The sequence below is a fragment of the Numenius arquata genome, chromosome 1 (genome assembly GCF_964106895.1).
Source record: "Numenius arquata chromosome 1, bNumArq3.hap1.1, whole genome shotgun sequence".
Taxonomy (NCBI): domain Eukaryota; kingdom Metazoa; phylum Chordata; class Aves; order Charadriiformes; family Scolopacidae; genus Numenius; species Numenius arquata.
Window position 1 is genome coordinate 113888120 of NC_133576.1, and position 129409 is coordinate 114017528.

Consider the following 129409-nt stretch of genomic DNA (forward strand, 5'->3'; position numbering starts at 1 on the left):
AGTCCTTCTCCACAGGGCTGCTCTCAATCTATTTATCACCCAACTATCTGACCCTATTTGATGTTGGTTTGTTTTTTTCTAGTTGTGGGCTAAGTTAGGCTAAGTGTTTTATTTGTTTTTAACTGTATTTGAAGAAACACGCACTTTCAAACCAGATATATTTTCAGTTATGACGTAATTATCGAGTAAAGATTATTTTGAAGTGAATACCTCTTCCTTTTGCATGCAGTGAGGCTTTTTTTCTAGCACAAATCTTAATCCTAAAACATTTCATAGCTGGGTTTACAGTTAGTCACCACAATTTCAAAGTATCCTGTGCATGTTGGGGCCAAGTTATTCAGGTATTCCATAGACATTGTATCTTATATAATCTTTTCATAAAAAGTGTCTTGAAGAGCAAGTTTCATCCTTGCACATCTTGATATTATTAAGTTTTAGCTCTTTTATTCTAAGTGCTGTAACAAAGTCCCTTATCTCGAATAATAGAGCATGGATTGGTAGATCAGAATACTGATCAATGTACTATTACTTCTTAAAGCAGTAGTAATTTTCAGTGCTATCAGTTGGGTCAGAGGAATCATCAAGTGTCTTGCAAAGCTAGCGGTAATATTTCAGTTTACCTTTCAAAAATAAAACCAATCCACAGATTATTTAGATAGAGGATATTGTGATATTTCTCCAAACTGATCAAAAGAATTTATTTTGGTTTATCAATTCCATTATATGTTCTTCCTCAAGTCACAGAGGGGTCCTCTAAATTTTGAATAATAAATTGCATTAGTTACAGCACATCTTAAATATACCCAGTCAGGATTATGGGGATGACAGGTAAAAGCAGAACAATATCGAAGATCAATTCTTCTCTGTCTTGAACTTCTTGCTCAGTCCCTAATTCCCTTTGCAAACTTCAATAAAGAGACAAAAAGAATTCCTCCAGGATATGACTTTGCATCCCATGACTCTGAGGATTTGGATGCCTCAGGTACAATCTATGACATGCTGTTTATTGGCTTCTGGTTATAATGAGTTCCTGATGGGTGATTATATTTCTATTTTCAAGGCAAATTATTTTGTCTTTATCTCTTCTCTGAAGTATTTTTATTATGTCTCAGGTATATGGACTTTGTGGAAACTATAATTCCGCTTTTTCTAAGTTTTGCACCATAAATTGTTTATTTTCTTTCATTCCCCTTGCACTGGTCTAGTGTACTGGACATCTTGTTTCTTTAGACTGTTGTTCCTTCAGGGAACTCAAGGCAAATGGAGACTTCCTTACCACTGCTGGCGACTCCTAGCTCTTACAGCTGTCTTGGTGTGCCCATGTAAATTTGTCATATTTACCTGTGACAGCAGAGTATCACTTGTCACACAACACTATCTACCTGTAGGTAAAAACAAACCAAATGTTTTATTTTTGTAAATGGCCATGAACCGTATCTTTGATCTTGATATCTTCTAGAAGTGCACTGTATCAGCAATCAATCTCTACTTTCTAATTGCATGTAAACATACGTTTTTAGTTATCAGAAAACTTTATTTATGGTTGATTAATTTCAGGAAGTTGAACAGGTAAGAGAGAAAGACTAGCAGAGGACAGAAGAATGTTTAGAAGAATGACAATGTGTGTTCGATGTGTCTCTTCTGAAAGAGTCAAACTAAGTTTAGATCTAATTTTGCCCATTCAAGAATGATGAAGAGGTGAACACTAGAGGTCCCAGCAAGTGCTTTCCTTAGGGCTTGCAATGAAGCAATAATAGACCTTCCCAAGACTTATCATAAAAACAAAGGAAAAAAAAGCATAGAATCATTGTAATCAAATCATAATAAATCCTATCTGTAAATCACTGTACTCTTCTTCTACCATAACCATCTCTATATGTCCAATTTCATTGATCCAAGTTAATTGCTGGTTTAACTCCCAATAAATGGGGAGACAACAGTCCATTGATTCATTCCTGTGCTTTCAAGAGAGAGGAGCTTTTAGCAATAACCTCCCCATTGCAGTCACTCAAATTTCTCCAGGGGTCTTGAGGAACTCTTTGTAGATATTAAGAAGCTCAATAATGTTTGTGCATTATTGTGGATTAACCCAACATCTGCCTGACAGATATGAAATGGACCCCTTGTGAGACATAAGTCATTCTGAAGCGGCAGCTGGAGCCAGGGAGGATGCCCTTCAGCATCCAGCACCAGATGACAATTTATGAGCAATGGAATGGAGCTCTAAATCTCCGTGGCTGTAATGGGAATATAGCAACCTACCTTCCTTGTAGATACTTCCTTGTGAACATCTACATTTAAGTCTTGTTAATTTGGAGGTGGACATACATGACACGTTTTTCTTCTTGAATTGAACTTGCAATTTTGAAAGAGAAGAGTGAAAGGCATACTGGTGAAATACAGTGCACTAACAATAAGAATGTGATATCTCTGTTCCTGGGGTACAAAACTGTGCAAAGGACAGGTACTTTATTTTACTTAGAGTGATATTAACAGAACATAATCCACAGATTGTGCAACCTCTAGTAGCCCAAGACTACAGACGAATACCGTCTTGGAGGGAGAATATCTTGGAAAGGATTGCTCAGCTCCTGTACATGGATCTGGAGGGGAATTCTTTCTCACGTGTCTCCTTTGCTGTCTCCTGCCTGCCTGAAGCCCTGTTGATGTGGTCTGTAAAACACAGAAAACAATTTAGTAATATCTTTTGTACTTATCTCTCATTGCTTTGCATAAGGAGACTGGAACAAAATAATTCTTCACAGCGTCTAGTGAAATTTTTGATGTATCAAAACCTCACAATAATAAAAATACATATTATCTTTTCCAAATTAGGATCTCAACAGAGAATTTTTTTTAATGCTTGAAGGAAATGGAGGAAAAGGCTGTGGGTTAGTCTAAATTGTATTGTCAGCTGCAAAAATTACAACTACAGTTCTTTGTCTAATAACCTCTTCAACCTGTATTTTAACGGCAGAAGGAAATACTTTTTGTGTACCCTGTTCTTTGTAGTGAAATTTTTATCTCCCCTCTTCTCTTCTTCTCTCTTTTCCTTTTTTTTTTTTTTTCTTTTAGGTAGGAGATAGAGCAAGGAGAAAATCGTTCTGCTAGAAGAAATTATTTTTGCAAAGTCTTTGCACAAAATATACAGAGTATAAGCAGAGGCATTAAATGCTCAGTTATATGTAAGACTTCAGAGTTCTTTTACATTTGCAGTGTTTCAGTATTAATTCTAGTTTAGAATTGAATAGTTCAGAATCAAAACCATGATTATTATCTACCAGTCCTTGGGAATTTATTTCATAGGGGTTTTGTTTTTTCTTTCAGCCTCTGAATTCTAATTTATACATTAGTTTGTGCTTGTTGGAAAAGCACTTTATATGAATGTTTTTCTAATAGCATATAATATTGAATCAAAATTGTAGTAGGAAAGCTCACCACTGAACTGTGCAATCTGTGCCTGCCACAGATGTCAGGGTGTTTCAGCAGCACTAGGAAGATCTAAATGCTAATAACTGTTTTAACTCTAACATGTTCTTTTTGCTCAAGCTAAAGAAACAGATAAGAAGGGGTGTATTTAGTTGTCCACAAACAAGCATCGAGTGATGCCTGGGTCAGAGACATTTTCACGGAGGTACCAGGTGTGCACTGGCCTTGTGGAAGACCCAAGCCATGCTGGAGAGCAGATGAGTTAACTGGTGCATCTCAAAGAGGCCTAGGTGCCTTAGATGGGATAACTGAACCAATCTCTAAGTGTCAACCACAACCACAATCAAGCTTACAAGGTGTAAGTGCCCTGTAGCATACTGAGCAGCAGCAACTGTGTGTGAGCATACTCTTAAACTGTGGGAGACATGAGGCAGTGGAACTTAATGAAGAAATGAAGTGGAGCTCCCCATTTGATGCAAACTACATTGTATCACATTACCTCATGCTTGCCAGGGTTTTAAGCAATACATACAAACAAATGGTACGCTGACAGATATGCTTTGACTTGGTAAGTTGCAAAAACTTGCTTGTATGTTTTGGTTTCCACATTTTACTGGTGATCTTACAAGTTCTATTGATAGAGGGAATTTGTACTTTTTTCAACATCACTTTTTAGTATGAGTTTTAAATGCTTATATATTGCAAGTATTAATTTGGTGCACTGTACCCCCAAAATATATTATTGATTTAATCTTTCTTTTCATATTGCAGAGACAAAGTATTAGAATGGCATAAAATATGGCCCAGTTCTACTACAAAAGAAGTGTCAATGCTCCCTACAGAGATCGTATCCCTCTTCGTATTGTACGGGCAGAATCTGAACTGTCTCCTTCAGAGAAAGCCTATCTGAATGCCGTGGAGAAAGGAGATTATGCCAGTGTAAAGAAAGCTTTGGAGGAAGCAGAAATTTATTTCAAGATCAATATTAATTGCATTGATCCCCTGGGAAGAACTGCACTACTTATTGCAATTGAAAATGAGAACCTCGAGCTCATTGAGCTGCTCTTAAGTTTTAATGTATATGTGGGAGACGCTCTGTTGCATGCCATTCGAAAGGAGGTAGTTGGTGCTGTGGAGCTGCTGTTAAACCACAAGAAGCCCAGTGGGGAGAAACAGGTATGTGCAGGATTTTCTCTAGGTTTGTAGTCTGCTCTAATGAAAAGAGAAGAATTGTGCAAAGGGAGTAAGCAAAAAGAAAAACAAAACCAACCATCATCCTTGCACACAAGTATTTAAAATCAGAAAATTAATTGCTTTGATGCTGTATGCATTGTATTCATATGTGTTTAGACACCACAGAATCGTAGAATAGTTTGAGTCAGAAGGGACATTGAACGATCATCTGGTCCAATCTCCCTTCCATGAACAGGGACATCTTTCAATAGACCAGTTTGCTCCAGTTTAAAACAGTTGCCCCTTGTTTGGTCACTATAGCCCTCAGCTCCCTCTTTTTCATAAGTCCCCTATATATATAATGAGAGGCCACCATAAGCTCTCCCCAGAGCCTTGTCTTATTCAGGGTGAACAACCCCAAGTCTCTCAGTCTGTCCTCATAGGAGAGGTGTTCCAGGTGTTCTTCTGACCATTTTTGTGATGCTCCTCTGGACCTGCTTTAACAGCTCTTTCTTGTGCTAAGGACTCCAAAGCTGGACGCAGTACTCCAGGTGGGATCTCCCAAGAGCAGAGTAGTGGGGGAAAATCACCTCCCTTGAGCTGCTGGCCCTGCTTCTTGTTGTGCAGCCTAGGATATGGTTGGCTTTCTGGGCTGCAAATGCACATTGCCTGCTTATGTCCAATTTTTCATCCACCAGTATCCTCAAGTCCTTTTGCACTCAATCCCTTCATCCCCCAGCCTGTATTGATACCAGGGGTTGCCCCAACCCAAGTGCAGGATCTTGTGCTTGGTCGTGTTGAACTTCATGACATTCACATGGTGCCCACTTCTTGAGCAAGTTGGCAAGAGATGACTTCAAGGTCATCTCTGTCATTCAATCAAATCTGCACAGGCCCACAAGGCTTATCAGTTTGATGTAGTTTAAGTCACATGAGATCTACCTTCCAATAAGAAACGGTAAAAACTTCCTGCATCCTTCTTACTCCCAGCCTGAATAACAAGGTTTTCTGCTTACAGCTGAGTGAATTGTTAACTGCCTTCTATATAAAGCCAGAATTGGGGTCACGTTTAACTGATCATGCACAAAACCACCTTCTTGGAAAACCGTGCAGTAAGAAAAGTGAAACTTCCTCAAGTTAGAGATTTGCATCCATTTTAAACTCACTCAGGAAAATCTAGAAGTTGATAAAACAGTTAGGTTCTGCATGTGAGACCTCTGATATGGTAACATTATTCCTCCAGATATCAGTGGGAAATCCTTAATCGTTCAAAGATGCAAATCATTCCAAAGAGAATAGTAGTGGTAAGTTGTGGTCCATTTGAATTAATCACAAAACTCTCTTTAAAGTCAATGAAGGTTTCAAGCCCTCCATGTGGAGGTCACCATCTCCCAACTCAGCACTGGGAGACATGACCCAATTAATCAGAACTTCAGCCCTGTCTCCAGTAGTCATCCATCTTAGGAAGTGCAGCTAAAAAGGTACAAACTCCTCTCCCTTTCTCCCTGTCTCCTCTCAAAGGAAAAAATCATTACATACCGTATCGTTCATGAAGAATGGGTTACCTATTGTGCTTTCCCTTGCACTGCCTTGAGACATGCCCAGGGCAGTGGAGTTGGAGCTAGATGATCTTTGAGGACCCTTCCAACCCAAACCATAGACAGAGTCTATGATTCTGTCTCTAGGAGGTAGCTAGCCTCTTGCGTAGCCTTCTCAATTTAAGAAACTAGTGGAGACAGAATAACATAGCCCATAAATTCTGATATTCCCAGAACTTTTTCAGGAAGAAAAACCTTAAAAATAGTTACAATATTGTATTGTGTTTTCATCTATTTCAATTTCCATGTATTATAGGCACTGTATTAATGTGTTTCAATGAATAGTATGTTGAAATGATTACAGCCCTTTCCCAGATAATGCATACGATATACTTTAATTACAGTATAATGTACTTGCTATGGATAGAATTGCAGATAATAGGTAAAGAGTATAATTTCTGCTGATGAAATAACATGAATTCTATCCTTTTTTGTTATGGAAAGAAGAAATATAGTAGGTCTTTGTACAAATGTGCGTGTCTGCATTCTCTTCTAGAAAGTAAAAGCAGATCTTCTTTGTACTGACAACAGATTTATGTCAGCGAAAGGAAAGAAAACTAGATTCACTTTATGTTTGGCTTGTTTCATTATTTCTCAACTGATAGTGCAGATGAGAATACAATGTATAGAAATTTCTCAGTGCAATATAACAGGACCCAGAAGGTACAGTGCACGGCCCTGTGCCAAGCCAGTTAAACCACCTCTGTCTCCATTCTCCAGCCTCTATAGTGGAAGCTGCTGTTTGCAGAGTGGATTGTTGCCATCCAAAACTGTGTCTCATCTACGATCTGGATGCCTGGGCTCTCCTTACTAATGGAGAAAAATGGAGATCCCTGGAGTGCAAATCGTGACATCTTTCTGAGCTACTTAAGACAGCAAAAAACACTTTTTGGACTAGCTAGAGAGAGAGTCTACAAATTTACCTTACACTAGGGGCCTAAATTTCAGGCTGTTCTTTAGACTTTCAGGACTTCGTTTTGGTATGTGCCGCAGCTACTTGGTTTAGGCGAACTTCATGTTGTAGCAGACAAAAGATAGGCTTACTTTTTGGGTGCATACTACAGTGTTAAGTTAGCCACAGACTGCTTTGCTCCAGCCTAGAGGTTAGCTCTCTGGGCTGGAGCTTAAGCATGTTGTTTCAGTGCTAGACTCCGCTGCTGGCTGGTATGAGGAGTGCTGCTTCTCCTTCTCTTCCTTGGTTTCCCTGTTTGCACTTGCTGAGGGTCTTCCCATTACTGTAAAGCATGAAGAATAATCATGAGTCATTTGAACAAAGACATCTCCTTTTGTATCTGTACAAGGCTAGGCTTGCCCATTGCAAATGCAAATACTACTTACAAGCCAGTGCTTGCAAAATGGTCTTTAAACAAATAGATTATTTACGTACGCATGCCGTCGTTTGCACCAGGGACCCCAAGAACCATTAAGCTCCTGTGGGTGTCGTTTGTGTAGATAATCACATTGGTTCATTTTTAGGAATAGGTCATGCTGAAGAGAATGTAAATCTGGATTACATTTTTGCAGTAATGCTGCAATGAAGCAGATACAATTGTGTGAGTTTAATATAATCAAAAGTACCTGATGGCTGAAAAATCATTGCAATAGACTAAAGATATAAAATCTGGATGCTTAAAATTCTGTACTAAAATTAATATTTTCAGTGTTTAGACAGAAAGATACACTTTTTCCCTAGAGAATCAAGTTCCTTTAAAACTCTATTTCAAACAACAACTTGATTTTTTTGATTACTTTTATTTGTAAACATTCTCTGTATTATTTAGATGAAGATTCGTTTTCAGACTCAGTGCTTTTAATAACATGGTATCTTTGATGGTTTGGTTTTCCTTCTTTGTGTAAAGCTGGTCCTATGTGGTAAAATCCTGGCCCCTTGAAGCTACTGGGAGTTCAGCCATTAATTCAGTGAGATCAAGATTTCACCCTTTTGCTGTGGTTTTTTTTTTTCCCCGATGAAAAGTTATTTGCAGAGGAGACAGGTAATAAAGAATAACAGAAATGCATGTGCTAAATACTGCCAAGCTTAAGGAACAGTTTAGATTCCCAAATATTTCATCTCACTATTTTTTGAAATTAATGAGGTAATATACTGCCTATGATGTATAGCAAATTTCAGCTTTACCCTCATACAATAATGTAGTTGTATTTGTAAAATGAAAGAAATTTTTAAGCATAGAGTTTCCTACATAATTCAAGAGCTCATTGACAATTTCAGAAAGCAAGAAAAGAATGTCCTTTTGTATCAACATAAAGCTACAATTCTTCAGGACAGCTGAAATATATCTTTTGAAAGAACTGATTTTTCTCCAAAATTTAATTCTTTAAACATTTAAATTTAAAAAAAAAAGGAGAAAAATATAAAAATATGTTTTTCTTACCAAGAATCAATGCATTTAGTTAAAATAATATATTTTTTGCATTTTTGGAAAAGTTTTCCAACGAATATTTCATAATTAGGAGATGCCGCTGAATCTTACTCTTTAATACTTCCTCCTCAACAAAACAAAACCAAAAACCAACAGTGAGCTCTTGTTAAAGTTATATCTAGGCTCTCTAGTCAACTGGCCACTCAGCAATTGGGCTCTACCTAATATCCATACGTAATGTGCTTTGCATTTCCAAGACCATATGGGTTACAGTGGTTTTAAACTGATTACCAATATATGGATACATCTGGTGCCACCTGGTGACTACAGATGAGGCATGTATGTTTAACAGCTTTGAACTGTATTTGACTCCTGTTACTCAGTTTGTGAGTGAGGTTTTTGTGGCATACATTAATGCAACTCAGGAAAAGTTGCATTATGTTTTCTACACTACTTTAACTGTACCAGCTGCTGGAGCACATGTGAAAGAGGATAACACAAATTAAGGTGAATGATTTGAGGAAACTTGTCCTAGTACTTTTAAATTACCAGTTCTTCAGAGCCATATGTCCTGAATTATCTGCCAAGTCACTTGTTGCTTACCCTGATGGATAGTTGAGTGCCAAATTAAGAGGGAAAGAAAGCTGTCTTTAAAATCTAGTATCTGCAGAAAATGCTTCTATCTTTTAAATTGCATGCAGCATCCACAGATGGGATGGGGGTTAAGTAGCATAAAAAAATGAGTAGAATACCTTTATCTAAATCACAGCATGCTCTCCTGCTTGAGGACCCCAGGACCTAGAGCTTGAGGACTTCTAGCTGGGTGCTTGACCATCTTGATATGCATATATATTCAGGGAAGACTGAAGCAGAGTTGTAGCTGTCTTCTAAGGATGCTACAAAGCACATAAGTGAAGCTGAAGTCTCGGTTATTAAACTTGAATCTGTGCAGCATTGCATTAGCTGACAGTCTAGATTTAGGTCATGAGAACCTGACTGTAATGTTTAGAGGAATTGCCTAGCTAGCAAAAGCACATGGTAGGCTTTTATGCCTCCCTGTTCACTATCAGATGTCGATCTTGCGATACTGTGAGTATTTTTATAGGTTGACACCCTAAGGAAAGCTTTCTGCAGGTGTCTGAAAAAAATACCATGCTGATGTCAGGCTGGCATTTATAAACATAAGGGAATTGCTAGAGGAGGGACAGCTTTAGGACAGGGAGAAAAGTGATCACAGTGATATGTCCCTGGTTCATTTGTTCTGTGGTGTGGATGTCAATGAATGTGAAAACACTGCTGGGCACAGAGGGAGGGTCATGGTGGTAGGTGAAAGCTGGCAGACTCCAGCACCAACAGCTTTCCGTCAGTCAGTTTGGAACCAAAAAGTCAGTAGCCGTCAAGGCAGTTTGGAAGGTAAATCTCCTATATAGCAGATTACTCAGTCTGTGGATGAACAAATGTCACCCTTACACTGTCTTCCACAGAGATGCTGGTGTCCTCAGTGAGACTTCTATCCCTGTCTCCTGTCCACTGTCCAGACAAGTTTCTCTATTAACAGGAAACTCTTTCTGCCTGTAGTGCATCAGTTCCTTGTACATCACCTCTGCATTTCCAGGGTGTCCCAGCAGGGTACGTGATAGCTAAATTTTTCTCATCTCTTGTTTGGTCAAAATATAGCAGAAGAGTCAATGTGTAAGAGTCAGTACATACTTTCTGATGCCCCGGATTAGGAAACCTTTGTAAGAATTGTTTCAATTAACTCCACCTCTGCAAGAATGCTGTGAAATGTGCATTTCATTTCCTGAAGGGGAGCCAGAAGGTCTTTGGGATCATCTTAACTCCTCTCTGTTTTCATGTGCTGTGCTGTCACACCATGTGCAAAGAAAAGGAGAAATTGCTGGCACAGAGCTGGAATTAGGAAGCTGAAAAGAGACCAATACTCACCTCTGTACCTTTCATAACTTGTTTGCTCTCCTGGGACAACCAGTAAGGTCACATCATGAACTACTTTATGAAAAACCCCTGACTTCTACTTGTGGTGCTAAGAGATGTTATACATGTTGAATTTCACCATCTCATACTTGCAACCTCTGTTTCTGCTGCTTGCTCACCCCCACAGACTCAGTCATGGTCCCTGCCAGCCAAAGTCAAACTAGGAAGCCAGCCCTCAGCTTCTTCGACGTGGACTTCAGACATTGTTGGCCTCTAAAAATATAAGTCCATGGCATAGTTAGTTTTGTTTCATCAGTTTTCATGCATTTTCCTGGCAGTGTCTCAAAGGCCCAAGAAAGGGTAAGTTCAATGCATTGGCTAACTATTGGGGAAAAAAAAAGTATTTATTAGAACAGACAAAACCCAAATGTCCAAAACTTAAAAGGTACAGATAGACAATTCTGAAAGACTGAAAGAGATGCAGGATATTTCTTGGTGAAGAGCCTATTGCATATGGGTACCAAAGACAGGGTAAAAAGAGCATGTGATTAGAAAGTGGTAGAAGACACTGATACCTGAATTAACATCTCAGCACCTTTGTCAATTTTTACTGCCTTTTCAACCTAGAAGTTAGTTAAGATAGGATTGGACTAGAAGAGCTTTAACCCAAGCCCAAACCATTCTATGATGCTAAGATGGAGATGATCACAGCGGGGATTGCTAATGCCACCTGTTACAGTGGACCTAGAAATGTCCACTCACCCCAAAGTAAGATATATTCACTTTGCAGAATCCTCTTCCACCATTTCAATTCTTCCCATAATTCCTGTGCTTTTACAAACCTGATTAGGTACCATTTGGGTTGCACTCAGAGCTATGGATTCAAATTTATGATTTCACTACCAGGTTCTGAGACTCCCTCAGGAAGAGCATAAGGATAATTACCATTTGCTTTGCAGACAGTGAACAATGCTTCTTTGTCAATATTTAAGGGCCTTTTTAGTAGCCTGTCTGGTCACAGTAGGCTTTACAGCTGGGATATTCCTGAGCAGCTGGGTAAAAAGGATAGAATGGCATGGTTTAGCCTTTATTTCTGAGGAAAAGGACCAAAATGAAAGAGATGAAAAGTTTGGTGTAGGGAGTAAGGAGAGCAAGCTGTAATTATATGCTTTTATGTTATAAGGAAAATGGCATCTGGAAGAGATGGGTGAGGTGAGAAATGGTATGTGAGGAGCGAACAGCTCTGATACTTTACACACCAGATGTGAACCCAGGAATCTAACCCAGCCAAACAGATCCTACTGCTACCATATGCCACATGCACAATGCTTGCCATGGACATTTTAGCCATGTGTGAACAAGAGGATCCGGGACATTTTGGAGTTTCTGGGTCCCAGGTCGTGTGGTGGCAGCATCTTCTCCCAGGTACACATCATTCCATCATGCCACATCTCTGTGTTGAAAGAACTAGCAGAAAGCTACAGGGAGGTCTGACCAGCCTCCTTATCTGCATGACAGGCAGACCATCACCTCAGAGCTTGTTCTGGCATTTATGTGCTTCTCAGTGTGTTAGCAGCCACTGTGAACCCTTGGACAGGAAGAGTTATTCAGGTGGATCAGTAGGAAAGCTTGCTATCTTGGGACTTTTTGGGACGTGGGGAGAAAATTATTTTGCTGCAACAAGCGAAAATTATATTTTATAAATCTTCATGCATTTAGCGGATTGATAATTATTTTGGAGTGGGGAAAGTCAGAAGAGGAGGTGTTGACAATATAAGTTGTCTTTCACTTGAATCTCCTGCATGCAGTCCTGATCAGAATAAACAGTGATTGGTCTTATGCTGAAATGTGTCTCAACATCTGATTTTTTTAGCAGTGTTGCCATGTAGTTTTGGAGAGAATGAAAGGATGTTGGAGAACAGCCGGGAGGAGAGAATGCTCCTGTGTGAGGATGTGTGAAGGATGTTGTACAGTATAGTTTCTAGGCCACTGGGGCAGGCTACTACGTGGATGTTCAGGCAGTCACCTTAACTATCTGGGAAGGGACACAGACAGCAAGACTAGACAGCTCTGTAGGCAAAGTGCCTTCAGTCTGGCAGCATTCGCAGAAACCGATAAAAAGTCTAAAGGTGAAAAGTCAGGAAACAGCATGAAAGCAGCCCAGAGCCTTAAGAGTTATTTTCCATTCCTGAGGTGCTGGCAGGCTAGATTCTGCACTTCTGATAGAGCTCCTGTCAGGTCTGACAGAGCTCCTGTCCCCTAGGAAATTCCTCACGTATGGTTTCGTCACCCTTTAATGTCTCCTAGTATCTTTGTACTTCTTGAAATTGCCCTTTGAGGAATCCCAGGGCCCTGAGACGAAGCCAGTGCTCTTCTCTGGAGCTGCACTTATAGCCCAATTTCAGTTTCAGTCAGGCTCCTCTTAGGATGTGCAGAACATTCAGTCAGCATTACTTCCAAGCCTTGTGGGATGATACCATCTTCCCAGCCCTGTGTTGTCCCACAGTCCAACAGTGTTCAGGGGGAAGTTGCTATGTTGGGGTTGTACCTCCTCCTGGTAACAATGTGGGTCATCATGGAGAAGACCAGGGAATATATACAGGTTTTGGGCCCAGTACACCTGCATGTTTGACCTGTTGTTTTAAGATGTTATTTAGAATTTTTGCCTAGTGACTGAACTAGAACTTATACTGGTGAAGCAGGGGGAGAAAGAAAAAAAATAATATGAGCACTGCATGATGCCTTGTAGGTTTTTGTATCTAAAAATCTTTTGTATCTAAAACTCATGCTTCAGTAACTTTGGAAAGTATCAGTCACAATCATTTATGTAATGCTCCTCATCTGTTGAGATTAAAGCATCATTTTTGTTTTGAAAATGTCTCCCACAGAAGTTCATGAACTAAATGCCTTTTCTGAATGTTCTGATTAATGACAGTCTAGCTAGTAATGAGTATGGAGGAGGCAATGCAAAGCTATTTTGTCAGGCTTGAAGTATACAGCCTTGAAGTGCAATGTGAGGTCATGAAGTTGGTTCATCCCACTCCTAGCTACCTGAGTGGGCAGCTGAGTATTTTTTTTCCCAGTGGCATCTGATTAATTAGAATTTTCTGTCAGGTTCTAGAATACTGATAGACAGAGATGAATGGAAGAGGCTGTGTAGGGGGTATTTCAGTTTATTGATGAAATAGATGTAATAGCCTATCCATGTTCAGTTTTTCATATAATCATTTGGGTACATGAAAACAACAGGTAGGGGTGTACCATAAAGGTGAAGATGACTAATTGCATATGAGATGGAGATACAGATTTACAAAAGTATTATTCTTTGGTGTTTTAAAGGGATGCTGGCTGTTTTCAAGTTCAAAAAAAAAGCTGCACATAAGGGTCATTACATCTTGGCAATAAACCCGTTGTCTGTGTTTATATGCATCAGAGGTGGGGTGGGTGGCTGTGTAGAAAAACCTGTGACAAATACTAAAGAAAGACTCCAGAAGCTGGTATTCTGGTGCCATCAAATAGAGCTGCTAGCAATTTCAATATTGAGGTAGGCAATGTGTTCAGTATGCGCCCATCACCTTGTAACAAATGCTAAATCATAATATTCCAAAGTTGAAGCAGTGGCAAAAGAAGCATGCCAAAATATGGAGAAACGTGATAGTTTCTTGACCTGTACAAAATGATGAGCCATTTTTTATTGGCAACATAAAAAAAGTCTGACTAGCAGAACCCTTACAGAAAGATTCCTGGTAGGTAGTGTTATTGATGATGACTTAAACCAGCTGTGAATCTATTCCTATGTTTTAGCAGTCTGCAGAAGTTCAGAAAATATTGATGATGACAAATGCAGGTTTAGTTCAAAGACAATTGGTGAACCAAACTTCTACCTAAACTTCAAGTGTGATAGAGTCAGAAAGCTTAAGTGTTTTTCTGTCATTATTTGCTGCCTTTTTCACACTTCTTGTTCTCAGCTCGTGCGGGAAATGAAAGCACTTTTCTACCATGAGGAGATTTGCAATAAACATTTGAAAACCTAAAATAAATAGAAATCTTTAGAGATATCTAAAATAATTCAAAATCTTTAGAAGGCTAATACGAAAATGAGGTCTGTGGAAAAGTCAGTTTTCTCCTCAGGAAGCCACATTTTCAGTGCTGCTTTGTTTTCCCTTTTTATATTTGTTGAGCCCTACTTTACAGCCCTAACCCAAGTTTACAATCAGAATAGGGACTACGTACAAATGAAAAAGGAAATGTCCAAAATCTCCACCTCCTACAATTAGTGGTCCTGTACTGCCATCTTCATAAAACTCCATGCCTGGAATCCTTTTTGCCAAACCTACCTGCTTTCATTTCCTGATAACTCAACAACTGCAAAGATAGTTTCAACTAAAGATTTTAATAGCCTTCCAGTGCTTGAAAACAAGTTAAGAATTAGCTCTGATGCCAGTAATATAAATCTATTAAGAAGACTGAGAAGTTCAGCAAATAGAACATTTTAATTGAGGTAGTCTTGTCTAGAAAATCTAGACAAGGTCTAGAAATCCCCATAGCCAATTATCGTTACATTTGGCTCTGCAATTTAATTTATGAAGTTAGCAAATACATAAACATTAAAGGAGCAATATAAACAAGCCAGTATCTTCTCTGCCTAGTACAGCCTCTCAGGAGACAATTAACAGTTTTGCCCTTGATAAAACAGATTGAGAAGATCTGTGCTATATATAAATATATGGGTATATATATGTATGAGGGGGTGGGAGTCAGCTCCCAATTCAGATGCCTGAAGCTGAATACAATATAACAGTAGAGACAGGAGTTTATGCAGAGATGTCTCCTGCATCATGGAAGCCTACCTGTCCTCCACCTGCGCTGTGGAGGGATGAGTCCCTCCAGCAGGTCTTGTGTCCTAGCTGTCATATCAGATCTCTCTGGTTTTCTAGATACCTATGTCTAGGTACCTGGATCACTTCTTTGGTGCTCACGTATAAACCAGATATCTGAGCTCCCAGTAAAGTCAGTGAAAAGTTAGATGATCTGCTGACCAAATGCAAGTGTCTACCGTAAGCTGAGAAAAATAGTTCTCTGGGCTCTACTGACTATATCCACCAGGGGCCCAGCTCAGAGGCTCAGGTGTATTGGCTAAGTGAAATGTAAGGCATCCTAGTATATCTATGAGACATGTATGGGCCTGGCAGTTATGACACAGGACGTGAGCGAGACCTGTGCCTGTGTGGAGTGGTGACTGGAGGTCACACAGGACACCTGGAGATATCTGAAATAGAACTAGACATCTACATGGGGGCAATTGAGATGAGCCCTAGATTTCAACTAGGTATAACGGGAGCTTAGAAACCTAATTCACATATAGACCCTGTAATTAGGTGTTTAAATCTGGAGATAAATCCTGCCCTGTAGGTTCACCTACAACATATCCTCTCTCTGACAGTGTCCAATGCAGAAACCCAGGAAAGATTTTAGGAACAGGACCACCAGAGCCCTATTGTTGAAACAAATTCTTTCAAAGGCACAGCAGTTCCTGACGGACATGGTCTTCCAGGCAATCCAATGCTGCAAAATGGTTCACTGAAAAATACTTTCAAAGAGTCATTCTAGAGTTCTTCCTTGTCTATGAGCCACTGTGCTGAAATGCATTTACCTGGAACTTCCCTGTGGAGATACCTTTTGAATAAGTTGTATGTAAGGAAGAGTAGAATTCAAAAGACTTTCTCAAAGTGAACATTAGTCTTGGAGAGTCAAACATGCAGTCATACCTAATAATCTTTAAAATGAAAGGCTTTCCAAACCTTCAGCCATGGGAAAGCCCTATGAAGATTGAAACAACAGAAACATGGCACTGTCAAGAAGCTTGTTCATGTATGGTCCTCAACACCCCACCATCAACTTTGCTATTGTCATAGAGCATCCCTTTTCAAATTGTTCTGTGAGCAGTGAAATTTATGAAATCTGATTTCTACACAGCTATGAGCATCATGATTTAATTTCCTCTGGTTTTAATGTTAGGAGTGTTCATCAAAGTTTTTTAAGAAGCTCATGCACTCATAATATCCTCTTTTTGTATAAGTTCTCTGGTATCTAGTAATACTGTTGAGCTCACACTCCAAAATTTTCTTCAGATCTCAATCATGCATCTCCTTTAGGAAACTTGCAGGAATTCAGTATCTCTACTATTCCTTCCTGTTAACATCCAACTGGAACAGCTCAACAAATTCAAAAGTCACAATGGGGTGACTGACAGAGTCCATTAACATGATTACAGAGGCTTACACTTCTTAGAAGACTACCAATTTAGCCTGTCAGTTTACCAACTGTTTTCAGGATGGAGGATACATGTCACATATTGTACTGACAGAAGTGCTTTAATTGTCCTTTATGCCAGTGCCAGGATCCGTATCTTCCACATCTTCACCCCAGGCTGGCAGGAGGCAAAATCATTTCTCTTTTCAATTCAGCTACTAAACATTACTGAGGGTTGGTAATAAAATATTATCTAATTTTACAGGCTTGTCACAATGTGTGAGGCCTTCTGGCAAAAAAAAAAAAAAAAAAAGGAAATCTGAAATATCCACCCTCAAAGCCTTACATTTCCTATTGTGTACTGCCCAGATGCAGCTAGGTATTTGCAGAGAATGCAAAAAAGTATGCCACCATTTTATTTGCTACCAACTAGCTCTGTGACATCAACTCTAAGTACAAACAAGCTGGCTAACAAGATGAAATTTCTCTTCCCTGCTCATATAAACCTCTGCTTGTTAAGCCTCTGTTATTACTGTGCACTAAATTAAGTGAAAATGTACTTACATAAGCTCAGAGGAAAAACTTTCCATATCCTAAAACACATTAGGAATACCTCTCACCCATTCATTACTGGGATACCCAGTGTGCATAAGATGTGTACAGGTCAAGATCTGTAATCAATCAGTAAGCTCAAGAGGAATACAAGGCTAAGATCAGACTGACCTGAAACAAGAACAACTCACTGTATTAAAGGATTTGAACCAATCTGTGCTCCTTGGCATCAGTTTCAAAGGCTTCTTTCTAGCAATCTGCCCTAAACTACCTCTAACTAACTATTCTGCTCCTGCTGGTCTTTCCCTGCATAGGACAGATTATAATAATGCACGCCTCTCCCATTTCTCCATTGTTCTCTTTGCAATGGAAATTCAAAAGGAAATTTTTGATTTCTAGCAATCTTCTATTCTTCACCACCACATCTTCCCCAAACCTCATAAGCAGTAGGATTCTTCTATTGATTCTTACATGCAGGGAAGATCTTAAAGCGTCTATTGTTAAGGGATTGAATGTAGCTGAGAATATCATTAAGCTTTAATAATATTCAGTTGTCAATCCTTTGCCTCTCAAAGGAAGTTCCATTTTTCACTGCTAGAGTTGCATGAGTCCTGGTCTCCTCTGCCTACTTCAGAAATGAGTCCCTTTTTCCACCTGTGCAAGTTGGAAAACTTATAGCATGGTTCAAAAACTAGAGCTGTTGCTAAATAACAAAACACTGAATAACATACTTACGAGACAGCTTACTATGGCATTTCTCTGCATCCTTTGCAGATTTAAGGGGTTTCTATGTCCCTGCCGTACTCCCTTGTATTCCTTTCTCATAATATTTTGAGAATATATAAAGCATTTTTCTTTAAGTGTTTTGCAAATTTTCCGGATTCCCACTTTGTTCTTTGAGAGTATAACCCTTCTAATTTTCTCAGAAACGAAATTTACTTCTCAGAGGTGAAGATATTTCAAACTACTTTGCAATGCTAAATATCTGCAATCAGCTGTAAAGAAGTTTAGCTAATTACCACCCCTCCCTCTGAGGCACTTGTATCTCCTAAGCAGTTTGATGATACCTAGAGAGGCCACCAGTCCATTATTTTTCTTTCCGCAACAGCTCCTTTTCACAAACCATCTTTCTCATTCCTTAGCCAGTGGGATGCCTTTTCTTGTTTCTAGATCCGTGAAGCTTAGGGAAAAACAAAGGATCCAGCTCAGATTCTAAGTACTCTTTTTTCTAACGTTTCTCTCAAGACCTCACTGGAGAAGCAAGCCAATTTCCTCCTGCCTCCCCAGCTAACTATTGAAGCCATTTTTGAAGAAGACAAAAAAAAAACAAGGAAAAGCAAGAGCTTTTCCACATTTTTCAAATCAGACCAGTGAAACAGGTTCTCAGGACATGGAATGTAAGATATAAACTTCACTATAATGATTTTGCCTTCATGAACCATTCTTTGTTTGAGAAAAGACTCTCTGCATCCATTTAAAACATACTATTGGGAAGGACCCCACTAGGTCTACTTTGAACATTCAGGAAGTTTCAATATTGGCTTTGCTCCTCATGCAAACTTTGAGAGAGGCATATATGAGCTTTATTATGATGTGAGTGAAATAATTTGAGTTATTCTTCAATCATTTCCATAATAAGATATTTTTTCTTTCTTAGCTCTCATATTTTTCCAAACCATTTTTATTTTCTTCTTTCACTGTCTCTGAGTGAAAGCAACACTGTTTACTTGTCATTTTTCATTATGAGCACTCAAGCAGTGCTTAGAATTCTTACTTTTAAAACTCTTCTCTACCTAGTTTCAAAAAGATACGTGGTGAGAGAGGAGGTATGAGTTTCGGAGCTGGAAACAAATTCAAAATATCCTGATAGTCTTTTATTGAGTGTCTGCTTTTAAGTAATTTCCCACCATTCCTCAAGCTATTGACATGACTGAAGGAAGGGCTTATCCATTGACTAATAACGCTCACAGGAAAACATTAATCAAAATTGACCACTTTTGTCTACAGGCTGTATTTTGGATCAGCTCCCAGAGATACAGGGAGGAGAGAAAAAAAAAAAAGGAGGAATAAAGTGCTGAAGTCTTTTGTCATCAGTCACACCCAAAAAATGCATGTCCCAGATCTATCAAATCAACTATCTTTTCCTCTGATTCTATCTGGAAACTGTCATCAATTCATTTTACAGCATTTCCTTTCCATTCTCTATTCTTCTTTTTCGAATAGAAGAACTCTATACTTTTTCACACCAGATAGGATCCTGAAGAAAATAATCAAACAGTCTGCTCGCAAGCACCTAGAAGAAAACATAGATGTGCATAGCAGCCTACCAGGATTTGTCAAGAACAAATCTTGTCATAACAATATAATTTTCATTCATCACCAGATAGCAAGCTCTGTGTGTTGGGGAAAAGCAGTATATATCATATAGCTTGAGTTTGGTAAGATTTCATAAACTGTCACTCAAAATACAGTCTAAGGAAACCACACTCAGAGTAGTTGCCAACAGTACTTGATGAAAGAGGACGGATGAATCAAACAGAGGGGTGAGATGAGCAATTCTGCAGGGGTCTATCCCAGTCAGTATTTTCATTCATGACATTTAAGATGAAATAGAGGGCATGTTAAATCTGTAGACAGCACAAAGCTGGAGGGATCACAAGGCTGTTGCAGGACACAATTAAAATTCAGGATTGTTTGGGCAAATAAGAGAAATTATTTCTGTAAAAAATAAATCAGTTCAGTAAGAAAAAGTATAAGGTTCTAAGTAGAGCAGAAATAATCAACCAAGTATATATAGGAATTGAAAATTATTGAGATAACAGTTCTGCAGGGGACATTAAAACAACACTAACAGAAAAAGACTGGACAATATCATATTAGTGTCAATATCATATTTGGTCACATCAGAATGAGCACAGATGATAAGATATACATGACTGTCTTCTGTTATACTCAGAAGTGGTAAGGAATATGCAGAAAGAAATAAGAAGGTTCAGAAAATTAGAAAATATTTCCTAAGGAAAGTCTGAAGGAATGAGTGTTTAAAAGATAAAATTGAAATGATAGTAAAAAAATAACGTATTCTTTGCATCCACATTTTATAGAACTAGACCTCATAGGCTTAAACTGCAGAAAGGTAAAACAAATTATCAGAAACACTACCTGGAAATGGTACAATGTATCTACCCACAACTGCAGGGCTTTAAGCACAGATTGGTTAAGTATCTGTGGGGATTTATCTAGGTGTAGTTACCATACTTTGGGTTCAAGTGGGCAAAGAAAACGTTCTGACAAGTTCCTTCCCACTGTCTGGTGCTTCTATTGCTGAATACTTTTAGACTGTTTGGCTCAAATGTTCTGCAGATGTGTTAAGTATATACTGTTATTTGTATCATGGGGTTATGCAAGTCATCCTCATTGTTTAGAACAGTGATGTTGGTTTCAGTGAATTACTAAATGCTATTGTAATTCTTTTCCTTAATATGTGACATTAATGCCTTTTGTGCAATGTGGCTGGCACAGAGACTGGAAGTCATCAGTCCATGCTGTGACTATTGTGACACACAAATTGATTCAGCTGTAACAGGATGAGCATGAAAAAGCATTAGAAAACCATCAGTGCACATCTTAGGGTAGCTTAAGTGTAACTGATTTAAAAAAAAAAAAAAGATAAAAACACTGAGATTTTGAAAACTTGTACTTGGCAAAAGTAGAATGAAAATAACTCAAACTTGTAAATTTAACTTTGCAAAATTCCCATATACACAGAAAGGCAAGCACTGAAGCCTCCTTCAAAGTTTATATTAGCTATGGCAACATCCCTGTTCCTAGTCATGTCCCAGCAGAGCTGAAAGAAAATTTTCAGCAAAATAGAGTAATGATATTACCTAAATCACTATTCTAATTGGATGGAAGTTATCCTTTGCTAACAATAACGCATATTAGCAGCAAGTGAGAACATTTAGGCCCAGTCCTTGGAAATATTTATGACATGTAGTATACACTGAGAAGGGCTTGCAAGGAAGCAAAAATGACAGCTTCCTGTCCTGACACTAAGAGATGGACAAAAAGCAAACTCCTAAGGGTAACAAGTTCAGCGTTAACTGTTCATACCTTCTTCTCACAAACCCTGGAAAATTGGTCAGAATGACAAATCCAGTACTTTTGAAAAACAGCCATCTTATATCCCAGCAGGGCAGGTTAGGAGGGTGTTAGTGTTAGCATGAGGTAGTGCAGCCATCAAGTTCTGAGCTGGTTCAGCACATGGCTTGTGTCTGTTGAATAAGTTTTGTTGGGCTGTATGCTAAGGGCAGTGTTCATGTTACCCAACTTTAGTGATCTAAAATTAGATCTCTGTTTTGGGTTGCTTATCAATACTTCTCTCTGTTATATACCTTTCTTGGCTGACTTGAAGTACAATACTTTTATAAGAAAATATTAGGGACATTTTCTAAAATTAATAGTTAGAATTGTCATAATAAAGGAGTATAATCACAATAATTTAATCTGAAAAAAAAATGCTGGGGGATTAGTCCTTCTTATTGTTAAATTATAGGCAAATTTTAGAATAAAGTAAGGGTTCAAGACAAACAAAAAATAATCCAGTATATTTTGTTAAAAAATGTGCACACAAAAATTTCTGATTATTTAATTATTATTTTTTGCTGTATCTTCCTGGCATTAATTCATAACTGGAATTACATCCTGGGTTGATAAAACATTTGCTCAAAAAAGTGTACCCAACTGGGAAAAGAAGCAGAAAGAGTTTGTCTTCCTAGGCAGCCTAGAGTTACTGGCAGAACTATTAACAAAACTCACGTCTTGAGGTCCAGTTGTCCAGCTGTTATTTCCTAAAGTCAGATTTATGTGTTTTCTTCCCCGCAAGGAATCCTGCACTTTTTCCATTCATGACATAATTTGGAATCTGATAAAAGATGCTTCCATCTCAAAGCTGCAGCCCAAGGAAACATTCCCACCACAAAGTCTCAACGTGTGGTTAGGATTTCATTTTGGCTAATCAGTCCTTTCATTTTGCTGTGAACCACATCCTATAATTTAGCACAAGAGGGAAGTTTTATGGCCTTATGTGTCTGGCAATTAGAATTTTAATTGAAGATATTAATATATTTTATATCAGAATCAGAATCAGAATCAGAATCGTAGTGGTTGGAAGGGACCTCAGAGATCATCGAGTCCAACCAACAGTAAAAAAAAAAAAAAAAAACAAAAACAAAAAAAAAACCAAAACACCACAAACAAAACCACCACCCACCACCTGAACACACAACAACAACAACCAAACCAAAAACCATCACCCACCCACACAGCACCCCACCACAAACCAGTAATCTTGGACACTAGAGCATGCCCTGAAGAACCATGTCTACACGTTTCTTAAATACCTCCAGGGATGGTGACTCCACCACCTCCCTGGGCAGCCCATTCCAATGCCTGATAACCCTTTCAGTAAAGAAATGTTTCCTAATATCCAACCTGAACTTCCCCTGGCGCAACTTGAAGCCATTACCCCTTGTCCTATCATCTGTGACTTGGGAGAAGAGACCGACCCCCGTCTCTCTACAGCCTCCTTTCAGGTACTTGTACAGAAAACAATATTTTATTTTTTTTAAGCACACTTCATTTAAGAGTGAATATTTTATTTACAACCCAAAAAGATAAGCATCACTTAACCTCGAATATGTACTGCTCCATTTTTATCATCTCTGTTGCTTGTGGTTAGACTCCAGAGAAAAGAAATCTTGAAGATAAGCATTAAACACCTTGAGAGCATTTAAGCTGAACTGTGGGTGTGAAAATCTTAAAGGACACAATTTGTAGTGAAATCTTATCTGCTGGACTCAGGCAGCATTTCAGATATTTACTTAGTATGTAAAGTGTGCATTCTTAAGAAGTTACAGTATCTCTAAAAAAATTTCACATTTGTACATTTACATTTAGTCCTCAGACTGTTGTCAGTTAACTTATAGTGCCCTATTAGAGAGAGTGTGAGGTTTTGCGGACATACCTGTTTCCTACAAAAAGAATAGACATGGGGGCAGAATATTATAAAAGGAATGAAAATACTTCAGTAGCATATTTAGAGTTTGGTATTTACCTTTAGGAAATGTAGTGAGTCCAAGAACAATAAACAAGTTGAACCCTTTCCAGGGAGGCCGGGAAGCTGTGTGTGGAAAGTAGAAAATGACAATATATGAGATTGGTGTTGTACGGTTGGTATCACACACACTGCTCTGAAATGGTGCTGTCCCTGTGATCACCTTAGCAACTTCCATCCACTTGCCTGCCTTATGTGCTCGATGGCCAAGCATCATGCCAGCTGTGCAACACACAGTGAGCACCCTGGGATGGAGAAAAGGACTTTTGGCTGAATCTGGGGCCACCATTGCAGGCCTGCAATTTGTTCAGTCTTGTGAGGATAGTTTCAGCGTGGCTTTTGGGATGGACTGTGTACAGACCCCTTCAGTGGTGTGACAACTGAATTCAAGCTGTCTGGAAGTTATATCTTCAAGTTATTCAAATTGTCTGGTAGTTTATCGGTGACAGTGCATGTGAAAGGAATTGGGGTAGGAGAATTTTTTTAATCTTTCCTGGTGGAACAACTTCCATCATGATTATCAGGATGTATTTCAGCTGATACAATACTATGAAACCAAGAAGAGAATAACTCAACAAACCAGAATGTAAATCAGGAAACTGTATCTGCATAGCGATAACGTGTATGCTGTGGGCTGTACTGAAACGTAGAGTTCAGCATTTTCAAGGTGTTTGGCTGGTGATAGCTATAGAGCAATAGTGCTGAAGCAACTGATGAGCTTGATGACACACCTTTATAGCATTGATTTCCTTATATAATGTGGCACTGCATGAGATAAAGTATGTATTAATCTTGTTATCTGTCATACATCCTTTTTTTCTTTGCTTTAAGTTTTTCCTCTGGTCATGCTCTCATGATTGACATGACTCAGAAATTTATTCTCCTAACTACTTGCAGCTATTGCAAGACTTGCTCTCCTTTACAAGCAAAAGGCAAAGTAGTTATAAATAAATAAGCAAAGACAAGAACCAGGCAAGCTATACATTTGCCCAAGGAAATAGATTGCTTTACCTAGATTCTGAGCTCTTGTACTTAAAAAGCAGGTAAATGGGCACGGCAGTTTCCAGTCTCTCTGTTAAGATATTGCAGTAATGAGAGCCTTTATGAGAAATCTAGATAGAGAAATGGGATCAACTGCCTTTTCCATTCCTCCTTTTCCAAACTGCCTGTTATTTTTTTTCTATTTCCTGGATATCTTAGAGATCATCAGCAATCGGTCTCTCTACTTTGATGTCATAGGAACAGAAAATGTCTCAGACCTAACTGGCATTAATTTAGCCTAGATTTCTTTTTCTGTCATAGACAAGGGGCTTCTCTTCACACAGACCATACAGGGAACTTAAACACATATTGAAGAGGGCTGTTCCACTTGGTATCTAAAAAGGTTGTTAGATATCTAAGTCAGACTGACTCATCCCGACTTACAGTAAGTGCAGGGAAAAGGAATGCAACAAAAAATCTCATGTCCTTGAGCACTGAAGTGTGCAGACTTTGAGCTGTGTTTTCTTTTCTATTTTGTTTTCTTTTTGTCTACTCATCCTCATGCGGATATGTGCACAAGTATACACAATCACCAAACTGCCTTGCTCAGCTCTATAAATTTTGGAGGAATTATTTTACTGAGAGAGTGGTCAGGCACTGGAACAGCCTGCCCAGGGAGGTGGTGGAGTCGCCATCCCTGGAGGTATTTAAGGACTGTGTAGACATGGCACTTCAGGGCATGCTCTAGTGCCTGAGATTGTTGGTTTGTGTCTGTTTGTGGGTGGGTGTGGTGTGTGGTTGTGGGTGGGTGTTTGTTTTGTTTTGGTTTTGGTTTTGTTTGTGGTTTTTTGTTTTTTGTTTTTTGGTTTTTTTTTGTTGGTTGGGCTTGATGATCTCAAAGGTCCCTTCCAACCAAGAAGATTCTGTGATTCTGTGAAATAGTGTTGAAGTAGAAAAATTTCAACAAAATGTAAGAAGGCAAAAATAATTTGACCTTTCTAAGCTTAAGCAGCCTCACACTTGACATATTAACTCCAAAGCGTATATGATATTTACACCGCTGCTAAGCCTTGGGAAGTCATGGTCACAGTCAGTGACTGTAACACCTGTAACACCTGGTAGCTTCCCAACCTCCCAGGATTTAAGGAAAATTCATGTGTTTTCTGGGAGTGTTCTGTCAAAGATGCAGATTGTGTGGCTAATATCAGTGTGTGCTGATTATTTTTTTTTGGCTCCTTTAAAGAGAATTATTTCTTAGTAGTTTGAAAGTAAAATTCATCATAAGTCTGGTGAGTTCAGAGCAAGTACTCTGGGTCACCAGTTTAATACTGAAATATTCTGAGTGCCATGAGAGCACTCAGAACTTCAGAAGATAAGTACTTCATTATGCTGCAGATGAGGGAATAATTTGACCTTATTGCTTTAGCATTCTGTAAATCTTTGATTTAAATGAGTATGAAATCTTAAAATAGGAGGTAAAGGGTCAGGGGTTAAACTCATGATGTAATTGAAGTTGTGGTCTTAAGGTTTGCCCTCTAATTTTAAATGTTTCTGTAAGTTAAGGCTGAAATGATTTAATACACGTTTCTATATTTGGGTGCATTTTGATGGTATGAATTTGAAAACATGTGCATTAGCCTTGTAGCTGAGTTACCTTAAGATGAAAGGTTTTGATACACTTTGAGAAAAACAGGCAGCTTTTGAGGTAATGGACCCCTTTTACAATTCAGTCATTCTAATGGCATGTTGTTTGAAGTTGTGTCTCTGTTAATTTTTCAGAGAAGATTGTGGTTAATGACATGTTAAGATAGCCTTCAGTTCTGGCAGGGCTTGAAGCAAATACTGGGTTAGTACTGTCAGAAGGTACAAAGATAACGACATGCTAAGTGACTGAGGAATACTCTGAGCAGTCAGTGAGTTTGAAGTTACAGCTTTGTATCCTTGAGTTTTCTGCCCTTCCAGCTCTCTCCTCTACTGCCTGGTGCCCTGACCCGGGAGCCAAGGGGGAATTTCACTAGTTGTGGCAGATACTGTCAGAACACAACACATCCCTCCCGGTAAAGCTTTTTCAAACCTATGATAGCCCAAAAGCTCACTTCTACTTATGCAAAGTTTTAGCCTCTACTGACATTCTCATCTCTTTCTAACCTCAAAAGCATTGACCACAGTTGCAATGTAGAGAACAGGAAAAGTGTGTGCGTGCACATGTGTTCTTTCTTTTTTTTCTATATAATATGTAGATAAAAGAGAAGATAAATCTAAGACTATAATAATCACTGAGGTTTGGGGTTGGAAATGGGTCTCCACTGACATCATAGACAGGTGAGAAAACGGGTATGGATTTAAAGCCCCAGTCCACACTGGACAGGAATAATGAAGTGATCTGGGCACATGGGCATCCCCAGGAGAGCTCTGCACAGTGTTCAACCTGGAGGTGACAGATCACCAGAGGTACCCTGGAGGCTTTCAGAACTGGGAAAGACCTGACAGAGCAGTGTGGACATAGCCAGAGCGTCCTCTGAGGAAATATATGCACAGGTTGTGTTTCTTGTCCTAACCACACCTGAGACTGGGCACAGTGCACAGACCTTCTGCTTGTTCTTGCACCCCAGCCATATGTACCTTCAGTATATTCTCAATTGGGTTCCTTACCTCATGAGTCATTTTAAACCCATATGTCTCTGTATGCCTGCACACACTCCATGAAAGCATTACTTTTTGTTTGTACCTCAGAATAAAGAAGAGGAAAGCAGAAGAGAACTTGCTTAGGATCTGCTCAGCTCACAACCCCTGGTTGCAAGCATCTCCTATACGCCTGTGGGGAGGACTATGAGAACGGCTGCTCCCTCTGTGTGGGGTCGTGAGGGTGGGTGGGCTAGTTCAGGCATCCCACAGCCCTGCTCTAAAACAGACTTCGTGCCAGCCTTACCCAGTGCCAAGCCAAGTGTGCATGTTTGAGTGCGTGGGAAGGGAGAAAAGGGGCTGTTGACTCCACATACCTTCTCAGAATCGGGCACAGCTTCTCGAGGTCAGACATATGCTATGGCCAGGCAGGGGTTGTTTCCCTAGGGACATGTGATTACAATCCCAAACGCCGGATCTCCAGTCTTGACTTTCCACCCCATTTTGCATGAATAAGTGGCCACCTCCCAAAGTAATTCTCTCATTCAGCTAATTAGTGCTTCAGGCCCCTGTTTTACAGCCCACACACAGAGCAGCTCTTATACATGGACATAGTCCCATTGAAAAAACATGAGTTGTTTTACACACAGAACAGCTAAAAAATGTACAAAATGCACAGTGTCTTCATTAGAAAGAAGGAATAAAAAATCCATGATCTATGGATTTTATCTATGGATTTAGATCCACAGACTACTGTTCCTTTTCAGCTTAATGTCATTCTAGTTTTCTTTTCCACTGATTCTGTGCATTTAATTTTTTACTCCACTTCTTTTCCTCCCAAGGCTCTAAACATAGCTCATTCCAACTCATTCTTACACTGTTCTCACATGCTTTACCTGTTTTCTATTAACTTCTCTTCTTAGCTATTTTTGTTTTTTCCACCTGGCAGTGAGGGCATTCTGCTGTCATAAGACTTCTATCAAACATCTTTTCCTCCCTCCGGTGGCCATCTATTTCTCTAGCCTTCAGATAACTTTTAGTCAAATGTTTTCCCTTTGTCTTCCTCCTAAAGGACCATCACTCAAAACACCTTGCTGATGTGGATTGAGTTTGTACTTGGTTATTGAGCTATGGACAAAAGGCAGTCCATAAGTGATGCTGCCAACACCATTTTTTTTGATTGACATTGGTTAATTGCACTTATATGGCTTCATCGTACTAGTCTAATGGGCTGTCTTAATCTGGGAAAGACTTTAGAGTCTGGTGTTGTAAAATAAAGAAACAAGCTTAAAATTGAAGACCTTACAGTCTTCTGATAAAATAAACACATCAGAAGACTGAAAATACAGAAGTGTACACCAGAAGAGGCTTTACAAATTCCCTTCTAGTGATTTCCTCTCTTGGGGCCCTGTGCTACCAACTCTCCCATTTTCCTATAGAGCATGCTTGTTTGCGCATGAGTGTAGAACTAAGCCTTAAGACATTAAGCTACTTTGCAGCAGGTATCTTTGTTACTCTACACAGTCATATTTCCTACCTTCTCTTTAAGAAAACATTTTTTTTTTCTCATTTACTTGCCCGTTTTATCTTATAACTCTAACTTCTCTGTGTCCTGCCACTGCTTCCTTCAGAGAATCACAATTATTCCATGACTCTGTCTTCCCTTTAAAACTGAGATTAACCAGGGAGAGATGAAAAAGCATTTCCATCTTGTTCACAGCTGGCACTTCAAGGGACCCGATGGGAGTGTTTGTGTCTGACTCTTCCTTGTTTATCTAAACATTTGCTCTAACGGATCGTTGCCCATGGACTGTTTATGTACAAACAGGTTTTATGAAAAATCAGACCCTGTTTATAGCAATTTATTAAGTGGAAAGAGGCTATCTTAGCTAACTGACTTGTTATGTTTAAAGTGGTTCCTTCAACTCTGGCCAGAAGCAAAGATCCATCAGTAAGTGTACTACCTGGTAAACTATTCATAGCTTAATTTTGTATAGCTCCTGTTCAATGAAGAGGCCTGTAAGGGTTTTTGCCTTTTTTTTCACAGGTGCCACCAGTGCTTCTGGACAAGCAGTTTTCAGAATTTACACCGGATATCACTCCTATTATTCTGGCTGCCCACACCAACAATTATGAAATCATAAAGCTCCTTGTACAGAAAGGGGTCTCCGTGCCCAGGCCACACGAGGTCCGCTGTAACTGCGTCGAATGTGTCTCAAGTTCAGACGTGGACAGCCTCCGCCACTCTCGATCCAGACTCAATATCTACAAGGCTCTGGCGAGCCCATCCTTGATTGCTTTGTCCAGTGAGGATCCCTTCCTTACCGCTTTCCAGCTGAGCTGGGAGCTGCAAGAGCTGAGTAAAGTCGAAAATGAATTTAAGTCGGAGTATGAGGAACTGTCACGGCAATGCAAGCAATTTGCTAAAGATCTCCTGGATCAGACACGGAGTTCCAGGGAATTGGAAATTATTCTTAATTACAGAGATGATAATAGCTTGATAGAAGAACAAAGTGGTAATGATCTTGCAAGATTGAAACTGGCAATTAAGTACCGTCAAAAAGAGGTGAGTGTGCTGGAGAATATTTAAGCATATTTAGTAGTAGATAATAGCCTGAAATACATCCTTTTAACTGAGACAAATTGCTGCTTATCTTTTTTGTTCTACAGGGTCTCTTCTTTTTTTTTTATATGTTTTTAATTAGATGAATTTGAGTAGCTGTTATAGTTTGATCGTATGAGAATTTAAAATATTCTGTTATAGCACAGATCCAAAGAAACTTTTTTTTCTTTTGCACCTGAATAGACATAGTTGTGCTCTGAAGAGCTCATCAATAATAGGATGAGAAATATACACAGCATATTTCACAGACAGAAAAAGGAGGCTATGTGTTTAAACACCTATAAAATACTACAGGTACCTCTACAGAGAGTTTTCTTCAAAAAATAGCTGTTACAAATACATACTGAAACATAAGATTAATAGCAATGCATGACTCCCCAGAACTTTGACGTTGGGATTCTTTTTTGTAAAGAATCCAAAATGGAGATACCTGGGTATTGCTTTCCATGACAGTTAAAAATTCATGAGTTTGCTTCACTCATATAGATACTCAGTTGGAATCAGAGGATGTCTGCATTTCTTTTAAAAATACTCAAGTTCTTATGTGCATGCAAAAGCAAAAGAATCAAGACAGAAAAATGAGTTAGGAAGACAGTTCCCCTGATATTTCCAAAACTTCACTTGATCCTTGCTCATCATCATGTCAGAATGTGTTTTATTCATCTCATTTGGAACCTGTACATCCAAAATTAGCTGAACTGTAGAATTGTATAGGCAAGACAAATGCCGTTAATAATTAAATGTTACTTGCTCATATAAAATATGGCAAAAAACTTGAGAAACTTCTGTGTTATATTGAACTAATCTGTCTATCACTGCTAAATCTCTGTTCTGCAAAATATAATAGCAAATGCATTAATATATTAAGTATGTTAGAACGGTTTGCAGGAACAGTAACCAAGCACATAATGATTCTCTTGTTCATTTGAAATACAATTTAGTAACACTAAGAAGTTATCATGAAGGTAGAGACCTACTGAAGTACTGCTGGAAAAATATCTCAATTAGAAAACTTCATAAGTCTTCTATTAAGCATTCTTTTCTTCAGAATATGTATTGCATAATTTTATATTTGATAGTATAATGTTTTAGGCAACGTATTTGCTGCCTTTGTAAATTATTTTCAGACGGTACTATTCCAGACTTTTCTTAACAACTACTATTTCTATTTCTTGAAATGCCAATCATCTCTCCTACAGTCATTTAAGAAATTCTAGCTTGGACTTCTGTTTTCCCAAGAATTCATGCATTGAGATAAAATTCTGATATCTCATATTTTTGGGGTTTTTTTAACCTAAATCCAAAGATTTATTTTTTTAAAATTTGAGATAAAGACAGTGAGAGACCTGTTGGGTGAATTTTTTTTTATAGTTGCATCTGATTCCTGTGTCTAGTTAAACTGTAGTAACATGGCTGATTACACTTCATTGATTCTTCCTAATAGCAAACATTGAAGCAATACTGGTTTAGTGCAACAATTCCAAATCAGTGGATCTTTTATATTTTACATAAATTTTTAATTTCTATAAATATTTCTCACTATCCCTGCCATTTCAGTCTCCCTGAAGTAAAATCAAGTTTTATTAGATTCTTTTGCTGTGTTCCTAAATGTATTCCTTACTAGATGCTGGAGCAAATAGTAGCCACTGTAACTGATCAGTCGTTTTATTTCTGATTTTTACAACAGTCTTCTGGTAGGTACGGGTACAAGGTCAAGAAATTTACCTCAGGCATAACAAATGTCTGGATTCTGGCTGTCCTGGTGTATATGGATCACGATGAGAATAGATCAGACAGGTCTTTCTATTTCTTGTGTTGAGGGTGCTGCAAGAGGCAGTGAATGCAGCAGCCTCCAGGGTCTGGGGACTCTTTTGGCCCAGGCAATGGAGCCCACCCAGAAGCAAGTGGAGACTCCAGGCACACGCAGACTGACCAGCCCTGCTTACACAAGACTGGCCCCTTGATTGCCTTGTCCTCTCCATTTTGCCATGCTTGTTCCTGTCTGATCCTTCCCCACCCTTTACCCTTTCCCTAAACGTCCCGTAATAAATTTTACATAATCTCACAAGACCCCTCTGATACCCTGTAATAAATTTGAATTTCCCACAAGTCCCACCCCCCTCAAACATCCCATAATACTCATGATAATGATGTTTTTCCCTCCTTATGATCAGTTACAAAGTTGAGGTTGACCCTCCTCAGGTAGTCACACCCAGTCCTTTAATGGCCCATTTGTCAGAGGCTAAGGTCTGGGTCTTCATGACTGTCTGGTTTATACTCTGGTTCCTGTGTTGAATTTATCATTTTTCTTGTTGTTTTCCATTTCCGTTATACTAATTAACCCTTAACCAGATAATTAAATGAACAAATAAGCCAATGAACCAGATGCTGTTGTATTTCATATACCCTTACACTGCAGTTATCCAAGGTAAGCTTGATGGCAGGCCGCAGAGGCAACTAAGAAAAAAACACCCAACCCAACGCCCCAAACAAAACAGCAAAACAGATAAGAATGCATTGTCTTCCTTTCTTATCTTACCACCCATCCCTAATATCTCAGCCTTTATTTATGCTATTACCAAAGGACATTGTCATGCTATATTGGCGCTGAGGTCAGAACTCCATGAGTAAGCAGTCAGGTCTGGTTGGTGAGAATACCCAGTCTAAGTCCAGAAATTGCAGCTAAAAGTATCAAAATAATGAAGAATGAGGACAAAGAAAATAGTAACACGTGTACTTTTACATTGTTTTTATAACTAATTGGTCAGGAGTTAAAGATTACTTTTTTTCTTTCAAGTTGAAAATAACACCAAAAATTATTAGCAGTAATTCCTCTTGGCATTAATAAGCAAGTGAATGTGAAACACATTAGAACTGAACTTCGTAAAGGACTGGAGTAAGCTTTGGGTAATATGACTTGGTTTAATCTCAAAGACACAAGATTGGGTAGGAACAGCAGGCTGAGGGTACTTGTAGGAGAAGCACGCAAGTGAAGAATTTTCATTGTATAAAGGAAGGAAAATTGACAAATGTAAGAAAAGGTAATTATCAAGCTGGGAGTTGTTGAGGGGCTTCAAAATGGCATAGTGCTTGATCAAATGTAGATCTAGAAATCCTTGTAATGAACAGAGAAAGGCTCTTTAAAGTGAAGTGATTAAGCAGTGGTTGGTGTAGTGGTCTGCAAGCCCCTGATACCACCTCTGTATTATCATCTATGGAAATGAAGAAAGTACATTCATTCTCAGAGCTGTCTGCATTGTTCATTGTCACTGGATTGCCCCTGAAGTGGACCTTCTCCACAAAATCAAAAAGGTTTCGCCAGTTGGATTTGAGATTCTCCCCAGTGAAAGGTGCTTATCCTCTGCATTTCCATTCCTTTCACACTTGTGATCCTCATTCATGTACTGTCAAAAAGCATCCCAGTGGTATCAATGCTCAGTCCATGGAGTCATGCCAGAGGGAAGCTACTACTTATTAGCAAGGAAGAAATTTTCCTGGTAAAACCATCTATCTTCTTTTGTTAATAACTAAGTAACACAACTAATTAACACAACTAATTGACATAACTAATTGACATAACTTTTAACATAACTAACATAACTAACATTAACATTAACATAACTAATTGGCATAACTGTTAACACAACTAATTGACACAACTGGTAGGAGAGCCTACCAGGAGAGGTGCCTCAGTGGACCTACTTTTCACAAACAAAGAAGGGCTAGTGGGAGATGTGGAGGTTGGAGGCCGTCTTGGTCTTAGCGATCATGAAATGGTCAAATTTTCAATTCTTAGTGAGGTAAGGAAGGGGGTTAGCAAAACCTCCACCTTGAACTTCCGGAGGGCGGACTTTAGCCTGTTCAGAACCCTGGTTGGGAGGGTCCCTTGGGAGATAATCCTGCGGGGCAAAGGGGTCCAGGAAGGCTGGACGCTCTTCAAGAAGGAAATCCTAAAGGCCCAGGAGCAGGCTGTCCCCATGAGGCGCAAAATTAAAGGGTGGGGAAAATGGCCGGCCTGGTTGAACAAAGAGCTTTTGATGGGACTTAGGGAAAAAAGGAAGGTTTACCACCGTTGGAAGAAGGGACAAGCAACTCAGGAGTAGTACAGAGATCTTGTTAGGTTATACAGAGAAAAAATTAGGAAGGCAAAAGCCCAGCTGGAACTCAACCTGGCCATTAATATAAGGGACAACAAAAATAGTTTTTATAAATGCATCAACAAAAAGAGAGTCAGGGAGAATCTCCATCCCTTACTGGATGCAGGGGGAAACATTGCAACCAAGGACAAGGAGAAGGCTGAGATACTTAATGCCTTCTTTGCATCTGTCTTCAATAGTCGGACCAGCTACTCCCACGGTGTACGGCCTCCTGGGCTGGAAGATAAGGATGGAAAGCAGAACAACCCCCCCATAATCCAGGAGGAAGTAGTTAATGATTTGCTTATGCACCTGGACACGCATAAGTCCATGGGGCCAGATGGGATTCACCCAAGGGTACTCAGGGAGCTGGCGGGAGAGCTCACCAAGCCTCTCTACATTATCTATCAACAATCCTGGTCAACAGGAGAGGTACCAGATGACTGGAGGGTGGCCAATGTGACGCCCATCTACAAGAAGGGCCGGAAGGAGGATCCGGGAAACTATAGGCCTGTCAGTCTGACCTCAGTACCGGGAAAGATCATGGAGAGGATCATCTTGAGTGAGCTCTCACGGCAAGTGCAGGGCAGCCGAGGGATCAGGGCCAGCCAGCATGGCTTTATGAAAGGGAGGTCCTGCTTAACCAACTTGATCTCTTTCTATGACCATATGACCTGCCTTCTGGATGTGGGGAAGGCTGTGGACGTTGTCTACCTGGACTTTGGTAAGGCCTTTGACACCGTCCCCCACAGCGTTCTCCTGGAGAAGCTGGCGAATCATGGCATAGACAAGTGTACTCTTCACTGGGTAAAAAACTGGCTGGATGGCCATGCCCGGAGAGTTGTGATTAATGGGGTGAAATCCGGTTGGCGGCCAGTCACCAGTGGTGTCCCTCAGGGCTCAGTTTTGGGGCCAGTCTTGTTTAATATCTTTATTGATGATCTGGATAAGGGGATTGAGTGCACCCTCAGTAAGTTTGCAGATGACAGCAAGCTAGGTGGGAGTGTTGATCTGCTTGAGGGTCGGCAGGCTCTACAGAGGGACCTGGACAAGTTGGATTAATGGGCCAAGGCCAATGGGATGAGGTTTAATAAGGCCAAGTGCCGGGTCCTGCATTTCAGTCACAACAACCCCAGGCAACGCTACAGGCTTGGGGAAGAGTGGCTGGAAAGCTGCCCAGCAGAAAAGGACCTGGGGGTGTTGGTGGACAGCCAGCTTAACACGAGCCAGCAGTGTGCCCAGGTGGCCAAGAAGGCCAACGGTATCCTGGCCTCTATCAGGAATAGCATGGCCAGCAGGAGTAGAGAAGTGTTCATGCCTCTGTACCTGGCACTGGTGAGGCCTCACCTCGAGTACTGTGTTCTGTTCTGGGCCCCTCACTACAGGAAGGACATTGAGCTGCTGGAGCGTGTCCAGAGGAGAGCCACCAAGCTGGTGAGGGGTCTAGAGAACAAGTCCTATGAGGAGAGGCTGAGGGAATTGGGCATGTTTAGTCTGGAGAAGAGGAGGCTGAGGGGAGACCTCATTGCCCTCTACAGCTACCTGAAAGGAGGTTGTAGAGAGGTGGGTGTTGGCCTCTTCTCCCAAGGGAATAATGACAGGACCAGAGGAGATGGTCTGAAGTTGTGGCAGGGGAGGTTTAGATTAGGTATTAGGAAGAATTACTTTACTGAGAGAGTGGTCAGGCACTGGAACGGCCTGCCCAGGGAGGTGGTGGAGTTGCCATCCCTGGAGGTATTTAAGAAACGTGTAGACATGGCACTTCAGGGCATGCTCTAGTGCCCAAGATTGTTGGTTTGTGTCTGTTTGTGGGTGGGTGTGGTGTGTGGTTGTGGGTGGGTGTTTGTTTTGGTTTGGTTTTGGTGTTGTGGTTTTTTTGTTTGTTTGTTTTTTGGTTTTGTTTTTGTTTTTTGTTTTGTTTTTGGGGTTTTTTTGTTGGTTGTACTCGATGATTTCAAAGGTCCCTTCCAACCAGGAAAATTCTATGATTCTGTAATGAGTTTGAAAGAGATTTATAGTTTAAAGTTTACACTGCAGAATAATGTCTGGCAAGGCTGTGGATAATATATGTTTTGAGTTAGGTGGCAGAACCAGAGGGTAGCTGCCAGCATGTATGTTTTGTGTGCTTACCCACAATTTTTTTTTAGCATAGCACGTAGGACAGAAGCACACTCAAGGTATCTTTTTTTTCCCTGTTCATTTTGAAGCATTGATGCTGTTTGATTATAAGCAAAGGCACGTTGCTGATGCTTATGGTGCCTGTTTCTGACACCTACGGTTGCCTGGGCTACAACTGGCAGCAGACAAGAGATATTCCCTGAAGTCACACAACCAGCCTGCATTGGGCACAAACACTTTGTTGTCTAATCATCTACTGCATAATATGATCTCAACTAGGGGAGAGTTTGGTTTTATGAAGGCTGTCACTTACAATTTCACTTTGCTAGATTCTAGGCACGCAATGAGAAATAGTTTCCCATTTTCCTGAACCAAATAATAATGTTATCCAATTCAACTGTAGTTTCATTCATGTATGTGGAAGGGAAACCCCTGAGTCTGCATATGATGCACAAGCAGAAGTAATTCTACCTGTAATAATTACAATATTTCATTCTGAGTTTAAGTAATTTGCAAAACCCTGGTGTAACAACACAATTAAATATCAGGGGATCATAGCAGTCTATAATAATTAGTAGACAGTCATCTTTGTCACTAATTGCAAAATGCATGTTCTATGTCATATATATTGAGAGTTTTTAATAGCTGTCACAGCAAAACGCCAGTGTCTCTCCACTCTTCAGTTAGCTTTGTTTTAGCTTTGGTTCTGTTTAGGTCTCATACATATATTTGCACATATGTAAAAGAGTGCTTACTAAAATACTTACTAATTTTCCCATATATGTGAAATAAAGAAGAGGGAGGGGGGACATAAATAGACTGGATTGATATCCTCTGTTTTCACAGTAAGTTTAATTAGTGCAATTTAAATACTTATTAGATGTATATCTAATACATCTAGTTTATATCTCTGTCTCGTCTTGCCCAGTACACTCTGGCCCATGTGACTTAAGCTATAGCTATATAAGCTCAAACGTAGTGCCATTGTGAGGTTATAATTATTGTCAGTATTGTCTCATTTTGCTTTATTATTAGGCATTCTGATATCAATACAGAGGAAATACGGATTTTTTGATATATAGCTATTAACCTTTTCTCTTTCACTTTTCAAATGAATAAAGACTAGTTGGTTTTAGTTTGTGGTTTTTTTCTTTTTTTTTTCTCCATTCTTAGTTTACTCTGATCATCTATCACTTCCTCTGTAAGTACAAGATCATTAGAAAATTTGGAATACTTGATATTAGCAGGATGTAAAGTAGGTTAAATTCTGCACATTTCAGTTTGACGCTCTTAAAACATTTTAATAAGCTTTTTTTGCCTTTATCTTTAAAAGCTAAAGTAAATACATAGTTCTAGAATCCATGCATGGTTATGTATCGTGTTGAGATACAGATAAAGAAACAAGAACTAAGTTTGCTAAAGGATACATTCAGGAAGGACATTTTCCAGGTTCCTGAATTAAATTTCTTACAAGAAGTTTGATTTAAAACATAGAACCATTTCTATAGAGCTGACTAATCCATATTTGCTAAAAATTCAGCTGCTTAACTACTAAAACTCTCCCTGTTGCTTCTAGCTGGCCTTCCAACAGTTCCTACTTCCCAGGGGCAGACCCTGGGTTTCTGCATTGTGAGCACCTGCAGATCCTCAATTGGCAAAGAGGCAGATAAAGCGTGAAAGAGGGAGTGGATTTTAAAAATTTAATGCAGTTAAAGACATTTAGATTTAACAAGAATACAGGCTTTATTAATAAGAATTTTTGGGGAAATATTTCAGGGAAATCAGCTTCAGACTAGCTTGCTCACTTATTTGCAGGCAGACAAGAAGTGAGACAGGACTCCCCATTGCAGGAGACATACATCATGGATCAACTGATTTTAACATAGACCTGTATATTCCCATAAAACATACACCAAAGATTACTCATATGAGCAATATCACTAAATTATTAATTAGCTAATTGAATCTTAAATCCAATAATATGATATTCACATTTCATACATTAATTCTTGTTTTCTTGGAAAGTGGTGCTGCAGGATAAAAGAAGTTGTTTCTTACTTGTAATAAAAACCACCTGTTTGCTCCTGCTCAGAAGAGGACTTTTAAAAATACAATCACTAGTTCTTCACTAGTTTTCTATGCAAAATACAGCCTCAGTAAAATGGAAATGTTTCACAATAATGTCACAAATTCAGTGAAATTTTCAATGAAAACATGCCAAATCATTTCAAATCTGTCATTTCACGTCGATGTCTAAACACTTCATTTCAATAAAGCATTTTGTTTGACTGCAGTTTTTTTTTTACTTCACTTGGACTTTAACATTTTTTACAATGCAATGTTTATACCTAATATCATCCATATAATAGTATTATACAAATCAGTATAAATATGATAGAAAGCAAAAATTTTTCCTTATCAAAACTGAGTATCTTAACAATGCCTAGAGAAAATAATTTTAGAGCACTGAAATGAAAAGTTGCCACGTTCTTCATAATGTGTTTTAATCTTTAAACTGCCATTCTGTTGGGAATGTTGGCTTTTTATTCAGATATGGAATACAAAGCATGTCTGGAAGTGCTGGAAATTTCCTGAGAGCTCCTCTGGCAGCCGTAAAGTTTAAGAATCTAAGTCAAGCTTTGTGACTATCTCAGAGAGAAGAATTTTCCTTTGGAACCAGAGATTGATTTTGAGTAATTTTAGTAGCCATTATAATGAATTTCTTATTAAAATTCTTTCAGGTGAAAAAGCCTGAATTATTTGCTTTGCAATCAGGAATGATTTTGGAAACACAACATCTAAGAATTATCCTGTATTTAAAAAAATGTACCTGAAAGATAAGAGGCAAGGGAAACCCCTCACATTACCATTTGCCCCTGCACAACAAGTATGGGGCACTGAAGGTTGAGGATGAGGAGGGTGAGAAGGCAGAAGAAACACCCTCTGGGGGGTTGCCTATAGCAAATCAGTCCCCCCCTCGCATCAGAACTAGTACCCTAAAAAAAAAGAGGAGGGTAATTGTTATTGGTGATTCCCTTCTGAAGGGAACAGAGGGCCCCATATGTCGGCTGGATCCCTCCCACAGGGAAGTCTGCTGCCTCCCTGGGGCCCGGGTCAGAGATGTTATCAGAAGGTTGCCTAGTCTGGTGCACCCCCATGATTACTATCCCTTAGTAGTTATACAAGTGGGAAGCAATGAGGTTGACAAGAGAAGTTCAAAAGCAATCAAAAAGGACTTCAAGGCCCTTGGGAAACTGGTTGAGGGAACAGGGGCACAGGTAATTTTTTCATCGATACCCTTAGTTGCAGATTGGAATAGGAAGTCAGGCATGATTAACAAGTGGCTCAGAGGCTGGTGCCATCAACAAAATTTTGGGTTTTTTGATCTTGGGGAACTTTATATGGCACCTGGTCTGCTAACTTCAGATGGAGTACATCTGTCTCAGAGGGGTAGAATGATCCTGGCACATGAGTTGGCAGGGCTTGTCGAAAGGGCTTTAAACTAGGCTTGAAGTGGGAGGAGGTTAAACACAGGTACACTAGAGATGAGCCTAAGGGTAGCCTTCGGCCTGCCATTTCACTTGAGACGGATAACAACGATAATATCAGAAGGGTCTGTGGCAAGTGGCAGGATGACACATCAGGGTTGGAAGGATGGGGTGAGAGCAAGGCCCTCCAACCTCCGTACAGTAGCGAAGTCATAAGGAGAAGTAATAGGTTGGCAACTACAGAAGGGACTAAACATAGTCAGGTGGGAAGTAGGGCTCGTCCCCCCCAAAGAGTGGCAAGACAATCAGCCCAGCTGAAGTGCATCTACACAAATGCACGCAGCATGGGCAACAAACAGGAGGACCTCAAGGCCATTATACAGCAGGAAAACTATGATATAGTTGCCATCACAGAAATATGGTGGGATGAATCCTATGACTGGAGTGCGGCCATCGATGGATACAAGCTGTTCAGAAGAGACAGGAGAGGAAGAAAGGGTGGAGATGTTGCCCTCTATGTAAAGAAGTGGCTAGAGTGTGAAGAGTTGTTACTAAAGAATAGCCATGAACAGGTCGAAAGCTTATGGGGAGGAATTAGGGATAAGGACAACAAAGGGAGCCTCGTGGTAGGAGTCTACTACAGGCCTCCTGACCAGGCAGAGCCTATCAATGATGCCTTCTTACTCCAGCTTGAGGAGGCATCACGATCACAGGCTCTCATCCTGCTGGGGGATTTCAACCACCCTGACATCTGTTGGATAAGCAACACGGCTGGTTGCAGGCACTCCAGGAAGCTCCTAGAGTGCCTAGATGACAACTTCTTGAGACAAGAAATTAACAGCTCTACCTGAGGAGATGCATTGTTGGACCTGTTGGTCACAAATGCAAGTGAAATTATCAGGGATGTCAAAGTTGAAGGCAGTCTGGGCTGCAGTGATCATGCCCTAGTGCAGTTCACTGTCCTAAGAAATTTGAAGCCCACAAGAAGCACAGTTAGGACTCTGAATTTTAAGAAAGCAGACTTCCAACTCTTCAAGGAGTTAGTAAATAGGACCCCATGGGAAACGGCCCTCAAGGACAAGGGAGCGGAACAAAGCTGGCAGATCTTTAAGGATGCTCTCCATAGAGCACAAAAGATCTCAATCCCAACATGTAGGAAATTGGGCAAGGAGGGCAAGAGACCACCATGGTTGAGCCGTGACTTGCTGGTCAAACTAAAGGGCAAGATGGAGCTACACAGAAAATGGAAAAAGGGACAGGCGTCCTGGGAAGAGTATAGGGATGTTGCCCGTCTATGTAGGGATGAGGTCAGGAAGGCCAAGGCACAGCTAGAACTGAATTTGGCAAGGGATGTGAAAAAAAACCAAGAAAGGTTTCTACAGGTACATTAACCAGAAAAGGAGGGTCAAAGAAGATGGACGTGATCTATCTGGACTTCAGTAAGGCCTTTGACATGGTCCCTCACAACCTCCTGCTTGCCAAATTGGAGGGATACGTATTTGATGGGTGGACGGTTCAGTGGATAAGGAATTGGCTGGATGGTTGCACCCAGAGGGTGGTACTCAATGGCTTGAAGTCCAGATGGAGAGCAGTGACAAGTGGTGTCCCTCAAGGGTCCATGCTGGGACCAGTACTGTTTAACATTTTTATCAAAGACATAGACAGAGGGATTGAGAGCACCATCAGCAAGTTTGCAGATGACACCAAGCTGTGTGGTGTTGTCGATACACCAGAGGGACGGGATGTCATTCAGCGGGACCTGGACAGGCTGGAGAGGTGGGCCCAGATGAACCTCATGAGGTTCAACAAAAGCAAGTGCAGGGTTCTGCACCAGGGCCAAAACAATCCTCAGTATAAATACAGACTGGGAGATGAGGTATTAGAAAGCAGCCCTGAGGAAAGGGACTTGGGGTTGCTGATGGACGAGAAGCTGGACGTGAGCAGGAAATGTGCACTTGCAGCCCAGAAGGCCAATCACATCCTGGGCTGCATCAAAAGAAGTGTTGCCAGCAGATCCAGAGAGGTGCTTCTGCCACTTTGCTCTGGTGAGACCTCACCTGGAGTACTGTGTGCAGGTCTGGAGCCCTCAATATAGAAAGGACATGGACCTGATGGAGCGGGTCCAGAGGAGGGCCACTAAAATGATCAGGGGGTTGGAGCACCTCTGCTACGAGGACAGGCTGAGGGAGCTGGGGTTGTTCAGCCTGGAGAAGAGGAGGCTCCGGGGAGACCTCATAGCGGCCTTCCAGTACCTGAGGGGGGCCTACAGGAAGGCTGGGGAGGGTCTGTTTACAAAGGCCTGCAGTGACAGGACGAGGGGCAATGGTTTTAAGTTGGAGAAGGGGAGATTTAGGTTGGATATTAGGAAAAAGTTCTTTACTATGAGGGTGGTGGAACAGGTTGCCCAGGGAGGTGGTTGAGGCCCCTTCCCTTGAGATATTCAAGGTGAAGCTCGACGAGGCCCTGGGCAACCTCGTCTAGTTGGAGGTGTCCCTGCTGACTGTGGGGAGGTCAGACTAGATGACCTTTGGAGGTCCCTTCCAGCCTGGACCAATCTATGAATCTGTGAATAATCAGAAACACAGCAACCATGTGTTAGCAAGTCACTGTGTATGTTAATATTTGTCAAAAGACGGGAAAGGTGCAGTCAGAAGTCTCCATGTAAAAAATAACAAAACTCCTCAAAAAAGGGATTCTGATAATATTTGGACATTTTTAACACCAAAGGAAGATGTGTTTAGTCTATGTATCCCATAACTGAGAGGAATGATGTATGCACGTTTGGGTCCATGTCTCCAAAAGACCCATTTCCGCAGACTGTCAGCCACAGTATTCAAAAAGTTTGATAAACATTTTTCCAGGCAAGAGCCAGGTACTGTAAAACAGGTCATATGTTTGCTTTGTAAATCATGTAAAAGTCTCTGTGTTTATAGATAAAGACTCCACAGATTGTTAAATAGCATAAATTATGTAAGTAGTTTATCTGCTACACATACTTAGAGTCTTACTGGAATTGGTTATCTATTACCTCAGAACTGAATGAAGTGTAGGTGTCCCTGTGGAGGCTGTACTTATTGCTGCTGGAAAAAAATATTCTTTAATCACAGGGTGGGAGCACATCTGCTTAATACAGCATTTAATTGTGCCTACATTTTAAATGTGTGGTGAAGGAATCTTCCTAAAGTATGTGAGCAAATTCCTTATACAGTCAAGAGACAGAGGTATGCACAGAGGGAGATTCTGTCTGCTCAAGATAAGACATGTAAGTTAACTCCAGAGACATCTCTCTCTGCTCCCTTGGCTGCGTAAGGAAACAGGGCACTTCAATTAGAAGAAATACTTCACTAGGCATTGAAAATATAGCTGCAAGTTAGACAACTCATCGCATCAACTGCAGTTTCTACCCTGTGGTAACAGAGTTGTCGGGTTCTGAAGGCTCAGAGCCCACATAAGGGGAAATGAATCTCAGCACTAACTTTTTAATGATGTCTCAGAAGGCATCGATAACCTTTGAATGCTATATGCCACACACAAGTTGCAACCCTCTCATCACAGTTCTACTTAAACTATTCATGAACTGACACTAATATCTTTTTATTTTGAACACTTGCTAGAAGTAATTAACTCAAAGAGGAAGAGACTTGCTGTTAATGAAGTACAGTGGAAATTTCTCATTGCAGTTCCTTTTCTGCATCTTCATTAAAATGAAATGTTGCTGGGATGTCTGCCTCAGGCAAGAACAACCAGTAGTGCATATCCCTAACTAGCAGTGCACAACCCTTCTATTGGGATGCGACTGGCAGCGACACAAGTTGGCATTTGGTTTGAAGGAGTCACTACTAATGCACCTACAAGCTTCCCTACAAAGCCTACAAAATGGCGTAGATTTAGCACCATAAGCTATTTTTTTTCTACTTACAATAACAAAACATTTGCTTAACAAAAAAAATTTTAGAGAAGGAAAATCTTTAACAAGGGGAATATATAAGGTAGTGCAAATAATTTAATTTTGAATGTAAACTTATAACTATAGGAAGTTTACAGCCCTCATTCCTCCCTCCATACACTTGCTGGGGAGCTGACTGTTCTTCCTCCCACCCTTGCAGGAGTATCTAATCCACAGCTCAGGTTAATTAGTTTCGCTTGATGATGAGCCCCAGACTGAGCTGTGGTGGGATTTGCATCTGCTGGCTGCCTCCATCCCATCCATGATGGGCCTCCATCAGTCTCTTCTGACTGTTGCCACTCCCTCCCTTGTGCAGCCCCTCCTTCGTGCTCCCCACACCTTCCGCCATAGCTACACCAGCAGCTATGCTTCACTCCACTCCTCACTGCAAGTGAGCCCAAGAGCTTCAAATAATTTGTATTATTTCAGCTTTAGTAACTGCCCTGGTAGCACTAAGAGATCATGTATTCATCTAACTTGTAGAGGAGTATTTAACTCCTTCCTGTTTTTCCTGTTTCTAAGCTCCCAGGACACTCTTTAAGCAACTCCTCCTCTCTCACATATCTTGTAAGAGGCTCTTACATGAAGTCTTCTGTTCAAGATCTAACCTTTCCATGCCTGTTCTAGGTGCAATTTGCCTAAGATAGAGGGACTGCTTAACCAATGCACATTTTAACATGCTGGCTGAAACTTCTGCATGCTGTTGCAGTGTGATTTTTCCCACTGTTTGGCAGGACTCCCTCCATTAAGATAAACATTTATTGAACAATGAAACAAGACAGCCAAAGCAAACTTGGTTTAGGACTGTTTGCTGGTTCTTTTCACCTACCTCCTTTTTCTGCACCAGATGTCCACTGAGCATCCTTTTTTTCCCCTCCTTAGTCCTTGTTTTTTCTGTAGGCCTTGGCTATCAAGGTTAAAATAGTAAAGTGCTTCTTTATCCATTTTGTTCCATCAATATGTACATCCATTATCAGACAAAAGATTTATGAGAAAAACAAACTCTTGTTATATGAACTCACTCTTGTGCCTTCAAAGAGATCAAATCTTTATTTAAATTTTAGAGTAGGAAATCAACTTTCTAAACTTCACAAATCCAGGAGTTAAAGCAGAAAAATGAAGAGAGCTGTTGTATATGGCACTGGTATGATAAAAAGGAGCTTATGTTTGTGAAAGTCATATAGGTCTTGAGTTTGACTGTTGGCATTTGAACTTCTCAGGTATTTTTCATACTGAAAAGAAAGTATTCACACAGAACTATTAACAAGTCCTTACAGAGACACTTGGCTTTCTTCTGCCAATAATAGGATGATATTCTTCCCCACTCCATTCCCTCTTTGTCAGATACTCATCAGGCCATCTCCTTTGGCATGGTCCAGCAGTTTCTCCTATTCTCCTTTGACCCACTTCCTTCTAGCCCAAGACTTGATAAATTCTGGCACGTAGTGGAGGTATCACAAGTAAGAGGAATTTGCCAGCACTCTGATAATGCTCATTTGAACTTTGATCTTTCGCAGTCTATTATTTCATGGTTAGTCCAAATATTAGAATGCTTCCATTCAATAGTTTGGATTGAACAAGACAGCTGAGAAATGAAGAACTCCCTTGGTGGTTATTTGGACACAAAATATACCAGAGACTCTATATTCTTTTGATACCGTCTCAATAGCTTTCTCCTTTTTATTGGCACACTCCAGGAATCTCAAGATCCATATTTATTTCTTCATCACCCTTTGTCTGCTCTTTTTCTAACACTACCTCCCTTTTCTTACTGAATTGCAAAGACCATTGACCATTGCCCATTCTCTATTGCCCTGTCCACAGGGCTGATATTATTACAGATATTACTGGGCCCCATCCACTGCCGCTGCTTTTGCTTCGCAAACAGGGAGGCTACAGACCCACGGCAGCAGGAGGTAAAAGGAGTTTGAGGCTTAGAGACAATCATTTCCCAGGCTGAACAGCAGAACAGGGTCTCATACCCACGCAGTCTCACACTTTTCTGTTGAATCCTGTTTTCCCTAATTAAGTGACTCCATCTTGGGAGACAGAGCAGATCAAACAGGACTCCTAGGACCAAAAACCCTTGTAAAGACACATAGGACATGAAAAGGAACTTCTCGTGTTTCCCAGGCAGAAGGAACAGAACAGTGGATTTTAGTTCTTCCTTTGCCACCAGGTTTCTCAGTGATTTTAGAAAGATTTCAAGTTAGACTCAAAAATAAAGCATAGGTATCTGCAGCTTTTGCCTAATTTTGAAAGTATGTAAACTCCCTAATCACTTAAAGATTTAGTGGAATAATCACTTGTGTCGCTGTCTGTGCCTGCTGGCTATTCTTCCACTGAAAACCACTTATTTTGAGTCTCCTGGTGCCTTATTCATACCTCAGCCCCAAAAGGATTCCCCAAGGGGGACATGAGCTCCTTTACTCTGTTTGAAGGGGTGCTCCCTGAAAGTGCCAGAAGCATAGAGAGTGCCCTGATTTACCCTGCCTTGGGATTTTCTCAGTCTTTTCTGATGAAGTTGACAAGTGTGCTTCCGATCAGCTTGCAAGGTGGACTTACCCCTCAGTCTATACATAGCTTCAGTTTCCATGTCGGTCCCCCTGGGCAGATCTTCGGTCTCTTGTCTTTCCACAGGAACGAAGTGCTTTGATCTACGTGCAGCAGTGCACTTTCACCCACTTACCACCCTCTATTATGTGTCAGGATTATAGGACCTTCAGGATAGGGCCTGTTTGTGCTAATGTAACACCTTTAGAGCAGTAACTACGTTGTAAGGCTGATTGCAGCTCCTAATGATGACAGGTAAAGTAAACAAAACAGGAATAACTTTCTTTTTTTTTTTTAATATAATCGTAGAATGGTTTGAGTTGGAAAGGACCTTAAAGATCATCAAGTTCCAACCCCCCTGCCATGGGCAGGGACACCTCCCACTAGACCAGGTTGCTCAAACCATATCCAACCTGGGACATGTGAAAAACATATAATCTAGTGGTTCATTTCTTAATGGATTAAACTAATCCAACCTACCTCAGCAGAAAGAGGATATGGCTAGAGCAGCCAGTGGTACTCATTGACTCAGCTTCTGTCTTTGTGTTACTTGATAAAGCTCTGGTGTAGACCTGCCACAGAACTGCTCTATTTCTTATGCTTCAAAGAAATTTTGAGGACTTACTGAATTTTGAATCTGCCTAAGAGAATGTTCTTGGGCCAAGAAAGGGGATTTTTCTTTGTTTGCTTTTATGAATAAAGTATCATCCATTTCTTTACTTTATAATACAATCTTAACTTTCTTTTAAAATATGGCAACAAAGTAAGGATTATGCCTTTTGAGGTCAAAACCTCAGAAGAAATTGCTGTTGTTAGTTACAGCTTCATTTGTCTGGGAAACAACACATAAATATCTGCTAAGTACTGTGGTGGAAACTGAAGAAAGGATTGGGAAAAACAAAAAAAAAACCCAACATGCTGAGTTTTTACTGAAAGATTGTGAAAAGCTTGCTAGTTTTGTCCCTTAAAGAAATCAGTTTGATTTCTCTACTATCACTAATGAACATAGAATATAACCAGTCTTTCTTCTACTTCTATGTTGCTTAACTTTCCTGGTAGTTTCACTTACATTTATATAGTGCTAGATTTACGGGACCTGACACAGCTTAAAACCAGTGCAAAGGCACGCTGAACCAGAGTAAACAGAGGAGATAACTGAAAGCACACGTTTTTTTCTTTAAAAATTATGTTTTCCTTTTTACATTAAATTTGGTCTCCAGTAATAGAAGTAGACCTTTTAGCAAATTATACATGCTACAAGTTGTGCTTTGCAGACATGCTCAGGAACTGATCTGTTTATCTGATATGTAACTACTTTCAGTTTTCTTTTTTTCCTGCTTAGGCAAATGCTTAGCAAGCCCAGGACAAAGAATTGAGATTTCAGACTCATTCTGGCTTGTGCAGTCCACATTAGAAGATGTGTCAGAGATCAGAATCAGAATCAGAATTGTAGTGGTTGGAAGGGACCTCAGAGATCATCGAGTCCAACCAACAGTAAAAAAAAAAAAAAAAACAAAAAAACAAAAAACCACCACAAACAAAACCACCACCCACCACCTGAACACACAACAACAACAACCAAACCAAAAACCATCACCCACCCACACAGCACCCCACCGCAAACCAGTAATCTTGGACACTAGAGCATGCCCTGAAGAACCATGTCTACACGTTTCTTAAATACCTCCAGGGATGGTGACTCCACCACCTCCCTGGGCAGCCCATTCCAATGCCTGATAACCCTTTCAGTAAAGAAATGTTTCCTAATATCCAACCTGAACTTCCCCTGGCGCAACTTGAAGCCATTACCCCTTGTCCTATCATCTGTGACTTGGGAGAAGAGACCGACCCCCGTCTCTCTACAGCCTCCTTTCAGGTACTTGTACAGAACAATAAGGTCTCCCCTCAGTCTCCTCTTCCCCAGACTGAACAACCCCAGCTCCCTCAGCCTCTCCTCGTAAGACTTGTGCTCCAGACCCCTCACCAGCTTCGTTGCCCTACTCTGGACCCGCTCCAGCACCTCAATGTCCCTCTTGTGGTAGGGGGCCCAAAACTGGACACAGTACTCGAGGTGGGGTCTCACCAGTGCCGAGTACAGGGGGACGATCACCTCTCGGTCCCTACTTGCCACACTGTTCTTGATACAGGCCAGGATGCTGTTAGCCTTCTTAGCCACCTGGGCACACTGCCGGCTCATGTTCAGCCGACAGTCGACCAACACCCCCAGGTCCTTTTCTGCCAGGCAGCTCTCCAGCCACTCTGCCCCCAGCCTATAGCGCTGCCTGGGGTTGTTGTGACCGAAGTGCAGGACCTGGCACTTGGCCTTGTTAAACCTCATCCCGTTGGTCTCGGCCCATCGATCCAGCCTGTCGAGATCTCTCTGCAGAGCCTCTCTACCCTCCAGCAGATCAACACTGCCACCCAGCTTGGTGTCGTCTGCGAACTTACTGAGGGTGCACTCGATCCCCTCGTCCAGATCATTGATAAAGATGTTGAAGAGAATTGGCCCCAGTACCAAGCCCTGCGGGACACCACTCGTGACTGGACGCCAGCTGGATTTAACTCCATTCACCACCACTCTCTGGGTCCGGCCCTCCAGCCAGTTTTTAACCCAGCAGAGGGTATTCCCATCCAAGCCATGGGCAGCCAGTTTCTCCAGGAGGATACTGTGGGAGACTGTATCAAAGGCTTTGCTGAAGTCCAGATAAACAACGTCCACTGCCTTTCCTTCATCCAGCAAGCGGGTCACTTTGTCATAGAAGGAGATCAGGTTTGTCAAGCAGGACCTGCCCCTCGTGAACCCGTGCTGGCTGGGCCAGATCGCATGGGTGTCCCTCATGCGTTGCATGATGGCACCCAGGAGGGGAAAAAAAAAAAAAAAGCCACACACACTACTGAATCTTGAACCTAAATGGTGTGGATCTCTAGTCTGTGGTAGTCATTCATGGAGAGGAATTGGCACTTGTAGAATATTATTCTGGTCATCTAATCTAAAATGAGTTTATTCATCCTTTGGAGCTGCCTTTTCTCCCCATTGGATGGCAAAGAGAGGTCTTGATGACTGTCATAGACCATATTTTCTATAGCTGAAGTTATAATGGAATTTATTTCAACTTGGGTGTCCAGTTTTGCAATATTCAGAGTTTGTCTGCAATACTGTCATCTACTAGTGATAGCCTAGGAAGGAAAATGCCTTTTGGCATCACCATTTTATACTGTCACTTGCCCCTCAGTACCATACATAACAGCAACTGGCAATGTTTCTTAAAGAATATGTCACACAGCTGTGTGATTTAAGGACTGCTTTCTTTCTTTACAAGCAGTGACTTATCACTATTCTTGACCAGTTCCATAAAGCTATGTGTCCATTCTGGAGGAACAGATTTCCCTGTCCTCTGCATATGTGATTGAATAGCATCTTGACAGTGCCAACTACTTAAGTTACTGTCTTTCTTTGCCTCTTCTCTATTCTCCCCTGGCATAATGAATACATCAGTATTCCCACTCAGTTTTTTGTTTCATTCTTGGCTAGAATTCTGTAATCTCTGCGAAATCTCCAAATAGGGTATTTTATTGTTGGTTTTTTGTTTTGTTTTGGTTTTTTTTTAACCTTTCTGCTTTAATTCAGGTCCTTCCATTCTAATTTGATATTTACTTTTTCTATTAATATATTCATATCAGATTCTCCTTTAGTGAAAGATGCAAAGTTTTAGCCAGGCAAAAGGCTAAATTGTTGTTGAGATACTTTGCAAAAACAAGACATTTTGAGGAAAGATTTTTAAAAAGTGAAAATTCTTTTGCTAGGAGGAGAATAAGCTCAGTTGCTGGTGAGCACTTCCAAACAAACAAGGACTTAAAAAGGAAGGATTTTACAGAATGTTTTGAAGAACAGGAGAAAACCAAAGGTGAACACGTATGAATAAGAGAAGAAACAAATCTAGAGCTGAATGCTTTCTGGAACAATTATTACATCAAATCATAGCTTTTATGCTTTGAATTTGTTCATTCCTGAATAATATTGTAAAAATGTGAGGGTCCTTAACATTTGTGGGAGAGAAAGACCAATGCAGATCATCAGCAAGTAGAAATTGCGGAAGGCCTGCAAAGTGCAACATGCCAATGCTCGGTTGCCAAGTACAGGATCTGGCTCATTATTTTTTTAGGTGGATGAAGAGGAAAAGGAAACATTTTGCTCTGCCTACTGTGCAGAAAAGATAATAATATTTAATTACCAGGGTAATGTAGTCATTTAAATTAGAGGTTGTTCTAAATAGCTAATCTTAAGGGCTTCATTAGGAGCCCTGTTATGGTTCACATGAAGACATGACTCAGTTACGCAGCGTATGACATCAAGACAAGCTGGAAGTGTAACAGAAGGTAAAAAAGGTTTGACACATTATTAATAAAATTAGTACAAGGCTTGGACTCTTTTTTCCTGCCCTCTTAATAGCATATAGAAAGAAACTAGAAATAGCCATTCCTGTAGTGTGTTTGTGCTACGAGTCCCTGACTCATTCGACATAACCCCAGGTATTTAGCTAACATACCTATGTCAGCAGCCTAGCCTTGGGTCCCTTCATAGTCAGTGGGAAGAGACAGACATCCCCAGACAGCAACTCAGGCCATCTAAGAATAAAATCATTTTTGTCACCACCTACATTATTTACATTTATTGCAGAGGAGACATGGGATAACCAGATGCGTTGTACAGGTTAAAAAGAAGGTAAAATCCTTTAAGAAGCATAGCATGTAATTTCAGGACAATAGGTGACAGTGGGCATAAGCTGTTTTTTTTAAGTCTTGATATTCTGTCATTCTGAGAACTGGCAAAGCCCCTTAAGCTGAGACCGATGAACCTTGAGGGCCTGTTTACTGGAGGCCTTTTGGCAATCTAAGATACAGCTTCCCTTCTAATGCACCATGTAATCTAAGGGTCTGCCTTAGCAGACCAGAGAGAAATCCAGAGATTCCAGACCAGAGAGAAATCCAGAAGTCCAGAGAGAAATCAAGTTTACCACAAAGACTTATCTATATTGTTTATACACGGCTACATATTTAGACTTAGTGGGCTTAGGCTCACTCTAGAGTTTATTGGAGGGGAAAAGCCTACATAGATGATCTTTAAGGTCCCTTCCAACCCAAACCATTTTATGATTCTGTGACTCTATATTAAAAGTCTGTCTTGCTTTAGGGACAAGGCCTCACTCATGCAGTCTGGACAGGTCATGCTTGAATTATAGAAATGGTCAAACAGTCTCAGATCAACTCTTCCTAAGTGTTTGAATGTTTCTAGAGTAACATGCTCTAACATGCTCTAGGCAATCCTGCTTCAGCAGGGGAGTTGGACTAGATGATCTCTATGGTCCCTTCCAACTCTAAAAAAAATTCAGTGAAATTCAGACCTGAGCTACACAAGTGCCAACAATTTGAACAGAAATATGCAAGCCTCAGAGTTCACTGCACTAATGTCAAGAACTGATGTTCTTGAACCTGCTCTTCACTTTTCAAAGAAACGTAAATTCTATTGACCACCGTGATCCATGTATCCACCATACAGAGAAGCTGGCAATGTGTCCTTGGAAGATAGCTTTATAGGGTTTGCACTGTTTGCACAGGTGGCAAATTCCTCCTATCAAAATCGGGTGTTTGGGAGCCTCCATCATGCCATGTTGGAACTTTTTTTCACCAACATACAGAGATTGGGTGATGATTTCAGCTTTCACCTGGAGAAGTAAGCATCATGCAAAGCTGCATTTCAGAGTTTTGATCTGAGGGAAAAATCGTCAATTTTACATTAAGATTCTCAAGATTAGATGGAAAGTATTGCAAGATATAACTGTTGTTAGAGCTGTGACAGTCTGCAAGACTCCACTTGGGTTTAGCCATCATTATTTCTAAAGCCGAAAAGCTGTAGTGAGCTTATTCAAAATCAAAATTAATCTTGAAATAAAGAGATTTCTTTTATATGCACTGAAAAATATTTTCTTTCACTGCATGTGGCCCTATTCTCAATACAAATATACTAGTCAAATCACATTAAAGATGAGTAGCATAGTCACACTTGAGCAAAGCAGGATCATCATTTTCATTACAGTAAATTAAGGTTAGGTCTTCCTAACGTGGCTGTGAAAAATTGATCTTTGCTCTATACTAAAACTTGACAAAAGTAGTCTAGGAGTAGGAGCACTTTTTGTTTTCAGTGACAGATCTTTCCAGGTATTATCATTGCAAATTACAATGTGCAAATGATGGTTAAACAAGACCTTGTCAATACTTAAGACTATAATGGTTTGAAGTTGGCTTGCTTTCCTGTTGCAGCTTTTTCAGTTAGAGTATACATACCTGACCACAGAAACACCACTTGGACACTATGTAGATTTGTGGCCAAAGAGATACCATTTACCTTGAAATTAGCAAGGCTTTTGACACCATTTCTCACTATATTGTTGTATCCAAGTTAGAACATTACAGTCTGGATGAAAGAACAACATAGGTAAAAACCCTCAAGCTCAGAGGGTTGTGGTTAATGTGTCATACTGAAGACAGGTAAAAACTGCAGTGCTGCAAGGATCTGTACTGGCTCAGATTTATCAGTGATGTGGGGAAGATGAAGGAGTCCAATCTTAAAAAGTTTGCAGATGACACTAAATTAGAGAGACCAGCTGATATGCTCAACACAGGGCTGCCATTTAGAGAGACCAAGACAGGCTGGAGGAACGGGCTGACAGGAGCCTAGTGAAGTTGAACCAGGACAAATGCAAAGTCCTGAACCTGGGAAGGATGAAGCCCTTGCAGTGACACAGGCCGGGGACTGGCTGCCTGGCAGCAATGCAGAAAAGGAGCTGGAGGTGTGGGCACCTCCAGCTGAGCAAGGGTCAGCAGCAAAGGCGGCTAACAATAACCTGGGCTGTATTAACAGGAACACAGCTGATGTAAGTGATTGTCACCCTCTAATCAGCACTCATGCAACCACACCTGGATACTGCATCTCACTGTGGGTCCCTCAATACAAAAGATGCATGGATAAACTAGAGCAAGTTCAGTGTAGGGCCACTGAGATGGTAGGGGGCTGGAGCACTTGCCCCCTGAGAAGGAGATGAGAGAGCAGGGCTGGTTCAGCCTGGAGCAAAGATGACTTCAGGTGGAACCAATGTTATCCCCCAGTGACAACAGAGAGGTCATTGAGGATATGGACCCAGGATCTTCACCATGGTGCATGGTGGAAGGACAATAAACAATAGGCATCAGTTGCAAGAAGAAAGGTTGGACTGGTTATAAAGAAAGAATCCTTATGGGACAGTTAGGCAATGGAACAGGTTTCCTGAACAGGTTGTGCTGTCTCCATCCTTGGACATTTTCAAGACTCAACTGAATAAAACCAGCAACCCAGTCTGGTCTCACAGGTGAACCTGGTTTGAGCAGGAGATTGGGCAAGAGACGTCCTGAGGTCCCTTCCAGCCTGAATTATCCTATGATCTTGATGACAGGGACTGAGCAGCCACATTCATTGTAGCCAGACTTGAAAGTCTCTGTGAAGCTGTCATCAAGCACACGGAGGATGACAGACACTTGCCTCTCTTTTCTGTGGTATTAAGAAATCTGACCACATTAGTCTTTCTCATACCTGTTTGCTGGTATATGCAATGCACTGGCATTTCAGCTGAAAGCATAACAAGAGGAACATTTTTGTATCTCCTTAACCCTTAACACCTTTTAAGGGTAACAAAGAATATTGCTGTTCTTATTAATATTGTACCAATATTTACTATATTTAAATAACTTTACATATAGTTCAAGAAGTTTGAAATAACCAAGCAATATGAATTTTCAAATGATTAAGGAAGGAAAGGGGTAGACCAGTATAAAATTATTTATTATGTCAGAAGATAGAATATTAAAGTGTTCAGTTTATAGATTTATTTTCCCCAGGAATGAAACACAAATACTTAATATTAGAAGTAAAAGTGGTAACAACAACAATAAAAAATTAAAACAATGGACTTTTTAGCAATTACTTATTATTCTTGCTCTACCAATTTTTCAACAAATGTGATGATGCTACCTCAAAACATGTAAGTGAAAATTATTATCTTGTAATTTTCAAAAGGAAAATTAAGACAAAGGAGTTCCCTTCTTTTCTGCTTTCCTTCCTTCCTTCACAAATGCAATTAATGTTAATTGTCCATAGTCGTAACGCAGTCAATGTAAATATTCTGCCAATACAAACATAAATATTATTCTCTCAGCCTTGGGTCCTTTGGCTTCTATCCTCCCTCAATTTCCATGGAAAAGTGGGGTTTTGGAACAGGTCCAGCAAGTTCAGTACTTCAGAAAAACAATAACATTTTCCCAGAGTAGTAGTGAGACATATCTGCCATCAAGCCTTCTTTTCAAAACAGAAGGTGAGTGTTTGCCTTTGTAAGCTATCGAGGTTAGAGAATTAAAGGTTTGCTGTGTTAGATCCCTTGCTTGGGTTTCTAAAATTCCCCGCAAAAAACCACTGATGTTCGATTATCTTTGAAGTTCTGAAATGAAGCACTGAAGGAGCTTGCAGTTAAAGCTTGAGTGCTGCTGCTGTTTCCCCACACAATTACAATGTAATTTAGTTGACATTATAGTCCAGTTACCACATATGGATTGCTTTGGCTGCCATCCTCCTCTCTGCATCTCACTGAGGTGTTTGGATGCTGAAGAAATTACGGTTTTGTCGTGGTGATGGAGGCTGGAGTCGGGAAGCACTACAGCTTTTGTCAGGGCTGGAGGTGACTGACACAGAGTAGGCAGTGGTAAGAATAGATAGGAACAAATGGCTCACCACCACCACCTCAGCAAGGTGGTATTTCGGGAGTAAATTTGAGAGGGTTGCTTGGTAAAGCAGAGCTGTTGCTTCCCTGATTGCAGTATTTGATGGTATTAGCATGAGACCTTTACAGCTGCAGGCTGGATATTGTAAAGAAAAACAGATACTGAACATGACTCCACTTCAGGAGGCATAACCCAGCCTGCCTGTGGGTCAAGGCTGAAGTCCTCCAGCTGGCTGATTTCATTAAACACTGTATGGTATACATAGGTGCAGGGGATGGGAAAGGTACATGTGTAATCTAAATTTAAATTGCACTCCACATAAGAAATTAAATGTTTTTGCAGGTTTCCTTTGTATTTTTGCTCTGTGTTCACTTCTACAATATGTTTCTTTATTCTTAATTATAAAGTATGTCTAATTCTCAAATAAATTACAGTTTAGGGAACCATGATTTCATGCATATGATCAGGACACATATGCTTCACACCACAGAAGAGTGCAAAGGAAGCAGAAGAAAATATTCCTTCAGAGTACCAGTGAGCTATCTTTCACAAGGATTAAAGAGCAGCTCTTTCTTAGAAATGTACCCTTTTTGACTTGCTGGAGCAGAAGCTAGGGCATGCATATCATGCAGGCAGTGACAATGGCCTATGGAGTGTATTTCTCTGTCAGAGAACAAATTGTCTGTAATTTGTTGAGGAGGAATGTAGCCTCAAACCCTCAGGGACTGAAACACAGCCTTTGCTTATATCATTCCACATATGCCTCTTCCACCTCTAGCTTTTTGCAAATGGTCCTTTTCCTCCACGTTAAAAAAAAAAATAAAAAATTCCTTTATGTGGAACTATAAGCCAGTGTGTTTTACTCCATCTCCATAAGAAATACCTATTGAAGTTGGGCAAACAAAAACATTTCCTGAGTTACTCAGTTTCTAGGAGCATGCAGTGAAACACCAGTCTAACACAGAGACGTATCACATAAATTGGTAAAACATTGCATGAGGAACTGGTCTTTGAGACTTTGTCTGTACTGCTAAATGAAAGCAGACCATAGCATGACCCTAAACCCAAGTGATACTAAGGTATTTGTATGGAAACAGGCTGCAGCAAGCTGCAGATCTGCCTTGCATAGAGCCCTCTGGAGAGGTCAAAACTGGAACCAGGCAAGAGCAAATAGGTAGTGAGGATGACTGGGGTCCAGTGCTCACATTCAGTCGCTGTTGGATTTCTCAGTGCAGATGTAGCCTGAACATCCCTTAAAGGGATGCATATGTAAAAACTCAAGTAAAACAGGCTCTTTATTGGTTCTTTCATCACTCTGGTTCTTGGCTACGAACAAAACAAGAAGTTTTCAGATATCTTTGTGTATGAGAATGGTGAGAGTAGCTCCAGGTTTTTGTTTGAGATACCAAACTCTAATGTTTTGCCACAAACAGGAGAGCTTTATAATGGGAAAGAACTGCCCAACGGCTGTCACTATTTCTCCGGGCTGGCAGATGCTGAGTATACAGAATTTCATTAACTGCTATTGTAGGTATCTTCCCATTATGGGAAAGCACAGTATTTCTTATGTCTGTTCATGAGAGAAGGTCATTTTCTTCAACCACAATCTATTCTTAAGTGTAAAGGAGCTTTTGAAGAGCAAAGCTTTTGAGCAAGAAATTGTATTACCTGTAATTCTTTCCAAGATTTGTGTTCTGTGTTTCAAGTGCAGAAGCTGCACGTGGTGGCTGTCAACCAACCATTTAAAAGCATTACCTCAGAACTTATTTAAGGGAAAACTGGGAAGAAAGGTGAATTGTAAAGATAAGGAAAAAAATGAAAAAAACCATCATATCTGAAGGCCAGAAAGAAGGTTCATGAAGGCTTCACTTGACTGGTATAATGGATGCATCTGCTACAGACTCACATTCATTTCTCCTGCAAATGGTCTCAGAATAATGCTCACTGAGTGTCACTGCCAAAGACCTGTCATTTCAGCTTAGGCTTTATGCAGGAACTGGGCGATTAATCTGATTTTTCAGCCTTTAACATTCTCAGATAAACACACAGCCAAGTTAAACAAGAGGAACTTAAAGATGAAAAACATTAAAGTATTTGAAGAGAAAGAAGAGCAGATTGAGTGACTATATACATTCTGTTCCTAAGTATTAACGAAACTACAAAGACAGACCTCTCTACAACATGTTAATAGAGAACTTTCAAGAGAGAATAGGCAGTTTATTGCTTTATTTAGTTTGAATGCCTTTGTAATCAGTCTGTGGTTTTATTTTTCCCTCGTCCCCCTAATTCTGTATACAGTCAGCCTTCAAATGAGTGTTATGCTTTCCAAAAACTGGATTCACGCTGATTTTGGGGAACTTTGGCATCTTCAGTTCCACACAAGCTTCACATAATAAACAGCCGTTTCTAAAGAAAGTGGAAAACCTTGGAGTTCGACATGACTCTGATGTTGGCTCTTTTATCATTTGGCTAGAACAGTATAAGCTTGGCGTAAAGAAGAGTTGTGCTCATATCCATTTTTCACATCAGGATGCAGGATGGCACCTCGTAAAGCTAAGCTAACAGAGTGAAACCTAAATTTTCCCTTTGCTAATGTAAGGTGATCACCATTGTTTTTACAGAAAAAAAATCAAATAACACAACAAAATGTCACTGCTCCAAGAAGGTTTCTCTTCACAGAAACCAACAAAGAGACTGAAAATTAAGAAAAGAAGGAAGAAAAAATTTTGTAGTCAGGTTTCCTCCGAATAGCTTAATACTCTGTTCGAATCTGAAAGGGTGTTCAAAAAGGGAAAATGAACCTAAGAATGTCTCTCTACCTTGTTTTGACCTCTGCAACAAACTGCACAAATGAGGAGCAGGGTGGTCTCTAGTGATGCCAATAGAAATTCTCAGATGAGCAAGCAATGCCCAAAGGAAGAACCTAGCTTTTCTAATCCCTTTCCTACCCTTCCATCACTCAGAGCTTTTCCCAGCTATTTTTTCTCTAATTAGGCTCACACTGCATTCTGTGCTTCAGTTGCTTTCAACATATTTGCAGCTCCCTCATGAATTTTGAAAGGTTGGTTTATTAATTTGTAAGTTTTCCTTCTGGCGACATGGCAGCTACAAAAAGTAGGCAAAATGGTGCAATGAGAGGGATGTGAGGGAACTCATTGTTTCTGTCATATAGTGGGTTTGTAGGTAACTTAAATCCTAATCCCTTCTGGCTGACCGGTTAATGCTTAGAAGCCTTACCAATACAGGAGACAAAACCAGCCTGAATGCAAGAAACATGCTACTGGTAATTGCTGACTGGTTCAGAGGTGTTGCAGTTTGTTGTTCAGGTTTTTTCTTCTTTTTACAGACTCTGGGGCTGACAGTAGGCTATTCTTTATACAAGTGTATATTTGTTTCCAAACCAATCTGAATTGATAGCATGATTTACATGAACTGTATGCTATGAGCAGTGCATGTTATTTCTGCTTGTGTTAATATAGTAAGTTGTTTAGAATATATATTGATTTTGGTCTCCTAAAAGGATCTCAAATTTTTGAGAACATAAGCAAAATGTGTCTATAATCACATTTTATTCAGTGTTAGAATGCATTAGAGAGGGAGAATAATCAGCCACTAGTTCTATTCTGTTATCAGTTAGTTTATTGTGTAGAAACTATTGGTGCAGACAGCAAACTCTGTCAGAAATATCTGAAGTATCTGAAGACTGCTTTGGGAATAATACGAATGAAGTGATAGAGACCTAAGCAAATATTTTGACTATTGTGTCTTTTTCTCCACACATGAGACAGAGATTATTACAGCAAAAGTGTTTGGGACAGTTGAAATGGTTTTATGTATTGTTTGGCAATAATATGCTTCAATGATATGAGAGAGACATGCTCTGGCTCTTTTTGAAGGGAGTAACCAATGGTGAAAAAGATCTTAGTAATACCTTGTATGCCTAGAAAAATAATTCAAACCTAAATAAATAAATTTGAACCTGTAAACACAATTACTATGGCTCTTACTAAGAATTTTGTTGCCTCAGAAAACACTGCTTGGCTTACTGCAGTATGTGGGATCATAAAAAATACTTGGTTGAAAGATATCTCTCAAGATCATCTGGTCCCACCTTCTGCTCAAATCTGGGCTAACACTGAAGTTAAATCAGGGTGCTAAGGAACTTGCCCAGCCAAGTTTTGAATATTTACAGGAATGGAGATTCTGCATCTTCCCTGGACAACCTGTGCCAGTGCTTAACTACTCTCATAGGGAAGAATATTTTCCTTAGATCAAACCAGAATTTCCCTTGATGCAGCTTGTGACCATCCTCATCCTTTCATTGGGCTCTTGAGAAAAGCCTGCTTCTGTCCATAACCTCCTTTTCATTTGTGTAAGACAGTGAGTCCCAAACAGGATTCTTCTCTTTTTGAGGTTAAGCACACCCAGCTACTTTCTTCTCTCCCTGTACATCATGGGATCCAGTCCCATAACCTCTTGGAGGTGCTTTATAGGACTCCAGTTTGCCAGTGTCTCTGTTGTAGTAGGGGAACCAAAACAGGACTCTGTATTCCAGATGTAGTCTCACAAGTGCCAAAGAGAGACATGCTGGCTGTACTCTTGCTACTGTGTCCCAGGATATACTTTTGCACTGTATGGGCCCAGTCGTATCCAGGTTCTTGCTTACCAGAGTCCTCAGATCTTTTCTGGAAAGTTACTCCCTAGACAGTGAATTCCAGCCTGTACTGTTGCAGAGAGTTATTCTGTCCCAAGTACAGGACTTTGCATATAAATAGCACTCTTATTTTTTGTTTTCTATACTAGGTGTGTAAAAACAGTGATCCAATATAATAGGAGTAAATTCATGTTCCGTTATCTCTGCAGACACTTATATAGGATATTTTTTTCCCATAGGAAAATGTTCTAAATTGTGGTGAGTCTAACACTTCCCCAGAATGGGAACCAGAATTATTTTACCAGCATCTCAGTTTTGAAATTTGGAGCTATTTTACACACTCATCCCAAAGCTCAATAACTGATTCATTTTTCTTTACCACTGGGAAGTCTAACAAGGCTATTCATGCGTAGCTGGTTCCTAAGAACTGCTTTCTGGTTTCATTTGCCACTGCCTTTTCTAAGTAATTAATCAGAATCACTGCAATTATAGATGTCTTGTGTTATTTAATAGATATTTAATAGTTTTCAGTGTGCTGCTTGATTTTACTGAGAAGGAGCAATGAATCAAATGAAGAGTTTCTGCTTGTGTTGATGCGGCAAAAAGGAAATTTAAAATGTTTAAATTAAAAACTGCAATGTCATTGTTTGTATAAAGAAATCATTAATCCTTTTAAGGAAGCATTTCAGTCTTCACTTCTATGTTTTTCTTTTCTTTTGTTTTCTTCCTCCTCATACATGAAGTTAAACAATAGGATAATTACAATAAAAAAACCTGGCATTGTATTCTATTCTTGGTGAGAGCAGTGTAAACTCTGGATTTTATGATGAAGTTATCTATGATGTGAATTTCTTTTGCTGTAGGGACTTGATTTGAAGATGGTTGCCCTGGTGATATAGAATCATACAATCATTAAGGTTGCAATACACCTTTAACATCATCAAGTCCAACCATAAACCTAACACTGCCAAGTCTGCCACTAAACCATGTCCCTAAGCACCGCGTCAACACATCTTTTAAATACCTCCAGGGATGGTGACTCAACCACTTCTTTGGGCAGCCTGTCCCAATCTTTGATAACTCTTTTGCTGAAGAAATTTTTCCTAATATCCAGTCTAAACCTCTGAAGCAACTTGACACTATCACTAGTTACTTGGGAGAAGAGACTGACCTCCACCTCACTACAACCTCCTTTCGGGTAGTTATAGAGAGCAATAAGGTCTCCCCACAACCTCCTTTTCTCCAGGTTAAACAACCCCAATTCCATCAGCTACTCCTCATATGGCTTGTGCTCTAGCCCCTTCACCAGCTTCGTTGCCCTTCTTTGGACACACTCAAGGGCATCAATGTCTTTCTTATAGCAAGGGGCCCAACATTGAACACAGTATTTGAGGTGGGGGCCTCACCAGTGCTGAGTACAGGGGGACAATCACTTCCCTAGTCCTGCTGGACACACTATTCCTGATACAAGCTGATGCTATTTGCCTTCTTGGCCATCTGGGCACTGTGCTGTGCCATATTCAGCTGGCAGTCAACCAATACCCCCAAGTCCATTTGCAACTGGACAGCTCTCCAGCCACTCTTCCCCAAGCCTGTAGTGCTGCATGGGGTTGTTGTGACCCAAGTGGAGGACCCAGCACTTGGCCTTGTTGAGTCTCACAACAAGCTGGCACAAGCTGGTGTGCTCTGGTGCTCTGATCCTGAGTGAGCTGGCTAGTTCCCTTAATGACAAAGCTGCAGACAGAGCTGGGGAAAAGTTGACCCAGTGGTTGGGTCCAGCTGGAATCATGATTATAATGATAGTCTGCTCTAGTGGGCACTAGACTTAGATGGATCGGACATAAGATTCATAGTAATTGGCAGAGGAATCAGGACTTCTGGCCTGAGGCAGAAAACAGACAGTATAACTATACACAAAGGAGTCCAGAACATGGTCCCTAGCTTTAGAAAGGAAAATGTAGTGCTGATCCAGTCAATAACGTTAGAGCATTTAAATTGCAATTAAATGTTATTTGTCTTAATGAACCAGTCCTCACAGAATAAGTACCAAAATCCACAAATATAATCTTTGGGGGAAGATATAGAAAAGGAGATACAGTGATGTTTCTAGAGGGAGAAATAATCTACCAAATTTAGGAATCTATTTAATGAGGTTGGGACTTGAATCTGTCATTAGTGCCATGCAAATATACTTTTCACAGCCAGTAGATGGAGAATTTTGACATCTAAATTTGAAGTTAAAATAACTGGAAGAGCTTGGGTTTTCATTAATGCCTGGGAAGAATGTGTAAAATATGAAAAGTAACATGTTCTAGAGAAAGAAAAAGTAATTGGGCTTAATTCTTGTTGAACTGGAATACAATCATTGGAAAATGTGTGTGACAGAGTAGCAGGCCTGAGAGCTAACATTTCCTACCAGCTTGGCTGTAATGTCAGTACAAAGCAGTACAACAGAGAATCTGGCCATGACTTTATAAAAAATATCACTAAGAAACTTTATGACCATTTTCTTTTATTTCCTCCCCCCCAGTAAAAAATCTTTAACTTTGATCTGTTAGAGAATGGCATCAGGAACAGCGTTGTGTTACAGCATAACTCACTTGTGCATAAGTCAAAAAGGAAATCACTTTCCTTTGACAGCTTTCATTTCCAGATGACAAATCACATTCTTTTTCTGTGTTACATATACTAAGCCACCTCCTGATCTCAGAACGAGAATTTAATTTGGACCTTAGTTTTTGTTAGACAGCTTTGTAAGTGTAAAAATGAATTCTCTTTTACAAGTGTGGGGTTTTTTTAATTTTATATCTTTGTGTATTTCCTAATACAATGAAATAGATACTTAGAGGTATTATTTTGCTATGGGCAAGAACTGACTTGACTTTTTATGATGATATATTACCTATAAAAATAATTATTCTAATAAAAATATTATTTCTATAAAGACAATATCTAGTTAATAGTATTATTTGTGTTATTTCTTCATTATGTCCATTGACAGAAGGGTATGTATTAGAGCAAACCTAAAGATCATATTTAATCAGCAGTGAAAATGAAATTCTGGGCTATGTGCATGCTTGGGTATCACTAGCATCAGGCACTGCTATTGTTTATACCAGATTGTTTTTGCTGGCAGTGTGAATAATTTCTGATTTTCACTAGTCTCAGGGAAGAGCCAATTCCCAGCATGACAACTAAGAGAATGAATACCAAAACATTTTCAGATGGGCAGACTCTTATGAAGGAGCTAAAGATGTGCAACCAGGAATAATCATTACAGCAAAATTCCTAGCTTAATTGCAAAATGCTGGAAGCTATTGGAAGCCATTGTAATGTGAAAATATAAACTTGCTGATTGCTAATTATATAGAGACAATGTCAAAGTCAAATAACACAACATAATACTGACAGTACAAAAGATACTTTGAATACCTCAGAATGTAGTATCTCCAATTAAGGAAGAAAAAATATACTACAGTGAAAATATTTTGGCATAGGCAATGCAGAACTGGCAAATTAATGTCACAGAGTATTTCTGTTTCTGCTAGTCATAAAATATTTGTGTAAAATTTTTATTTTTTTTTTTTTTTTCCTCCCAGTTCAACAGAGAACTTATATGTCAACATAGCTTTACTATGCGCTCATCCTAGATGTGATCCTATCCACTTATAACAGGAAATGTCTTATGGCTTGTTGCGTGTGTATTTTCCATGCACTTCTACTGTTCTTTCTAATCGAAGTATCGAAGTCTTTATAATAGAGTATAAATCTCATTTGACCAGAGAATTTTGCTGTGACGACTTTTTTTTTTTCTTTACTGTAGAGAAGGGCTTTTTAGTGGATAAATCAAAAAGTCAAGTTTAATCAGCGTTCAGGATCAGTAATAAAATTTATTAATCACAGATAAACTTACTTCACCTGTATAACCGTGACTTATAAGCCCTGTCTGCGATAGCCGATACAGGTGACATTTATACTGTGAGTCCCAGGAAGACCCATTCCGAGTTTCTGCACACGCTCAAATACTTAGTTATTACACATGAAGACAAGGTGAGAGTATGCAATACTGTTCCCTCATTTCCTCTGGAGGAAACAGGTCCACTGGACAAGAAGGTATATGCAGTGTGCAATAACAAGCTCCTCCTCTCTGGGCAGCTGAGGAACAAGAACGTAGGGTTCACCACTGAGTACACTTTTCTTGCCATCATGGTACCCCAGCTGTTCCCATTCAAGAAGTTCCCTCATTATTCAACTAATGTAATAAATAATAATGTAATATCACTATCAAATGTATTTCACAGCATATGATGTAAATCTCTCAACCACAGAAATGGAGCAAGTAGTCCAAATTGTGAAAATTAGTTTGGACATTTTTAATAATGTCATATAATTCGTTGGTAAATGAAGCAGAAAAGCGTAACTATAAAAGAAGTGTCAGCAAGAGATTTAGGGTAATTTTCAAATTGTCAGAAGAAGACACTTTGGAGTAGTTCATAGTATATGTTATATGGCCAATGGAGCTCAGAATCATAAAGAAAAGGCTGCAGTGAACAGACAGATATTTTTGTTGCTTCAGGACATTATTAACTAATCTTGACAACAGTGATGTTATATAAAAATGAGCAGCATGAAACTGGATATCTGGACCTCTCAGAAATGCAGTATGTCATCTGTAGATTTTGTGTTGTGGTATCTGCTATTGACCTTTTCCTGCAGTACTAGAACTGCTTCCCTATACAGGCAGCTCTTAAAATCACAGAATCATAGAATAGTTTGGGTTGGAAGGGACCTTTAAAGGTCATCTAGTCCAGCCCCTCCTGCAATGAACAGGAGCATCTTCAACTAGATCAGGTTGCTCAGAGCCCCATCCAACCTGACCTTGAATGTTTCGAAGGATGGGGCATCTACCACCTCTCTGGGCAACCTGTGCCAGTGTTTCATCACCCTCATTTAAAAAAAAAAAAATCTTCCTTATATCTAGTCTAAGTCTACCCTCTTCCAGTTTGAAGCCCTTACCCCTTGTCCTGTCACAACAGGCCCTGCTAAAAAGTTTGTCCCCATCTTTTCTGTAAGCCCCCTTAAAGTACTGAAAGCCTGCAATAAGGTGACCCTGGAGCCTTCTCTTCCCCAGGCTAAACAACCCCAACTGTCTCAGCCTGTCTTCACAGGAAAGGTGTTCCATCCCTCTGATTATTTTTGTGTCCATGCTCTGGACCAGCTCAAACTTGTCCATGTCTTTCGTATACTGAGGGCTCCACAGCTGGATGCAGTACTCCATGTGGGGTCTCATCAGAGCAGAGTAGAGTGGCAGAATCACCTCTCTCAACCTGCTCGCCATGATTCTCTTGATGCGGCCCAGGATAGGGTTGGCCTTCTGCGATGCAGGCACATATTGCTGGCTCATGTCCAGCTTTTCATCCACCATTATGCCCAAGCTCTTCTTGACAGGGCTGCTCTCAGTCCCTTCAAGCCTGTATTGATACCAGGGTTTCCCCCAACCCAGGTGCAGGACCCTGCAATTAGCCTTATTGAACCTCATGAGCTAATTTATTTAAAAATTACAATTAAAAAATTGATTCTTCAGTTTTTGGGATTTTCTGCACTTACTGAAAAACTTCCTGTGCCTCACAAAGTAATCCTTGTCTTTAACACATCTTACTTTAGCAATACAGTTACAATACAACAAAATTTAATATGGGTATTAGTAGACAAGAAAAAATTTTTCAAGCCTGTTCAGAAATGCTTTCTATATTAACATTGAAATTTTTGCTTATTATTCTGTGTAAAGATTAGAACTAAGCAGCTACTTCCCACCCAGTGTGGAGCACCATCTAGATGGTGCAGTTAGCATCTCCTCATGGCATGAGGTACCTCTGCATCAGTTCTGGTCTACTCAGCCCCAGGGCAGGCCAATATTTGATGGACACTGGAAAAAACCCTCCTTTTACTTAATTTCCTCTACACTACAGCAAGGGAAATTAATTCATTTTTAGCCATGCTGGGCTAAAAATAGTAGGGCCCCTATTTCTATCACCAGCATTTGCTAGCCACTGAAACTTGTTCCTTCACCTGGGTCCCCAACACAATGATGGCAGCCCAAAGGTATTGAGAAAGAAGATACAGAGAAGATTTAAGAACAGGTTACTTTTAGGTGAGAGGATATGTAATGGGAAGGGTATGTAAAGTAGTATGAAGAAAGGGAAACACTCCAGGGAAGAAGAAGGAAAATATTTTACTCAGGAATTAGTCCATGAGTCATACTTTTTCACTAGTCAAGCAAAGCACTTTTCTGTACCTAGCCAAGCAAATTGAGGTGAACGATTTTGTAGGGAGACCCTTGTCAAAAGCTTGGCAAAAACACAACTCTGAAACCATCTGCTCTGACTCCATGCAGTATTATTCCAGACATTTCTATCTTGAAACAAATGCCCTGAAACCTTACAAATGCATTTTTCCTAATGTAAGACAACACTCTGTTACTCTTTTTTAAGGCTATTTTCATGGTATGAGTAAGTTTTCTTCTCTTTCACAACAGTCAGAGGCAGCTTCAGTGGTGGTGTCTGGTAGACAAATATGCCTCTGTTAAGGACACTGGCATTTCATTAACATACACTAGGTTTGAATTTGGCTTAGGTTAACATTTCTGACAAGATCCAGACATGTATAGGAAGATGCATGCTGACTCTCATTTCGTTGCAACCTAAATAGCATTTTACCAGTAGTAATCCCAGTGATTTCATTAACCTAAAGGAACTTGGCTCTTGTGATTATAAGTATTATCAAAATAATGTAAAATCCCAAACTAGCTGCATTTGATTAGAACTCAAATCTGAAATTACCTGGTATAAATTAACACTTTTATTAGTTAATAAGATAAAGAAGATTCTGCATACCTTTACTATGTCTTCAGCTGATGATTCGATCCAATGTATGTATATATGCATGTGTGTAACTGTATTGGGTTTGCGTGGCTACAGGGGGTGGCTTCTGTGAGAAGCTGCTGCAGGGATGGCTTCTGTGAGAAGCTGCTAGAAACTGCCTATGTCTGACAGAGCCAATGCCAGCCAGCTCCAAGACGAACCCACCACTGGCCAAGGCCAAGCCCATCAGTGACGATGATAGTGCCTCTGAGATAATGTATTTAAGAAGGGTAAAAAAAACCAATTGTGCAACAGCAATTGGAGCCAGAGAGAGGAGTGAGAATATGTGAGAGCAACAACTCTGCAGACACCAAGGTCAGTGAAGAAGGAGCGGGAGGAGTGGTCCAGGTGCCGAAGCAGAGATTCCCCTGCAGCCCATATGAAGACCATGGTGAGGCGGGCTGTGGCCCTGCAGCCCGTGGACGTCCACAGTGGAGCAGATATCCACCTGCAGCCTGTGAAGGACCTACTGAAGGAGGCTGTGACACCATGGGAAGCCCATCCAACTGAGGAGGAGGAGTGGTAGAGCAGCTTGGTGGGAACCTGTCGTCTAGAGAAGGCCAAACCACCACAGTAACATAAGGAAAATGCTTCTTTTCTTTATTTTTTTATTTTTTTTTTAAACAAAATGCAGCAACTCTGGCTCTCTATGATGCATGTGTTGCTTCTATTCTATATCTCATGACAAGTCTAGCATGCTGCTAGTCTATGTCCCCTTTGTAAAAGAAAGCATTAGGGAAAATAGGAACTAGTGATCAAATTAAAATATGACATAAAACCCTGGAATATACTTAAAGCTTTTTCGAAAAGCTGTCTGAAACATATTAAATATTTACTGCATTTGGGGTTTTTTTGGTGAAGTTTAATTTTAAGGATCATATTTTAAAAACGGAAATCACATCATGGAGAACAGACCAACCATAAAATATTTTACGGGATAGGAGTAATCCTGACAAGGATTAGTGAAGGACAGGGGAATGCTAGTGCGTAGTTTGTATTGTGCAAGCATTATGTAATGTAAGACTTTTGTCAGTATAAAAGCATGTAAATTTGATTTTTAGAGAATTAGCAGGGAACATACTGAAAATAGTTTGTTCATGGCAGTGGAATTCAGTTTCACTGTTTACAGATCTCAGTCTTGTTTTTCATTTTCATAGTGACTTCCACCTTGTGTTCTGTGAATTCTCCAGAAACGTTGCTATTGAATAATGGAAGTTTTTGTGAACTTGTTTTTCAGTTTGAGGTACATGGTTTTTTTCAGCTTTTGAGGTACATGTGTTTTACAGTCTGTTGACTCCTTGTGTACTCAACCAACAGGGAGGTCAAGTTTTACTGTGAAAAGTGAATTTTAATGGCTTTGTTCTATACTTTTTGCATTGAAGAAAGGGCAGGCTGACCCAGTCCTATCTTGCTGGTATTATCAGTATGAGTGGGCTTGCACAGGCTTATTTTACATTTTTTTAATCTCTATCCAAAGGTCATTTATCATAACATACATAGAATGGAAATAACTTCACAGAGGTAACAAGGAACTAACCATCTTCCTTTCTTCTTCTCTCTGTAGTTTGTTGCTCAGCCCAACTGCCAGCAACTGCTCGCATCCCGCTGGTACGATGAGTTCCCCGGATGGAGGAGGCGACACTGGGCTGTGAAGATGTTGACATGTGTTGTGATAGGACTCCTTTTCCCAGTCTTCTCTGTGTGCTACCTGATAGCTCCCAAAAGCCCATTAGGGCTATTCATCAGAAAGCCATTTATCAAATTTATCTGCCATACTGCATCCTACCTGACTTTTCTGTTCCTGCTGTTGCTTGCCTCTCAGCACATTGACAGGTCAGACCTGAGCATGCAGGGACCGCCACCAACCATCGTCGAGTGGATGATATTACCGTGGGTCCTGGGTAAATGTATTACTAAAGAAAATACAGTGAAAAATGTTTTGACCCCTGTGGCTTTGCCAAGCATTCATAGTAGAGAGTTCTGTCACGAATTATTGACCTAGCAAAACAGGCAAATGGTCCATCTCCTCCAATACCTAGCAAGAGTGGTAGACAACTTGGGAAGAGTTTAAAAATCCAAAGTGTCACCACTTGACACATTACAATGAGGGAAAACAAAAGATATCGGGAGTTCTTTCCTGTGACTGAGCAGTGCCTTGAAACATACGTATTGATATTCTTTTTAATATCTGTTTTCTCCAGGCCAGAAATTGTTCTGATTCTACTACATGTCCATTTCTTTTCTTTGTTAGTCTACTTTTAAAAAGGGTCCCTTTGCCACAAAAATTATTTTTCATGTATTAAAATGAGGCACAGTGTCACTTCTGGAGTGTTATCACTAACCTTAGTTACCTAAAGTATGCTTCTTTCTAATACAACAGACCCACCTATTGCAAATAGTCTGACCAGCATTTTAAAGTGAGTATTTTCATTACAATATGCATGCAGAGTATTTTTTTCTGTGCAAAACCATTGATGAGAACTTATCACTAACTTCAAAGAAAATATTTTACATCAGAAGGAATAAGAAAAATACCCTAGCATTTTTAAAATGAGCGAAAAGATTCCCACTCTGTCCTGACAGTTTAAAATAAAAATTTCAGTCTGGGATTATTGAAAGCCTACTTTGTATGGGCCATGTCAGCCTTAAATGCCTTCCTGTGTGATTGCTCAATCCTATCGTATGGGACTATCCTAGGTCCTATCTACCTTCACGTGTCTCCCTTGCTACATGGTATCTCTCTTGGCGTGCCATGGTCTCTCCCCTGTTTCTTATTTTAGGAACCAACACAAGTTGGACCAGGACAGGCCAAATATACTTGGTCTTGATTGAAGTGAAATTGTGGAAGAAGGGACTTAGCCTTAACTGCAAGAACTTAAGTTTGATATCTTCATTTAAATTGTCATCACATAGACAAGTTCATGCACAAACTTTTTTGAAATGTTTTGGTGGTGTTTTGATATTGCTACCTCTCTCAGAGCTTCCTATTAAGATGCTGTTTCTCTACCCTTTTGCAGCTTTTTCCCAAACACCTTGCTTTTTCTAGAGCAACTAAAGTGACAAGGCTTTTGGCATCATTGATCATATCTAATTTACAATGCCATGTTGAGTTTGTAATACACTAATTGGTAGTGCCTGATATTCCAGAGAAGAATGAGTCAGTGGCTTTCCTCTATGTTCCTTGGTGAAGCCCTGCGGGAAGCAGGAGGCAGGGTTGCATCTGTCCTTCACTTAAGCAAACAAGCAGGCATGACTGAAAACCCTGTGTACACTTGCTTGTCAGGAACCTCTGAGAAGGACCTGCCTTCCACAGATGAGCTGCTTTCTGAGATAATCCAATGATAGCACAGCATAACACAGTCTTCATCACCAGCCTTCACTGTAAGGTGTGTTGTCCTTCACTGGGTAAATATTGCTACTAACATTCAAAAGAAGAGCCAGTAACTGGAATTATTGCGGAGGAATTAATCAATCTGGCAGGCTGCTTAGGCTTCCTACAGACAAGTCAGAGTAACATCAATGGGTGAGATTCACATTTAAATATTAAAAAAAAAAATTCCTTCAGTAAATTTCCTAAGTTATGTAGCATTAAGAAATAAGAAACCATTATAAAGCTCATTAGTTTGATACATTACTTCCTTAGAAGTAAATGCTACAATGCTGGAGGAGGAGCAGGGGGCTCTTCTGCACTATCCTGTGCCCAGAGGAGAGATTAGTCGCTTTTCTGTTCAGCTTTCCAAAACAGCAGGTGGTCAATATCTATGCAGCTTTCACAGTATCCTGAGGTTGAAGGATAGTAAGAACAAATGCATAGCTGACACATAGACCTTGACATGCCAAAGCAGGTTTTATCATTAAGCTGTCTTTTTAAAGAAAGAAATTAGAGCCCAGAGAAAAAGGCACAATTTGAGAAGGGTAAGGGCTAGTTTCAGTTAAAGGCAGTTCTAAGATTTCAATGACCAAATCCTCTCCAGAAAACATGCAGTGGGAAGAGGAGGAACCTCCATTGCCCTTAACCTCTGACACTGTTGTTTTCTTAGGAAAGGGTTTAAGTAAGTCATCATCCCAATGCACTTGTTTGAAGAAGCCATTAACCCTGAGAATTATGACTATGAAGATGACTATCATTTCTAAAAGTAGCATTAATATTTGCAGTATAGACTCTTATGGTCAGATTATGCCAGTACTGCCTGTGCTGAATAAGGCCTTTCTCTACAAGGAGTACAGGTCAAGTCAAGGGAACTTCTTACTTAAACAAATATTCATGGGCATGAATAAAGATCAATAGTCAGATACCATGTGGTCAAATAGCTTGTGGTTAAATCTAGGCTATAATGTTACAGAGAAACTGTGCCTTCCAAAATCTCTTGCATCTAAACCAATGTAAAAACACACTGATCTCTAGTGGTTCCTTAGTAGTGGTTTACTGTAGTTCCAGTTTCACATTTGCTGGGTTCAGCTTTCAGACTTTGGTTGCTGCAGTGTCTTAGCCCACCCAAATAATAAGGCCCCAGAATCACCCATCGTAATCTCAGGCAATTAATTATGTACCTAAGTACCCTCTATCATTGAAGGAGACAGACAAGCATCTCCATAGGACACTTCGGCTCACAGCATGTGATGAACGTGTCTATTTCAGCTTCAGTTTGGTTTGGTTTGGTTTTTTTAAAGGAATGAATCTCAGCTGTTTTCATATTCACATACATACAAACTGGTCTAGTCATCTTTTAATAAACTAAATAGTTAAGTCCTTATCAATAAGCTACGGTTTCTTCCATGCCACAATTTAGTCTGTCACTTCGTCTCTTCAAACTATACTGTTAAGCAGTATTCTTAAAAAGAGTAAATGCAGCACTCTTGAATTACACAAGGGAGCCCGAATCTGGGGTACATAGATATGTCTTTGCATTTTTCTGGATGTAGGTGAAAAATATTGAAGTCTGAGATAAAACATGACCAAATAAAACCTTTTCCCAAAGCAAAGGTTATCCTGGAGTAGCTACGCCATGTCAAAACTATCAACATTTTAAACAACAGAATTTTTTGTTTGTCTTTCTCTTAATTCAAATAACTCTGCATGTAATTTGCATTTTAATAGCTACCTCCTTTAAAATTAAGAGAGGAAGAGGAGCTCTACTTTCCAGGCTTCTCATCAACATGAATTTCAGTATGCATATATTTCATAGAAATTAAGAGGTTTCAATATTGTCCATAACAATCTAACCTCTCCAATGATCAAACAGTAAATAGCATTTGCCTACTACTATGTAAAAGAAGGATGAATGTGCATAATTAGCACATATTAAAAGTGTCACTAGAGTAGGAGGCTCAGAGGAAAAACCTGTATTGGGCTACATTTCCATAGAGACTATCAATTTTACATTTTAAAAGTCTCTTAAGGAAACTTCTGCATTAATTTTGTCTTTTACATGATTAAATTATTACACAAGTGGTGTTACAGTATGTGGTGATTATCCATGGAACAGTAAGTCAGTATAACAAGGCTAATGTTATAGCTTTAAGAAGCAGTTCAGTTGTGGAAAAATTTCTCAGCAAGAAGAGTCAGAATCTTCTGACCTTGCATTTTAACAAATAAGAAACAAGGTTTTTTTTGGTAAGGAAAATAATTTTTTTCTTCTTGTTAGTTGTTGATTCAGATCTCCCAAGCATGCCAGATACTTCACTCTACAGAAACATAGGCCTGTTCCCTATATTTGAGAATCCATCACCACTGAAAAAAAGGACAGGAAAAACAAGAACCCCATCTTGTGAATAAAAATGTGGAAGAACAATATTTTCCATAATCAAATTCCCCATCCAGTTGCCAAGTGGCCTCTGAGCATAATTACAGTGATGTAAAGGGGAAATAAGACCCAGCTTCACCCTCTGTGTATCTTGGCTGCAACTCACTTAAGGATCACATTGATCCCTGTAGACTTGCCATACCTGTTCTGCTCTAAACCCTAGCTCCAAACCTAACAGTGACCATGTTAAATGTCCCCTCAGTGGACATTTGTTTCACTAGGGAATGCTGCAAAATTCAGAGGAGAAAGCCAACAGCCAGACAAACTTGATGCTTAGTAGACGTGGTTGAAAAGCTCCCTGCCAGTTATTTGGGGTGGCTGCAGCAAAAGAACATTTTTTAAGCAAATTTGTTTTGATGAGTTTTTTGCTCTTTTATGGTCATCTTTAAATGTTCATCATAATTATGTTGTTCAGAATAATGCCTGGAGCAAGAATGCAGCTTTAACAATCCACTCCCCATCCTTCCTGTCAGTGGTTTATACTATTGGAGTATATGAATCTATAGAGAATGTGGATGTTTGGGAACTGGGCAAACTACAAACATTTGTGGTCAGCAAACTGCTGGTGGGATGTACGGGAGTGTACAGCCTTGTCAGTACTTAGCACAATGTACATCCAAACCGATGGCACAGAAACACACTTCAGATGAAGTGATCACAGTGGTGGCAAGCACACTGTGCATCATCTTCTAAAATTGGTCAAGAAAGTGTTGTGTAAAAAATTAAACAGCTAGTACAAATTGATGTGTTCCAGGATAATAAGGACAGCAAGATGAAACAGTACATAACCAGTAGTGACAGATAAAGTGCAGAAGAGGAAAATAATCCCAGACAAAGCTGGAACACAACTTGTCAGAAGGAAGGCTAATGCACGTAATGACCACTCAAGGCCATTTAGTCCAAGCACTGCTCAACACAGGCTAACTAAAAAGATAGCTCAGATTTCTCAGGCCCTTGTCCAGTTGAATCTTGAATTTCTCCGGGGATGGATATTCCACCGCCTCTCTCAGCAACCTGTGCCCGTGTCTAGCCACCGGTGAGCTTTTTTCTTGGCATCAGCTGGAATATCCCATGCCAGAATATCCAAGTATTACCTCTTGGCCTTCCAATGTACACCTCTAGGACAAGTCTGGCTCCAGTTATTCATAAGCAGAAATTACATTAGTGGATGACAGTGGTAATAGCCCCCCCATTAGTGTCCTCTTCTCTAGGCTGAACAAACGTGGCTCCCTCAGCCTCTTCTTGTATATCGTGTGGTCCAGCCCCCAGTCACCTTGATGGCCTTTCACTAGGTTCACTTCAGTCAGTTAATATCTTTTTTGTTGGGGATCTCAAAACTGGACCCACTAATGAAATTATTTATTTAAACATCAGGAGAGCCACTTGTCAGGACTGCCTGCTTCTTGCTGTAATGGGACCTTTTACTCAGTTACTTGTAGGTTTACCAGGTTTTAAGTATTTAACATTTTCTACATAGATTATTTGATTTTATTCTTTGGTTGTTGGTGGTGTTGGCTGATATCTGTCTTTGTGTGCTTAAGATCTAATCTAGAAAACTCTTGCTATTTCCAAAACTAAGGCCAAAGAAAAATGTCTTGTCTTGATTATGATAAAAAAAGGTCAGGAGACTTTTTCTTTGGGAAAACATTTTCAACGGTGCCATGACCTCTAGTTAAATATGGGTAGCATATGGGGTTTTTTGCTATTCTAGTAAAAATCTATCCTAAAGATGAAAACCCTTTGTAAATGTGTCTTCCATCTAAAATGGAGATACAGCCTGTTCTTTGGTTCCGGAATCCCATCCATAGTGTCCAACCAGCCATAATCAGTGGTTCCGAGTCACAGTGGCAGAGATGTGATTTCTGGACAAGGATACCCCTGGACTTAGGAAAGCTGGAAGCTTCTACTTTATCCTGTCTTCAAATCCTTTCCCTGAGCATTCAGGACCTGTTGGAGTTTAGGCTAGGTGGAACAGTGCTCTGCCTATCTTTAATGGCCTTTTACAGTTTAAAATAGAGTACTAAAAATAAAGGGAGTTCTCTTCCTTAACGATGACTGTCTGAATGTTCATTTTAAATGCGCTTTTATTGGATAAGGAAAAATTCCCTCCCCCAGGCAATGCCTTAGAGCTGCAAACAAGGACTCCGCTTTTACAAGAAAATATAAAGTAATCATATATAGACACGCAGTCTATATATGTCAGATATAGACATATCAGTCTATATCACACAGTCAGATGCTTTCTTGCAATCACTGTTTTGCTGATGGAAGCGGTTTTTCACATGATCCTGAGATACCCTTTGGATTTCAATCCTGTTTTCAGTTGAGTTCCATTTGCTTTCTCCTATTTCACATTTAAACATTAAAATCATATAGCTTGAGGATAAGGAAAACAGGAAAAGCTTGCAGGGTGTGTGCAAAACCTGGCTTTGCTTCCTAGTAGGGGCCCTCAGTAAGGAGACTTAAGACACCTGTTGGGTGCTTTGTCATCTTTAGTTCTCTCTCCTTAATTTTCCCTTTCTCCCATTTTTAGCAGGAGTGGTGAATGTTTCATCCCCACACAGTTATTCCTGCCCTAACACTCTCCTGGGATAGAGATTCAGTCTGAGAAAAGGCAGGTTTCCTGTTCCCTGTGCAAGGATTTTAGCCATAAAGCTGCAGTGCCAAACATTCGCACTACTCTTGTGGGGCATAGTTTAAGCATTTCAGGAAAGGAAGATGTTTTGGATGCTGAAACTCAGTCTTACATAGACATCTATCTGAAGCCCTGAGATAGGCTTCTAAGTGCTGGTGAGGCGCAGTGTTTGAGTCTCATTCCTCTTTCCAGTTCCTGCTGTTCCTCTTGTTCAGGCTGTCTTAGCACTTAATATTCATAAACTGTGGACCTTGGCTAGGGGCTTGAAACTCAAAGGGAGCATAAAATGCAATTTATGGGGAATTTAGGTCTCTTGCATGGTGAATTTTACTTTCAGTACTGTGTACTTAATTTAGATGTTGAATAGCAGAAGATTTCAATGACTAAACCCCTTCATGGGACTGGGCTCCCAAATATGAAGTTTAGATCCTCGGTATCAAGATGTTCAGATCCTTACATGCCTTTTAATAGGAGAGAAGAGGATGAGCAGTTTCATGTGTCCCTAAATATCCACTTTGGGCCTTGCCTAGAGCTGTGCATATGATGCCGAGCTGGTCTGTGCAGGACTTTGAGAGCTTTTGAGCAATGCTGTAAAGGCCTTTCTGTGTTCAATAGACAAGCTATACATTCATTTATTCTGCCTGTAGGTCATGTATCCTTTTGTGGATCTAAGCCTTGTGCAGGCTTGAAAATTGTATTTCTTACTATTAACCTATATATATACCTAATCAGTATATCTTCATTATATTATTCTAGCAACAGCGAGAGAATGTAGTAAGTGCTGGCAAAGATAAAGAACATGCAAATTTTCGGAGATACAACACTTTAATGAATATTAGATGGCAGTGCTATACACATTGGATACATACTGTTTTATAAATTAAGGGTGTCTATGGTAATAGTTAGGATGTAAGACTTACTCCTTACCCTCTCCACAATATTTTTGTGAAAACAAGAAACTGTTTGCTGTATTAAATCAATTTTGATAAATACATGCCACAATGTATTTTGATAAATACATGCCAGTTTCAATGAAGCCATGGAGATTAAAGAATAATGACTAAAATTATGCATGGTCCACTCGCTATGTAAACCTGTTGAGCTTAATAGAGATTTACAAGCAGTAAATGAGGATATACTTTTTCTTTAAAGTGATTTATAGACTCCTATGCAAAAGTACCTGAGAGAATGGACCAATACTTTTGGCTGGCTAAATTTCTGTTTACAACATTATTGTAGAGCAGAGTTCAAAAGCAGAAAAGTGTAGAATTTCCTGTCCATAGCCCCTGGCTCCAAACTCAGGCATTTAGCAATTTTGTTTGTTATGAATTAGTAGATTAAATCAAAGTAAACATAAAGAAAGCAAGTCAGTTGTCTATGAAGAGGCACCTGGCCCCATTTTTGAAATCTAATATACTCACTGAGAGGTTGTATCTATGATAAATACCATACAGGAAACCGGTACTTTTTTTGGCAATGCATGGAGTGGCCCACTTGGATACATAGGGGATCTAAAATGGTGCTAGACACTTCTGTTTAAGTACATGATACATTCCAAAAATACAGTATCTTTCATGCTTCTCTAGATTGTAACAACTACACCATCATCTTCTACAGTGCACTGGTATGGATGGTTTAAGTACATGAACCTGAAATGGTTTGAATGAGCATCTTTGATTAATTTTGACTTCATTAACCCCACTAGCCAAGTCATATTGAACACAGCAGTCAATCTAGGGTTATAATTCATTTTCACATACACTCCAGGACATTAAACATTTTTTCTTATCTTATATTCCTGTTTATTACCAAAACTCTGTTTTACAGAGAAAAAAAAAAAAAATAGAAGAAAAAGGGCCAATAATGTTATGACAGATGTAGTAAGTTAAATCTCCTTTAATCTTCCACTATGATAATGAACTACAATTAATTTGCATTTCAGAACATTTTGCAAAGGAAATTCAAAATCTGCTTAAAAAAAATTGAACTGCTAATTACATGTGTTCGCTTTTGGCATTTATAGGAGTACTGTGAAAGTCAGAATTCTTGCTATCCAAGTTATGAAAGAAAGTGTGTGGTCTACAGATACTGTCTCTTCTTAAGATCCTAGGTTAAGGGAACAGATATCCCACTTCTATGGATGCCTTACTGCATAAATACTCAAGCGACTGAACAATCTGATGCTATTGGACTAGGTGGTGAAACTAAGCCATAAATATTTAAGGAGCTGTTTAATGCTGATTGTCCAACCTGTTTGCACCTGCTATTCCATAGGGGGTGAAATACATATATATAACACCATAATTCATGATGCCATGCTTAGACCAGCTTCATTTGCAGCTGGTCACCATTTCTTAGAAATTATACTTTCCTTTGAACACAAGAGTAGATGCACTGCTGGTACATAATCAGCACTGAATGCTTTCAGCTCTGCTAGAGTATAGTTCATCCAAAAAGCTAAAAAGCTCCATAATCCTCGTATTCTTCATTACCTTTTCACTGCACTCCAGAGGCATTACTAAACTCATATTCACTGCTTCTGTGGGGGAAGGAATTAAATTCAATTGTACAGATAAGAAAGTGAAGACAAAGAGTGAATTGAGGTTAGATATTAAGTATTCTCAGTGTTGAGTTGTGTGTACAGGTAATTTAAACCAGCAATTCCCAGACTCAGCTTGCTTGAGTATAATGGTCCTGGGAAGAGAGCTGGGACATAAATGATGCCTCTGGCTGTGTCATTCCCAGCTCTTTGCCTGACCTGGCACAGGATCCAGACACTGTGCACAGTTGTTCCTCTCCCAAACACCCATTCTCTGTCTCCAGGGGAAAGCAGGAGTGCTTTTGATTTTGTGCATGTTCCTTTAAAATAACTGTATTCTGTTAACAAAATATGCTCCAGAGACTGAGAGCCTCTGAGTTATGCCAGGATGCCTCTTTGTTCTTGTTACCTTCATATAGCTTCAGCAGAGATCAGTTCATCAGCCCAGGTGTAAAACAGAAGAGATATTTCAAGCCTTATCAACACTCACTGAATTCCCTGAAGTGACTGTCCTTTGCTTCAGAGAGCTTTAGATCATTAGCAGCTTGTCTCACTTCTTGTATCCATGAAAAACTCTAGATCACATAGTAGAGTAGAGCTGAGTTTGTCAGTTAAATGGTTTCACAGCCCAGGGAAAATATGTTCTCCAAGAAACATAGTAAAAGGTTGTTGAACTTGGCATGTGGAGATTGACCCTGAGGAACCTCTTGCTTCCCATCACTTAATGGTAAGGAACAAAAATAGCACAGAGCAACCAACCTTTTGTGGGAAAGGTAAGGACAAAACTAGCTAGGGATCCACAAATCTTTTTAAAACCCAAAATAGTTCAGAATACTGCCTTTCATATATTTCTTTGACGTTAGTTTGATGCTATTATGTACAGCGAGACTTTAACCATAATTCTATTTATAGACGACAAATGGCAATGTTGTAGAGATGGCATAACATTTTTGTGAAGTTTTATGGTTGATGGAAAATGTATTTGATTTTTGTAGTTGCTCGAGATTCAGTACAAGAAAGGAATGTAGACAAGGTATATCTAGGTTCTAAGTCTTAGAACTTAACACACCTCTGGATGGATTTCATAGGGGAGGGTTTTTTTGTTGTTGGTTTCTTTTGCATGGGAATGAGAGACATGTTCTTTAGGAGTAAAATCACATGTCTAGGTAGCTGCGAATTGATAACGAGATCAATCAGGAGGATAGATCCAGAATTTTTACCATCTGAAAGTTATCTGCCAATCTGCACAAAAATATATTGTGTCTAACCCAAGGCTTTATCCAAAGGGACAGAGAACATTCATAATAGTATTGAGCTGCTGCCCTGTTTAAAGTTGTGAGGTGTGAGTGTGCAAACCAAGTCTTACTTTATGGACAGAAAAGTAGGTCCACATTTTTTCAAATGCATTTCAGTGTCTAACATCCAAAGATTTCAAGACTGGAAATATACCTTCAAAATCTTAAGTCTATAGATAAATATATGAAATAAAAGTCTTATCACAGAATCATAGAATCATAGAATGGTTTAGGTTGGAAGGGACCTTAAAGACCATCTAGTTCCAACCCCTGTGCTATGGGCAGGGACACCTCCCTTGTTACTCAAAGAACAGGTTGTTCAAAGCGCCATCCAGCCTGGCCTTGAACACTTCCAGGAATGGCACATCCACAACTTCACTATCAATGTATTTGTATGGATGTACCTACATATACAAAATTCTACAGATTGATCATATGTAGTATGTGATATCCATTACAAAGTTCTTAAGGGTATTTGAAAGCCTTATAATGAGATTATTATAATGAAAGATGGTATTTTTCTAAAAAAGTTATTTTATTTCAGTGCCTTTTGTTCTTCAGTAAGAAACATTTTAATTTTTATCCATTTTGTTGGCTTGGATAAAATTTATTTTTACAATATTTATTTTAGAAAAAAAGAACTTTTTTCATCAATATTCAGATATGTTTACTGCAAAAAGAAAATGCGTTTAGCACACAGAGTCCATTTTTTTTCTCCAAATTTATTTTGTCTGGTTACATTAATCAGCTTGCATGTATAATATTTCACAGTGCTATACAAAATCTCTCCATGGTGTCTCTCATTCCTAGGGGATCATGGTTGTGGGATTCTTGCCCTGAATTTATATCTATTTGATCCATTAAAAATGCAGGGTGTTTAATGATTTTTTTTGTTCTGCCATCTCAGCCTGTTTCAAAACATCCATGCTGTTATTTCTCTTTTACTGCTCCAGTATCTAGGTGTAAACAATGCAAATAATCCTTGAAAGTCTCACCTTCAACTTTCCAATTTACGTCCTTGATTAATGAAGTGGAAGAGCTGCATAATGTTGATAATTTCCTTTCAAGTGGCAATAAATGATAAAAGCACGTTGATGGGGAATGGATAGGTGAGGGTATAAGAGGCAGATCTGAAATCTAACTGGTGTGAAGAGATAGGAAGGACACAGTTGGAGAAAAGAGACAACCAGAATATAGCAAAGATTTTCCAGCTGAAAGTGAAATCTGCTTTGTTGTGAATTATTCCAGCTGAATAATTATATTTCAGTGAATTATAAACGCAGGCACCTGGAAGATAGACATCTGTTTTAATTCAGCCTAATCCTCCATGGCTCCCTTTTCAGTCAATTAAGCCAGCTGCAGATGACAGGATTATTGCCTTGGAGTTGTTTGTTTCCTCCCAGGGAGGTACAGACACCTTTGGCCAATGAACTTGTCTCCAACCTGAATGTCTAAAGGCTCTTACTTTTAGATATACCCCTTGTATTTGGCTTGTTCCTCTTAGCAGTTTTTCCCCAGTACCTGTGTGTGGGCTGGTGATGTCCCCTCTGCTTTGTTGAGATGCCTTCTTTCTTGCTGCTGAACACGTAGCTCTGACATGAGCTGTGTCACATGTGATAACATTGCTGTTTTGGCACATTAATAAGCAGACAATTCCAGGACTCTGTATCTTTTTCCTACCTGTAACAATGCACCTGTTGAACAGTCTTGTCACTGCATGTCTTCTCCTCTTCTATCGTATCAGGTCATATTTTCGAATTGCCCAAAAAAATAAAGTCAGGCTGTATCCAGTCTTCTAAACAGAACAGGGAAGCGGACAATAGAAAAGAGAAAAAGATATCTCTGGATGTCTTTTCCTTTTTTAAAAAAAATTATATTTTTTCCTAGCCTTTTCCTGATTCTTCCAATGGATGTAACAGAACAAAATTGGCATATTGTATCAGACCCTGTGAAGATAAGAGCTGACTGACTTCTCCTCTCCCCCCGCCCCCGGCCCTTCGTTCTTGCAAAAAGATAAAGTTATGATCTAAAACAAAATTTCAAGATTTCTGGCTATGTGACCATAAATTAATCCTAAACAGCACAACTTGGAATGCCCGAGTTTGGTTACTCAGAATAGCTCCATCATGTAAGATTGCCAGGCCATAGAGAAGTCTTCTGCTTTGTAGAAAGGCTCCAGGATTTCAGAGTATGCTTTTCTAGGAGAATCCTTCGGACACACTTGGGAGGATTTACAAACGTCCAGAGATCCCAGTTATTCCAGCATTCATTGCTCTAATGGAGCACCCCTCAGGATACCTTGCCGTAGAGACCTGGTACCTCCAAAGACTCTGATCTCAGCTTTCATGGTGAGATTGCCCTGGAGTTGAGGATTCTAGAAATCGACCTCAGGATATTTTACTTTCAAAGATTTGCCTTCAAAAAGACATGTCTGGGAAGCTCTACTGTGCGTGCATAGATTGTGTGACTGTCACAAACATAGCATCCATCCATCAGCCTAGCTTCAAGTTCTCTGGAGTCCCATAAGATCTCAGTAACTGTATTTATATATGGAGTTTGCACTTCTTTGGCTGACAAGAAAGACTAAACTATCACATATCCAGTACAACCAACAAAAATGTAGGATTTCCAGTTTTCCATAATCATTTGCTTGAAAAGAACAAGATGAACATAAAAGTTGTCTTGAACTAAGAAAAAAATTTAGAACCACCTTCATTACAATGTTAAAGTATACTCAGAACTTTCAGCTGACAAACATCAGCATTACTGGTAGCTTGGGTTAGTTGTGTTTCTAATTCAAAATGATCAAATTTATAATAGCCATAGACTTTTTTCCACTCTTCTATAATAGGTCAGTATTTCTCTGTTAGTGTCAACTTTACATTTCATTTTCTGAAGCCCAGAAAATGCTTGGAAGAACCGTCTGGCTTTTCACTCACAAAACAGATCAAATGCAGCAGCATTAGTCAGCATTTCTTTTTCAATCTGTACATAATTCTATTATATTTTAGGCAGTGCTATTAAATAGTCTTACAGAGAACAGCCTTGTTACATTTGTGTCAGTTCATGTCTTTGGCTGGCTGGGAATCGTGGAGTATCTCAGCAAAAGACATTAATGAACCTACAGCCTCTCACTTAAGCATTCATCTTCCTAATCATCCCAACCTATTTCTGCTCTGTTATTAAAGTGAATGCTTAACTATGATGAATTACAAAAGAGTTTGTTTAGTTCTGTGAATGTGTATTGATTTCTATAAAGCCTTTTATTTGAGGATTTTCTGTCACTGCAACTGTCTGCTTTCTGTGCCAGGGCAGTCTTCCCAGTGTCAAGATCCTGGGGCTACATCTGTATTATTAAATGTAAAAGACCAAGGAACTGTTATCTAACACTGAGGCTTAGGGGCCATATCCGTATTACACAGCCTTTGGCTCCAGGTCTCCTCTGAGCCTGGAACCAGGTCTCCTCAGGCTTCTGTGGCAGGAGACAAAATAAATGTTGGAGCAGGGGTGATTCAGAGCATTGTCTGAAAAGTGAGGGGTATATCGCAGCCCACAAAACAGCTGCTCTTATGACCTGGTGTTGCTTAACGTGTTACACCTAAAAGGTAGTGGAAGAGCAAGCAGGGATATTTGCCAGTACATGGACTATGTGTTGAAGGTTGGAGGGGACCGTGGAAGGAAGCGCTACCGAGACGTGCTGTCATCATGTTCATACTGTGTGTCAGGAGTGACCAGCTCTTTGAAGAGTAAATGGTTAATTCATTTCACAGCGTGAAATGGGCAGGCATTTAGGAGTCTGCCTAGTAGCCCTGTGAATGTGTGTTCCCTTTGTAATGGCTCTTGGGCAGTTAAGAGCAGCGGTGGATGCCATTAGTGGATATTGACCTCTGCCATGCAATAATGTTCAGGTGTTTTCTCACTGTGACTCATCACAATTGATTGCAGCTTGAAAATAAATGCTAGCTTCTTAACAATGCTATATTTTGTGAATTAGTTTTACCTGATAATCTAAAGATAGAGATGCAATCAGCCTGTCTAGGCTGTTGTAGACCCTAAAATGGGCATATCCCACTTTCCTGTCTACACGTTCCCACCATGGTCCTTTCTCAGAATACATTCTCCTAGCTCTGCAAAAAGCTGAAATAGTGATGGTGGCATGGCTGAAGATGACCTCTATGAAAATAAAAGTTGCTGGACCAGTCAGATTATTTGGATATTCCTGAGGCTCGTGGTTACTGATGATGACACACAGAAACAAGATGGGAACATCTGACTGAGATTTGAGGGGAGAAGATAGGGCGGGAGGGAACCTTTCCTTTTGAATGCAATCAGGAGAGAGAAAGACTAGGCCAAAACACTACAAAATGCTACACTACATGCTCTAACACGCTCTGGGCAATCCTGCTTCAGCAGGGGAGTTGGACTAGATGATCTTTATGGTCCTTTCCAACTCTAAAAATTCAGTGAAATTCAGTGAAAATGAAATTGTACTCCTCTCATTTATCCCCTTCCTGCCTTCCAAATAACTCAAAAGTGTACCTGGCACAAACAAGAATACACCAGGAATTACTTCTTAGGGATTATGTATGAGAGAAGACACAAGTTTTCCATGCACACAACTAGAAGGTCATTGAGAAAAAAATGTTAAGGTTCTAGGTGAATTAAGCCCAGACTAGGGTGATGCAGGCCCCTGCTTGAAATCTGTTCAACATTTTCTAAAGAAGCATGTGATAAGCAGGTGGAGAAAAGCCATGTTGAATTAACTGTATCGCGACGTGTGTATGTGAGAGACTGGTCTCTTCTGTGATGAATTTTGTCCCCCTAATGAGCACAAAAGTAAAAGCACAAAAGTATTTCCTTTAAGAAAATAACTAACCATGAAAAGTTAAAAGGTCTGTTGGTATTGTTATCAAAAAAGCTCTGTAGATAGTAATATGAAATATGCATCTAAATGTTCCATATTTTTTTATACAGTGTTATACAATAATGTCGAGTATCTTCTTCAGAGAGATTTTAATGTTTATAGCCTTAAAGAGTCTCCATACAGTTGTCTCTGGAGCTGTTCAACCAAGTTCATGTCAGATAACTTGCAAAATTTCCCATTGGGATCGGATATTTCTGTATTACTTTGTGTCCAGTGCACATCCATCCTCTGCACACCTGAAAATGGTTTCCATTCTTTCATGTCCCAAATGAAGGAATCAACAAAAAATATTCTGCTGGAGACACTACTCATTGCTATGGAAAAGGGACGCTTTAGCTCAGCATTGACAAAAACAATAGAAATTCTCTTCCTTATTGTGTGGGTTCCAATTGAAATAAATTAATGTGTTGGATTGACTCCCAAAGTCATAAATTTTCCAGTTTGAATTATATTGCAGCAGATACCAAGGACAGGCTTGGCAGTGGTGACTGGTTTTAAGACCCTTTTTATACTTATTAGGATACAATGGGAAAAGAGGTTGAAGAAAGCCAAAGAAATTGCCCTTGTACAAGCAGATGATTTTCTTTTGGTTTTGCCTGACAAATTAATTCTGGAAACATTAACGGGAAGATAAAATTTCACCTGACTAGATGTGTAATTTAGAGCACTTCCCTTTATAATTAATGTAAGGAGAATTGATCCATTGTGAGATAAGTGTCTAGAATAGTCACAGCCTTTTTTATTTAATATTCATGCTTAATGAATTATGTTCTATTTACAGGTTTTATCTGGGGTGAAATTAAACAGATGTGGGATGGTGGACTACAGGACTACATTCATGATTGGTGGAACCTCATGGATTTTGTAATGAACTCCTTGTACTTAGCAACAATCTCTTTGAAAATTGTTGCATTTTCAAAGGTAAACCTTTTTAAAAATTCCGCAAAATATTTAAGATAAACCAAGTTAGGCTTTTTGAAACTTCCTTATGTATTTGGAGGTTCTCGGGCTTAGCAATGCAAGAGATGTATGATGTGCTTATTGAATCTTCTGCAGGTATGACAAGAAGCTACACTAGGAAGAGAGTGAACAAAACAGTGTGATTTATACTTTTTTCTTTTTGGCATGGGCAATCTTTTCTTACTTGATCCTGAACAGTCATACTGTCATTTTCTGGAAAATCACTGGTAATATTTAATAATGTTTGCACAAAATTGTGTTCTGTGTTAATCTTTGCATATTTTTCAGTAAGAAATTATTGCCCATAATACAATTTTATGCACCATGCACAACTTCTGGACAGGACTACAAGAAAAATATTTACTCAAAATTAAGGGGGAAGAAAAGAGCTAAAAAGCAAGTTTTTAATTTTGTTTTGAAAATTTATTATAAGTGCAACATGAAAAAGTAAAGCTCAAGGGGATAAAATGGTCACCTGGGGCTCGGTATGTTCATTTTCTCATCCTTTTAATGGACTTTTTATGAACAGTTTTATATTCCCACTGTTTGAATTATCTTCCAGCACAACAGTTGTTCTTTCCAAAGCCATGGAACACGTTGCATTTTATATGTACTCAACGTGAATCCATAATATGATAGAAATTCCTCATGAAATGAAGTATTTTCATCAAAAAATGGTCTCAAATGCAAGGAAACCACATCTGAACTGAAATTAAAGCATTTCTTAGCATCTGTCATGGAGCTCTTATCACATCTGAGTGAAGATAACAAGCCCATTTTTATTGGCCACTGTGATCAGCGTTGCGTTTCAGCTGTTTCAGGTCCCTGCCACCAGTTACCCTGCGTGCATGGAAGGAGTGTCTCTCCTCTGCCAAGGTCCTTTTGGTTGGGAAATGAAGAAGACACAAGTCAAGTCAAGTAGCTGGTTACAGCTCCCTGTTCTCAAACAGCAGCTGTTCCTGCTGCAGCCCTGCCATAAGTATAGAGGAACATAGGAACCTCTAATTTATATTATCTTGTGTCTATTTACAAGGATCTGCCTCTAAGCCAATCAGGGGCAGGGATGAGCAAAGACCTGGGACATCTTGACACACCAGCCACCTCCTGTGACAAAAAGTTTCTGGCATGCTGGCTCTCTGGCTGCAAACCTTTGGAAGTGTTCACACTTAAAGAAATCCAGAGCTGTTGCCTAAAAGAACAAGATGCTCAAAAGTGTGAGGAGAGCTGTCGCTTAAAGGTGATGAAAAGCCTTTTTACAAACAAGGATGCCTTATCATAAAGTGACTGGAACATAAATAGTAATTTCACTGTCCATGTAACAAAGTGAGCAGTTCATTGAAAATGCATGTTTCCAAAGCATTGGAGATGACCAATTATTCACTTTAGAGTAATATTAATTAGAAGATATTATAATCCTTTCATCTCCCAGATAGCTTCTGCTCACGGTAATCAGACTCCAAGGTCACAGTATCTGGGATAATGTGCATCCATTACTCTCCAAATCAGTGCTTGCATGCCAATCATAATCAACACAGTGCATAAAGCACGATCTCTGGTTCTCTGAGTATTGGTTTTTTTTATTGCATGTGCAATGTTGCACCCAAATACCTTTTATTCCTTAAAAGAGCCTCAGTTGTGGTTGGCAATAGAAACACGTGATGGTATAATGAACAGAGAAATGCAAGTGTAACAATACCCACAACGAATACCTACAACGGAGTTCCCCACCTCTGTGCCAGATGAGATTGAAAGGATGCTAAATGTAACTTGTTTGTTTTGATGTAAAGCATTTAATTTCATTTCCTAAACCTTACAAGGTAGGTTTTTCTAAAAAACAGCTTTTCTGTATTTATTGAATCAAATCTATAGCCCAGTTTTCTTAGATGTATTCTACCTTCTATGAATCGGTGCAAGCCACCTAAAAAACATTTTAAGCAACTTCCTTGAATAAAAATATGAGAGTTACCCTCATACCACTCTCCTGTGTGATAGATGTTCCCAGAGAAAAGCGTAGTGTTTATTGCCCATTTGGGGCTCTCTGACTGACACGGTAGTTAAGCAGATGGGTATTTACAGCACCTGATGGGATAGTGTAAAATACAGCAAAGAGTGTAGTTTCTGGATAAGAGAACTGCTAAGATAACTCAAAGTTATCTATTTCATTGCCAGTATTCAAATAAAATGAATACTTCTATGAATACTTCTCATATTTTTCAAAGGAGTATTCTTTTTGTCTCTGATTGTATATCAACATGTGAGGTCTTTTTAAATTATCCAGTATATCCACTGAAAATGTTCTCTCCCCGATAAATAATGTGATTATAAATAGTGCATTGTCACATGTTTTATAGATGACTGATTTTAAGCAACACGTCTGTTTTGATGGAGGGTTATAAATATAAGTAGAAGTTGTTGTGCTCTAAGAAAAATGGTTCTTTTTATGTTTTTGGAAGACAATTTATTTTGTACTGTTGCATAAATTGCGGTGCAATGCCAAGTTATGTACAGATCCTGCTTGCTTTATCTGAAATATTTGCTAAACCTGAGCAGTGGATATAGTGCTGTTTGTTTCCAACTCTGCTAGAAATTGCATGCAAGTTCATATTACTGATTATGTGTCTCAGCTGCTGACATGAAAAGCTAGTAGGGAAACAGGTTCCTATTCAACAAGAACTCTGAAAAGTAACTAAACATACATTATTTGTCTCCGTATTTACTGGCTTAATGATCACTGTGTCAGATCTGCTGTTTAGTAGTAAATAAGATGATAATTCTCTTCTGCCACAAGTTCTGAAGAAGCTAACATCTTATATATTTGCATTGTAAAATGTTTTTGCTTGATGTTTCACCAGATTCACAGACAAAATGTCCATTTACATAGGAGCATTAACCCCTCTTCCCCCTGAATAATTGTAGACTTGATTCCTCAATGTCATCACTCTTTCAAAGCTCTTTGCTAGGCCACTCCCTCCACTTCCTGCTGCTGCTCTGAAATTCAGCATAATGAATGGAAAGATTGGGACATACATTTTAAAGTAAGAAGAGTTCACATTTGCGAATGACCTTTCAGAGGATTGAAAGTTCTTTTCCTGAAGTGGATATTACTTAACCTTTCTTTTTATTATCAGAAACAAGGGGGTCACATTTCTCCAAGATCCAACAGCCCATTAAAATTCAGGCAGCCCAATCTATATGTCTATTTAATCTCTCTTGGTGATTTCATGAGATCTACCATTCATGATTTTTGTCCTCATGGGACATCAGTGATCACAGCTTTTTCCTCAGAAATGGTTCTGCTATTAGATTTACATTTGAATTCCTTTGAGTAAGGACAAAGAATTATTGTCTTGTATTCCCTGGGTGACATCACACAATCATCATATATTTGCCTTGAAACTCTACTGTTTATTTGCTGCTAAATTTGTTTTCTGCTCTTCTTAATTTTCCATTGATGTGCCATGTACCTTTCCTTCAGCCAAGGAGTGAATGATCGGTATTATTTAACCATGTTAAATTATGGTTGGCTTTGTTACATGTTAAAATGTTGTGTTTGAATTTGAAGTGGGGACAGAAATTTAGCAGGGTCACAAAATAATAAAAGAAAGACTGCAAAGTACCAACATCGTGATTTACAACAAGCTCAGTGTTGCTATATTTGCTGTTATCATTTTCCATTCCCTCAAACAATAACCATTTGTTTGTTCTAGATAGAACAGAAGAACATCAACCAGCATGAGTGAGAGAACAAATACTTCAGTTCTTCATATTTTGGGTTGTTTGGTCCTAAAATGCAGTTTTTCTTTTTTTTTGCATATTTTCACTGTTTCTGGGTTTAATATACCTAGTCTTTTTGGTCCTCTACTTTCTTTTCCTTTTCACATGTGTGCTTCCTTGTTCTCCTGGTTCTTCTTTAACATGTCTACATTTCTTTTCAGCATCCTCTAGTTAGTGGAATCAATAGAGTTTTGTTGTCAGAGCCCTCTTATATTCATGATTTTCTTTATATTATTTGCTGTCTTCTTTCACCTAGTGTATTTCACAGATCGTTTCCAAATTTACTCTTCAGACCTTCATCTTTCTCACTACTTTTTCAGCCAAATATTTCCAGTCTCTTAAATCATGTATCTTCAAAACTGAAATAACAGCCGTCACTCTCTGCTTACAACTGTGAGACCTTTTGCGTTGTACCCACATGTGCAGGAAGCACTTGGGCCCAAGAAAGGCAGAATCAGTTAAGCTGAAATAACACAGTTGAGCCTTTGATTTCCCTCTTACAAATAAGAGGTCATTTGATCTTTTCTGAATTTTTTAACACACCAGTTTTGTGTCTCAATCCAGAACATCATAAAGTCCTTTCTTCTCACTGTGATCCTTTACCTCATCTCTTCTAGAAAAGGTGATATCAGATACATCTTGTCAGACTACAACTATAAGATAGTCTCTCCCCTACCCTAATAATCAATGAGGAGAAATAGAGAAAGTTAAAGAGCAACTCATTTGACCTGTTTGGGCTATCTGCTTTCGTACTACTCTAGAAATGCCTATTTTTCTTTGCTGACTATAAAAAGAGATGACAGAGAGCACAGATGTGTCTGTCCAGATATGATTGGTTTAACTTGATCCTTGCTCTCTTACTATATCATATTCTATCCTTATTCAATGTTCTGTAGTTACATGTTTTCTCACAAGGGTATTTCCTTAGATTTTCCCCCTCCCCCTGCTTGTTTAACGTCCTTGGAATATGCCACTACTTGCCTTCACCTAAAATATGTCTGCAGTTGGATGCTTTTGATTCTCTACCAAAAACTCCGTCTTTTCCTAGTTTCAAATATCTTCTTTAATTTTTTTCATTAATATATTTTACCTTATTCCCCAACACACCTTGTGTACTTTTCCCTAATCTGAGTATCTACTGCACTGTTCAGCACCTAAACTTTGCTTGTACTGATAACTGTTCTTAGTTATTGAATAGGTCCAAGTTTTCACATACCAGAGTTGTAAAGTGCCAGTAGAATTCACAGTAATATACTATAAAGTATTATTCAAAATAAGGCATTATAGAAAACATGCTGAGGAGTTCTCACCTCTCTTTTCTCACTTAAGATTAAAAATCTTTTTCTTCTTCATTTTCTTCTTCCTTTTATCTCTTAGCTGGTGTCTCTGGTAACTCACTTATGTTTTCTACCACCTGTTACTTTGTCACTGATCTTGAATCAATCAGAATTGGACTGAAGGGCAATACTGGATGAGGCAGAATAGCATCTCTCTTGGAGCTACAATGTCAAATGCAGCAAGACTTGATTTTACAGCATGATCATTAGGGGAAAGGATAGTCTAATGAAGAGAGTCCAGCAGGTCTGGATTTAATTTTCTACTTAGTAGAGAACAAATATCCCTGGTGGTTGAAATGCAAGGCTGCGTAATTCTTAACTCTTCAATGGACTACTATTCTCCAGTTTTGCAGTTCCCATCCCCAAAACTACAAGACTGTCAGATGTTATGGCTGCTTGTATATGAATAAATAAAACTATGCCAGGGCTTGCTGTCAGACACTGGGACTGTCTTACCTGTGTTACCAGTTGGTTAGAGCAAACCCAGCATGGTGGGATCCTGTGCCAACTAGCACTGTCCAAAACAATGTCCAGTTGCCATCCGTAATTTGAATCACAGAATCATAGAATGGGTTGGGTTGGAAGGGATCTTTAAAGGTCATCTAGTCCAACCCCCCAGCAATGAGTAGGGACATCTTCAACTTGATCAGACTCCTGTTCAGGCTGACCTTGAATTTGTCCAGGGATGGATGGGGCATCTACCACCTCTCTGGGCAACCAGTTTCAGTGTTTCACCACCCTCATTGTAAAAAATTTCTTCCTTACATCTAGTCTGAATCTAACCTCTTTTAGTTTAAAACCATTACCCCTCATCCTACCACAATAGGCCCTGCTAAAACATTTGTCCCCATTTTTCCTATAAGCCCCCTTTAAGTACTGAAAGGTTGCAATAAGGTCTCCCTGGAGTCTTCTCTTCTCCAGGCTGAACAACCCCAACTTTTTCAGCCTGTCCTCACAGGAGAGGTGTTCCCTCCCTCTGATTGTTTTTGTGGCCCTCCTCTGGACCTGCTCCAGCAAGTCCATGTCTTTCCTGTGCTAAGGACTCCAGAGCCGGATGCAGTGCTCCAAGGGGGTCTCATGAGAGCAGAGTAGAGGGGATGGCCTGCTGGCCACACTTCTTTTGATGCAGCCCAGGATACAGTTTGCTTTCTTGGCTGTGATTGCACGTTGCTAGCTCATGTCCAGCTTTTCATCCACCAGTACCCCCAAGTCCTTTTCAGCAGGGCTGCTCTCAATATCTTCATCCCTCAGCCTATATTGATACCAGGGACCCTTGCACTTGGCCTCATGAAGTTCACACGGGCCCGCTTCTCAAGCTGGTCCAGGTCCCTCTGGACGGCATCCTGTCCCTCAGGCGCTCGATCCCGCTGTCTATGTCATTAATGAACATATTAAACAGTACTAATACGGACCCCTGAGGGACACCGCTTTGCATTGATCTCTACCCAGACACTGAGTCATTGACCACTACTTTCTGGATGTGACCATTCAACCAATTCCTTATCCACCTAACAGTTCACCCATCAAATCTATATCTCTCCAATTTAGAAAGGACAATGTTGTGGGGGACCATGTCAAAGGCCTTACAGAAGTCCAGCGAGATAACATCCATATCTCTTCTTTTGTCCACCGATGTAGTCACTCGCTCATAGAAGGCCACTAGGCTGGTCAGGCAGGACTTGCCTTTGATGAAGCCATGCTGGCTATCTTGAATCTTCTCCGTGTCCTCCATGTGCCCAAGCATGGCATCTAGAAGGATCTGTTCCATGATCTTCCCAGGCAGAGAGGTGAGGCTGACAGGTCGGTAGTTCCCAGGGTCCTCCTTTCTACCCTTTTTAAAAATGGGTGCAGTGTTTCCCTTTTTCCACTTTCTGGGTACTTCACCTGACTGCCATGACTTCTCGAATATCATGGAAAGTGTCTTGGCAACTACATGAGCCAGTTCCCTCTGGACTCTGGGATGCTTCTCTTTGGGTCCCATAGACTTACGTATATTCAGGTGGTCTCAAAACACTTTGATAGCAATCACCTTTTTGGACGGTAAGTGTGGTGTGGAAATGTTGTGATGCCTGGCTATGTTTTTCATCTGGCCCCAGTGACAGAGAAGAGTCCCTTTCCTTACTACTGAGGGCATGCTCAGCAGCTCAGAAGGATGCATCTGGCTAGAGTAGGTAAATACAGATCGCACCATAGTCCCTCTTCGAAATCTGCTTTGTAGTATATTATCCCATGGTGCTTCATAGCATAGATTCTGTTCTCTGATATGTTTTGTAAAACAGATTAATGAGACCAAATAAATAATAAAGAGTCTGTCCCAGTAGCTAAGTCTCAGTTCAAAGTATCATCTTTCATCTTCAAGAAAATTTTAGGTAGAGCTGGAACAGTAGAGTCACAGTTCCAGGAATCAGATTCTTTGATAATGAGACAAACAAGCAGTTTGCCATGGTTCATTAATAAACAACTTTTCCATCATTGGTCCACTGTTAGTGATTAAGTGATAAACTTATTCTTTGATTAAATGTTTTTTTCTAACTTGCCAAAGTTCTTGTGGGTTTCTATCCATCATTGTCATGTCTGCACTGTTCTCCAAAGAACTAATTTACCTGATTTTACAGCTGAAAGTTCCTATAATTCTAAAACCCAGGTGTTCTAACTGTTCCTTTTTCTCTGTCAGAATTGTTAGACTTGCTTTATCTACTGTGAAAATTGTAACCAAATGTGAAACATAGGCAAAAAACTGGAAAGCACAGACCATCCTGCAGATAGAAATGAAGGACAAATACATTGGTACTGCCCTTTTTTTCTTTTGCTAAAATAAAAAACTCTCCTGAAGACATGTTGCTTTCCAAAAGATTTTTAGTATGCCATCTGAAAATTAATTGAGCAGCTTATAAAGAAACTGACATACTTGTTTATGCAGTAAACAAGGAGTAATTTCTTCCCTTCTGCTTGTTTTCAGTATAGTGGGTTAGTTCCACGGGAGAGCTGGGACATGTGGCATCCAACCCTGGTGGCTGAGGCCCTGTTTGCAATCGCAAACATCTTTAGCTCCCTACGCTTGATCTCATTATTCACTGCAAATTCTCACCTGGGACCTCTGCAGATATCTCTAGGAAGAATGTTGCTGGACATTTTGAAGTTTCTCTTCATATACTGCCTTGTGCTGCTAGCTTTTGCAAACGGATTGAACCAGCTGTACTTTTACTATGAGACAAATGAACCTGGCAGCTGCAAAGGAATACGATGTGAAAAGCAGAATAATGCATTTTCAACGTAAGTGGCTGATCTATTTCTACCCTCTCCTTCTGGCCCCAATATTTTAATCACTGAGATGTTGTTTACAGGAAAGAGGTTGTCTGTTTTCTATTGGTATTGCACTGGTGTCCTGACAGACACATCTAAAGTTACCCTAATAAAAAAAAAAAAAAATATTAACATTACATCGCTCTGTAATAATGTTCATCCCATACCACAGTGAAATCTGTACAGTTCAAGATATCTCAAAAGATAAAATAAAGAGCAGGGGGACAATATGAGATTAGAAAGTACATATATAGAATTAAGGGAAAAAAGGTCATCAGATCAGATCTTGCTTATCCAGGCAGCTGTCGCTCTGCATTTCTTCCATGTCTACTGGAGGGCATTAAATAAATTTGGTGTTCTAACACATGAAGATTCCTTGTAAATGTGATAAACTGAGGCAGGAAAAAACGTTCAGTCCAGACTCTTACTGGCCCTGAGTCTACTCCACGCAATCAAATACTGTATTCTAATTTCTGTTTTAAAATTTATTTATCTTTCTTTCATTTAAAAATCAATTTTACTTCACTCTGTTCTGTAGTTCATCTATAGTACCAAAACACTATCAAATGAACACTAATTCTCTATCTTATCTTCCAAATTCCAATCTGAATCAAATTCCTGCTATAAATACTTTTTCCCTATTACCTTCTATGAATCATATGTAGGCTGTTTAAAAAATATATTTATTACCAATAGCTTTCTTCTCAAAGTAAATAATTTTATAAAAATAGCACCTTTTATATCACCTTAATCAAGTAACCTTGCTCAGGCACAGCATATTTATCTTGCATATTAATAACATCTTATGCATGTCTAAACTTTGTGTGATCTGAACAGAAAAGCACAGGGAAAATTTTCAGAACTGAACATCGAGGGAAGCAATATTATAGCAACATATAAAGTAGTGGGGACTACTGGTACGAGTGCCAGGAGATGGTATCAAGGCAAACTGCGATGCCTTATGAGCCTTTTCTGCAACTGTGAGCAGGGGGGAATAGTGGTGGTTTAATTCGTGCCCAGACCAGTCTAAACCACACAAGAAACTCCAGAGTAGTACTTTACTACTCATAGACACTGTGTTACAGGAGCAGAGAGATAGGACCTAGAGTTTCTATAAGTAAAAGCATACTGACCCCTCAGGTATCTCTGTCGGACAGGACTGTACCGGGTAGCATGACAAAGTTACATTTCACGGATGGTACCGCATGGTGGGAAAGGGACTGAAAGGTTAAGTTTTGGGCAGTTTTGGACAGGGGGTCCCAGCGTGCAGGACCGTCCAGGGTGACACAAGTCCCCACAGTTCAGCAGCCTCCCTGCTCCAGGTGTGGTGGGGACAGCACTGGTGGCCCACACGTCCTGTCTGGGCAACCTGCTTCTGGCGTCAGGGTGAAGGAGCAGAGAGAGGTCATGGCGAAAAGTCACTCCAATTCATCTCAGGTATGGGACCAGAAAAGCAGAAAATTTTGCTCCAGACTTTTCAGGAGCAACAGACCTAACTAGGGTCCATGCTTATGACACTATAGTGTAGCTGAACATTGTACAAAAGGGAAATTATCTCAAGCTATCTAGTCACAGAGAATTTTTGTAGAAGTTGGTTATTGTTATTTAGATTCCTAGCTGTTGTCCCAAACTTCTCCAAGGGAATATCATATCATTTAGTTATAAAAGCACAAGTTTCATTTGAGAGCACCATTTTTGTCTTTTTAATGTCTCCATTCTTTGCAAAACAAAACATATGCTAATGATAATAATGTCCTTCTAATTATACAACTCCTTTTATCTCCATGGCTCTCAACACAAACTAGAAGGTGTATAAACTGACAACACCAAGTAGGTAGAAGGATACCATAATTGTTTTAACATCTTGGTGAAACACAGTCATTGAGTTACTTTTGGGTCCTTGTTCTACCCTGTACAGTCAAGGCAGAGGGTCAAAATACTTTAAGGCAGGTGTCCAGAATAAGATCTCTAAAACTATATTTATCCCTCAGAAGTTTGAACAAAATCAGCCTTTTACTCACAGGCTTATTTATAGCTTCATTGTTGTATATCTAAAGGCTCAGATTTGAAACATTAAGCCATTTTTTCCCTAGAAAGATATTCCATATATATTGCCTATATTGTGATAAGTATCATTCATCTCAATCAAGCCAAGGACTTCTGTGTGTTTGGGGAAAAAATGAACAATCTGAAAAGTACGTGTATTCTTATTATATAGCTATTCCTTTTGGGTTTTGTTTTTCAGATTATTTGAAACGCTGCAGTCATTATTCTGGTCTATATTTGGACTCATCAATCTGTATGTGACCAATGTGAAAGCAAGACATGAATTTACTGAATTTGTTGGGGCCACCATGTTTGGTACCTATAACGTAATCTCTCTGGTTGTTCTACTCAACATGCTAATAGCCATGATGAATAATTCTTACCAACTTATTGCTGTAAGTTGTTCCTTATCCTTACATCATTTATAATGTATACCTTCTCTCTGTTCCTGCATCCCATTTTTCTGGTAGCAAATCTTCTTTACAGACAGGATATTGGGACAAATTCTCTGATGTTTTTTAATTCTTTTGCACTGTTCTGGAATGACAAAGAAACCACATGCCAGCTGGACTGGGAAGAGGGGAATTTCTCCACAACTCTGAATGGGGAAGAGGTGGCCCTGATGCAGAAGCCAGCTCACGGGTTGAGAAAGGTGTCCTGAAGCTGCTGGCAAGTGACATGGGCCACAGCCCTGCCCAAGCTGCACTGTGTAGGACCTCTCCTGGGAATGAGACTCTGCCAAAGAATGCTCTGTCTCTGCTTTATTTTTAATACATTATATTTATTAACTTTTAAGAGGCTGTTATTTTGGGATTTTTAAATAGTGTGAGTATACAGTTAATAGAAATTGGATGCACATGTTTCATGGACAATTTTGGATCCATTAGCAATTCAAACAAAAGGTCATGACTTCTCATTCAGCAGTGTCCTGTTCTCTCCTTTAATGAAAACTCTCTTTATCCTTATCAGAGCCATTGGCTTATTTTTATTTCTCAGCTGTCTATTAGGGAGATTAATGAAAATAAACACTGATTCATCAGATCGTAATTCAAATATGATCATGCAGAAGCAAACAAATAAAAGAAAGCTTCACAGTCTTAAGATTTTAAAATGTGCCTTTTTTCTAATCTTGAAATTTCAAGTTTTTCCATGAAAGAATTGCTGACTACATGTGTTTATATAAGGCTAGTTGGCAAAGTCTGGTACACAATATCACAACACACTAGCATGTGGCAAAACTCAGATGCAGGTAGAATACCTTTCCTGCTACATTCCTAAATTACGGGTTTGATTACTGTATGTATCACTAAATATTAAAGGCTAGGGCTAGGCCTGTAGTTTAAGTTCTTGGGTACTATGTTTGTTGTCCAACTCTAATATTAGTGATTTAAACTTCTTGTTCAGATGCTGGGGTTTAGCAATCTTTCTGTGGTCTTTAGTCTTGATTTTTCTTCAAACTTTTCAAAACTATACAATATTATGTAGAATACAAAAGAAATAAAATTTCAAATAAAAACTAATTAAAAACCCCACAACCTATTCCAAATATATAATTCTGAAGTAGGAGGAAAAAAAGATACTCAACTCAACAGTTTTAAGTAGCCTCGTGATTTGTTGGATAAATTATTTGAATTTCTGGGGCTGGCAATTACTAAGAGAATGCATGAGACTTACAGACTTGTTGAAGCTGCTACACAGCAGAGTAATTGGAGTGATCTATGTGGAATGATGATGAGCTGCTATTATAACAAAACATCTCTTCCAGAAATGTAACATTTTTCTGCTTGTAATTATCCTTTGATGTTTGAGAGACTTCATTATTTAAAAGCCTGTAGCAAGGAAAGAAAGGCTGAAAGTGGGTATATACAGTACATATCTAACATCTCTTTACTGAATTAAAACAGCTTACCTTTGCTTTGTGATAAAGACCTTCTGTCAAAAGAAGATGCCAGTATTTTAACAAAGAAATTCATTAGTATTTCAGGGTTGTTCTTGTTTTAGGTTTTCAGATTTTTGTACATGTTTGTTTCACCTTAATTATAGCAACATTTGTGCTGGTGTTGTGTTTCTTGTGTGCAGGATCATGCAGACATCGAGTGGAAGTTTGCTCGAACAAAACTCTGGATGAGTTACTTTGAAGAAGGAGGAACTCTGCCCACTCCTTTTAATGTCATACCAAGCCCAAAGTCTCTGTGGTATCTGATCAAATGGTTGTGGAGACACCTTTGCAAGAAAAAAATTAGAAGAAAGCCTGAAAGTTTTGGAACAATAGGGGTAAGTCCTGTGTTTTACTTTGTCTGTAGTCCTCCTCTTTGCTATATAGATGAGTCTTACTCAGCCTTACAGAGTATCTGAACTGTCAAATAATGTGCATATGATTCAGAGAATAATTCTAGCAGAGAATGTTTATTTTTTACATTCATGTCAGTGTATTTGACTGAAGAGAAAGCATCATTGTATTCCTGTGCAATGACAACATGAACCATAACTGTGCCTCATCTACAGATAATGCAAGAAAGATTAGAAGCAATACAAATATGAGAGATCAAATGTGCACACTTGTCTATCAATCCCAGAGGTGTGGTTGATAATGTCTAGCTCAAGTGTCACAGTTCAAGTAATACATGTAATGAAAGGGGATTACCATAAAAACATTCTTACCAAAAGCTGTTTCAATTAAAGAAAACATTTTGAAAGGTAACAGCATTTACTTGGAATTCCTTACTTGAATTTACGGGTAGGGTTATTTCAGAATCATGTTGGTACCCTATTCTAATAGTGCTGATTAGTAGTGAAATTTCTAGAAAAAAAAAAAAAAAAAGAGGGGAAAAGACACACAAAGGGAGCAAGAATAGTCCTGCACCTGGATTCAGCAGATGCCTGTGTAATATCTCAGCCACAGACTTTACCTGGTAGCTGCAGTGGGTAAAGTAGATTTGAATTTTTCCCTCCTAGATTTCACCAATTGAGATACCTGTCAGCAGCATAGTTGGTCTATATTGTCAGAGGAAATAACGAGACAACAGCCTAACCCACCAACAACTAAATCTCCCTAGTTATGTTTTCTGCATTTCCCACAGTGAGTGAGTCACTACCTCAGTAACTAGACTGCATTTAGCCAACTCCAACATAAAGAAAACCATTGTGGGTAAAATGTGGATAATGGCACTTTCCCTATACCATAGGGATCTGGTGAATATACATGTTTTCAAGTCTGTTAGAAACTTAGATAGCAAAGTATTAAGTGAGAGTATGAGAGTGTCATGTATGAGTAAGGGGAAGAAGAAAGGGTTATAGCACTCACGCACTGGTAGCAAAACTTCCATTCATTTCAAAGAAGCCAGAGGATGTGATACAATTCTTTGCTGGATCATTACTCTATCAACCTTTTATTTGTATTTCTTCCCAGTTTCTTGAGAAATGATAATAAGGATGGGCTTTTCCTACATATTCTCTTGTCCTATCCTGGCATTCAGTTTAATCTCCAGATATACTTGGAGGAACAAGTTCACAGGTGTGTACAGATATATGATAAAGAGGAAGAGTGACATATAAAATAAATTCACAATTCCTAAGCTGATGAGTGGATTTTGTCCTCTTTGTGGAGAGCTTCTAATCAGGCTTCTTGAAATATCCTGATCTTGTTGGCCAGTATCTACATTGTGAAAGCAAAACATGCTTCACTTAGCTGTCATACTTGTAGATAGGAAAGAAACAGCCAGAAAAGGAAGCTTATAAACATGAGGATGACATAGAAACAAACCAGTAATAGACTATGAGAAAGAAACACTGAAAAAAACCATTAAAATTAATATTAGAAGAGCAGTGGAGAGAGACGAACAGTGATTCAGATAGAAATAAAAATAAAGACATGAACTAGCATGAATGGTCAATTTCAAGAATAAAACATCATTGTGTAACCTAACAAGGGAAAGAAGTAAATTCAGAGACCAACAGGAGGAAAAACTGAGATTTTGTTAGAAAGAGAAAATCAAGAGAGGGATGTACTTGTGTGAGTGGGAGAGTGGGCAATGCTTCTAGGCATTTGTTAAACATTTGGTAGGGATGATTAGCTAGTGTAAACTGATAGAGAGATATTAAAATTAATGGAGTGATGCCAGTATATAGCAGCTGAGGATCTAGGATTGTTTAACACAATATTCCTGTTTGACTGACTGAGATGAATCCAGAACACCGTTATGCACCCCAGCAAAACCTTCAGGACAATATCTTCTCTCAGACTTTCCATCCAGGATAAGAGATTTTTCTTTCCTTTTTTTCCCCTCTCAAACTGCAACTCTGGAGTAAAGTCATTCCTGGCTCTGTAGAATAATAAAGAAAGATAAAGGGTGCTTTCAGCCCCGCACTGAATGGCATGGTGAGGAAGGGCATTCAGAAAGATCACCCCCTGCTTCCTGCAGCTACCTTCTGCTGAAATTAGCAGTTTGGGTTTTGGAAAGCTGGTAGAGCAAATAGTCAAAGGGCAAGGAGTCTATACATGGAGCTGGCTGGGAACTTTTTCCAAATATATTTTTCTTTTTTTCTTTTCCAATGAAAAAAAATACAAAAACCTTAACCCCCAAATATTATTCATTAATATATACCAGTTTCAAAGAAGCTTTTGTTGGGAAGGACTTTTCAGCTTCAGGATGGAATTTCTGTTTGGAGAGAGAAGGAGCAGGTGCCAAGTAAAGCAAATAGCTTGGGCTAAGGAAGACTCAGGTTCACTTCTATTCTCCAGATGATATTTAATTACTTACCCCAAGCAGAACAGTTCTGACAGGAGAGATTTCCATCTCAAAATCATTAAGACTGCGGAGGGGAAAGATGCTCTCTTGGGAGAACAGAAGAGAAGCAGCTGAACCTGGCCTTATTATGATTTGAATGTGAACCACTAATTACTGAGTGGTTTGGGAGTGGAGGGCATAGGCAAGGGAGTGATATAGGACATTTTTGGTTTATTTCTGTAAAGTAAATTAAAAAAAAAAAAAAGTTTGATGAAAGAAAGTGGAAATCCCAGTCTGTGAGACAGTAGGGCCATATCCATTGTTAGTTTCCACTACAGAATAAGTAATTACCTGCAAGTATAGCTGAAACCCCTCTGAAGTAGAGAGCTCACCAGCAGTGCCATCATGGCAACAGGACTTTCAGCTGGCTGGAAAAAGTGAGTGCCTGACCAGGCAGATTCAGTTGACACATCTGGGCATCTCACAAAGCTACCAAGTTCTTCAGCTAGCTTCTGAGCTATAACAGAAGCCCCATTAGGGCTCTCCAAATTTGGAACATTTTGCAATTTCTAGGCCCAGCTATGCACCCAAGCTCCAAAATGGGACAAGATGTGCATGCACTCTGACTTCCACGTTAGGAAAGTCTGTCCACACCCATCAGAGTGTGAGAGCCACTATTCACTCCAGCGGTCAGGTCTACACACAGTTTGGGTAGATGTAAACCAGATGCTGTTAACTGGATTTTCCCCAAGTCATTGGAGAACGAATGGACACACCATGGTGATCTCACAGTTTTTCCTGGGGGAATGCACTGTTTTCTGGTTTTGAAAAACTTATTCCCATCACCCACAGCTCAGCCTTGGGTTCCCAGAACTTCTCCAATTGTCCCAACAAACTGCATCACAAATGAAATGTAGAACGTCGATGCCCTTTTAACCAAAGAGAAATGAAGAGTTTTCTCTACCTTTTGTTCAGGGATCTCGTATGACAGCTCTCTGACTCCAGATCACTGGAATCTCCCCTGTAATAGCTCTGGCCTTAGAGCTACAAGATAAGCTTTTTGGGACCTACAGCTTTTCATTATGAACTCTGATTCCTTCCCTATGAGCAGTACTGGGGAAAAAAAAAAAAAACACTACAGACTGTTTCAGGCTCATTTTCTTACATTTCATAGAATCATAGAATCATAGAATGGTTAGAGTTGGAAGGGACCTTAAAGATCATCAAGTTCCAACCCCACTGCCATGGGCAGGGACACCTCCCACTAGAGCAGGTTGCTCAAAGCCCCATCCAGCCTGCCCTTAAACACTTCCAGGGATGGGGCATCCACAACTTCCCTGGGAAACCTGTTCCAACGTCTCACCACCCTCACAGTAAAGAATTTCTTTCTGGTATCTAATCTAAATCTCCTTTCTTCCAATTTAAAACCATTACCCCTTGTCCTGTCACTACTCTTCCTGACAAAGAGTCCTTCTCCAGCTCTCCTGTAGGCTCCCTTCAGATATTGGAAGGCTACTATAAGGTCTCCCTGGAGTCTTCTCTTCTCCAGGCTGAACAACCCCAGCTCTCTCAGCCTGTCTTCATAGAAGAGGTGCTCCATCCCTCTGATCATTTTCGTGGCCCTCCACTGGACCTGTTGCAATAGGTCCATGTCCTTCCTGTGTTGAGGACTCCAAAGCTGGACACGGTATTCCAGGCGGGATCTCACAAGCACAGAGTAGAGGGGTAGAATCACCTCCCGCGACCTGCTAACCACGCTTCTCTTGATGCAGCCCAGGATGCAATCGGCTTTCTGGGCTGCCAGCGTGCACTGCCAGCTCATGTTGAGCTTCTTATTTCACATTTCTCACATTTCTTATATGGACGTATGGATGCCACGTTGTCTGTAAGGCAATACTTAGATTTCAAAACATTTTGTTCTGAAACCTCTAAATGCTAACTTTCCTATTAGGAAGCTCTAATCAGCAGTGACGTACTATGGTGTTTTCCAGTAGAAAAAGCAATAGTGTGCATCCAAGGCTGAGTCAGTGCTAGAGGATACAAAACAGACGATAGACAGAATGCAGCTGGCTTGTTAAAGCCAGCATTTTTCAAGAATCAGGCATGATATTTGCATAAGAAACCTCAGTACCAAAAATCTAGGAATCATGAGCTAGGAATGAATTAAATGTGTCACCAACAATCCACTGTAAAATATATATACGTGTGCACTTGAAAGTTCATTATATGCAAGCAGAACTCATAAAGAAAAGTTTCAGGGTCAGGATAGTTTACAGCAGACAGGTTAGTGAAAGGATTTATCTGGCTCTTATGAAGAAGAAAAACGTCAGTAGAAGTAAGCATGGCATGGTTGCTTGGGAGGACCATCTACAGCGCTGCTTATAAGAAAGCTATCATGGGAAAGAACAGGGTCTGCAGGGAAGTGAAGTGCCTTTGAAGAGAGCTGATTAATGTGCTTCTCCTGGGGTGTCAGTTCTGTGGTTCTGCCATACTTTGTTGCAGTGGGACAGCTGAAGCAGTGGGTGGTGGAGTCAAGGGGACCTTTTTCAAGGGGCAGGTTTTTTCTCCAAAGCAACACACTGCCCAGCTGTGCTGACGGCAGCTTCTCTAGCTACGGCTACAGATGAAGGAAGGCCAGGATGCTTACCTGTGATTTACTACTACTCCAGCTCTGCTATTAATCAGACAGAGATCTTCTGCCTTTCAGATTTCAGCACATTTTTATTTTCTGTCATTTTGACATATCCCAGGTATGCAGCATTCTCTTTAGCTATTATCTCAAAGTATCTCCTACACTTAAAACTCTGAAATAACAATGTGTGCTGCTTTTTATATATATATAGCAGTCTGTTAAATTTGTCAGCTCACCTTTGCAAGAGACACATTAGTGATGTAATTGTATTGATTAGGCTGAAGTTTTCCTGACTGCCCAAGGCCTTTGGGTGTCTCAAGGCTACTCCTGTTGGCCATCTGAAATCCATTGCTATTTCAAAAAAGAAGAGATGTAAGAAAAGAAACCCCAATCCCAATAGAATAAATTATACTATTTTCCTCAAATTGCATTCCACTTTATGTCTGATCAGTTGCTGAAAGGTCTTTTACCTATAATTTTAAGTATTTCAGTGGGGAAAATGGAAAGGATTGTCAGGAATGTCTTCATTAATTTTGTTTGTTTGTTTGTTTTGTGCATCTGAATTTTAGATAAACGGTTACCTCTTTTCTAGCTATCCAGATTTTTATGCCATTTTTCCAAGCAACCTACATGATAATTATTACAATTTGTCAGAGAAAATCTACTATCCCCTTCTCCTGTTCTTTGTTCTCCAAGTGGAAAATGATGCAACTTCTAAGTCAATATAAGTATTTTGTATTTCTGTAATGTGTGTTGTTGAAAGCTGAGAGAAGAAATAACATCTTCCACCTAGAATGGAAATCAGTAATCTGGAGTGTTTGTAGTATAGCCAAGGACCATCTCACGGGGAAACCTCTTTGTCAACACAGATAAGTTCTCACCCTTTTTATGGGATGCTTCTACTCAAGATGAGGAATATATCCCATGACTTCAGACAATCTTTACATTTTCTGGACCTTTGTCACTAAGCAGTTTGAAGTGAAATGCAGACATTACATTTGAATTCCTTCTTTATAAAAATATAATTTTGATAAAACACTTCAAAAGAAGTAATTTATCATTATCAAATTTTTGACTACCAAAGAGATTTTTCTTCCAAACAGTGCAAATTACTAGGAATGCCATAAGCAGGAAGACCAAAAGAATTATCACTACTAGTAGAACTACAATTATAGCTTCCTAAAGGATATTAGCACCCCCTTTGGAAAGTGATTGAAGTATCCCCTTCAATTTCATGATCTCATACAACATTGTCATCAGAAGATTGTTCCTTCGCCTGTTGCTATTTTTAGTCACATTTAACTTTTATCCTTTTGCCAGCCATAATTTTCAACACTTCTTCATGCACATAGCGTAGTGGTTACTTGAAACAAGTTTTGAACAAATCCAAATTAAACTATGACCACATAGAGAAAAGCAGGCTGGCTGAGAACTAGGGACAATATGACTGTTTATGTCATTTTCTTTATAGTGAATAGCTTGATTTTCAGATGTGTTTAAGCAAAGATTCATTCTGCTTTCAGAAGGAATGAAAAGGCGATTATTGACTGGAGACTGAATCTGAACATTAAACAGGAGATAGAGAACTGATGGTCATAATAATTTTGATAGGTTATGTGTAAACATAGTTCCCTGTGCAGTATGTATGTGTCTGTGTATGAAAACACACCATTAAATACACTATCTTTCAGCTTCTCAGTGGTATGGATTGAAAACAATTGTTAAGTACAGTAGAACTGTTCTGGACAGGTTACTACACATATAAATTTGTTTACATGGTCATCCCAAATTACACTTGTTGACATTGTGTTGAGTGGAAAAGCCACAGTCTCTGTTTCTGAGAGTTTCAGAATTCATTGCAAAAAAAGGTTAAACCTGATTTACCTTTTTGTTGCTATGGGTATGGAATTAAACCTATGCATTTACTTCACATGTGAAATAAAATAGAACAGACAGCAACTGTAGAAAGTATTCTGCAAGTCAAGAATCAGCATTTGTTTTATTTATAGGAGTTATTAGCTTTACCTGAACTGAAGTGTGTTTCAATTACACCTTAAAGTGTTTTTTCCTTTACCTGTGAGTCAGATGTGTTGAGAGCTCTCTTAGCTACCGACTCCCTTAGTGCTCTCTCAGCAGGAATGAAACATCTCCATCGTGTGGTCAACTGCGAAAAATCAGATTTTTTTTTTTTTTTTTTTTTTTTTTTTTTTTTCCTAAAAGCCAGCCAAAGGCGGGTGGTGGTAGGATATCTGCCGTCCCACGGCTGCCTTGCCCCCTCCAGCCCCGGCGGTGAGCAGGGTTGCCCATCCCTCCACCCGTAAACACAAGAAATTTCCATCTTCTCTTTGGATGAGGCATAGATATAGAAACACAATCTGGAAAGATACTGAAGACAAGATGCTTTTGTGTAAGCCCTACCCCACAGTGGCTGTTCAGAGTGATTAGGAAATAATTATTTTCCCTGTCTGGTATTTTTTGCCAAGCCCAACCACACAGCTACTGCATACCTCCAATTAATTACAGACAAGAATTCAACCCTAAACTGTAAACTGATTCTGAGTACAGGGAAATTGTTGATCATAAATTGCCAATCAGTTTCAAGTAGAAGAAGATGACAAAATACCTTACTGTGCCTGCCTCATTATGCAACAGAGATCAATTTTAACAAGTCCCCTGGATGTCCTTCTATCCTGCTTTACAATGCTGTAAGTGTTCTGTTTTGTAAAAGTACAGTCAGTGGTCAGACACCTTCTTTTCTCACAAGCAGCAGATATAAGAATCCAAGGTAAAATTGTAAGTCTGTCTTTCATCAGTCAGGGGTAATTAAGGTAGAGAATAGGGAGATGTGACTCAGTATGCTATTGAGGACAACAGTAATTCAAGGACTAAGTAATACGGGCCTTTTTTTCCCCCCATCTTTTTCTGGACAGCCCCTTAGATATGGCAGTATAACCTAATGCAACACTTGCTTGAAGCCTGTATCATGCTTTCATCTTACCACACTGCTTTTTTGCTGCTCCTCTTCAGAGTTACTATCCTTCTAACCCTCCGTGCTTATCAACACCAAACTCTTCATTGCAAGCTAAGTTTCTTTCTTCCATAGCACTCTGTGTCCAAGTGTTTTTAACGGGGAACTAAGCAGGAAATTTTCACTTTAATATGGTCTTATAGTGCAGGTTTTGGTCAGCTCTGTCTTAAATGAGACGTGGGGAGCCATAGCAAGTGTCTTGCCTACACCATGCTTATGTCAAGCTTGTCTCAATTCAGTAAAATATGCTTCAGTCTGTGCGAGTGACATGAATCACATTATTCCCCTTCAATCTCAGGTCAGTGACTTTGGGGGTCTGCAAGCAGAGAACTGGCTGGCCCACTACATCCATGCCGATGCTGGAATTGCAGCACGTCATTGATGAAAATAGAAAATCCACTTCACCTTCCCAATAATAGTGTTCTTCTGTCTGTAAAGCTAATGACAGACTTTGCTTCAACACTGCCATTTTTCAGCAGACTGAACCATCTCTTCCAGCTTGCTAGATACCACATATTGCACAGACCTGCTGTTTTACTATGCTGTAAGTATTTTACTACCAGACAGGGATTCATGTTTTTTTCCTTTCTTTTCTTTTCTTTTTTTTCAGAGACGTGCAGCTGACAATCTGAGGAGACATCATCAATACCAGGTACAGGCGCATGTTTATTTTTTTGGAAATTATTTTTCTATGCCTCCAAAAGGCCTTCATGAGTGAAAAAAAAAAAAAAAAAAAAGAATTTAATGAGAAAGTAGAAAAGGAAAAAAATAGAAAAACCACAAAATGCATACTTACTTCATCCTCGGCAAATGAACGTAGTATTTTTGGTGTTCAAACAACAGCATTTGAATAGGGTTGTCTCCTTTCCAGGTGCAAAAGGATATTTCCTAGAGCAATTATATAATTGCTAACCAGTATTTTGCCCACCGTAACATGGATTGCCTTTAAAAAACCAAACATGTAGTCCCACCTTCCTGCTGGGATTCATCGGGATCAGATGTGCAGCTCATTGACATGCTCCATCAGAACCTGCTCTCCATCTCTCTGGCTATGGTCCCCCATAGACAACTTCCTGCCCCTTAATAACCTCTCTGCCTAGAACTCCTGTAAACTGTTCTTTTTCTCCATCCTTCGTGCTTCAGCATCTGATTTTTGGAGATTATGGTAGCACAATGAATAATTTCCAGATTTATTTTCAAATTTTGTTTTGTTAAAAGTACTGCAACTTAAACAAGATGTGGGCTGTACACTTCTAGGTTTGGTAGTTAATGATTTCCACATGGAAAATGATTAGGTAAACTAGGTCTTTTCCAACCTGAAGAAGAGACAGATGTGGAAAGTACAACAGGGATCTATAAAATCATGGAGAAGGTGAACACAGAGGGGCTGTTTACCATCTATCCACAAACTGAATACCAGACACATACTAGGAAGGCTGTAGGCAGCACTTTGAGGGAAGTGATTATTCTCCTCCAGCCCACACTTGTAAGACTGTATCTGGAGCAGTGTGTCCTGTTTTGGGCCCCCCACTACAAGAGAGATGTTAACAAACTGGAAGGAATCCAGCAAAGGGCCACCAAGATGGTTAAAAGGTTGACATAAAAGGAGAAGCCGGAATTTCAGCCTGGAGTAGGGTAAGGGGGATCTAACTGCTGTCTTCAATAACATAGTGGGTGGTTAGAAAGAAGAAGGAGCCAGATTTTTCTTGGAGGTGCACAGCAAAAGAACAGGAGTCAATGGAGTCAGGTTACAGGAAGGGAAATTCTGTAGGGAAAATCATCATCACAGTGAGGGCAGTAAAGAATTGGAAAAAGTTTCTCGGGGAGGCTGCAGCATTTTTACCCCTGGAGGTATTCAGCACTTGACTGGACATGGCCCTAACCTGGAATAGACAGCCTCCAGATATCTCTTCCAACCTAAATAATATTAGGATTCTTAGAAGTAGAAGGCAATAATGGAAACTATCAGAGAGAAGGATAAAAATAAAACCCCAAATGGAATCTTATTCCAGGTATACTGCAGAATTCATTGGCAGAGGATTTGTGGATGCTGAAAATTTACATGAGTTCAAAACACACAGGAAAACCTGCCACAGCCCATTAAACCTAGAGCTATCATTTCTGATTCAGAAAGTCTCGGAATCTCGCATCGCAGGAGGCTTGAGAGAGTATAGCTGGAAATAACATCATACAACTGCACTAGACTTAAAGTCCTCGTGAGACATCAGCAACTGCTCACTGTCAGGCTGCATGTTACTGGCATATCTTTGGTCAAACCTAATACAGCCCTTCTCAGGCTAATTAACATCAGCACTTTCCATTGAAAAGCAAAACAAATTTTCAAGCAGATCTAAGGTTTGTACATTTCTTGTCATGTTCCTAAAGCACACAGAAGTCCAAGTAGGCCCAGTGAGTGTAGATTTAGTAACTAATACCAAGAAAGCTAACACAATATTTTATATTTTTAGGAAGTTATGAGAAATCTGGTTAAGAGATATGTTGCAGCAATGATAAGAGATGCCAAAACTGAGGAAGGACTGACAGAAGAAAATTTTAAGGTATGCTTTTTTTTATGTATCTATAGGTGTTTTGTTAAGATATTATAAGACTGTGAAGCATATTTCTCACACTCCACAGTTGTTCAGGTAGCGTATAACTTGCTTTCTAAAGCAGTGTGTGTGCTCTGATGGACTGCACACAGGCAGTATTGTATATGGACTCCAGCAGGTCTCCTTGTTTCTTTAGCTGGAGCAATAATCAATTTTATCAGCTAGCATGAATTGTGCCATGTAAGGGGACACCAAGTGGGACTAAGTGTGTGTAACAACATATTTGCTAAAGCAAGATGCAAATAGTTTCAGCACCTTAGGAAATAGATTTTTTTTTCCCTTATAGAATGCTGTTGAGCATTTATGTGTACACAGAACAACTTTTATATGACTTAAAAAATGGAAAACCTAAACAAGTAGTCAAATATTAAAATCCTTTGTCACAGATGAAGTGAGCAGGGCCATATATATCACAAAGCTTACATCCATCACTGTGTATTTCTAGCATCAAACATTTTTGTTTCTACTGACACTTCAAACGCCAAAAATTCAAAATTATATTCATCTGACTCAGCTTATGCATGCAGATGATACAGCCAGAACCTGAGCTAATTGCTTCATTCAGATCATCTTGAGTGCCTTCTCACGGCACATACAAGACAACCAGGTGATCAGACACAGTCAGCATGGGTTTATGAAAGGCAAGTCCTGCTTGACTAACCTGTTCTCCTTCTATGAAAAAGTGAACCACTTAGCGGATGAGGGAAAGGCTGTGGATGTTTTCTACCTAGACTTTAGTATAGCTTTTGACACCATTTCCGACAGTATTCTCCTGGAGAAACTGGCAGTTCAGAGCGTGGATGGTACGTTTTGCTGGGTTAAAACCTGACTGGATGGCCAGGCCCAAAAAGTGGTGGTGAATGGAGTTAAATTCTGTTGGTGGCCGGTCACAAGTGGTGTTCCCCAGGGCTCTGTACTGGGGCCTGTTGTCTTTAATATCTCTATCTGAGGGGTTTGAGTGCACCCTAAGTAAGTTTGCAGACAACACCAAGTTGGGTGGAAGTGTTGATCTGTTTGAGGGTAGGAAGGCTCTACAGAGGCACCTGGACAGGCTGAATCAATGGGCCAAGGACAACTGTATGAGGTTCAACAAGGCCGAGTGCCAGGTCCTGCACTTGGGTCACAATAACCCCATGCAGCGCTACAGGCTTGGGGCAGAGTGGCTGGAGAGCTGCCTGGCAGAAAAGAACCTGGGGGTGTTGGTCCACTGTCAGCTGAACATGAGCCAGCAGTGTGCCCGGGTGGCCAAGAAGACCAATAGCCTCCTGGTTTGTACCAGGAATAGTGTGGTGAGCAGGACTAGAGAAGTGATTGTCCCTCTGTGCTCAGCACTGGTGAGGCCGAACCTCGAATAGTGTATTCAGTTTTGGGCCCCTCACTACAAGAAAGTCATTGAGGTGCTGGAGCACATCCAAAGAAGGACAACAAAGCTGGTGAGGGGTCTGGAGAACAAGTCTTATGAGGAACAGCTGAGGGAACTGGGATTCTTTAGTATGGAGAAAAGAGGGCTGAGGGGAGACCTTATCGCTCTCTACAACTGCCTGAAAGGAGGTTGTAGAGAGGTGGGGGTCGGTCTCTTCTCTCAATTTACAACTGATAGGACAAGAGGAAAGAGCCTCAAGTTGCACCAGGGGAGATTTAGATTAGATATTAGGAAAAATTTCTTCTCTAAAAGGGTTATCAAGGATTGGAACAGGCTGCCCAGGGAAGTGGTTGAGTCGCCATCCCTGGTGCTTTTTAGAAGATATGTAGATGTGGTGCTTAGGGACATGGTTTAGTGGTGTTTTTGACAGTGTTAGGTTTACGGTTGGACTCAATGATCTTAAAGGTCTTTTCCAACCTGAATGTTTCTATGGTTCTATGATTATCCCTTTTAGAGAAAATGAAGAGAAATAGGGACCTCCTGAAGGTAAGGTGCCTTCTCATGAGACAGACCTTTAAGAGACAGAGGTTGCACTGGGTGAAAGCAGCCTGCAATGATGAGCTGTGACTTAGCTGCTGGCTGCCAAATATTTAGTGGAAATGAATGAAATCCTACCTGCACTTTTACTCACAGGGAAGCATGCACACAGGTGTATGCCTTGTGCATGCATGTGTCCCCATGTGTTTGTGTATGGGATGGCATTAAGAGCTGATCAAAATGCTGTTATTATGATGGGATAATACTGTCTAGCAAATTGGCTTTAGGTCTTCAAGTTGTCACTGCTCCTTTCTCTACCACTGTCAGTTATTTCTATGAGTAGTCTAGGATAAGGTAAATTTCCTCTCAAGTCTCCTCTGATAAAATTGCTGATCACTTTTCTCTCTCACCTGGAAGAACCATTAAACAGTGTGCAAAGCACCTTGAAGATGCCAGGTATTATCCAGATGGTGAAGTTTATTACCAATCCCTAGCCTTTTTTTTTTTCTTTTTTTAATTAAAAGAGGAAAAGTCAAATTAGCTTTCATGCTCTGACGTTTCATCTTTCTTCCTAATTTTTAGGAGTTAAAACAAGATATTTCCAGCTTTCGTTTTGAAGTCCTGGGTTTGTTAAAAGGAAGCAAGCTGTCTAATTTGCAGACTGCAAAGGTGAACAAAGACACTGCCTCTCTGTCAGAAAATGAAGAAAATGGTGAGAGTGAAGGAAACAAGAAAGGAAAGAAAAAGACCTTCAGCCTTTTTGACATAACAACGATGATTCACCCAAGATCAGCCACTATTGCCTCTGAAGCACATAACGTAAGCAACGGCTCAGCAATGATGGTGTCAGAGTCCATTAAGGAGAAACAAAAGCGTGTGAATTTTGTATCAGACATAAAAAATTTTGGGTTATTTCACAGACGATCAAAAACAAACTCTGCAGAGCAGAGTACAAATAAAATATACACCGTTTCTGAAGAAGTTTCCCGTCAACAGGCAGAAGAACAGTGTGAGAAAACTGCTGAACTGGAAGAGGGAGAACTGACCATGAACTGTGAATTAAACATCCAAAGTCCTGATGAAAAATGTGCATTAGCAGAGTCACAAAATAACGGCAACTCTTCAGATTCACAGGAAGAGGAAAGTATTTGTGCTTCAGAAACGGAGAAAATGGAGTTACAGAACTCAGAACCAGCCACACCACAGGATCAGCTGGACAAGGAGTTGGACATTAGCATTGACTGTGAAGGGAAACAGGAAACAATTGTTCAGGGTGATTATGTGATAACAAGGTTGTGATGCTTACAGGAGGAAGCATTCACCAATATATATATTTTGCATAGTGCTTGGGGGGGGGTATTTTAAGAATTACATTAGCAAATGCAGAATTACACTTTATAGTATTCAACTGTGGCACATGATCTTGTAACATAGTAGTCAAGAGAAAGATAATACGGGGACCTTCTGTTTTGTAGCCTGCTTTAGCTTTCACAATTTGTTTTACATTTTTTAATAAATGGAAGCATCTTGTATTCTTGTACCGTTGCAATAACCCACAGAAACTTTTTAGCTATCTTTTTCAATTACAACAAATGCAATTTCTCTCATATGATAGTTGACTCCTATGATAAATATTTTTCTATGCAAATAAAAAGTAGCTTAAGAGACTTGTAAGCCTTTATTTAACTTTGTAGATTCTTAAAAGATTCTGGGCACCATAATAATCATAAGTGGCTCCTGTCAGCATAATTCATGTCAAGCTGTTAGAATCATTTATTTAAATTGCTAGAAACTTGATTTGTTTCAAAAGCTATACAGAATAAAAAAATAAAGTATATTCTTTTATTTATTGAAGGAATACAAAAACCTGTAAATTACGAAAGATTGGTCTATTTGATTATTTAACTTACAGCTTCTCCCTCCCAGCAAAAGGATTATCACCATCCTGATACCATTGTTAGAAATGCATTTGCAGGATTTGAAGACTGTAGAAAAATGTTTCTTATACTAAAAGAAATATCTGTGGCTTGCTAAAAACTGATGACGGATTACTCCCCGGAAATCCGTGATCACAACAGCTACTGCTTCTTCGACCATTTATTTTTCCAAACTTGGACAACCTATGCACTTTAATATTCAACTGCTTATTAGCTTTTGCCTTCACAATACACTCGTATTTGCTAAGAGAAAGATACTTCAGGAATGAACAAACATACAGTGATCCCCTGAGTACTTGGAAAGCATGGCAATGTGTTGAGAAGTTTTTAAAGGCAAGCCTTAAGAGAGTTTCTTTGACAACTTCAGAGTCTGGAGGAACCTGATTGGAGGTTTTATAAAAAATACTTAGACATTTAAATGTATAAAGAAAACCTAATAGTATTTTTCATAACTGATGAGTGACTTATTGTCTTAGTCAAAAACAGTATTTTTAAAATTAAACACTCTGTTTCTTTTTAATCAGCGACTGGTGTCCTACATTATTAAAAATGCAATTTTACAACTGACGTAAGAATGACCACCCTCGAACTCTCAGCACCATCCTTCTCCTCCCTTGGAAACACGTGAAAATCAGTGTGGTCATTTCATTCTTCACTTCCCTAGTCCTGCCATGACAGATTTTGTAGTAGCCTGTATTAAGGAACCTCCAGCTGCATACATTACATGTACATTCGAGACGGAATCCATCACATCTAACTCCCACTTTGTAGGACCTGACCTAAAGCTATACCATTCTAGATCTAAACTATCTTGGTACTGAACCGAGTTTTGAAAACCCAGAAAAAACTCACTTTTAGGTGAGTTTTCCAGCTCTGCTTCACACAAGTGCTACCCTTTTTGAGCTCACATATTGAAGGCTTCTTTCCATGGCATCTAGGAGTGAATGAGTTGAACCAAAATGGAAAATATGAGCAGTACTTGGAAAATAGTTTGTATAGCTTTGCAACAATGTGTTTGAACCACATTTGATTGCTAAGATATGGTTGATTTCCATCTTGGCCTCTTGACTTCTCTGTGGACTCTTTCTCCTTTACGTCTCTCTCCTTGTCCACCCTTAGATTGTGAGCTCCTTGGGGCAGGGCCTGTAGCTTTTCTGTTTGGAAAGCACCTGAATTATTACAAGCATAACAAGAAATAAATAATAATAATGGTGGAATACCTTCATATCATTTTTACTAGATCAACTCTTTTAGAGAGTTCTCTTTTTTTCTATAATGTTTATGCTAAAAATGACATAAAGCCAATGCGTCACATGTCGTCACAAAGTTCTCTATATCCCAGTTAACAGTCCTTCTCCACCACTGATTTCACTTTCTCATTCTTCATCATGGTTTGTAACACCTTGGAGTCCTAAGTTTACTACCCTTTCACTAGCCAAAGTCAAAACAAACAGTCCTTGCTCTAAAGAGCTTTCAGTGCATTCCAGCCACATGGTTTCATTCCAGACAAAATGTGCCTGAGCAGGGTATTTATAATGCCACCAGCACCATTACCAGAAGTTGTTCACTACCACAGGTCTAAGAGCTCTGCATATTAGTCTGCCATCATAAGAGCCTGTTTCTCCAGTGCATGAAGTTCCCAACAGGGAAAAACCCCAGGACAGTTAACCTGTAACATCAGCCATGCCCCCACATCATGACCCCCAGATAGCACAGGTGGGAAAGATACTTAGGCATAGGGTCATGACATTGTATTACATACCAATAGGTGATCAGTCTTTTGCTGTCTTTTTTCTTTCTTTTACAACCAAATATTGAAATGAAGGTCTATTAAATAATGCGTACTTCAAATGAACATTTGCTATATTTTTATGTGATTTTTAGGCATCAAATCCTGACACAAATAAGGACCTGATCCTGTTCCATTTAAATTTAATAGCAAATAAGCACCTCATTCTTTGAAAACAGATAAGAACCAAAAATATGTCCAAGTTTTAAATGGTGGTGTACTTTTATTGCTTTGTAGACAGCAAAAAAAACCCCAAAAAACCCCTTCAAATTGGATGCCTCCAAGAGAACATCTGTGCCAAGTAAGATTTAGAGGTACACAGAGAAGGTTTGTAACACCACAGCAGAGGCATTATTAAGCTTTGCAAATCTGAGCATACTTTTTCCTCAAGAGAAATAAAAAGTTCAAACCTACCTGTTCCTGTCTGCAGCATCAATATAGGAGGAACACACACAAAAAAAAAAAAACCCACCAGGATATAAACACCTATAAAAGACAGTCTTCTGAAGTAGAGCTTAAAGTCATTAAATGTTTCAAGGCGTTAGAAAATTGTCTAAGTACAAAGGGGTTTAATCTCAATGTTCAGAAAACATTTCCTAAACTGATACCTTTTTTTTTTTTTTTTTTTTTTGGTGAGGATTAAACCTGACTGCGTTTTCATCAGCTCCTGGAGAAACAGAGGGAGTGTAGGTAGCACAGCAGGACTTCTCTACCCTTGCATAGCTGGGCAGGAGCCAGCTTGAATTCTTGCAACCCAGTCCTCCCAAGCACAGCAGGTCTGAGCCAAAACAGACTGGGGAGTTGGTACCTTTATCAAGGTTGGTTTGACTTCCACTCTCCCCAGGCTACACATTGATTCGCAGTCAGAGGCCTGCATGCTGTACCTTCAAAACAAAATTGCAAAAGCTGCTTCTGACTCCGCGTGCTTTGCTGGCCCCCAAGAGCACTGCAGAGGTGAGAGTCAGTCGTGTGTCCGTGAGGGTTCAGACTGCAGCACCCTGGGAGCCGGCTGCAGGCCACTGCGCTACCTCTGTGTGGTACAGTATCACCAGAGAGCAAGGCAGGTAGATGACTCTCAGGGGGGAACCGTGGCTCTGCAGCTGGGTTTAATCTTGTTTTCTTGGTCCACAGATGGAGGCTGTTACATTTTGACTGGTATGTGCCAAACACCCCTCACACATACTGTTTGTATGAGACACTTGGCGCCCAGCACTTTTTTGTTTGTTTGTTTATTTTGTTTGACAGGTCATGATTCAATGAGAAATTCTACTATTTTCCTAATGTGAGATTTTCTGTGAATATGCAGTGTCTAGGTTCCAGGAGAATGTATATCTCCATCATAGCCATAACTGTTGAGAGCTGTGAAAGATGAGAAAATTTCTGGTGTTTGGACACACAAAGCTTCTTCAACAGAGTGTTTGAAACAAGAATGTCTTCCTTAACAGACCAGTCTTCCAGAAGGAGAGTTTTTGTGTAGCTCTCTCACAGGAACAGACCATAGACAAAAGATACAAAAATGGTTGTATGTCTGACTCAGATTCTGCTCTCTATGTATCACAGGCTATAACATCCCACTTCCTCTCTAAACCTCAGATGAGTATTAATTCAGATTCTGGGAAGATGCATCAAAGAAGCGAATCATGCTTAAAGATTGTGATGAGGTAATGAACTTTTGAATACAGTTCAAAACATTTGATATCAATTTTTCTTCTGGGAATATAGAGGTACCAGCTGGACAGCAACATAATCTGTCTTCACGGCTGTCTCTTAAAAGATAACAAGAGCTTTAGTGAGTAGGGCAACCTCACAAAAACAGCAGTACTGGTAATGATGATGGTAGTGGTAGCAATTACAGTAGTAGTAATAGTAGTAGTAAATGTAAGTGTAGTAATAGCAATCCTATGCATTTACCCTGGGAAGTGGAACTCCTCAATTCTAATTCCTGCTCTAAATTTTGCCTGTTTTCCCTGTCAAGCAACCATTCCATAACACCAGTAAGCTGTCCTTGGAGACAGCTGCCCTCTAACATAAGTACTTTAATCTCTAGGCTAAAAATCTTACTTCTCTGTGTTTCAACTTTTTGCCTAGCTGAAGCTTCAGTTATGGAGCCTACATTTACTGCAGCAGCAGATTAGAGATCCTTTGGGCTGGTTTATGGTTAAGTAGTTGGACATACTCCAAAATAAATTGCTGCAGTTAAGGATGAGTTCGAACCCTCCAGGTATAAAAAGGAATTGAACCCATTGAACTACATTAAATCAAGTTCATTAACCACTGATTTAGTACTTGAGAAGTTGCCTTATTTGTATATGTGTAAAAGAATGGAGCAGAGATGGCTTTTCACTAACATTAAACAATGAAAAAAAGGCACAGCCTTCATCCTTCATGAACAAAGGACTGTAAGAGAACTCAGTCATACAATATACTTTGGTATTATCACAGGTTTCTTCATCACATAATTCTCCTCCTAAATCAATCAGATCTTCTCCCTGCTGTTAAATATAGCTATGAAATGTTTATACACGAATATACACGAATCAACTGTTTATATTCATACCCTTTGGGCAGTTTCTCTCTTTTAATTTTATAGATTTTTCTCTGACTAATATTTGTTCTTCTGCCTGCATTCTTCCCCTTTCAGCCTTGGGTTTCTTTGAGTGTAATCTAAACCAATTATGGTATTTTCATTTTAACTAAAACTTTCTGCTCTCTTTAGCTGACTGTCACAGTTCGAGTCAAGTGCTGTGCAGCACTGGGTGTTGCACTGTTCACTACTGCTGTGGCCTTTTCACTCTGGCCTTTAGTTCTTTGTAATCCAACAACTTCTACTGTGGAACTAAATTGGTACATTCAGAGGCCAATGCATCTTTCCATTTTAAACACTGTCCTTAGCATCAAATTAATTGTCTTTGGCAGAGTTCCTTGCCTCCTTTGTACATTTTAGAGGGAATTTAGATAGCTATGACTAGAAACCTAGGTTTCCAATAGCTGATAAATGAAATGAATACCAACTCCACATGGTGCTTCTTCAGTATTTTTTCTCTCACCTTTCTTTTTTGACCATGCAATTGATGATGACCTTGTTGATAATGCAGTCTCTTTAAGGCAACATACTCACTATTGCATTTTAAGAGTATGAGAGCTGTGCTTGCAATAGAGACAGAGGAAGTATTCAATATGTAAAATAGGAGCTTCCAGAAAGACTCAGCCTCTGAAGATACTAATGTTTTCTAATTACTAATTACCATTACTAATGCTTTCTAGTCTGGAAATTGCTAATGGAACCTCACACATGCAGCACTCATGGGAAACTCTTCCACTGCATGGAATCAAGAGTTAATTCATAAGAGTTTGCATAGCTTTTATTCAGTGGAACAGAAAAGGCAAGAATAGCCCCATCTGTATTTGTTTCGTATGCTCAACTATTAAAAAAACCCAAGGCATTCTAAATAAAATTATTCCATGAATTTTTAAAAAGGCAATAAAAGTCTATGGTTAGTGAGGAAAATAAAATAACCTTCTAGAAATCCATGTGTTTTAATTTAGCAGGTCAGTGAAAAGATTTTTTTCTTCTGTAATAGAAAATCTTTAGAGACTGAAATACTATATCCCAAAACTCCAGTGCCCATTAAAAAAAAAAAAAAAACCTAAATCAAAACAAACAAAACAACAACAAAAAACAACCCAAAAGCCCAAACAAAAATACACCATTTTTTCAGACTTCAGAGATTCATGGGTTTTCTTAGTATAATTAGTACCCTAAGAACATCTGAAAGCATTGAGCTAAACTTTCATAAATTTAATGGACATCATAGACTGCTCCTTAAATGTGGCGAAGTGAGAATAGTAACTGCAAAGTAACTCATTCTGGTTAATGACTAATGTTTTAGAATACAAAATGCAATTTACAAAATGGGAGATGCATCCATCACCATTTTCTGAAAGTGTCAAGTATGTCTTAAAATAAATCCAGTAAGTATTCTTACATATTCAGAGAAACTCATGAAGTCCTACACAAATTCTCATTTCTGCAGTAATTTTCATTCCTTTTTCTTCCTCTCATCTTCCCTATCTGATGATTTGTTTTCACAAAGAACGTATTGCTTCCCCAGTGAAGATAAATATCATATACTTTTCCGCTACGTGTTTCTAAAAGTAGACAGTAAGACCTAATAATGCAATATTTTAAATTGCATCATCTGGAGTATAATCTAGGACCTTGTGTCCATAGGATTACAGGATAGTTCACTAAGGAACACCAGAAATAGGTTTGTTTGGATGAATTATGTGTGGTACTGAGAGGTACCATTTAGCCACGCGACAAACATGAACACCCATATCCACATATCAAAGTATGGAAATAATATTTCTTCATGACTACTTTAACCAAATCCAGTTCTACCCCAAGAAAAAGAAGTAAGGAGAAAAAAAGAAAATTTAAATAGATACTTTTTATGAAATTAAATTTAGTGTAGTGTTTGTTAGTATCCTTAGTTCTGTACAGTTTTATTAAGTAAAATTAAAGATTTTGCTTTTTCAGCATCCATTTTTTTAAAATGATACAGTTGCTCCCTTGGTTTCCTTTGCAAGACACTCAGACTTTGTATTTAATAATTAATAAGAATTTCATTAACTGAGAGATTGTAAATCAGGAGACCATTAAGGGAGACCTCATCTGAGGACTGGTTCTACTGATTTTCTTTGCACAGGTTTGTAGCTTCCCAAGATATAAAACTCCCTGATTTAGACATTTACAATTTACAAACACATTTACAATAATGATTTCCTTTCAGGAGAGAGGCCCATGGGGTATGCATTTAACATTGATGTCTGAAGAATAACAAAAATAATACAAAAAAGAGAAATGCACAATGTATACCAGAAAAACAGAATAAACCGTGTTTCAGTATTTAAGCAACAGACTTCTGTCTAAAACAAGCCAACCCAAAACATCAGTCCAAACATCCAGACTTTTAGAAAGTCACACTCAAAACCAAATCTGGCCCAAATTTCCCCAGAGAAATGAATACTGACAAAGTTTATTCATTAAGGACCATGTATGGTAGGGAAAGAGCACTTCATTTTGGGAGCTACTTCTTTGTTTGTTTGTTTGTTTTCTATTTCTGCTGAACATGAATAACCTCTGAAACCTGAAATATTCCCACACACTCACACCCTGGAGCTGATGAAGAGAGAACCAGATGTATGATACTGAGCCAAGATTTATCCAGCATGGTCAGGATCAGTAAGACCAAGTGAAAGCAATTATAAACCTGAAACTGTCTGTTAATATTACAAAATACAGAAGTTTTTATAAGAAACTAGACAAAAAAACAATTTCCCTGGGAAACCAATTTTCCAAATAAAGACAGTATTAAAATCTCAGTTGAAGTATTTGCATTAGTCAGCTTCTGAAATCTCACCTGGGTTTTGCTTACTGATCTTCTGTGACACTGTCATCAGTGTCAAAGAAAACATAATAGCATTGACTTGTGTTATCTCCTGACAGTGTCAAAACGATTCTTCAAACTAGAAGCAACATTTCAGGTCTTATTTTGGCTTATTTTCCTCTCTGGCCTGTTTCTTTCTCACTTCGAAAACCAAAGGCATACCATTAGAAGAAAGAGTTTATTTAGTTCACATACTTATACTTCAGATGAGAGTAACTATCCCCTTAAACAGATATAAGGATTTATCCCAGAGACAGGTACATTGCAGAGCAAGATGGAATAACTCCTCTCTCTACATCTGTTTAAGATAATAGATGTACTGGAAACTTTAGAAGTAAATTACATCAATATTACTATGTACTGTTGCTGCATCAACAGACCAAGACTGCTGCCTGTTGAAAATATTTATACCTGCAGCTCCTGCAGTTTGATACACAACTGAGCTGCATGGCATGAATAGGAGGGCTATTCCTCAGTTTCCACGCTGTCTGAGTGCAAATAGCAGTACTGAACGGAATTTATGAGGAAAACACAGCATGCCAAGTCATGCACTAAGCACCTGCAACGGGAATGACACACAGTCATTCAGTCAATGGTTCTTTGAAAGCAATTCAATCAGTAAATGACATAGATGAATAGTATACATAACTCTATGTTTACTTTGGTTCTTTCTTTTCCAGGCTTCTCTCTGGTATTCCAAATTCTCGTCCCTTCTGTTTCTATCTGTATTTACTATTTACTCTCCATCCTTCTAAATTCAGTCCTTCAGTATATCTTCCTCTTGCACGATTCTTTTCCCTGTTCTTGCATCTCCTAGTCTTTTTGCCCACTTTCTTTCCCTCCTTTGTCCTCAATGTTCACTCAGGCGTCATTCAATAACACACAATTTCTGGACTAGTATATTCATTCTTGATATATCACAAAAAAAATGCATCCAGTCTTTCAACCTGATTAATCTATTCTTCATCTTGAAAGTTGTGTGACCCAAAATAATGTTTTAAAATCACTTATCAGTATTAAGCATGAGGCAGAACACCAAAGAACGCTTTTTGTGTCAGGGGGTCATCGTACTACATGACCTTTTTTCAGCTGTCTTTGGATCATAATGCATTAAACAGAGACTACAAATATTGAAGAGTACGCTAAAAGCTTAAGTTTAGAGTGAAGAAAACCATATCCAGCTGAAACTGCAGTTGGAATTTACTTCTAATATAGTTTGGTTAAGACATTTAGTCTAATACACCTATTTACAGAATAGGGACATCTGTTTTTTAATGATGATAAGCAATGAGGATTTAGGATTATATTTCATCATTCTAATTTCCAGCTTGGGGCCTATTTTGAGTTTTACACCTTCCTGTCTGAGGGATATACTGATGCTTTCAGACAGAACCATTTCAGCCAATGGAAGGAAAAGTGAACATGAAGATGACTAAAGCACTCCCACCATTTGCAGGAAAATCTACTAACTGATCTTTGTTTCTTTTTTAACCCTTTAAAATACGAAAGAATTTTTAAAAAATTAATTGAAATAACCTAGTCTTTTTTTTTTTTTTTTTTTAGTTTCATACTTTGCTTATTTGCTATGAAACAAAGTTTGTGCTTTTCAACTCTTTCCCAGAAATGTTCTTTCCTTCCACTCCCTGGGAATATCTTGTATTTTAGTAGTGTATATTTTGCTCTTAATCATGTTTTGTTTGCTAATGGTGACCTTGTGATCTTTGTATTTTTCCAGTAAATGACTTGGGCATGTTTAGGATGTGCTTTTGATTTTGCATCAAGGCAGTGAACAAACATTTATCTTTAATGTCCAAACATGCTTCCTAATGCCTAGACTATCTTTTTTCACAAAGATTCTTGAAAGAATCCTAACAGAGGAGAAACAAACACATGCTTTACTGCACTATGGCCTAATTAACTAAATACTGAAAACTAAATAGTTCACTGCTATACCTGGAAGCAGACTTAGGCATTTTTATTAAAAAAAAAAAAAAAAAAAAAAAGGTAAATATTTAGCTATCTCTTTGTTTGGCACCCAAGCTTGCTTCACAATTTTTGAGGATTAGCAAGAAAACTTCTGAATATCAAGTCATTTTAGCTACTCTAGGGAAAACTGAAGAGGCAAATAGGGTGGTGTTTCCCTCTGGCTTAGACTCCCAGGTGAGAAAAGGACTGGTCATCTTTCCAAAATATTATAGACCTATATTTTAAAGGACAGTCAGCTTAGAAGAACAGGTTCCAATTCTTTCTCTCTGTGAAGTGCACACCGACAAAATGATTGTCCATATCTCAAGGATTTTAGGTAGCCGGGAGGAAGCTTCCCACTCTTAGGTGAAATATATAGTATAAAAGAAGCCTAGATGTCCCAAACTCTAGCTAAGCACCCTGAACACTTTCTCCATTTCTTCTTCTCAAAAGAAGATATTTATAAAGTATCACAAGTCCAACAGGAGAACCTAAAAAAGATGCCTATTAATATAGAATAGTCTGGCAGATTTGGCATTCATCCCAGCTACAACACACTGTCTCTGATGGGACTTTATCACAGTGTCATCAGCAGCAAGTAGCTAGGTCTCCCTCCAGACTACTGGAGTTTTATCAGCATTAACTTACTCTGGTATGAAAGGCTAAGAATAACCCAGACCTAGCTGCGAAAATGCTTGGCTTGCAAAGAGTGCTCCTGTCCTCTTGATATGATGGGTTTGAAGCTGCACCTTAGCCCAGGCTGCAGGGGATTCTTCATTTGCAAAGAAAGGCAGCAAACCAGGGGCTGCTGTGACTTCATCAGCATCACCTCGACAATGAACTTGAGCCCACAAGTATTTCTGGTGGCATCCCAGCCCCACCCACTAAATCCCTGGGAACGCAAATATATCAGATGTTGAGAATTCATTTGAATCCCATAGCAAAAAGGCTAAAAATCATTTCTCCCTTGTCCTTGTTTCTGCCTTGAACAAATTCAGGGGATTGATGTCTAATATTCTGTGAGATAGAAGGAGCTGGTGTTTGCAGTATTATATTATTGGTTTGACCCTGCCTTTGAAAAAACAAATCCAGGAAGGGATTTTGGTGACTAGCTATTGCTGCATTCAGTTTTAAATTGTCCATTAGTTTTTGATGGCTTAGTCTTGATGCTTATATAGAGCTAGTTCGTACCTATTTTTACCGCTTCAGTGCTGTAAAACCTTTAATTGAATTTTCAGACCTTTGTAGAGAATGTGCAGACCCCAGTTAAGATTATGGTAAACAAGGAAATCTTTCAGAAACATCTAACAGTCTTAAATATGTTCACAATACAGGAATTTTTTAAAATTATATAGGATTAAAAAAAAAATACATTAAAATAAATGTTTTATACATACCTAAAATGTCAGATCCAGGGAAAACAAACAACAAACAAAAAAACCCACCAAACCCAAAACCTGAAGCAGTAAAGTAGCTTTATAAGTCTTAGGCCAACACACTTGGAAGTCTAAAACCTATTTCCAAAACAGTTTTAGGACACAAACAGAAAAATAAGGTTGGCTTTCCATACTTGGAGTAACTTACCCTGAAAAACACATCTTCTCTTTATTAAAAAAAATAATTAATAATTTGTAAATTCTACTCTTACTGACTAGTATTTATTTCAGAGAACTCTGTTATTTCAGAAAGCTTCTGGCAAAAAATATTTTTCTGCTCTTGAAAGGAGCTTACTCTTACCCATGATAAGCAGTCCCTTATCTACAAGCGCCATCGTGCTTAGCTTTGCACGTACAAGTGCTCTCACTGAAACTGAAGCTGAAGCTGGTTTGAACTATGGATTGAATGAACAAATGCCCCTTCCACTTGAAAAATGTCTGGCCTTCTTTCATTTTTATATTGCTATGTTGCCACTAATCAGCCAATGAAGGCACAGAAGTCTCTCTGCACTGTAATGCAGGGTGCTAGCAACTGCTCAGCTGATTGGGTTGAAAAATCCTTGAATCTTCAGGAAAAGGGCAGTACATTATTATTAGTTTCTCATGTCAAAAGAGCAGCATGATTTAGCTTCATGTAATCAAACGCAGAACACTTTAAATCTCAAAAATACTTTGCTTTATGAAACTCAAAGGGAATATTGCCCAGAGTTTTGATAGAAAGCTGCAGGCTTCAGCTCTGACACTCAGAGGCTGTCATGGATTTACACTAAATAGTTTGTTTAGATGTTTCTGAGTTTTTTCCTTTAACACAAAAAGCTCCCTAAGCCTCCGAGGAAAGCTAGGAATGTGAAATATGCTCAGTCTTTACAGAAAAGGCTCCAGAATTTCCTGAATACTGTTCTATTTGCACTTTCTTACTAACAGGACTTAATTCTTCTTTTATAATGAAATTCTTCAGGATGTATTAGGTATTACATCCCTAGGGATGTATAGGAGTGTAGAATTATGGCGATTGAGGCTCTTTTCTGTTTATGTTGCTTTGCACAGAATTCTGCACCTTCCTCAGGGCCTACTTTTAGGTAGTTATAAAAGTAAAATAAGATCAATCCGCGGGCCATACTGAGAATTCACCTTTAGATCCAATATGCTTTAGATCCAATATTCCAATATTGAAAATAATATCAACAGTGTGAATGCCCTGTAGTGCTCTATGTTGCAAAAACACAGATACAATATTTCAGCTTTTAGCAACACTATATTTTTTTATCCATTTCTTTCTTCTCTATTTATACTTTCCTCTCAGATTACAAGCAAATTATCTGGGACAATATTAAGGGTGACTCTAGTTTTGAGCTCAGCATCTACGTCTTCTGGAATAACTATTTCCAATTAATCCTCAGGTGTTATGATAACATTTAAAGCTTTTCTTATGTATAAGAAAAGCAAGTTGGTGAAATTTCCCAGTCAGGCTCTTTGTTGTTTGCTAGTTTTTCACTTTCTTCTGGTCACTGATTAAGTTTTGTGGAAGAGATTGCAGAGGAAACTACACTATATTATACATACTAAACAATCACTCTTGCATATTTTGATTATATCTGGTTCCCATTGTGAGCAAAGACATGAGTACAACCCTGTAACTGGGAAATACAGAGCTTACCACAGACTGATCTTACTGTTAAAATGGGAAGGAGAACAAAAAGATGTTATTACAATATTGTCCCCACGAAAGACATTACACATCACAGGTGTGGAAAATTTCATTACAATTGGAAAAAGGATTTCGGGGAATTTTTATAGAAATTTACTAGATTATCAGTTCCCCTGTATGACAATTGTAAGGGGAAAAAAAGGGGCTATAGTGTTAATGAGTGATATAATTAAAATGTTATTCTCTGTTCATCAGGCACTGTCTGAACTGTTAACAAGTTTTTGAGATAACCATGCCCTAGAAAGCCAGATCTCCTAGTTTAAATATATACCTTCTAAAAGTATCAAGTTGAGAAGAAAGACAAATTTAGATAACTCCATAGGATTTTTTTTTTTAGAAAACATAACATGGACTTTGAATTGAGCTTTTACCAGTTTATATGCAGTTTATATAACATGGGTGTATTAATTTATCTTGTAATTATCATTCATAACACAAACTTGACTATTTCCCTTATTGCTCGGGCCATACATTTCCTCTTAGCTTATTTAAATTATTTAAAATTAACCAGGTTACGAAATTTGGTGAAGACAATTTGGGCTTGTATATAAACAGTTACAAAATTTGGTGAAGACAATTTGTGGATTGTATATAAACAGTTTCTTCTGTGTACTCAATATCCAAACCTGAACTGTCTGGTCTTGATTAGTTCTGATGAGTCATACAAGATTCATAGTGGCTGATCCCTGTTAATCTTTCTTCTATCTGGGGCAAAACAGTCAAAGAGTTCCAAGCAGCTTTTGAAGTTTGTTCACATCTACAACATATCTGTTTCAAATACTTAATTGCAAAATAATTTGTTTTATGTTGCTGGGCTTTGGTTTTATTTTTTGAAAAACTGTTCAGATAATTCTAGTACTTATTTATTGGAATGTATTTTGGTTTAGCTTAAAAAAAAAACTTCAAAAATTGAGGAGCTTGCTTGTAGACAGCTCAGAAGGTAAGTTCTCACCTCATTTGTCCACCTACAGTGAGAAATGTCTAGAGTCAAGTGATACAAGCTACTTCATGGTAAACATCACCAGGGGTTAAAACCTGCAATGCACCACTGGGCAGAGTACACAGAATGTACCTCTGAGGTCAGGGAAACCATATGACTTAAGCCATAAGCTTCTGTAGAGCTGAAACCCATCCTTCCTTGAGTGGTCTGTGTCCAACATGATCAACTCTCCCTCCTTGAGAACAAGCCCTCAATACAGAAGATGGGGTGGTAGCAAAGCTTCTGATTACTGTGGGATCCTCTTTTAGATTGATATGTGCTTTTTCTTATAAGAAGGGTGGGCATAGAAAGAATTTTGTGCATCTCAGGAGGTTAAGGTGCAGACAAAGGTTTTAAACTCCATGGTATTTCTATTGCAGAAGTCTATATTTTCCAGGTAGTCTGTAATCGTTGCCACAGACAATTATATAGCAACACTTTTTTAAAGTAGATATTATTTACTTTATAAACTGAGTGACTCATTTAAAACTCTTGCTATTTATTATGTCAGACAATACTTATTCACTTCCTAGAGGACCCCTGCCACAGTTAACTATAGCTTTTCTTTGAGTCATTATTCTCATTCCAGCATCTGCAGTCCTTAGAGAAATGTTTACTTCACCAATCAGTAACTTCATAAGGCTATAATGCATAAAACAAATGAAAGAAAAATCTCTGTTCTGGAACATAGCCTTCTTTAGTAGAGTAGGTGCCTTTGAAATTCCTTTTAAATGCTTATGTGCGGTCACTTATTTTTAATCTGAGCCAACTATGACTCAGCTATAAAGCTGAACAGCAAAATAAGTTAGTTTATTTAAAAAAAAAATTTTTGCTAATTTTAGGGGTGTTTATCTGAAAATAATTTTAAAATACTCAAATATAAAATATTTAACCATGAAGCTTCCCTTTTTTTCCATTCCACTCATATCAAACTGCCTTATTTTTTTTGGTAATGACAAAAGGAACTCACTTCTGTTTGGTTTGTGTATTAGGTTCATCTTCAGATTTGTATCTGCCTTTCCATAACACTTGTCAACACTTATGAACTACTGCAGTTAGATAAAGGGTAAATGTAAGACATCTGATTGAAGTGAACTGTTGCATTCAGTTTCCATTTATAATTTCCTGATCCCAAGCCATAGCACTGGCCCAGACTCAAGTAAGGGCAGTCTTATCAGTTGTCACTAGTCCCAAAGGGCTAAGCAACATAATCTGAATACAGCCCTCCACAGACATAGCTCCTCAGCCATAGCTTTTACTCTAAGGACAGTAAGAGTAATGGCAGCAGATCTCTCTGGTTGCTGTTCTTTGCAGTCCTTTGATGCTTCCTGGGACAGGAATGTTTTGTCTTCCCTGAAGAACCGGCTTTGAACTCAGACAGTGATCTCCGCTTAGCACCTCCAATTCCATGTCTAATGTAAGACAAAAAAGTTTTAGTCATATAAGTAGGTGAATGTGTTATTGCAACCACATAAACACTTCTTATTGAATAAAATAACTCATTAGCTTTAGTTTTCTTTTGATGCTGGTCAGACTGTGGTTACTCTTGAAGGGTAAGAATATGACAAATAATATTCTATCTTTCATTTACTTTATTTTGCTGTTGAACATCTTTGCATTTTAGATGTCATTCACTTAGAATAGGGGCTTAGTTTGTCTTAATTTACTTAGCCAATAGGCTTTCTAAGCTTAAGATTTCCACAAGCTCTTAAGGATTTTCAAGCATGACATATTGTTCTGCACTGCAAGGCAGCAGCTGGAGAAGCTTCTCTGTGGTCTGCACATCAACACAAACACACACAACACACACTAACCCACCCATCGCACTCTACAATAGGTGCCAACAGTATCACCACAACCCAGGACCAGTGCAAAATTCCTTGGCTCAGCTGTGTTTACAGGATGTGTTCCACCAAATTTACTTTCTGTAATCATTCTCTGAAATCCACCAAATTAATATTTGCTGTTTCCAGAAGCTGTTTCTGCAAAGGAATCTTGCCTGCAGAAATAATCACAGCTGGAATACAAATCTTAAGTCTTTAGATATTCAGGACCTATAATGATTTGTAAGTGTTAGCCCTCAATTGAAAAAGAAAATAAATAAAACAATTTTGGGGAACTAAATATGCACCATAACTTGATTGATTTATTTGCTGAAATGTTTCAAATGCACATGTTTAATTTTTCATTTAATAAACCATACAGCTCCAGGGTAGCTGCTGAAAAGATTCCTAGTGAGAACCTCTGTACCGAGAAAGTCAAATTAATCAAAGTCTGATGGTGAAGAAAGACCCTCAAGATATCTTGTGATTTAAATTCAAACAAATCCACTCTTGTCTTCAAACACAAATAATTTAAAAGAAAGACTAAAACTTTTATAAGAAGAATAGAATCTTACGGTACAAAACATCATTTCTTGAGACAGGTAATACTATACAAATCTTGGGAGGGAGAATTAGACACTTCACCATGAACACTCAGGAAGACAGAAGAATGTGCAACACATCCCACCCTTCACTTTGCTAAACAGGTATTTAAGAACTGTTTGAGCAAACAGCCTTCCAAGTCCACCCTTCCTCCCAGGGCATAGGCACTGACACTGCAACAACATGTAAACACCTTTAGCAAAGGCCATCCCAAAACACAAAGCCACGAATGCAGAGATGGTTCTAACTTATCTGCATCACAAACTTCACCCCTGGTCCTTGCAAGATGAGTGGTAGAACAAAGAAACAAGTTTTGGTGGGAGCAGGGTGTGCGGCAGGTTGGTTTTGTCCCTTTCTGAGCTGTTTGGAAACAACACAGCCGACCCTGCAGCTCCAGGGTCAGAGGTCCATTGTTATTTAATGACATCTGCTCAAGATGCTCCCAAACGTTCCTTCTGGAGAAGAGCAGCCACATACTGTATAAGAGCTCGGTTCTCAAAAGTCCTTTTCTCTTAAATCTGTACCGGAACCCTTAGGTGTGGAGGGGGTGGTTCTGCAGACAGAAATTAGACATTTCAAGAGCCTTTGTGTCTGAACTTCTGAGAACCAGACCAAAGCCAGGCACCATTTCTGATGGCATCTTCAGCAAAGAGGAGTTTCCTAAACTCTGTATGCATGTGGCTACCCAGTACACAGGGCTTTAGAGGCCATTCCATCACGTGTCTTGTGTCTATACTCACTCCAAAAGTCCAAGGTGTCAAAGGTTTTTTTCTTCCTGCTTGGATTGAAATAGCCAGAGCTTTAAGGCAGGTCTGGGAAAGATAACAGCACAATTGTTCAGTTGCTCTGTAATGACACAAAACCCACACGCAGTCACAGCTCTCATTAAATGTTAGCAGTATTTTTAAAAGTCTGATGTGAACTTTATATACAGTTTGGACTGATTATACTTTATTTTGACAGCCGCATTCCCTTTTATATGTCTTCCATTTTACTTTACTCTGGAAGTCTTAAAGGCTTCCTTAAAGTGCGTGCAGGTTTATTTCCTTTCCACTTCAGCCATCCTTATCCCGCCAGAGGGAGCTAGTGAAACAGGAGGAGGTCTTAAGTGTTTCTAAGCAATGGTGTGTCAAAGGGCAAAGCATTTGGAAGCACTGCTAAAAATGGCAGAGCAAAGCATTACATTTTTCACTATTAACTATGCCTAAATCATCTGTTAGAAACGAAGACCAATCTTAATATCCCTAGGGCTTCTGTTCTCTCATTTTTTGATCTTCATCCTCTTTAACTCCAGGTTTTAATTACAGATAGGAGAACTATCATATCCAAATTAAGGCCTGTGTGAGCAGAACATAGGAAGAAACTCTGAATTAATTTAGACACAACCTAATATTAAAAAGGAAATCTTGGAGCTGATGATTACTCATGCTAGAATTATCTAGTATTACTCAAGCTAGAACCGGAGATTGTTATTCAATTAGAAGTAACATAAGACATAATATTGACCAAGTATTGTTTCATACAGCTTTGATGACATGTTCACATCAAGGACAGTTTGTGTCAAACTGGTCAAATATAACATTCTGAAAAAAAGCATCCAGACTCACTTCCAGGAGCTCTAGGTGCTCAGCTCAGGAGAAATTACTTTTTATGGAAGCATCTGTTCTCAATGCTATTATTCTGTAGTCAACTTTCTATAGTATATGTTCTACAGAAAGAATCATCTGATACATATCTACCAATGACAGTATGCTTTGTGTGTGATGAATGTCACAGAAAAACATATTATATCCTGGATGGATGGAAATACGTTCTTTGTAACTTGCAATTCTCTGCAGAAGTGGCTTAAATTAAGCTTAGTGGGTTAAATTTTGCATCTTGCTTCTTTCTCCTATATATCATTACGGTAATTTCTTGCATGGGTTGCC

The 129409-nt window shown here is 39.3% G+C and overlaps 1 protein-coding gene across 1 annotated transcript; it reads left to right on the forward strand.

Moving 5' to 3' along the window:
• Positions 1 to 4227: 4227 nt before the first annotated feature.
• Positions 4228 to 111090, forward strand: TRPC4 (transient receptor potential cation channel subfamily C member 4). The gene is made up of 10 exons (XM_074159997.1): positions 4228 to 4605; positions 29083 to 29601; positions 67843 to 68179; positions 84257 to 84396; positions 92506 to 92819; positions 95095 to 95290; positions 96975 to 97169; positions 105893 to 105934; positions 107751 to 107840; positions 110374 to 111090. Exons 1-10 carry the CDS (start codon positions 4228 to 4230, stop codon positions 111088 to 111090), a joined length of 2928 nt encoding a protein of 975 aa, XP_074016098.1.
• Positions 111091 to 129409: the final 18319 nt, after the last annotated feature.

Coding starts and splice junctions, on each gene's coding strand:
- TRPC4 (XM_074159997.1), top strand. CDS start 4,228: ATGGCCCAGTTCTACTACAAAAGAAGTGTCAATGCTCCCTACAGAGAT. Junction 97,170..105,892: donor AAAGTTTTGGAACAATAGGG/GTAAGTCCTGTG, acceptor CTTTTTTTTCAG/AGACGTGCAGCTGACAATCT. Junction 107,841..110,373: donor TGACAGAAGAAAATTTTAAG/GTATGCTTTTTT, acceptor CCTAATTTTTAG/GAGTTAAAACAAGATATTTC.